Source organism: Xiphophorus hellerii, chromosome 21, assembly GCF_003331165.1.
Source record: "Xiphophorus hellerii strain 12219 chromosome 21, Xiphophorus_hellerii-4.1, whole genome shotgun sequence".
Classification (NCBI taxonomy): domain Eukaryota; kingdom Metazoa; phylum Chordata; class Actinopteri; order Cyprinodontiformes; family Poeciliidae; genus Xiphophorus; species Xiphophorus hellerii.
Window position 1 is genome coordinate 12,968,229 of NC_045692.1, and position 130,090 is coordinate 13,098,318.

Sequence of the window (130,090 nt, forward strand, 5' to 3'; positions counted from 1 at the left end):
AATTGAAGCACTTTTCTTTTGTGGACTTTTACAAGTTTGAAGCCAACGTTTTAATTCCATTAAACCGAATAACGCATAAGTCTGTTGGCATCCTGGTAAAAATGTGCAAAAAGCCTCATGATAAATTGATCTGGAGGATAATCGCATGTTAATCTGTGACAATTTTTTAAAGCATAACCCAACCTTTAATTTGAGAAGATTAACTTTGGAGGTATAATCCCATAAGTAACTGGGAGCACAATTGTTGTTACCCCTGCTGGTGATTATTTTTATCACCTTTTCCCAAGAATAATGCAGCTTTTTCCATTAGAATGGAGCAGACAGACAGAAGGATATTTGATCATTCCTCTTTGCCCAACTTCTGATCTTCCACAGTCTGATCCTCTCTTCTTTTCAGCTAATGCTTAGATTTTTCTTTTTTTTTTTTTTAAGTTTTTATTGTGTCTAGTGGCCTTTATTTGAGAGGAGGTCAGAATGGAAATTGGGCAATGAGACAGGGGGAAGACATGCAGCAAATGTCATCAGGCCAGGACTCGAACCCATGACCGTCGCATAGAGGACCAAAGCCTTCATACATGGATCGTGCTTTACCCCTGAGACACCACAGCCACAGGTTTTTATAATATTTGTGTCTGAAAACTGAGATGACCATGAGGAAAATGGACTATTTCTGTGTTAATTTAGCAATATGCTTTTCGCCATTATTCTGACAGATTTTCAGCTTACCAGCAGTCAGTAAGTTTATACTACTTAAATGTATTTTGTATTTAGTACAAGATGCTGTAAAAGAGAAACAAGCCCACATCATCACACATCCTCCAGCACATTTAATAGCAGGCACACGGTTATTTTCCACTTATTCAGTCTTTGCTTCATGCCAAAGAAGCAAAGAGTGTTTGCTGCCACAGCACACCGTTCCTTTTAACGTGATACAAACAATATCCACATTTAAAATATACTTGAGTACTGTGCGATTTTTTTTCTTTTAAATTTATTTCCAGTGCCAGATTGAAGAGTTTATATATATATATATATATATATATATATATATATATATATATATATATATATATATATATATATATAGCAACTTTTCCCTCCCAAAATAAAATATATATGTAGTTACAAATACTAAAATACACAGCCTTACAGGGGCAACTCTGACGTGCAGACATCCTTCTGTAATTTTGGTGTCATTAATTGTGGCCACCTCATGTTGGGCTGAAACACAAGCCGCTCCGCGTCTTGAAACTCTAGATTCCTTTTAGTGTCAAGGTTGGCCCCGCCGTGTTGCCTCTCTCATGGAATCTGCAGTCATGTGACTCGAACTGCAGCGTCCCAAAACTGCTGAGGTTATTGATCACGGCTCGGCTCGCTGCGGGACATTTACTGTATAGCCCACTTTACCGCACACCAGAGGGCTGTGTGCGGGGATCATATCTTCTGCTGCAGCCCACAGTCGATCAATGATAATCTGGTAAATAATTCACAACGGGATGGCCTGAATAATGTTACATTTATTATTATTATTATTATTATTATTATTATTATTATTATTATTATTATTATCAATTAAATATTTATTTTCATATGATACAATATTTTTCTATTTCTTTTTTTAAAAATATCGGGGGGTTCTATTTTTGTATATTTTATAGCACAGACTGTTAAGGAAATTAAATCATTTTACTTCTGCCGAAAAAAGTAGAAATTACACTAAACTTGTTCACCACACACTTATTTCACCACTAGATTAGTGCTTATTACATAAAGTTGTCTATTTATTTTTACATGATGACAATACATATTAAAACATGTATTTTAGTTTTATTATTATTTATTATTATTAGTAGTAGTAGTAGTAGTATTTTTTTAGTAGTATTAAATTGTCTTAGTATCAAAAAATAACCGCAGCATTAATTTGTGAACGTTCATCATTCAAATATATTTCATTCTTTTCTTTCTTTCTTTTTTTTTTTTTTACTTTTTCCCTTTTTCTCATCTTTTATGCTGTGAGCGATGAGTATTCATTTACTACAGTAATCCTGTTCTGTCGATATTATAAGCTTGCTGTGGTTGGGGGGGGGGAAAAGACGTTCGTCACGAGCTGAAAGGTTTTCATTAAAATCCTAATTTGGCAAAGGACTGTTTGTTTGAGACTATCTGAAGCTGTCCTCTCGGTTAATTGGTGAGGAGAGCATATGAGGGCAGTGAGGCCGATCAGGTGTCCCTCTGTGGCTGCTGGCCTCCGCTTTGTACAGCGGCACTCGGGAAGTCCTGTCCTGGAAGGCCGAGGCCGCGCAAGTCTGGAGGACGCGTGTATGTACACCTATCGCCATCTCGTGGACACGCAGGGAAGCAGACAGCGTCGAGCTCACTGAGCTCAAACGGCAAAATTATTTCACATAATTTTTGCAGTTGCGAGAAAAAAAACTAATACGAGTCAGGCCAAGCAACTCATTTCTACTTTTGAGTAATTACATTCATCTCATCAGGTCTGGCCACAGAGACATTCTTGTTGCAGTTGTGCTTTTTTTTATATTTTCTGCAGCAATTTAATTTACAGCCAGTGAACAAACTTTATAATTAGCTATAATTTGTGAAATAATATTTAGCAAAAACGTTATGTCTAAATTATTACTTCTAACATGAGATTGGATGAGGCCACCAGGTTGAACGAGGGTTGGGGCCTCATGTCCAAATAAGCCCATAAGCCAACACAACATGGTGATATTGGTTTTAAATTGCCAAAGCGTGATTGTGTTGTGCACTTGACACGCCTCATGATTTGCTATTAGGCCAGCAAATAAATAGACTTAATTACAGAATGATTTACAATATGCTGCACTTTTAGTTTTAACTGAATGTTCATTCTAATTTTTTTTTCTTCTTAGCCTCTTTTCGAGGATGCTGCATTTTCAGTTAATTATTCTCCTCTTGTTCCCTCGAGTCTTCGCAGTGTAAATTATGTCTCTTAGCTGCTGCTCCTGGTTTTATTTGTGCTCAAGTTTTCAGATTCTCTGCTGCTTTCTTTCTTTACAGTTTCGGCTTTGCGCTCAGACTTTTATTGAACTTCCTCTTGCTCCTGTTTAGTTTGGGTCCAATCAAAAAAAAAAAACTGATGGTATGGGATTTATTCCATCTTTAAATTATAACTTCACATTAATTATTAATTAAACAGGATTTTTTATAAATTATGGTATCCCTGTCTTATTTAGCTTCTGACTTGTGTTGTTTCAGTGTAGATGAGGTAGAGCTAGGATAGAGAGGCAAGTCAAGTTAACTAGCATATTTTATTTGATTCACATTAAAAGCCTGTATGAAATATGATTCTAACTTGGAAACAAATAGCAGAAGTATTTAAAGAACAAAGAAATTTGAACATGGAATTATTACTTTCAAAATAATCATATCACACTATAATCTTAATAAAAAGAGGAAATAAGAATACACATTTCCAAAGTATTCTTATTTGTTGTTCATTTTGAACAACTTTGCCTACATGTAAAATCCAAATCATATCCTAGGAAAAATTCTAATGCAGAAAAATGTATGACCTACAAAATAATGAGAAAGACTTTGAACTTGTCAGTTGTCCAGCAGACTATTATTGACATCCTTCATTTAGATAGTAAACCACAGAGAGTTACTGCTAAAGAAAATTGTTTCCCAGAGTTCTGCAAATTATTGCAGAACTCTAATATGAGCATATTAGCATATTATTAGGAAGTTGTCCTTTCAACTGTGGGCAACGGGAATGCAGAGGAGGTGAATGTTGCTCTGCTACAATGTTGCAGTAATTCATGCAGCAGGAACCCCAACAAAGTACTGCATTTTATGCACTGTATAGACATGTACAGACCACCAGAAGGGGAAAAAAAGCATTTCTTTTGTTTTTGTAAAATATTCCAACTTTTTAATGAACAAAACCTTGAAATTTAACTGGAAAAATAAGTAAAGGATCTACAATTATTAAATGAGGAAAATAAAGTACAGTGGAATTCTAATTGACTAGGATGCAGCTTTATGATTATAGCAAATACATTATATTATGAGACACTTTTTATTCTGAAAAGTTATTGAACTATGTTTTAAAACTGTTTGGATGATATTATTTTTGAAAGGTCGTTTTAATCTGACAAAAAGTACTCGTATTCTAATTTATTAAAAATGACTACAGGCTATGAATTTTTTAAAATCCCAACAAAACTTAGAAATGTAAATGTAAAGAATTTTAAAGGAGCATTAAAGGAAAATGAAAGGTGGAATCAGGTTTGTTTGGGTTTTTTTTTTTACTTTAAACACTTTATTTATTGTAGTGGTCGAGTGCTATTATTGGACCCTCTGCAGCAGAATAGTTTGGTTATGTTTTATGCCTACACTGGATGTTGGACTCACTAACTAGTGGGAAAAAAAAAAAAAAAAGAAGAAGCTGGTTCACATATTTGACAAAATCTGAATGATTCTGCAAGTTGTACTCAAGCTGGCCCCTTTGCATCTAGAATATTAATTAGTAGATATATTTCCTGTTCAAGATCAACATATCATCAAAATACCTTTTTTTCTTTATGCAAAACATGTAATCCAGCCAAAGACCTAGGACTTCGCAAATATATTCAAACTGTGCCTGCCATGTTTGTAGAAAGGGGAAATCCCACATGGGCCTGTTGGGACTCAGAGTACTGTTGAGCCTGGCCTGGACAGGACCCAGGGGTTGCATAAACTATGCTTTTGCTTCATAAAGGATCAATAATTAATATGTCAGAGTCAGAGCTCCTATCACAGAAAAAGCTTGCTAACTCTGAGGCGGACTGGAGTGTTTGTTTGAGTTCTCCGCTGCCCCGTTTAGAACAAGGCACTTCATTCATTCTTGTGGGCTTGCTCGTTCCTTGAACTTCGCACAAACTCGCTTGAATTTAGTCCAGCTCCAGTAGACATTCTTTGTAAAAAATAAATAAATAAATAAATACATCTCATTTTCATTTCACTGGTCACTCGGCACCACCTCCGGCTATAGCCTCTCCTATCCGAAATCTTCATAAGCTTTCCACAGATTCCTTCAACCGCTTAAACTCCTAAACATCTCTGGCATAAACAACACTGCTGGCACGGGCAGAAAACCAACGAAACCGCCTTTAAATGTGATGCTTTGACTATCTTTCCCCTTTGCTGGTATTTAGCTTGGCTGCCGGCTTGGGCATTGTGGTTTCGACCCAAATACTTCAGTTAGAGTGAGGGAGAGACAGCACGTTATTATTCTCTCTGCATGCTGCACTGCACATGCTAATAAGGGAAGACCGCTGGGATGTTTTTTTAAAGGGGGAGATCATGATGTCATCACGGGGTTTTATCTAAGTTGCGATCTGATGGAGGGATGCAGTTTCTTTTGGCAAAGCTCTGGGGCCCAGAAGTGAAGCTGTGGTTTTGCTATAGAGAGCCTGCTTAAGGAGATTACACAGTCACCACACCTTTGTTGCATTAAGGGTCAGACTGAAAGGCCTTGAACTGTGGATGTTCCAATAAGATGTCATACTGATTACTTTTGGAGATACAAATAAAAAATAAGAATCATTCACATTTCTCTCAGCACAGTTATGGCTTTCTTTTTTCCCCAGGTTGGGATTGTAAAAAATATGTCTCTGGTATTGAGATTTCTCAATCTGTTCATTCCCTGTTACAAAGAAACACAACCCCTAGTGAGTACCTGAAATCTACAAATGATTTGGATCCATTCTAAAAATAATTACTTCATATTTTAACAGTAGATACAAAAAAAAAATACATTATGCAATAACTAATTAATAACATAATTACATAATTGCCAAGTTTTCATGTTCATGAAAACTTGTTTTCATTGAAGTCTGCCCCATGTCGTGTGACAGCATGGGGAGAAGAGGAACTAGGAGGATGATGAAACTTGATCATTTAATCACAAGATGGCCCAAGAAACCAGCATGATGACAACAGTAGGATCTGATCATGTGTGATTTTTAAAATGAGCATATTGGGAAATTGATTACTGGATGTTTCACGGTTGAGAAAATTAGCAAATGAAAAATAAGTATACTGGGACATGTGTACAGAGACGTTGAGGATAAATTAACATGAGGGATCAGGAATACAGAAATAAATTAAAAACAATATGGAACAAAATAGTCCAAATAATCAAACTAAACCCAAAGTCTAGCACACTCATGATTGTGACACCCCGATGGTTTTGGATTTTTTTTTCAGATCTAGTTTTTTATTCTTCTTGTATATCTTTTTTTCTTGTCATTCAACATTTAGACATATTTTGAATAGATTTAAAGAAAGAAGGATGATGGACTTTGGATTCTTTTGGATTTACTGTCTGATCTCAATCCATTTTCTCTCCTTTAACTGCATTTTCCCCTTGATAAACTGTTCCCTGAGATATCACCGTTACTGTTTGTAAATAAACAAATATTGTAATAAGTCTTTTAAACCATACTTTTTGCTGGGTCTCAGATCTGGGTCCAGCCACAGCGCGGGTAACTTCACTGAGCCCTGACCCAATTTTGTATTCACCTAAGGTCAAATTTTAAGGGACTCTTTCTTGTATTTTTGCATGGTAGATTTGACAGTACAGTAATTAATTTTCACTTGTGTAAGCCACTTATTAAGTATTTAATTGGAAAATACTGCACTTGTTGCTGGTGTCAGTACTAACATCAGGCAACAACTAAAACAATTATATATTCAGTTCATGCAAGATTGTAAAATGTGACTCATTTAAATGACTGGGAAAAATTACCGTAAACTAAAACCTTTTATGTGCAAAACGGCTAGTTTTTTGGGTGCTTTCCTAAATGAGCCTAAATGTTACACTGACTGGAGCATTGAGATGGGCAGACTGAAACTCAGTCTGATCCCGGTTTAGGCGCGGGAGTTTCACCATATATTTCAGCTCCTCAGAACCAATTTTTTATTGCTCTGGTAAACGTACTCTTGGGTAATCATGAGAGGCAGTTGCCCTTTTTCATGCACACACTGCAATGCTGTTGGAAACCGTAGAAAAAAGCCCACATGCCACTTTTCACACCGACCTCTCCAGCTTTCTTCTACCCAAAGGCGTGTGTGTGTGGGTGTTATGGTCAGTTCCCTCCATTCGCTGCAGATGGGTTAAATATTACATCAAAGCATCTTTAATGTTTCACCTCTCACGTTTCTTCTCCGTATCGGTTTCAAAACTGGAGCGGGCAGCATTTTACAGTAGATTTAATGGATCAATGTCCATAATCACATTAGCACCGCCTTTACATATAACAAATTTCACCGTGGCGACATCAAAGACCTGCCCTGTCACTGTAATCAGGCATAGCATCTTTGCATCCACTCAAGATCAGCAGACATTCTGATGCTTTGTGAAAACGAAGACTGTCAAGGGGGTGATAAGCTTTAGAGCACGCAGCTCAGAGGGAAGCAGCGTTATTCCACTGCAGCTATAACTCTAAATGAAAACGTTGACTCTAAAACATCAATAGCAAATTTTCATGGATGCCTGAAACCGTGAGGCTTTCTAACTTCTAGACATAGAAAAAAAACCAACAAAAAAAAAAAACCATCCACAATATACGTATGTGTAAAAAAAATAACACTACAGTCATCACTCAGCACTGGTTTCAAGACCACCAGGGACTCACTGATAAATGCAGATTAACAAAAGATTCAAACCGCGGAAGAATTAAAATTGATGGCTTCCACTGAGCCACACAGGAAACTGGTGATGACGTAAAATGGAAAACATGCCAGGTTCCCCAGGCCAGGTTAATCAAGACAAGGTTCCCCCTGCAAAACGACCCACACTGGGGTGTGTGCGTGGGTGTGTATGTGTGTGTGTGGACCTATTGCTCATGTATTATATGCAACCTCATTTTACGGCTGATTGTACCTGCCGTATATAGGCTGCATGCATGAAGTCTTTGACCGCGACCCTCCATCCTGTTCATTATAAATAAACAGGAATACCTGATGAACCATCAGACTGTGGGAGTACGCCCAACACAAACATGGCTTCTGTTTTCTGTATTTGTGCATGAAAGGCTGCCTGTGTAAGGGCTAAGATGGTTAGCAGCAGTATGTTAATGCTCACTGATTGTCTCTGACTGTGATACAAACACATCAACACAAACCTTCTCTTTGATCTGCAATGAGATGTTTCGGATATACAGTATGTTCATTCGCACTGTGATGTCATTCCAACACAAGACTAAACAAAGTATTTTGAGTTATTCCTGCTAACTTACAAAAAAATGTGAGGTCCTGAATCTGAAACAAATAAATACAGAGTTTTTCAATGTGACAATTGTTGAAGAAGGAAAAATCAAATGGGTTAGAATCAAAGACAAACGGTTGCAGCTGATGCTACGTAATGACCTCAAGTGAGCACTTAATGTAAAAAAAAATCCACCAACTGTCAGAGCTGAAGCTGGTCTGCAGAGAAGGGATGGGCTACAGTTTTAACATATCCCTTTGGTTTTAATGTGCCAAATTACAGAAAATTTCAAGGGGGATAAGCCTTGACCAATCATCTCCAAATACCCACCATTGTACCATTGTTTTCAACAAATGATATTTTTTTTGTTTTTCTATCATCAAGACCTGTGGCAGTCGCTCAGGAAGTGGACATTCTTGGACTTCACCATTCCCCACAATTTGTACACATGCAACAAAACCTCTGAGGCAAGCTGGTTTTCATTATGGCTTCAACGTCCGTATAAACCATGATTAATGAAGCCAGGAGATGCTGTATGTCTTTAATTATTATAACTCGACTGCTGTACCAGCCCAGCACCACAGATGTATTGGAAATGTCGGCGATCTGCACCATCTCCCTGGTGGATTCTGGCAGCTTTGTCTCCTTCAGCATGGAGAAAGGTGGGAGGGAAGTGACACAATCCCCCATTACCCACCCCACTTTTTTTTTTTCTCTTTTCTCACAGTGGCACCGGAATTTTCTTTAATCAATGTACATGCATGCTTATGAATGAGTTTAGGCAGTGACAGATTGGAGAGCGGGCTCAGGATAATTACAAGCAGTGGGCTGGTGTGTGATCAGAGCATGGCATTGCATTACCTAGAGGGTTCTGTAAATAAAGCCTTCATGCAATGAATGAGGATATTGTACAGCACATTATGCTGGCTACAATGGCCCTGCCATTGTTACAATTTGGGTTTTGGCTACAGATAGCTGTTGGTGTTGTGTGACAAGAACTGCAACAGTGAAGTAAATCTAGGCTTATATGATAGATGAGGTCATTCAAAAAGAATTGACACAGGGCTCCAATTTATCCCTGGTAACTGGTTAGATGCTCCAAACAAGCTTTATATTCACTGGGGAACTCTTTCTTCTTTATTTAGATATATATTTATATATATATCTCGGCTTTTTACCGAGACCACACAAATTGGACAAAGAATTATCAAAAAACCAAATCTTACTTAAAAAGTATCTATGACTTCCTTATGAAAACATTTACAGCTCTTGATCTTTTTTTTTTTTTTTTTTTTTTTTACATATTTACAACAAACATCAACTGAGAATTTTGGGGGTGGGTATGTCATAGACTGACTCAAAGCACCATTAGTTTATAGAGTGTGTGACCAACACCAATCCTGTGGACAGATTAGAGTAGCGCATCTCCAAAACTCCTTCACAGTCTGTTGGCTATGTCTTGGTAGATTTACAGTTATTGGAATAATTTTCTGAAGTATATGTTTTTATTTAAACACAAACTGTCTACCACGACTGTGAAGACCATAAAATGAAATGTGTTTGTCTTTTAATAAAATTGTTCCCTCAATATTTTGAGCGTTCCTGGAGTCTTCATCTTACCAGATGTGTCCCTCTGCATCCAGCTTGGATGCAGAGGGACTACTTCCAGCTTGGAAGTAGAGGAAGTTGTGCCAGAAACCTTTGAATCTCTGAGGTTTACGGCTTTGTCATTCTCTGCATTTTGGGGTGATGACTCTATACTTGACCTGTCTCCAGTTTTAACTGGTGTTCGTGTTTCTGTTTTGATCACCAGTGTTCACTAACATACCGCTCTGTTTACTTTTTATGGAATACTAGGATATTATTTAGGACCATCTGGGTAAAGACGGCCGGATACATATCCACACCACTCTGTTTAAAACCAGGTTGTTCCTCCACTTTACATTTATGTACAAATCATGATGGTCTTCCACATAAATCCCGTTGAGATTTAGGGTTATGAAGTGACAAAATGTGAAAAGGTTTAGGGGGTGTGAATACTTTTACAAGGCATTTTTTCCTGTCATGTGTGTTTAGTAATACTGCGATATCGGTTTTTAAATTTAAAAAAATATGTAGAGCAGATTCTTTTTTATCTTTCACAGATCATCATCTGGGATTTACTCCCAGTTCCTGTGATTCTCACAGAGACCTCCAGTATTTTCAAAGGTGCTTTTTTCAGTGAGATCGGAGTAAGAGATTACTGGGTGCAACGCTCTCAGTGCCAGAAGTGAATTACAGCGACGGTCCGAATGCCAGAGTTCTTTCTGCTTGTTTTCTTCCAGAAAGAAAGAGGTAATGCTTTACTCAACACATTTCATCCCGATGGCTTGTGACTGCTCCCTGGCAACGCTATCCGTGGTGAGTCACAGCCAAAAGTATGTGCGGTTGGACTAAAGCAAAAGGATGACAGAAAGGAGAAGACTGCTCAGGACCTCAGCTCAGGAACACATTCATCTTCTCCCAGTAAAAGTCCTTTTGGCAGGTTTATACTGCATTAGTCCACTCAAGCCCAGCGAAGAGGGCTGCATCCATCATCTTAAATGCAAAGGAGGATGTGATTTTGATTTCTTGTGAATAAAGAACCTTCCCTGTTAGTATAAATAACCCCTTTAATCCAAAAGGTAAGCTGCTATGAATCAACGTTTTAACTGCTTTATACATTTGTGAATACAGTGGTTATAAAATAATATACACACCCAGGTTGAAATGCCAGGATTTTGTTATATGTCATTATTTCCTCCTTTAATATGAGCTATACCCCATGTAGCTCCAGTGAAAAATCTTTTGATAGAAAAACAGTCAATTAAAAACTTCAATAACATGGTTGTATATGTCTGCACATCCTACTATTGGCTATGTTTGTAACAAAGCACCACATTCAAGCTCATCTTAAATAGGACCAGTGACCATTTAAAGAACATCTGAATCTTGTAGGCTTTTCATGACATTTTCTTTGTTTCATCCCACAGGAAAAGCCTTCAGTCTGGAGAAGGGCATCAAAGAGTTTCAATGGCATACACTCTGGGACACACTGAGAATAGTTAACATCAAGTGGAGTGTGAGTACCGAGAACTAGATTTCCTTTCACATTTTGTAAAATGACTGAAGACGTCTTGGTCAGATGGGAAGAGATACAGCAACATTAAAGCCACTGTAGGAATGTGGATATCTAGAACATGCCACAACAATCTTTTGTACTCTCAATGATCAGAAGTAGAGTGTCAATATGGAGGACAAACGTTCTGAAAACGTTTAAATGTTCTAAATGTTCTCAAAACACATTTAGTGTCCCAAAAACATGTGGGGAATGCCCTGCCAAATGAATACCACTACCATTATGAAGCATGGTGGTGACAGGGCCATGCTTTAAGCTTGTTTTTCTACAGCTGAAATATTTTCACATACCAGTTGATGCTTGAGCAAAACCTTCAAATTTATGCCGGAAAGTGGATGAAGAGGAATTTCATCTGTTAGCGAAACAAGGATCCAAAGCATACATCCAAACCATAAAAAGAATAGCTTCTTGGAAAGAATTTTAGAAAAATAAGTCACAGGGCGGCTTCTGATGAGAACCAAATTAAGAGTTTTTGCAAAGAACTAAGAGTGCACTTTTGCAACCACAATATTTAAGTTTTCCATTTTGATTTTTTTCTTCCAGAACATATTAGTTTGTCTTTCCATTGAGTTGTACAGGTTATAGGTCACTATTGGGTTGGAAAATGCTTTTGAACCATTACCCTGGCTTTCTGCATGTAATAAACCAAAAGAGCTCAAGCAGGGGTCAGTACATCCACTATTGCTTCACCATAAAATAAGAGCCTGGCAGAGATTCATTTCCTCTTAAAAACAAAACTTCCTCAGTTAAATTTGTTGGGAGTTTGAATTTTATGGAGTGTTTCAGACAAAACGCAACCAACAAAGGAAAGGTTCAAGGGGTCCCTTGGCATAAACAGCTCAGAAAGCTCTGAGCTTGGCTGGATTAAAAGAAGGGAGGATGGCTGTGCTCATTTGAGAGCCCACAACCATGAGCTTTAGAGGACACAGCAGGTCCCCACTCCACACTAACTCCCCAGCATATTATTTTATCCTACGTTGGATGACAAAAAATAAATAAATCGCATCTTTCATTTTCTAGCAAGACAATATTTTGCTAGTAGTCAAAACAAAATGAGTGCTGGTTTATTATTTCTTCATTGTTCATCCGTGTCCACACCGTCTCCAAAATTCTCAGAAAGATGGAGAGAAATTTCCATCCTTTCATTTTGCAAAGATAAAAATTGCAGAAGTTTAGTGGATATTTAAAGATTAATTGAAGGTCAATGAGATGAGTGTGGTCAAAATCTAAATATGCCTAACATTTTGTTTCAGAACGAATGACTATCAATCAACTTTATTCTAATATGTGGTACAAAAACCATAGTACAAAACAGGAAATAACAGAGTGCAACATTGCTCACTGCTTTTGATTTATGCTAATAGGCATAATAGGTACAGCTGGTAACTCAAAGTCAGAAAGAAATTGGAATAACTGGATTCAATGTCGTTGCATATTCGAAAAATCCACTGTGATAATGGCGCCATCTTGTGTTGATAATATAGCACTTCAGAAAAGAACATAAACACCCCCAAGTAGTATCTGCGCTGCTGTTGCTATTTGAGAGAACAAGCCTTTGATAACACAGTCCTGTAAATAAGAACTCACGATGTAGAATAGAAAAAAAACACAAAACTTTTAAAATACAAAAAAATTCAAACTCAAACTTTTTTTAAAACATTTTGTAACATTGCAACCACATGTGTCAATTTTTTCTATTGGGATCTTATGAGAAAGGGCAACACAGTAAGAGCGCCTAACTCGGATCGTTTTCAAAATATTTTTAGTTAGAAATCTGAGCTATTTGGTGTGCATATTTAGCTCAAAATAGCTCAATTTCAATCAAGTTGGATATAGAGTATCAGTGAAGATTAATTTTTAAATATTGCCATTTTTGTAGGTCTGAAATGTGATAAAGCAATTTAAGAATGAAAGTTTTTTTTTAATTTAAACTGTTTTAATCCAGTTCTGGGTCTATGTTTAAGGCCATTGTCCCTGTTGAAGGTGATATGTCTCCTAGCTGGTCTAAGTAAAAGCTTAACTTACATAACTCTAAGAAAGCAGAATATATAAACCAACAAAACAACCTACCCAATAAGCACATAAACGAGAATACTGGGATTAAACAAAAACGCATCTCTCCCCTATCAAAACAGTCTGACCATGAGTTTACATTTTTTTAAGAGTTCAAAAGCCATTCAAGACTTCACAACAGGTGTAGGTGTAACATAACTCCTTCACTTGTTTGTGGAAAACCTCCCTATTTGCCGATATTTTCATTGAGCAAATCTAAATTTTTTTAAACGAAAATGACGATTGAAAGCTGAAATACCTAGGTGCAATGCTAGTTGGCACACTATTGGCTGGTGTTTACAAAGCAACCAAAACAGGAGCACAGTTTATGTTCTTTGGTGCTGATTGGCTGTATGCCCAGGACCGAAAACAGAAAAGACCATGGATGCTTGCTCCTGTAGTAGTACTGAGACAGTTTCTACTATGCATATTGATGCATATTAAGGTACATTAAAAAATTCAATTATAAGCCTGTTCTGAGAGGGTCTCAAGTATTCATGGATTTTAGTTATTCATGGACTGCTGGTTCCTAAAGCTGGGTTTATAGTCGAGTTGGTCTTAACTGCTGTCAAAAGTATTTTGTACCTCAGCACCGATTGCAAGTGGCACCTTTCACTCAAACTGTACAATTTGGAGGGTGAGTAGGTTCATCTGCATTGGCATCTATATAAACGCTCTATGAGGGATCATTTTCAGAGAATACTGCAGCAAAGTACACATCAAATATAAAAGCCACATCACTTGTTCAGCTTGCACTCTTAATGTGAACCTCTGAAAGCATCACTGTAACTTTGCAAATACCAGGGTCCTGCTGTATATCGGTATCTTAACACACCTTCAGTACACCCCCAAGTTAGCACTAACTTGAAATAACTTTGAAGGACCAAAGAACATGTTATGGGGAAACTGTCTGTAGATTGAGTTCGAGTGGCAATGATGGGTGGTATTCACAAGTGGTCATTTTCCACCGTGGTGAATTTCAGGAAGAGAGCTTTTAAATCCCTGCATAGAATGTTGGTTACATCTCTAAACAACTGAAAACTGACAACATTTCTGCAGACTTCTTTTGATGGAAATCATGTTGTGTGCTTATGTGTAAACTCCCCAATTCAAACCTAAAATCCTCAAACCTCAACAACTTTCAGCTGTACTCTACACCGCCTTGTGCTTGCTTTTTTTCTTTCACAACTTTTCACATATTTCTTGATTTAAGACATGGAAACTAATCTAACATTCATGCGCCACAAGTCTGAACACAACTAAAACATGAAATGTTGTAACAATAATACATGGTGGTGGCTGCACTATGATGTGGAGTGCCCTTCTTTATGATATGGTGGGAAAAACCTCAGTCAAGGTTTTATGAATGCCCTTGTCCTCTTTGTTAAAGGTGTCTTCTCCTTTTCCTGTCCATCCACCTGATCTAACTCACACTGTTTAGGGTGCAGGAAGCGATAATACGACACCAGCAAAATCAGCCCCAGCAATGAACCGCCATAGATTACGCCACTAACCACCCAGAAAAATGTAATTGTCTTCAACTCTGGCTTTAAAAAAAACATCAATAAAGGAGTTGAGAAATTTATAGCAGTCCAAAAAAAGTAATAGACGGTCATTTCCCGTTTGGTGTTTTGTCCTTTAGCGTTAAAAAAGGTAAAAACCAGAATGGCGCCAATGACGCCACGGTACAGCAGTTCAAGGACACCTGAATTGCAGAAGTCGGTTTGAAGCAGGTGGGCCCATATTGTTCCCAGCAGCCAAAGGGAAGTAAAGCCTACTGTGCTGTAGATGCTGAGGAAGAGGAGGAGGCTGTAGCTGAGAATGAGACTAGTGATGGTGAAGAGTTTGTAGAGCAGGTAGACCACTGTGGGGAGGCCTGAGGGCAATTCTCGGCTCTGGGGAAGGGATTTGCGCAGCCAGATCCGATAGTCCACCAAAGACCATGCCAGATTAAAGAAAGAGAAGACCATAGACATATCTGCAAGAAAAATGCAACTAAAAGTTATAAATCTGAAAACATTTGAAGTTAAGAAAGGACTTTGTTATCTACTCACACTGTAAGACCGACCACTCATCATGGCTTTGACGTATGTAAAGCTGTAAAAGAAGCTGAGGCGCGCTCTCCAGGAAAGTCTCGAAAAGCTTCAACATGCTCAGATCGGCAGCATCGCTAAGCAGTTTATTGTGGTGCGAGGTGCTGGTCCCCTCCTCATCATCTTCCTTCAGGCGTCCATTCGGAGACTTTTGATTGTGTGACACTTCTTGTCCCCAAATCTCTTTGTATCCTTGTTCAAGCAGGTGGTAAGACCTGGCAACAGTATCAGAATAATAAAAAACTGTCATCATATTATCTATTCAGTTTTTTCTGCAGCTGTGATGACGGTAACACGGTTGAAGAACCCACTTTCTGCAGCACTAATGAAATTTAAGTTTGCAGCCTGCAAATCTTGTATGCATGACATTAAGGCGCGTACGTACCTGAGAAGGATTCCCATCCCAAATATGTGCAGGACTAAAAACCGTCGCTTTGGTTTGCTGTCCATGACATTTTTATGCATATCTTCTAAAAACCAGGTGTAGCTGAAGATCTGGTTTACTGTCAGCCCAGTAATTATAAACAGTGCAGTCAATCCACTCCAAACATAGCGCTTTTCGTGAAAATATCTAAAAACCAGTGCAGTATCTGTGCAAATGTCCCCTAGGTACATGAATAGTCCCACAAGAGCTAAAAGCCACCGCCGCTTGGAGTACTGCTCATTTGACTGCCCCATAGTTATCACTTTAAAAAGCTGGCATTCCTGTTCCTGTTTGGTTCCAAGAACAAAGCAATCTCAGTTCCTGTTTCTGTAAGCTTTGTAGTATGCGAGTGTCACAGGTGGCTTTAAAATCTCTCTGCAAAAGACATACAAGTAAAATCGATTAAAAACACTTGCAATTTACAATGATGCAAAAACAATGATTTCCTTTATTTTAGCAAAAAAAAACAAAAAAAAAAACTGCAGATGCCTTGCAATCCTGACCAGTTTATGTTATATGTTCTTCAGCTTATGTTATATCTTCCTGTTTTTTAATCAGTCATAAAAATATTTATTATATAAGACTGACTGGCATATGGCACTTTCAATACGGATGAAAGCACAACTAATCACATAACAAACAAATTATAGCACAATGTTCAGGACTCTGTATAGTTGAATCTAAATGTTTTAGATGTTTTCCTCCTTCTGCATGCCTGATTTCAGTAGATAGCTGATTAACAGGCTTTTTCCGAACTACATTCATGTGAATCAGGCGTGTTAAAGTAGGGAAACATCCCTAAAACACGCAGCACAACTTACCTTGAGGAGTAAGTTGGATAAACAAAATACTACCTTGATCGATTGGCAGCTTTATTGAAAATCGAGGCAAAATCAGAGCTACCTAAGGATAAGATAATGAAATGTTTCCATCTATTAATTTCATATATTGTACTTTCATGATGTTACTTTTTAGAAACAAACTCATATATCTTAACTATTAATCACGAGCTACGCTGCAGTTAACACACACACAGAAAAGCAATGCTACACCCAAAATTGTTACTTCCACAATGACTAGCCGCATATAAGACATAAGAAAAACAGGAGTAAACTTACAGAGATATAATATCTATGGCAGAGAGCTCCACACAATCACAGCTGGAGATTCCACTCCCTGCATTTTTCTTTCTCCTTCCCTTGATACCTGTGGCAAGCCCCACCTCAGCAACCAGTAAACAAATCAACACTCAGAGCAGACATTTGTAATCACGTAATACATGTCATTCCTATGAAGGTGTGGTGGTTGTGTGAGTGTAGTCTTTACACTTCCCCTTCACATGTCTGTGTCCATTTAAACTTGACCAACAAGATTAGCTTAATCATTGCTCGGAGAGCAAAAGTAACTCATGAACAGTGACTGAAAGTGTGACGTAAAGTGACTCGTATTCCAAGTTATTAAAGGAAGTGAACATATTTCAGAGCAAGTCTAGTTTCCCAAAGGTGAACTCTAATAGGCTCTAAAATAAAATGCAATTCTTGAAGAACAACTGCATACAGAAACTTAAAAGCATCATGCTGCTATGCAGCTTAGATAAATTGTGGCTTTGTAACTTCCTAAAACTCAGTTTTCTTTATTTTCTTTCTAAATGCCATGACCCGGGTTGTAGTGCCTTCCAGAATGATTCAAGACTGTTTTGGTCAGATGACACCAGAATAGACTTATTGCCATACATTAAAAGCTCTGTGTAGTGGAAAACTGCAAAATACTACAGAGGACCCCGAGTACACGTCCCCCGTTATTAAAATTTGGTGGTGGCATTATCACACTGTGGGGATGCTTTTCTGTATCAGAGACAGGGAAGCTGGTCTGGGTTGATGGGAAGATGAACAGGGCAATCGTACAAGGAAACTGTCCTCAACAGAGTTGGATAGATCACCGAACCCAAACATACAGCCAGACCTCCAACAGAACAGGTGTTGTTGTCTTAGAATAGCCTAGACAAAGTCCGAAATAAAATTGAAAATCAAATCAATTCATATTTGTCCTGTAAGGACTGAGTCAGCTGTATGTGTGATAAACACATGTACTTCCACATTTGGGGCAATAAGCAGCTAGTCAGTTCACTTGTGCTTGGTCCTGGTTTTGCATTGCATTGCATTACTTCCTGTCCGCTACTCTCTGTAAGGGTTTAGAACACAGCTAGTTGTTACAGATTCAGCCAGTGGATTCCTATGTTTTATTATCCCTAGATTTCCATCAGCATTATGTCAGGATTGTACTAGAAATTCAAAAGTATATCTCTATAACATTGTCATTTTTTTTCTTTAATCTTTAAAATCTATTTCTCCTGAGGCTTATGCTAGTTTCTAAAGTTTTTGTTTGATAAATAGCTTGAAATGTGTGAGATCCTTATCATCCATTTTACTCTGTCATATCAGCATCGAAACGCCAGAGGCTATGAGGGTTTGTAAACATGACATGCTGGACTGGACTCCACTGGCTAAATAACTTCCTGGGAAGGTGTCCTTGGTATGAGAATCTCAGAAGAAGTCTATAAAAAAAATAAATGTTTTTGTTAGCTTTTGCAACAAAACTAAAAGGAAAAAAAAAAAAGAACAAAAAAAATGTGGTCGCTCAATTTTGGACGTTTGCGCTGAATAAATAAAATATATGTGTAACGTACGTGTTATATATGCGATATATAACACGTCATTTAAATAGGTGTTTATCTATGCTTGCTTGTTTTAAGTGTGGGACCTGTTGGACCAGTTTACCTTATGATGGCGTACTAAATATAGAAACCATTCATCTCTACAGCTCTCCTTCTACTCCAAACCTCTAGGAAGCGGCAGAGAGCCCCAGCTGTTTCCTCTCCTGTGCGTAAAGAGTCTCTTTGGTCAGGCGCAGCGGCTCCCTCTCTCCGTGGACCCTCCTACCAGCAGAAGAGTGACACGCCATTCAACAGCAGCCTGGCCCTGTGCATGCAGGACGCGGTGGGAGCTCAGATAGATCACGCCATCTGGTAGAGAAGAAAAGCACAGAAAATCGCATCTGCGTGACGGACAAAGGGGAAACTTTTACGAATCGCGTCGACATGGGGATCCGAAAAAAGACCAGCAAGAACCCGCCGGTGCTGAGCCACGAGTTTGTGATCCAGAACCATGCAGATATTGTTTCCTGTGTTGCTATGGTGTTCCTGCTCGGGCTGATGTTTGAGGTGAGTCCACATGTTGAGCGGGGTTGTTTTTAATTGTAGATGGCGCAGAGTTGGCGGACGAGAGAGCTGATCTCTTCCTCCCATCTGTTCTCGTAGCAACTGACATGGCTGTCTGATCAATTCCTCTCTACTTCCTCCACAAGATCGAAAGTTTTCAGTGCACAGTGGACCCGCTTCGCTCTTATTCTCGCATTTAGTGGGCTTGTCCGTACATCTAAATGGTGTTTTATAGATATTGGGGCTTTCCTGGGAGTAGACCTCACTTTAACATTTGTCTGCTTCCCGTCTTGAAATCAATATTTCAAAACACTTGTCTTCAGGCCCGCTTTTTTCATCGTGTGTTTGTCGGAGTAAAACCTAAATAAAACATAAATAAAATATATGCGAGCTGCTTACTTGAAAATAAGACGTTGCACATTTGAAACGCAGCGTCCAGCTCCGCGGTTTGAAGATTTTGCAACAGCCCCGTTGTGCTTAGTTTGTGCGTAGAAGTGTTACGTGGCATTCGCACAGCGGTCGAGAGGGTTGTCATCCCCCGCTCGTACCAAAACAGAAAGTTGTCCTTTCGAGCAGAAATGTGCCTCAAAAGAGACGGGGATCAAACCACCGTCCACTATGGCCTATGTGTTGTCTTCAGGTCCACTTTATAACACATGTTTATTTAAATCTATCGCGGTTTCATCCTCAGAAGGGAGCGATGCCGCTTCTGTACGTGTTTAAAGCAACTTCCGGTATTTAGTTCTTCAAAATAAAGTTTGTGACCTTCAGCAGTCGTTGAAAGGTGTTTTACTGTCGCTCACCCATTGTGGAAGTTGTTTGAATTGTATCCCCCGTTTACTTTTAGTTAACAGTGATGCTAATATGAATCAATATTAACGGTAAATAATTTTTCGCTCAAGCTGCTCTTTTATTTTGAAGATTACCTTTTAAAATGGTACATTTTCACTTTTATGCCTTACTCTCAAAAATGAAGTATAGAATTTAACAATAAAAACCAATTCATGTAAACAATACAACTCATAAATAAAGCAGCTACAGATGCGTTTCAGCATATTAGCATATCTTAGAAAAGTGCATTAATTTTGGTCATTTTAATCAAGAACTGAAACAAAAATATTATGTAAATTTATAACAAATGGAGCTATATGTTAAATACTTATGCTTTTTACTTTTGGTTATGAAAACCGAAAAATCTGTTTCTCAGAACCTTTTACTATCAAATAATACAAACAAAAACTTTTGGTAATGCTTGGCTTGCACAAACATGGGGAAAACTTGTCACGTTCAGCAGACAGATAGTCAACCTTCTACACAAGGAGAATAAGCCACTAAAAGTCATATGATGATGGAAAGTTTAGTGGAAGGAAAAGAAGAGTAAAGAGACACAAAATTCAAGTTGACGTTTCCAGAGTCTTATCATCATTTGGTGTTGGTCCTCTCGTCTGCCCAGGACAACGTCAGTCATCTGTCCACCAGAAAAGTTTAGGGCAGAAGTTTCAATTCTTGAAATGAATTAATTTTAAAAAATGAACCTTTCAACAGTGTTATAATTTTCTTCACATACATCTTCACAACTGCATATGAACATATATATCAAGTTCCTCAGTGAAGCATGAAAAGAAGTACCATTACGTGAGTCCAACATTTGACTTGCATTTTTCCCAGCATGCAAATTCAAAACGCATCCTGGACATGAACTGAAATTTTTTCAGTGTCGGCTTTGCTGCAATTACACGAGTGATCATAATGCAAAAACGGCTTTTGAAAGGGGGCTACTATAAAATGTAGGTCCAGGTTACTTATTGGTCTGCATTTACAACAACGCTGCTTCTGAACATCATCGCATGAATCATTTCTAATTATATGCCCCAAATATTTTTACTTTACCGTCACATCTAGCACTTCGTAGGTCTGCTAAATAAAGTTCATTCTCAGTTGCTGTTCTCATAACCACACTCTTTAGGGTTTGACAGCTTGTTCTGGTCACTGTAATTTACAGCTTGGCTCTTCTCCACATCAGTTTTTAGACAATACTTTTTTTTCACATGTTTTATATTTTTTTATTGTTAAAAAAGTGTTTTTTTAACAATAAAAAAAAATCATTTGCTCCTCGAGCCTTATGTTGTTAATACATATTATTCATCTCTTTCTAAATCCACAGGTCACCTCAAAGTTTGCAGTATTATTCATTACTGTCCAGTACAATGTGACCATATCAACAAATGGTAAGTGATATGTATACATAAACCGATACTGGTTGGTAACATGTTGCATTTTTTGTTTTAAGTCTATAAAAGCAAAATTGTCTTTGTGTTTTCTTTCTGGAAGATTTGGATTCCAGAGCAGTGCCTGCTCCGGTGGCCTTAAACGAACTCATTTTAAAGCTTTCTCTTTTTTTACATTTTTTAATTCTCTCTTCCATTTAGAGCTAAATTTAGTCTGCCTGATTTATAAGTTCTCTAGTGGCAAGGTTGTGCCGGACGAATTCGGGGCTGAGGAGCAAAATAGGCCTCGCACACAATTCCGTCTCCTGATGCTTTCAAGGTTAACATTTTCTTTGCCAGCTTTGTAGACTGTTGAGAGAAACCAGTTTCAGGAAGACAAGAGTTTTATCTAGGATCTCTCTACTGACCTCCCTCTGTTACTTATTTACCACTCATATCTCATTAGATTAATCTTTACTCGGATATCTCAAAAGGCCATTGTTTTTTTGTTGGGTTTTTTTTTGTTTTTTGGGGGAGGAGGGTTTTGTCACTTCTACCTCGCAAACATGTTAAGTGGTTTCATGAAAGAGAGACTCTGACTTTTCCCCCATCAGCTGAGAGGTATTTGCATCTGCACCAGTGGTAGGTAATTTTCTATATGGTGAAATTTTGCACAGTCAAGACTCTGTAATCTTAATGGCGCCCTTCGGGATTCAGGGTAATTAAAATTGTGACTCTCCACCCAAGGTGAATTAAGTATGGGGCCAATCCTTTGACCACACGTCTCAGTACTTAGGATTGGGACTTAAATGTATGTTGCAAAAAAAAAAACCTTTGAACGTTTTTGTGTGTGGTCATATGACAACCACAAACCTCAATGTGCTTTGCTGGAATTCCATGTAATGTCTCAACACAAAGTAGTGCAAGGTTATGAAAGTGGAACAAAAAAGTTCCTTAAATTTCAAGATGAAAAATAAACAAAACAACAAAAAAAACATCTAGTTTGGCCTAAATTAATGATGAGCCGGTGCGAATCAATACTTACAGCTGCTATTTTTGTAGAGTAAGTGCCTATTAGATGTAGCTCAAGGTCAGTCTGATTTGATAAAGATACTCAGTTTGCAAATTCTCAATTGTTTTTAGATCTAGACTTTGACTAGGCCGTTTTTGCACACAAAAATACTCTATTCAGTGATAGCTCTGGGTTTGTGTTTAGAGTTGTTGTGCTGCCAGATGGTGAACCTCTGTCTCAGTCTGGAATGTTTTGCAGCCTTCTACAGGGTGACTTTCAGGATTGGCCTGTATTTAGCTTCATCCATTTTCCCATCATCTCTGACCAGATTCACACGCACAAAAGTTTTTTTGAGTGTGTATTTGTCTCGCATAAGATCCTAATAAAAAAAGCATTGCGGATTCTGGTTGTGACGTAATAAAATGAAAGAATACTCATGCAGGAGTCTATATATATATAATGTGAATGAGTGACTTTGGCTGACTAAAGCATGAGTTTGAAATTGTGGTCGTGGCGTTGACTCTGAATGACTGGTTTGTCTCTCAGAGGGCCCAGAGGAGACGGCAGTGAACCACTTCCACCATGGCATCAAGGACCTGGCAACCGTTTTCTTCTACATGCTGGTGGCCATCATCATGCATGCAATCATCCAGGAGTACGTGCTGGACGTAAGTGAGAAATTATGGGAGTGTCTTTTTTTTTCTTCTTCTTTTTTTAAACCTCTGAACTGTTTCACTTTAGGCCATTTCTCATCTTGTTTTTTTTATTGTGTCTCTGCAGAAATTCAACCGGAAAAAGCACTTCTCCAAAACCAAGCACAGCAAGTTCAATGAGTCAGGCCAGCTCAGCGCCTTCTACTTGTTCTCCTTCGCTTGGGGCACGAACATCCTTCTATCTGTGAGCCCACCCTTTGACTGGTTTTGTTTTTTGTTTGCTTGTGGTTCAGACTGAACATTGTATGTAAAAGCTTTGTGCTCTTAGGAAAACTTCCTGTCCAATCCCGTCACCCTGTGGGAGGGTTATCCTCATACGCTGATGCCGTAAGTTGCCATATTTAGCGACGAGACTCGAACGAAAAGCAAGAAGAGCGTGTGTTGTTTTAAAGCATCTCGCTCTCTTTCAGATTCCAGATGAAATTCTTCTACATTTGCCAGATGGGCTACTGGCTACACGCTCTCCCAGAGCTGTATTTCCAAAAGGCAAAGAAAGTAAGTGTTGCTGTTTGGACCCTGCAGCTTTTTCCTGTTTGGCTTCCTGGGCCTTGTGGTATTGTTTTGAAGAATTATCCTCTTCATGCTGAAATGAATGAGCCAATCCCACACTGGTGTAAATATTTTGACCTCACTCCGCCTCCTCCTCTCTGTGTTTACTGTTCAGGAGGATATCCCACGGCAGCTCGTGTACATCTTCCTGTACCTGGTCCACATTGCTGGCGCCTACATTCTGAAGTAAGCGCTGCCGCTGAAGGGAAAAGTCAGAGCTTAGGCTGAAATTGGTCATATTTCTCTGCTTCTAAAACCTTCTCGTTGTGTCTTTCAGTTTGAACCGGCTGGGTTTGGTCCTGCTGGTGTTGCATTATTTTGTCGAGCTTCTGTTCCATGTCTCCCGTCTCGTCTACTTCAGCAACGAGAACAGACAAATGGGGTGAGTTCTGGATTTTCTAATCAATGGATTCGGATGGAAAAAATGTTTGTGAGCTTAAAAAAAATATTCAACTTTTTTCTTTGTCATAGATTCACCATCTGGGCTGTCTTGTTTGTGATTGGACGGCTGCTTACTTTGTCCCTGTCGGTCCTCACCGTGGGCTTCGGCCTCTCCACCGCCGAAAACCAAGGCTTTGATTTGGCTGCAGGAAACTTCAACATTTTCTTTGTGCGGTAAGTACGTCCGATGATACAAAAGAAAAAATATGTTTTTAAATACGCTGTTGATAAACAAGCATTGTATTCTTGCGCCCTCATATTTAGTCAGATTTTTTTTCCCTAATTTAGGTCAGGTAGCATTACCGAAATTACTTCTGTTAGCTAAATGACAGACAAAAAAAAAAAAAAAGAGATGATGAATAATAAATGTTCTTTCCACTTTGAGAACTGATTGTTACTCTAATCTACTAGGATGACCGTCCTGTCAGCCATCTGCTTTACGCAGGCCTTCATGATGTGGAAGTTTATCAACTTCCAGCTGCGGCGATGGAGAGAGCATGCCGAGGCTCAGACATTGAAAAAGAAACAGGCTCCTGCTAAGAGCAAGTCGAAAAAAGACAAAGGTGGGAGGGCAAGAAACACCCAACTACAAATAAACTGTGAGAATAAAAGTGCAAAAACGTTTTTAGCTAACTCCCTTATTTTTCTTTTTCTTATTTTTTTTTTTTTTTTTTTACAGCTAACGGAGTAAACGGCGTGAGCTCTCATGGAGCCGATTCACCGAGATCAAGAAAAGAGAAGTCCTCATAAGACATAAAGAGGAGAAGAAAAGTAAACATTCCTGCCAGCCTTCCTCATCCCGCGTATCTCAAAGAGCCGTCTCTCCCAGGGTCTTCTCGGCTATGTCCAGCTGGCTGATTCAACGGCTCCTTGACCCCCCAGACCCCATGTGTGGATTCACCTTCCTGCACAGGACCGACCTCCCAGCTGGAATTCCCAGGGCCACTCAGATTTGCTTTTGCTGCCGATCGTCCAGCTCACTTTCAGCTCCAAATCTTCCTTCTGTGGTATTAATGAAAAACCAACAAATAAACTGAGGGAAAAGACCTTATTTAAGAAGTGCCTATTGATGTGGATTGTTTTCTTTTTTGTTGTTGTTTTTTTTTGGGGGGGGGGGGGGGGGTGATTTTTTGTACTGATTGTAATTGTACCAAATCAGGAATGATCACTTTATTTCTTTTTTTCACTTCAGGTCATTTAGTGCTTTATTGAAATGACGTGTATTCCTTTTCTTTCACCTCCATATCTTGTATTTATATTCCAACCAGCTCATCCTGATGCTGTCCTTCTCTTGGATGAATTCCATTTTAAATTTCTCCTGCATTCCCAAGATTGGAGGTTGTATAAAGTCCTGTTATCTCCAGCCTTCGCCCAGATCACACTTTAGTCTTTTTTTCTTTTTTCCAACCACATCAGACATAAACACACACCTGTAGATAGAAAGGAAACCATTCAATAAGCTTGGAATGAGAGGATATAAAAGCAAGCAAATGAAACGAGTACATTTATGGTTCAGTATTGTGTGGAACTGCCAGCCAAAAAAAAAACAAAAAAAATGGTAAACGAATGTAGCATTTGATTATTGGAGTAGGTAAAAAGCTTTGTAATTACAACATGTTTATCACAAGCTTCTATAAAAGTTGCCACATTTGTAATCATACTGTTTTAGACACATTGTGCTTTTAGGTTTTAATTCTGTAGCATCAACGAAGATACAAATCAGGAAAAAAAAAAAAAGAAAAACGTTCTTGTGATTTGTCAAACCTCTCTTAATGTTAAGGTGGAATGTTCTTAATGTGTTTCTTCCATTATGGATTAACTTACCTGTAGAAATATATATATATGTACATATATATATATTTTTTGAGGTAAACCTTTGCTCCTTCCCTGCCATCCCTACTGAGAATTGACTGTGCCAAAAGAGCCTGGCTGACTAACTGCTGACCATATGCCTTTTACTTACACACCACAAAGCATTATAGGCCAGTCAGCTGTACTTTCAAGACTTTGTTACCTAAGTAACACAAATGTATTCTAAAGAATGAATTCTTAATTTTAGGCATACCGTTTAGTGAAATACAATAAACTTCAGCAGTGTTTGATTCTCTCTACTTGCCCTGGGGGTTTATCCTGTAAAAAAATAAAATGATCTTGTTAAAACGGAAGCATTCTGGATTATTTTTGCTTCGTGTATCAAAGTCCAATCAAGATCTAGTGATGATCTAGAGTAGCTCAGAATATATATCAGTTGTATCCAACATCAGTATCCAGATCACTGATTTTGCTATGGTAGAAATAATTCTGCGCAGCATATAATTTAATAGCAGGTGTAGTAGAGTAACAGAAAACCAGCAGATCCAATAGTCACATGCTGATTCTATATAATTGAATCGTGAGTTGAAAGGGCTTCTATAAAAGTGTTAGTACTGTGGAGTGGAGTTCAAATCAGTGAGGTTTTTCACTCGGTGTAAAGTGGATAGCTCTTACTTCAAGACGGAGGCAGCAAACGTATATGTCACTGGCCTTACTAAAAGGCATATAGCAGCCTGCCTGCAATGAAGAATGGTGGTGGTAGCATCATGCTATGGGGATATTTTTCAGCAGCAGGACAGCAAGGAAAGATGAATGCAGCAACATACAGAGACATCCTGGATGAAAACCTGCTCCAGGGCACTCTTGACCTAAGACTGGAGCAACAGTTCATTTTCCAGCCAGACAACACGACGACCAAGATTGTAGTGGCTTTAGAACCTCTCTGTGAATGTACCGGAGAGGTCAAACCAGAGTCCAGACTTGAATCTTAACTGAACATTTCTGGAAAGTTCTGAAGATGGCTGCACAGACATCTCCCATCCAACCTGTTTGAACTTGAGAAGTGCTGCAAATAAGGATGGATGAAAATCCATAAAGATGGGTGTGCTAAGGTTGTGGCAAAAGGACTAAAGGTGCAAATTGCTGCTAAAGGTGGATCAACAAAGTGAAAAGCAAAGGCTGTGAATATTAATGCAAATGTGATTTCTTGTTGTTTTTTGTTTGTTTTTAATAAATTTGCAAAAATCTCAAAACGTTTTTGAACATAGTTATAATGGGGTGTTTGTGTATAGAATTTAGAGAAAAGAGTTTAATGTAATACAATTTGAAAAAGTGACCTAGTGAGCCGTCTAAGTTGTACCACGTCCGTCACTCACCCAATGACTGCTGGAGATAGACGTCACAGACCCAGCAATAATCCATAAGCATGCCCAATGATGGATAAAACACAATGACTAAAATAATGGGAAATGGCATTATTTTAAAATAATGGGAAATGCCACAGGATCTTGTGTACTGGGGAAAGTAATATTCTTGTTTCAGCCAGACAAAGTGAAAAACCAACTCAGTATACCGTGAAGCATTGTGGTTGAGAAATGCCATGTTTCTCAGTCAGATGGGATACATGAAAATGCTTGAAGAGCATTCATGTTGATTTGTGCGGAGGAGAAAGTGGCTTGGAAATCCATGTTTCAATAATCTCAAATGCGTCAGTGTACGAGAAACCTCTTGGTTCCAGACCAACAAAATTAAAGTTTATGGGGTGGCCAGTCCATTCCACAGCCCTCAGTGCAATTGAAAACTTGTGGTGTAACATTAAAAATGCTCTTTCTGAGGAAAAACCAAAAATAAATAAATAAAAGAAAATCAGGGGTATTGTAAAATGTAAGATAGAGATTATGCAGTGAATTATAAAGTACTAGGAATTTTCCACTGGTTTTTATATAATAAAGAGGAAATAATGTGATGACTATTATTATTGCTATCATCGTCATCTTAGAATGAAGTCTTCAAGGGACATCATTCTAGGCCACAGATCCATATTTGAGTAAATTAACTTATTTATCAGTTTCCTGTCTAATCCTAATTCCCAGTGTTGTATAGTAATGAAGTAAAACCACTTCACTACTTTACTTAAGTATATTTTGGAGTACTTCATACTTTCCTCGTGTATGAACATTTTGGATGACTTTCACTTTTACTTCACTACATTTCCGAACTTAATTGCATACTTTTACTCCGATACATTTTCAATGTGTGGTTTAGTTACTCGTTACAAAAAAGAGAGCGAGAGAGAGAAACGCAAGTGTTTTGACCCCACCTACTGATTGACTGCAACAAAGTCGGTAGCCTTACTTGCCTGGGCTTGTTCATCACCACCAATAGGATACACCTGTTTCGCTTCTCCCATTAAACACAAAGCAAGTCTCGCAATCAGCAGCAGCCACATGGAGGAGGAGACGGAGACCACAACGACTGCTGGTGGCTCCAGGGGGACCACCAGCTGGTGATGAGAGCCCATGGCCTTATTTAAACACAATATACTCTTTCGTGGGTGTTAAAGATTTGTCGTAGCGCATGCAGTGTATGTTATTCCTGCCCGAAGATGTGGAAATTCTATCTTACAAAAACTCCCCGTCCAACTTGAAGAAACACATCGAGGTAACTTCTTATGAAATGGTTATAATCCTCCTGTGTCAGTAACTATAGCTTGGTCACTAGGCACTATTGTGAAATCTTGAGCATAACGTTACCTGTATAAATGAACTTTGTTTGGCATTGTTTCAGTTCCACACGTGGTGTATTTAGCTTAGGCCTAATGTTGACTGTAGCAGGCTACCTAGACTCCTCTGTTCAAGGGGGGGCGGAAGCCATAGCGATAGCAATTTAGACTAAATTGGAAAGGCATGCAAGTTCAAAACCATTAACATGTGCTACTTTTTAAAACTGGAACAATCTATTAGCGGGTTTAATTTTGCCTGCACTTGATTGTGTACATTATTTTAAGTGTTTTTGACAAGTTTACCAAAATATAAAAAATGTCATTCAAACTGCATTTGCCTTGTTTTACTTATACTTTTCAATACATTACTTGAGTACATCCATTTTTACAGCAATTTCCATACTTAAGTACAAGACGTTTCAGATACTTTAAGACTTTAACTCAAGTAACATTTCAGTCAGTGACTTGGACTTTTACCAAAGTCATATTTTGGAGAGGTACCTATACTTTTACTTGACTCTGAGATTTCAGTACTTTATACAACACTGCCTAATTCCCACTCAAATATTTTTCAACCGCACACAATGAGGACATGACCTTAGCACTGATTGATTTAAACTGGAAACAGACCACTAGGCGGTGCTGTTGCACAAAATTTGGCTCAGAAAACCCCTGCTCGTTTGTTTGGTCAATAGATATTTGGTCAAGACAGTAAATCAAAATAGCCATATATATATATATAAGTACACGGTTATTAAGAATCGGTAGGCTTTGTAAAGAACATGTTCAATAGAGAACTTTTTGTCGGTTTATAGAACTGTCAACCAAAATTTCACTACAACTTAGTTCGGCAACTGTTAATTATTAACAGGAGAAATGCAACATTTTAGTGATTTAATTAAAATGAGCTAAAACATCAATGTTGAGCGTTGCAGTTTGATGCAGCTCTTGCAACGCCAATTTTACGACATCGCATAAATGTTAATGATCTTAAAATTTACAACTACTTTGGTGAGCCTGAGCGAAATAGTTGCAATCTTCTTCAAACAATGAGGTTTTTTATTCTAGAAGAACCACAGTCAAGGGTGGGGGTGTTATGCTTAGTATATCCTTGCAACCACAACATCCATTAAAAAAAACACACACATTGTTGATATTGTACAGTGGTGACTACAAGAAACTGTCGGCAGATTAAATGTCGTCAGAGTGATGCTGATTAATCAAACAGCAAGTACCGTAATCCTAACAGGTAAAGAGCCTCGGGACTGCACAGGAGCCCCCACCCCCGGCGGTAACTGAGTCGATTTGTGTTCGGAGCCCCGTGATGTGGTTTCGTGTGTGTGTGGGGGAGGATAGCAGCAGCAGCAGCAGCTACCAGCCAGATAAACACTCAGCATTGGTTTGCAGAGCAGGAGTAACATGGCGGCACAGTTAGCCAGCAGAAATGTTGTTTCGCTACCGCGAAGGTCAGAGCTGGCTGGGATAAACAGGATTTAACAGTGAGGACTCGGCGGAAAGTTTCAAATCGTAAGTAGCCACACGCCTCTATGCTTCTGGCAGAGAACAGACGGCTTGTTTCCGTTGTGAAATCCACGATTCGGAGCGAGAGGTCTCCAATCTCGGTCGTGTGTCTGTCTGACAGAGGCTCTCTCGCTTTGGCGTTAGCCTGTTAGCAAGTGCTAGCTTCTTGGCTAGGCTCCCTGCTTGTGGCAGTTGTGTTTTCTGCAGCAAACTAAACTAAGCCGTGAGCTCGCAAAAAGATATTTGCATTTTTCATATGCTGTTTTTATTTCATGTGGGTCCGGCCAACGGTGTATTGTCACCCAACCCGGAATTTTAACGTGCACAACACTTTCATGTGTCATTGTTATTTTGTGCTGAGTTAGCGAGGGACCGTTCCTTCAACACCGGGACGAAGTTCGCCAGTTTAGCAGGGACATAGTTAGCATGCTAGCGGTTGTAGCTGCGGGCTAGTCTCGCTGTTTGGCAGAATATGAGCGAGTGAAGACAGTTCCCATCACCATGTGTTGAAGCGTACATCTATTCTTGCGTTTGTTGTGGTTGAAACGAGGCTTTATTTGCTACTTGCCACGTCAGATAAAGTTGATGAAATTGTTAACGGTGCTTGGAGGACTATTTTCAAATGGCTAAACTGGTGTGTATTTTCCTTTTGGCGTGCGTCACAATGCCTCGTTAGTGCTCACTACCATTAAAATAAGCTTTCAACGTGTGCGTGGGCAACTTTAACATTTTGTGCCTACGGATATTGTTTAAGAACTTAACCCCTCTCAAAACCGATCTAAAACTTTATCTTTGCTTTGTACGATGTAATTCTTAGTATTCATGTTGTTCGTTAATGTTCTTCATCAAACCTTTGAGGACTTAGCAGAACATACTTGTATTGAGATTACATGACATAGACGTCTATTTATTAACATGGTGACTCTTAAAGGCAGTTGGTTCCTTGGATGTTATTTAAGTATGTTAGAGTAAATTGAGGTTGAATACAAACACAAGCCACACTTTTAAGATTTCTGTCTAAAAGGGGAAATCACTTGCAGCTGTGTGGCTGCTGCATTCATTTAAGATTACATTACACACTGCTGGACTCTCTTTTCTTTTTTTTTTTTTAATCTTTGGTTGCAATGGATTTTATTTAGGGGTATTAAAAGTAATAGTCCTAAAGACAAATACAAGGAGTAGGACGGCAAGGGCTGTTAGCAAAAATGAAGGGAGAAAGGTCTGAACTCTACATTTTTACAGTGGGAATAATTTATGTACTGACAGTGCTCCCAGGCAACCTGGATCATCATCAGGTCAATAATTGAACAGCAAAGGAACGTGCACACATTTCAATCTCCTTAGGAATGATGTGCCAATCACCAATGAAAAAAAGAATAAAATGACACGTCTTATCTGGATTGTAAAAAAAAACCCATCACCTTTGCATCATAAATCAGTGATATAGAGAGAAAACATGACACAGTAGCAGAGCAGTCAGCTGAAGGAAAGGTATTGTATGTATCAATGTATCCGGTGTAAAACTGAATGCACAAAAATGTTGTGAGCTGGGTTTCACTTTTACTTCACTTTACAACTTTGAACACTGTAGATTTGTGTGACAGCATAAAATCTCAAAGTATTTCAGTTTGTGGTTGTAATGTGACAAAATGTTATAAAGTTCAAGGAGTGCGAGTGCTTTTACAAGGCATTGTAAATGAAGTTATCCAGTATATAGCCTGCTGTAAAAGTACTGCTAGTTTTTTCTAAACTTTTTTTTTTTCTTTTTAATGACTGAAATAAAAGATAAAACAAACACAGGACATGATAAAAGTTTGGTCAATATTTTTACATTGAATAAATATAACGCAGTACCATACCCTGATCAGTGCAATACTGATGTTTGGTTAAACTAATACAAATATTTCTTGCTACCATCTGTTTTTGCAGTGTTGCTTCCCCCCTCCGTCCCTTCTCTTCCCAATAAACGAAACTTGCCCATGTTTTGCTTTTGTTTATAGCTTTAAGATGACTCACTCGGATCAATTTGCCTTGCCTTGCATACTGTGTTTCTAATTAACACGCACGCTGCATTGTCGATGCTGATATGTTATACTGAGCAGCTCCACTTGGACCTACGAGTGAATGGAAGGGATGCTTTCTCAAAATGTAAGTCTTTAATGCAGCATGGGGGGATGCTGCTTGGAGGTTTCACTTGTGTGTTGCGTTTGTTGTGCCTGTGTTTCAAGTGCAGCGCTCTCCTTCTAAAGGGCCCCTTCTGCTTGACTGACTCAGAACTATACAGGCAGACAGCTTGTGTCATTTCAATGAGTGTCGGCACTTCTCTGGAGGAACGCCTCCCGTGGAACCAGTTGAGCAGCCTGTGTTTCATCACTCTGCCCACCTGACGGTGTGTCGTAGTTGTCACATCGCCTATACAAGATCTTGCGTGACACGTTGTCCTGCTGCAGTTTGACTTCAGCTAGTTTGCCTCTGTGAGAATCGGATGCGATTGATTTCAGGCACATCTGCCAGAAGTCGTAGCAAAGGACAAGTTTCATGAAGTTTAGGAGAAACACCTTTCGCACAAAGGTTTGTGTTTCTCATTCGGAGCACCTTGGCCTCAGTCAAAGCACATACAGTGTTTTACTGCCTGGCAAGAAGGTAAACCAGAGACTCTGTTTTGACATAGTTATTAAAGTTGACATCTGAAATAATATTAAATCGATTCAGTTGGGGGGGGACTAGTATGTTATGCTTTTCACATGCTGTGATCTGCCACTATCTCAGCATTTTGGTTTGAGAAGAATATCCACTAGTTGTCGGTGCCAAATGAGCGAAGGTTGAAAAATAAAAACTGGTGATCCAGACCCCCCAACTGATTTGATATTACAAACTTGTGCTCTTTTTTTTTTTTTGCAAGACATCCTTTACATTTAGCGGTTACTTTTTTTTTTTTTCACCCAAATGTGTTAACTTCCATTTTTCTATAGGACAGCCATTAAGCTGTGAGTGTTCTCAAGCAAGTTCATATCAAAATAAACGGCGTTTCCTGCTGTATGAGATGCTGTTCGTGAAGACATGTGTGACTATGAAGCAACAGAAGTTTGGCACATGTAGAAGAAGGGATATTTGAGCTTTTTGCTTTCATAATTCTTCTGAAAGACCCAGTGATGGTCCATTTTCAGTTTTCTGGGAGATACCACCAGGTTTTTATTTAAAATGTCTTGGTGTTTCATCGCGGGCCCCTTTCTCTTCCTTTAGAAGGAATATTGGCCCACAGCATCATAGATGTGATACCGTAGCATACCATACTTGGGTTGGTTTTACACCACACTCACTCTGTTTGTTGGCAAAAACTCAATCTTCATCTTGTCGGATCGAAGCACAAGGTTACAGTTAAAGCTGACACACTGTACATGTTTGTTTCTTATGGTAGGACAGACAATGTTTTTCTTTCCCGACATTCCACACAATCAGCTAACATGTAATATCTTTTGTGAATAGTTGGCAAACCGAAGATGCCACTCTTGTTCTCTAAAAAAATATTTTTGGAGATTTTTTTTTTACTATTCCTATCATCCTCTAGCCTTGTTATTTTCAGCTTTCTAAAAAAGACTTAGATATAGGTACATTTATTTGAATAGCATGTTTTTTGTAGCTATTTCCTGATTTGTTTGCAAAGATCAACATGTCTAACTTTAATGACAAGTTCTCTTGTGGTTCCCTTTTTCATAAGTTGCTAAGAGAAACACAGTGTCATATATATATATCTATCCCTCAGGAAACCAGGAAGTGCTAGGTTTCTAGACCGTCTAATAATTTTTTTGGCATGCCAACAAATGGGACACTGGGATTTTTATTAAATGTATATATATATTTTCTCAACTTGATATTTTTTCTCCACTCACTTAATAAATGTACTTTGTACTAAAATTTAAGCTGAATTTTGAAATATTTTTTTACACATTTTTGCCAGGTGTGATAAATGTGCAGGGTATTAAGGTGAGCAAGAAGAATTAAGCTTTTTTGTGGGTATTTATCTCAAATGACTTGAAGTTTACGGTAGCAAAAGTCAATCTCGATAAAGCTTTTTGCTTGCAAAATATTCCCCTAATCTTACTTGATGCCCATTTGGGTGTATGTGAAATACGGGTATTAGAGAAAAGCTTATGACATTTGCGACACCTCCCAACTACTCAGAAAGAATGCGGTCCTGTTCGCATTCAAGTCCACATTCCTCCAGTGTCAAGCACAGCTGAATGTCCGAGCTTATTTCAGATTCAAAGTGCAGGGAGAGTCGCGTAAATAATGATGTTAATGTGAAGGGGGAAAACAAAACAGAATATCCTTTTTCAGTGAAGAATGTTAGTGGGGTGATGACGAAATCCACGCAAGCACTTGTGCAAATATTTGGATGTTTACACAAGGAAAACTGGCTGGAAGTTTTCTCACACTAACTTGGCACATGAGTATTTCCTCAGTCATTCTCTGACTGGGCAAATTGCTGCAGTTATAGCAGCAGGTTTGTAATTTTTTTATCCCCTCAAGTCACATGATTTAAATGTTGCTTTCTTAATTCTTAACATGTTTTTCCACCCTGGGTTTTAAATTGATTCACAGCAGCATCCAAATGCTTCGTACTATGTTTTGTTAATAATTTTAATAAATGAAGCAGCATTTTCTTCTACTTCTTGAGTTTGGCCAACAAACATGTGGCCATGTGTGCAATGACTTGCTCTGTGATAGGTTGCGTTGTTGCACCACCTGAGTGATTCAGCCGACTAATCGTTTGACCCTTGCTCCGTTCAGACTCGGCTGTTTCGTTTGTCTCATACTGTTGCACTACTCTTAATAGTGCAGTACACACACCAATGGGTAGCTAGGAGGGCATGTTGGAGAGCAAAACTCTGGTTGTACTGTCACCTTCTCTGGCATCCATCTGCATGGTGACAACTTGTGATTCTGCAACACCAAGGTGTATACCTTGATACTAGCAACCAGTCCTTAGCTACTTTACTACAACTGTTTAAAATAATATTCGTCAAGTTTTCATTAACGTGGTGCTTTAGTATTATGGTTTATTTCATCATTCATATGAGTTTTACTTTTCGATTGCTTGGTTTTGTAAGCTATGACAGATTCATTAATTTTCTTGGCCAAACCTGAGAAGTATGGAAAAAGACACCCAGAAGTTACAGAAAAGTGATGGCGTTACTTTTATTACGCTGGACTTCAGCGTCGGGGTATAACAGAAAAGTAATGATTGTCAAAGTCTTCAGCTCAAATTTGAGTCCATAAAGTGAAGATTAAGACGGTATTCGATCTAGCCAGGAGAAAAGCACGAACATACCCCAGAGATCTAAAAATCGGCCAAATTACCGATAGATTTAGCAACACTATTTTTAATTCACCACAGTGACAAATAACTGTTTGTACCTAGCAAAGTTCAGAAATTACATCAGCATTCAGTTTAGATGCTTAAAAGTTTGATTCAGTTCTGACCAGCATTGAAACGCTGATGGCTACTGGTGTTTTTCAGCATGATCTTCCTAACAACGTGCCAACATGGCCCTCTTTATGTTGGGTGCTGTAGTTGTGCAAGCCTCACTGTTCTTCACATAATCAATTAGTGTTTAAGTTTCAACATAAATACTGTGTAATTATTAGAAATGATGTACTCTGGTCCAAAGGAATGTGCAGCTGAGCAGGTTAATCGAAGAAAAATGTTCAAAATGTGAAGGGATGGTTATAAAGTCAAGCAGCTGCTTGGAGGAAGGATCTACTATAACTCTCCTTTGTACACCTAAGATGCAGCAGTCTTTATCTGAAGGAGTAACAGTTCAATAACTGCTTAATCATGAGTTGGGAGAGATTGTCAATCAGTGATGTTATTTTAGCCAGAGTTCTTCTATCTCCTCCCACCTGCACTAGGTCTATTAGGCAACCCAGAACAGAGCTGGCCTTCTTGATGAGCTCATCTGCTTCCTTTCAGCTGTAGATAAACTGCTGCTCCAACAGACAACCCCATGAAAGATGGCTGATACCACCACAGAGTCAACGAAGGCCTTTAGGAACGCCCCCTGCACACCAAAAGACTAAATATTTATTTGGTTTGCAATTGCAGCTCAAGTTTAGCTTTTGGTTTGTTTTTATGACGTCATTGATTTTAGAACTCAATATGTCTCTAATTTCTGACTTGGTTTGAAAGTCAGCAATGCGTATGTGAAACTAAGAAATCCTCCAGTCATCTGGGTAAATCTAAGTATTGTTAAATGTTGGACTTGTGGGCATAAATGGAATGTTCAGATTGTTAAAGATAAGTAAATGGCATGCCCACTAAAATGACATAATTAGTGACTCAGAAATGTCATGGTTGACCAGTGAACTAAGTTACACCCACACTCTTGCCAACACATTTTGATTCATGAGTAGAACACTGGAGAACTGCAACCGTCTCTGGTGCTAATGTCTGTACGATCAGTTTTGAACCAGACAGCCCCTCTAAAGTTTTCTCCTGTACTCTTTTTAAAAGAAAAAAAACAAAACCTGACAAATCTGGACATTCATGAACTAAATGCAAAGGATTGCGTTTTTACTTCATACTCTGGCCAGACTACTTTCACATTTAAAGTTGACACATTGGCTGTACTCTGTTAAAAGAACAAATCTTCAAGAAAACATATGCTTTCTATTCCAGCTTGGACAACAGGCCTGCCTGTGTTGTGTTATCTGCCCATCACAGGCTCTATAGGGTCCTCTCTGTGTTCTTGACATGATGCATCTTCTCCCCATGTTATCTGCTGTCTTTGTCTCGCCGGGCATCTCACCCCTCTTCCTCTGCGTTTGTGTCGTCATGGAAACAGGCGTGTGACAGGTCTTGGGTGGGCGTGAGGGATGAGCTGTGGGGTAATGGCCAGGTTTTTCACAGCGCAGCGGAGGAGAGGGGATGGCGAAACGGCACAGTGAAGGGACCTCTTAAAGTAAGGCAGCGGTTGCTGATGGAAAGCCGAGAGCTGCTTCGACGTGGAAGGAAAGAAGTGGGGATTATTAACTCTGTCTCTGCTTCAACAGCTGTTCTCGTTGTGTTATTAGCCAGACTTCAAATTAGGTCCCTTATCTGTCTGTGTCAGAATATGACAGGACTGTCTGAACATCAACCTGGGGAAGATTTTTTATCTACCTTAGCTAGTTTCTCTTGTTTTTTTTTTCCAAGTCAGTTGCATTAGCATCAAAAAGTGAAGCAATTTTTAGTATATTAAAACATTTACAAGTTAATATTCATATTAATAGTCAAGCAAGAGGAAGGAATGTTAATTGGCTCCTTGGTAAATTGTTCTGCTTTGTCTAGAAATGAAAAGGAAATGTAATCACCCCTTTCTGCCAATCAAATGCTGTTTCTCACCAATCACCTCTGAATATCTCTATAAACTAAATGCATTGAATCATTAGCAGTTGCTTATCCTTTAACTAGGGCTTCAATTGAAAGCATTAATTAATAAAAAAAAATAAAAATAAGGTGTTTAATCCGCACTGCCGTGTGTAAATACACATCTGAACAAATCTTAGACATCCCACTGCAAGTGAACGCAGCACTAAATGATCAAGTTAAATGGCACACGCCCCTTCCCCAGTGTTTGGTAGGTGGCTGGGAGCACTGAAGTGATGAGAGCAGCACCGTTTAATGATGATGATGTATGTTAAACAGCACTAGATAACACAAGTGTTAATAAAGTAGAAGTGACAAGGAGCGTTATCCTAGAATAAACTTCAACGTGGCTATTACTAAACATTTCTAACACTTAAAAAAAAAAACAGCAAATATATGTGGTGAGAAAATGAGACATCCCAGCAAGGTGAGAGGACAAACAGCTGAAGAAGTAATCACAGCCTGTCGGTGTCACCATACCAATATGTTTCTAATCCAGACTGTACTTTTTTTTTTCTTCTTACTGTATTTTTGCCTTTTTGTGATTTCTATAGCCTTCAGACTGTGCATTTATGTATTCTTGTGTAGTGTGAGTAAAGTGTGTATCTTCTTGAAACCAACCAGTTGACAAAGAGGACAGAAGAAAAGTACAAAACTAACAAGCTCTACAAATATTAAAAATTCCCAATAATATGAAGATTAAAATGCAACCAGTACCAAGTGATGATCTCTGATTATTTATACTAGCACATCAATCTGCTCTGCCAACTCAATTGCTATAGAAGCTATAAACAGAAATAATGATGGAAAGATCAGGATTTTATGCAGTGATAAGAGGACAGAATGCAGGGACATGTGGACTGTAGAGCTGAAATATAATTAATCATTCACATTAGGTTTAAAGCTTCTCTGCAATTCAGTAAAATCTATAAACTTTTATGTCAAACTGCACAATCACGAAGAACACCTCATCATAAAAAGATATTTAAATGTTCTCATCATTTTTTTTTTAAGAAATGAATTTTTCAGTCATTCCCCAACCACAATGGAGAGGAAGATTTTTGTTGTCTGTGAAATGCCATGAACTGTGTTTTTTATTAGCAAAACATTGAAAGAAATGAGAAAATTAGCTGAATTTCTAGCTAGTTTCAGTCAAAAATTCAAAAACAACAGGTGACTGTGTTGCAAAATTAGTTGGCAACGTCCTTCATCTATAAAAAAATGAGGAATAACCACAGCAGGTACAGTGATGGTGCATAAATGATTAGGGCTTAATTTGCAATCAGGTAGAGCGATGGTGCCCTTACAGCTATTGCTCCTACTCTCTCATGACCTTTAAAACCATGACTGACATACTTTGGTTCACATTGACATCATGTGTGAATGTACAGTTTCATAATAGGACAAGATGATCTGCTGCTGATACGCCTCTCATAGCAGCTGAGGCGCTTTTGCAGCCAAATTAGCTTAGGGCTATGTAGGAATATGATAATGACCTGGGTGTACCTTGATATTCCTTTGGGCAAAAATCGTGGCTAAAGTGTAGTAAATGAAGGATAGAAAGGCGGAGTAAGGAGAAAGTCGTTTTGTTTCTGTGAATTGCTCAAAATTCACATTTTAAGCCAATGGTTACGCTTTGCCAGGACTTTGGAAAGAGCTCTGCATAAAAGCAAGCATGTGAATTTGAGTTCCTGCTCTGTGATGCAAGAGACTGATTAGGTTGTACATAAGATGAATGTTTCAAGTCACTACTGCTAAAGGTTGCTCTGCAAGCTACTGAGTATTCTGTTGCACAAACTGCCTTTGCCCTTTGGTTTTGTTTTTTGCTCAGAAGTTGGCATAATGTGTAGACTTGTGAATATTTGCTGGGCTCTGGATTTAGCAGGATCCCAAACCACATGTCAACAGTTTGTTGCAAATAGTTGAAATGTGCTGCTTTATGCGCAGAATTTCAGTCACACCAAGTCCCCTTTGCAATTGCATCACTTTCTACTTGCACATTTGCTGATTCGGCTTCAAGTAGGTGCTTGCGTTTCTGAGTGTTATCAAAAAATCTTAATTCCATCATTGGCTTCCGAAGAACTTGGACTCCTTTGAACTTTTTTTTATTTACTTTTTGCTTAGATTTTATTTGATATTTAACACAGTGCATCATAAATCTTGCTATGAAACATGGTGATGGTAACATCATTGTGATTTTATTTTCCCAGGATGAAAAGGTGAGCTAGACTGAGTTTAATACAGCACTGTATGAACATCTTCTTGATTTTCTGTCGTTGCACACCGAGTTCAGTTTGGAATCCCCTTTTACACACCAAAACATCAGGAAGACATGAAATTGCATAAATATTTCTTAATAGTAATGCAATATTAGTCATATAGTCAGCCATACCAACATGAGTATTGGTATATTATTCATGAATAAATCATACAAGAGTGTCGCAAACACATGGTGACGTTTGCAACACTTTTGGAGTATGGTATTAAATGTATTTCCATCAAGCCAGGTATATTCTAGGCGTGCAAATTATTCATCCATGTAGATCCATTGTTGTGATCTGATATATTGAGTAGTTTTGATATAACTTATGGTACATGACAAACTATAATTAGTATGTCAGACCTACACAGAGACTCAACCGGGGCACCAGGAATCTTGAGACAAGTGACCGTGCTCCTCCACTTATCTAGGTCAGCCGTGGCAAAGTGCATATTGATCTCCACAGCCAAATGACAGTCTTGTCTACTTCTCATCCCTATGAAGGAGCCCCTCAGTCAGTTTGGCTTGAGCAGAGGAGACAGCAGAGATCACATGACCGTGTAGCAGTGCTTCCGCAGCTGTTTTCCCTTATTTTGCGCTGCTGAGCGGTACAGTAAAGCAAATAAATAAATAAATTATATATATTTATATTTTAAATGTGGTAGATTTTTATTCTATTACAGCTGGGGTTTATTATTCACTGCTGTGGTAAGACAGAAAATGTTTAAATTCTGCATATGCTGTTAATATCAATGTGATCTGCAAATGAGAAGATGCTTTTAATTAACGTTTGTCAGCATGGGGTTGTCAGTGGAGATTCTGTCATCTTAATTTGTTTGGGTGAGCCCTCCCACCCCGTCCCCTTCATCTTTTCAAACGCAATGAATCCATGGCACTGGGTGTTAGCATGTGCTTGGCACCATTCCCACTGCCCAGGGTGGAATCCTTGGCTCTCGAGGAGGGAGCGAAAACTTGGATTGAGGAAGCTGCCTTGCTGGAGTTTGACTGGGTGGTCCGAAAGTATGCAGCAACACGCCACCCTTTAAAATAAAAACAACCTGTACAGAGTCTTCTAAAGCGATGGGGCAAGCTGCGATTTGAACTAGCAGTGCAAGTTGGACCGCTGTAGCATGGAGTGACATGTGTAAAGCAGCAGCTTTTCTCAATTGCTCTTCATAAAGTCAGAGGAATGAGGGGATTCAGATCCAACTTTTTTGTTTCTGTACACGTTGTGAGGGTCGAATGCTGACCAGTGTGAATCCTATGAATCCCCTCGACCCCCACCATCAGAGCAGAGAACCCTGCTCTCTATCTTCTGCTCCTCCTTTCATTCTGATGACTCACAGTTTTCATCTGTCAACTGTATAGCATCTATTTTTGCTGTTTTAAAGGGGAAGTGATTATTCTTATGCAACCTGTTTACTCCTCCATACAGTATGGTTAACCCACATTTTATTAGGCTTACATTTAATGTAAATTATTCACGAAGCAATGTGCTTCTGTTTGTCTTTCCCTTCTTTATTTACCACAAACATCAACCTTAATGAGCCTCATATTGATGCCTCATTAACTCCTGCATGCAATGTTAACATGCCTGATGAGCATAATAGCGCGTGCATTGTAATCATGACTGAATTCACTTGTATTTAATTTTTTTTAATTTAAATTTTATTTTTGATATTTTCTGTGGCTTCTGATTTGCTGATTTCTGGTTTTGACATGGTCCAGGGGTTTTTTCTAAGCAGTTTAACGCAAGAGAAAAAATAAACAACATTTGCTTCTGGCTCAGGACACTGAATGTTTGAGGCATTTAATTAATTAGAAAAAAACAGATTTTTTTTTTTTAGTATGTAACCAGTATTTATCCAATCACTCATTAGAATCAACCAAAGAAAAATTTCCAATCTCTGACCAATAAATGGATACATCTCTAACTTTATATTTCAACTGACCACTACAACAGTACATCTCCTGTCAGTTCGATAATATGGAAAAGAATGGAATGGCCATCTTTTAGCCAGCTGACTGGCTGTGCACAGCAATAGGTGGGGACAGGACAGAATCACATTACTCTTTGTTCAACATAGCCGAAGCTTTCCTCTGTCACTCCAACACTTTGTCTTGACATTATTAGAAGGATTTAAAACTACAGGAATGGTATAAAAGCAAGTTTATAACGTTATACCTTGATGGTGGTGACAATGCCTAATGTTGTTACACCGAAGGATCTGCTCACCACCTTTTTAATTTTTTATGTTCAATATTTAAGGGGACGCTTTGAGTCCAGCATTTCGATATTTGAAATTAAAAGGAAATCTCGTGAAATTTTGTTAAATCTTATACGACAGAATTCCTTGACCCGGCTGTTGCTAAAGAGGGTGCTTCACCCGACATCTTCCTCTTTCTCGTCCAGTTACGTGTTCCGCCGTCAGAGCAGCAGCATTCTTAATCAGGTAATGCCGGGTTTTACAGTCATCCCCCTTAAACGTGCTCCAGGGATCATCACATTGCTCAGACTGCGGCTCGGTAGAGGAGAAAACGATTGTATGCTTTCTGTCGTCACGTTTCTGAAAATTCAAATTGATCTACTACTACTAAGTGAGTAATTTATGCCTGTCGACGTCCTCGGCTGATAAAATGACACAGTTATGTCATCCGATTCCCCTGAACCCACCCAAATACACACACACTAACATGAGATCTGTCTTTTTTTTGTTTCACTTTCACTGCATGCAATGTGGGAACTCGTTCCTTGCAAACTGATTAGTCGGTGGACACGTCCCCCTTTTCCAAGCACAATAGATACCCGCCATGCAAGGCCAGCCATTCTTAAAATACGTCTCCATTAATTTTGCTCACTTTCGATCCTATTGTCACAGCTGTCTCAGCCTCCTCCACATTTACCTTTCGCTGTGACTCATCCTTTTACAGCACGTCTTTTACAACTCATCGTATCAGTCCCATTATTACGCTTAAACATTTGTTTTTACTGTCGCCGGGATCAGATAAGAGAGCTAGCTGTTGCTACTTAAGCCACACTTGTAGAAGCTTCTGCATCAGCTGTCTGCATGTTATTTAATAGGTTCTTTGTTTTTTGTTCTCCTGCTCACCAGCTTCACCTTCGTGAAAATAAGCAAACACTTCCAGATTTTTTTAAGACTCCACCGTTGTGAAATAAAAGATATAAATAATGTAGATATAATAAAAGACAAGATAAGTGTTTTATTGTGCCACATTTCAAGTTGGTAACGCAGAAGAAGTTAACCTAGATTACGTGCCTGAGAGCGATAAAGTGACAGATAAACTTGAAAGGTAAAGCACCTCGTGCCAATGTTAACACAAAAGTGTGCCTTTTTAGCAGCTTTGATCCTTCTATACACAAATACACTCGGAACAACCAGTAACACTCATCAGCATGCTGCACGTTTCATCTGATGCACAGCTCTGGTGAAGCTCTGACTCTCTAATTCTGATTTCTCTCCTTTAATGTTAGGCACCAGCATGCTGAAAATATCTTTTTCAATTTAGGATTGATTTGAGTTTTAAGCTTTGTTCATAATAAAACACTGGAATTCCAAAGTTTTTAAAATGCCAAATTCTAAAACACATTTCGCTTAGGAAATATGAATAGTATGTTGATTGTTTGACAGATTGGATTAGATTCAATTACATTCAAGCATACCTTTTTATTACGTATTAATTCCCAAAGGGAAATTAAGTTATAACTCATATGATCCAATTTTCTTCAGAGTTGTTGTACATGCTGATGGCAGGAAAAATCCCCAATAGCAGTCTGTGTTATAGCAGTTGTAACAAAACCCCTGACTGAAGACATTAGTTGTATAGTAATCTCATGAAGAGACTGCTCAGGGCCGTTCGTAACGTTGTTTTTATGAGCACGCCTTCTTTTGGCAACACTCACCAGATCTTCAACAGCAGTCTCAAAATAGAACCAGTTTTCTCTATCAGCTTTTTTAGTCCCTGACTCAGACTCTTCTACCCCAACAGATGATGGCAGAAGAGATGACGCTCTCTCCAACAGCATCTTGCTGCAAACATTGAAGGGTTTTAGCTTCGTCAAAAAGTAGTCTGTTTTGTCCCTTCTCGTAGATGGCTTTATTGCTGCCTTTTGAGTCCAATCTGTGTTTCAGGAGAACATGCAGGGTATTATTCTCCTTTCTCACCTCTGCTTCTCCTCCCATGACAGAAATATGGTTTCTGTTTCTCTTGAAATCTACATTGATCTCGCTTGTTTTGTTCACATTCAAGATAAGATGATTGTTCCTCCACTATGACACAAACGAACCACCAGCTCTCTGTAATTCAGCTTCTTGTCAATCTCAGTCATCTGAGTATTTCTGCAGATGACAGCACTCTGACTTGTACTGGAAGTCTAAGGTGTACAGAGTGAAAAGGAATGGTAGGAGTACAGTCCCTTGTGGTGCTCCTCTGCTGCTGACCACCTGGAGTAAATCTACGAATCAGATGCTAAGTTTAGCCGCATTAGCAGGTCACACTGTACAGCCCTACGGAGGGTTTCCACAGTGTCCATAAAAATAGTTTCTTTCAATTACAGGCCTCAAAAGACCTTAGTGTGTCCAAACTCTCCTGTATATTTATTACATTTCACCAGTTTGCATCTTAAAATTATACATATGATCCTTCTTTCAATGAGTAGTTTCTGTTTTATGACAAATGCCCCACTATATTTGCTTCATGTGTTGTTCTAATGAATTCTGCTGTTATTGCTCCTCCCTAAAGAGCCCATGAAAGTTAGCTTATTGTAGTTTAAAATCAAAAAGTTTCTGTCCTTTTTCTTTCTTTAATTCCACCGGCCACTTAACTGTGGGAAAGAATATTTGCTGAGGTTTAGCTCCATAAGCAGGGCTTTCGTTTATTTGTTAATTTTGTTACACAATTGGTAACGCTTTAATGATAATCATGATAATGCCTTACTCTCCGTAAAACTAGTTAAATTAAGATGACTTGAGTACGCCTGTCTCCCCCTCTTTAATAACCTTTCAACATACTGTGTGTCTTTTAAAATCAATTTGGAGAAATCCTGCGAGAAATGTAGTTTGCTTTTATATTGCACAGTCTTGTGCTGCAAGATCTTGTTGCACACCTGCTCATCAGCCAATAAAAGTGGTGCTCTTTCATGATTGGACCAACACCAAAGATAAAAGGATAACACATCCTGTCTCACTCATTTTCTTTGGTCTTTCTTTCTGGTTCAAACTGAAACTGGGCAACGAAACAGCTGGGTAGAGGTGCAGCATTCATCTTGTGCTTCTGATCTTTATGGCTAACCTCTCCTTAGAGAGATCCAGTTCGGTTACATTCCTCTGAAGTATGCGTGTGTATAGAGCAAACGTCAGATGTTTTCTGGCTGTTTTTAAAGGCAGGTTGAGCTGAATGCCCTGCAGCAGAAAACCGAGATGTGTATAAAGTTTCAGAAAAGTTTAAGTTTCTGTCGTATTTATCTGCAGATTGCTTGTCCTCTGCTTGAGCTCTCGCTGTGTCTTCCCATTCTGCCGTCTTCCGGACATTTTGGGCTGTAACTTTTGGACAGTGGGTGTGTTGTCACCAGCCTATGACAGCTCGTGGGTGTGAGGACTATAAAAATGTAGTGATCACTGCAAATCCCCGTCCCCTCCCTGCTCTCTGCTGTCTGTTTACACGTCTCTGCTGCGCACACACACACACAGGCCTTCCCTCAGCAGAACGGGGGAATTTAAAAAAAAAAAAAATCTGCTGATTCTGCATGGGCTCGGGTGCAGAGGTGTGGACGTGGTTATCGGCACTTCACAATTTAACCCAGATGAAATTGTCTGGAAGTCTTTATCTGATTTCCTTTTTTGTGCTGTAGTTGGCTGCAGTGTACTGCGAGTCAACAAATGCTGCTTGCTTTTCTTCAGCTTTAGGCTAATGCCAGCTCTATTTTCGGTAAAGCATACGCGTTTGACTGCAGTTTATCTCACCTTCCCTGATGGAGCAAACTTTATTGATTAAAGTCAAGGAAACTGATGTCAATGAAACCTTCTTTTTAGGATTGGAACTTAATGCCAATTACTTTCATTAGAGTAGACATCAGTCTTGATTCTTATGCCATTGACAGCCATTAGTGGGCCATTTAAAAGGCACTGGAAGAGAGCTCTATTGTGGTTAGCCCCTCGGTGACCTGGCCAATATGGTCATTTTCTGTCCTGTTTTATGGGAGCCTGACTTACTGATTCAGCAGCTGTTAGCTTAGTTTAGCCTAGGTTGGGTTGGGTTGGTTTAAGAGCATTTTATACAAAAAGAGTCCATAACTGGAAGAATGAGAAGTTAAGACAGCCGTTTGATCGCACTAATTGATAACTCCTTGAAAGCTATACGAACCTGTATTTTTTGTTATCTTTGAATTTGAAGAGAGAGACTAAAGATAAAGTTAAAGTTTAGCTTTGCATAAAGAAGCAGCTCTGATTTTTTTTTAAAGAGAACTTGACCCTTAAATTTGACTGTTTTTTGACCTCCTAATATCTGGCGTGGAAAATTTTGGGGAAAAGTAAATTGTCTTTTGTTCCACTGGCAAATCTTTTCATCCATCACCTAGACATGTTTTGTATTTATATTGCATTTGTTTGAAATAATTTTTAACACATTTAGAATTTTTAATTCATTTATCCCCATGGACTACAACACTATTAGAGAAAAATGTGCTGCAGGTTCTTTGCTGAAGGTAGTGGTTTGATTTCAGAAGATCCCAAATGGTGGAATCGCCACAATGTTTACTCAAATATGTGTTAAATGTATGCTGTTGCTTGATGCTCTTATAGACCAAAATAGTGGGAGTTCTTAGTTTTCTTTTCTTTCAGTGCACAGTTACAATAAAACAAGGTTCACCCATAATTCTTAAAAAAATCAAAAGATCACTTTTGAAATAACTGTTTGGTATTATCAGATCCACAGTGCCCTTTCATTTATTCTTTCTTTTTTCTTTTTTTTTTTTTTTTTACAGTAATGCTGGATCAATAGAGTGCTTTCAGCCTCCGATGTAGTCTGTCGTATAGTCCAAAGATCAAGTCTGGACTGTGACTGAGCATGTGACAGAGTTAAGTCTTAGAGGAAATTTCTCCATAGGAGTCAGAACAGACTTACTAAGAGAAAAAGAGCAAGAAAAAGGTTGAAATAGTCACATTTACATAAGCATTAGTTTAGATTGTTATTATTGTTGTGTTACTGTGAAAGGTCATTATAAAACTGCATTGAGACATTCTGTAACTTGTCAATTTTAGCTATTTTTGTAAGGCACTTGCAAATATATGTAATTTTCCCCTCTTGTGGCTTTCTGTTCCTTACTTAGTTTGTTTCACAAGGAGAATCTGTTTACTCTCATGTCATGTCAGCACATCACATCATGTCAGTGGTTTCCCCAGCTGGCTCATTTGGTATGTGCAGCATAAAGCAGAAGTATTCCTGCTTAGCATTTAATTTTGTAAACAGGGGTTCTACGTAAGCCCTACATGTTTATAACACAAGCATAAAATAGAATGCAAAATTATTGTTTTGCAAAAGATTTTTTTTATTTTTATGTATCTTTCTTGCAGCAGGTACAGGTTAATGTGTTTATGTTTGTCTTTATTGGCTCAATACTTCTGGCCAAAAGGATTCAAATCTGTTTTGGGCTGTTTAAGGTAGATCAGTGAGTTGTTTGTGTACAGCAACCTTTAAAGACGGACACATTTGTTATTGGATTCTCATTTGACCTTTGACTAAGTCAATTTGTCGACATTTAAAAGTCTCTTAAAAAGAATTTTAACACAGCAGTGGCGTGTGGTGCCATTGTCGTTATTTGCACCAAAGTGAAACAAGTTTCCCTAAAAGATGTACACTGTTTTAAATTTCTTCAAAAAATATCAAGATTTTAAGAACAGACTGAAAATGTCCTCACAGTATAATGATGCCACCAATTTGCTTCATTCATGAGTTCTAAGTATATTTTATGAAGGAGTTTTCTCAAGGTTGGTACACTTATATTTGCATGTTTCTTTCTCGGTAAATCAAGATATATATGTGTGGAGCTTACAGTTCAAGTCTGGCAGCTAAACGGAATGAGTGGCCATTTTGGAGGCATTTGTACAAACTTACATTACAGAATTTCACCTTTTTCTCAGTGCAGGTTTAGTTTGCAGAACTGCTCTTTTCCCAGTCACGAACTTTTGAATTGTTTTGATGGTCTTTATTTTAGAATTCTGGGAATGCTTTAAAAGTCACTGATGACTGTTCCTCTAATAGAACAGTCCAAAAGTCTTCCTTGAAGCTGTTAGTTGTTGAAGGTTTAAAGCAGATAATTGAGTAACTGTGGCTGTAAAAAAAATAATGCAAAAAAAATTTGTCACTAATCCATTGTTGTTTACATGAAATCCATCAAGGTTCATGGAAAATCATTGACAAAACTGCATGGCCGTTACAGCAGAAGATGTAGAGCACATTTCCCCTGCTGGACTCGTGAGTTGTACTGTCAGGCAGCTGCAAGCTGCTGAGTGAGCTGCAGATGTGCCGAGTTGCTATGTACGGCCCTCCAAAAAAGCCTGGTAATGTGTGTGAGCAAAAAATAAATAAAAAAATGTTTTGAAAACATTGTCGCATTAGGTTTTCAAACATTGTTTTTACTCAAAATTCAACCAAAAAACAATGCTGTTAGGGGCGTGCTGTGGTGACGCAGGGGGTTAGCACCCTGCCCCACGTTTGGAGGCCTCAGTCCTCGACGCGGACGTCGTGGGTTCGACTCCCGGTCCCGACGACCTTTGCCGCATGTCTTCCCCCTCTCCTCACCCTCCTTCCTGTCTGCCTACTGTCGAAAAAATACGAGCCACTAGCGCCGCAAAAACTCTTCGGAAAAAAAAATTGAAAAAAACCCCAAAAAAAACAATGCTGTTCACACAAATGTCCTCTCCCGGGGCCTTCAAATAACACTTTAGCTGTTCCCTGGATTTCATTACAATAGCTAATGAAACAGAAGAAGTCTCGCTTACAGAATAAATGTTGCACTTAGTACTCACTTGTTGCCGTACTGTTTAAGGATGTGCTCCTAGGATGCTTTTGCATGACACCAGTTCATTCCCACTGCAGAGAGCTCATTCCAAGTGTTGCTGTTGTTTCTCCCAACAGGGAGAAGAGAGTGATGCGTAAAGGTTTCCAGGCTTCATCATCTTGCAGCAATGGCCTGAGGGACTCTCTGGACTAAGACCACGGTAAGAAGAGAACCGCAGCCAACTCTCTGCTGATGCAACTCTGCTGCGCAATATGATGAATGCAGTTCTGTCAAGTACAAATGTTGACATGATTCAAACACTGAAACGACAAATTCCTGCTGTTTTATGATCTTGCATCGTTGGAAAAATAGATACACCCGGGTGAGCCTGTGGAGATGATCTTGTGGGGGGGTTGTGCAACATTTGCTGCAACATTTGTTTTACAGACCAATGCAATGAAGGTTTTGCAAATTGATCTTCCCTACAGGTCCTGCCATTGCTGAAAGATTTAGTTTGATCTGATGCTTCCACAAGTGTGATGAATGTGCTCCTCTGTACTTAGTTTTCTGATTTGACAGTTTTGTAAATCAGTTTTGCAAAAAAATAAATAAATAAATAGTTTATTTTGCCTTCTCTTGTTTTTGCTCTTTATCTGGAAATTGCTGGATGTTTGAACACTGTTTAGTTTAGTTTCTTGCAGCCAGCTTACTGGCAGTTTAGTGCAACGTTTTCTATACAGCCAGAGTGACTCTGGCATCAATAAAACAACTTTAAATCACAAAACTGGTGTAATGGGACATCCTAGTAATTTCTGAAGCAGTATTAAAAAAACCAGAAAAAAAACCGTTGCTACACATTGATACTGGTTCCAACCCATACCTTTCTATATTCAAAATGATTTCTTCTTCAGATAAATTAGAGGTGAAATATGTTTTACATGACTTTCACGTTTTAGTTTGAGTTAGGGCTGGACAGTATGCCTGAAAAACGTATCACAATACAAGGATTTCATACGAGTCTATATGGATAATTGATTAGTTTTTTGTTTCAAATATCTGAAATGGAGCCAAAATGGTGACATTACTTTTTCTGTTTTATTCACAATTTCCTCTTGAGCTGTTGTGCTCATTTCTTTTTTTTTTCCATGCTATTGTTTTTTTAAAATTTTTAATCAGTTACGAAGGATGGAGACAAAACCTTTAACTGATTCTATGCAGGTGGTTGCTAGGTAACCAGAGAGAGTGAGTTAGTTGATACCCCCCACCTTGCTTAGCTGGCTGTGAGACGTTAAGTGGCTAAAGCCGCAGATCACTGTGCAGTTCTGGGTCAGAGTTCACTGAAATGATTGAATAGTCTATTGAACGTAGTATCTATTGATATTGATCATGTGTTTATTGTGACATATAGATTTAGGTTTTTTCCCACTGCTATTTTCCCTCCACCAATTGTTTCTCTTTATATCTATTTTTTCCTTCCATGTTGAAAAGCAACTGACCCATTTGACTTATGGAGATCAGCTTATTACAATCTGCTCATCAGGCAAAAACCTTGTGTTATTGTAAAACAAGCTTTTTAATGTACACACTCCAATAAGCAGCGGGGTCAGTAGTGGATTAATAATGACTCGGATCAATTAGGTAATTGACCCTTGGAGATCAACTTGGGATAACCCAACACATCAGCCTCTACATTAACCTGATTTCCCTACTGTTATCAGTAAATCTTCCCATAGCGATTAACCACTGATGGACATTGTTGTTTGAAGACACATACTCATAACAGTAGTCATTTTTTGTCATTGCGTAAATGCTAAGTTGGCAAATTGCCATTGTGATTTACATATCCAACCATTGTACTCCCAGTGTTTCTCTGACAACCAGATGCTGAACCGTCTGCTTCTCATCCTGCGACATCCTGGAGTTACTGCCGCCATTAAAGATTGATGAGTGTGATCAGCTTTCAGTAAATGTGGGGCCTGGCTTGTTGTTGGTCTCTGCCACTTTAGTGCCATTACCTTGCAGTGATTCCAGAGGAAAGAATATCTTGAGTGGGACTAGGTCGCATACAATTAGAATAGTTTTTCTTTTTTTTTTGCTTGTTGATTTTCCCCATCAGGAGAAGTTTGAACATTTTCCATTGATTTTGTTTTTTAAAGGACGGTTGTTGGAGTAATTAATGGTGCAAAGTTAATTTTAAATGGGCTTTAAGTGGATGTTAAATTTTAGGTTAATTTTTTGTATGCTCTTTGGTCGGTAGCTACAGGGACTGATACCTACCAGACTCTACCAGACTGAAGGATTTCTTCTTCAGATAAATTAGAGGTGAAATATGTTTTACATGACTTTCACATTTTAGTTTGAGTTGGGTACAGTGTCTGGTAGAGTAATCTTTTGCATTATTCAGGCCAAAATCAAAGACTTCTGTCTTTTCTGCTTAAGCTAACAAACATGCTGATGGAAGAAGAAAACATGAAATTGCATGTTTATTGGGAAAGCGTTACCGATTGTAATCAACCAACATTTGTCTTTTTGTGTCTGTCATCATAGTAAATCCTGCCACTGTTCGTTTCAACATCTGGGTCACTGAGATCTATTAGGTATGGACAAAATGGCAGTGAAAGTGAAAGTCCATGCAACTATTTGTAAGCAGTGTTTGAATACATGACAGTTGAAATATTACAACAGTCCAAATATTGTACTCGAGTTATTGTTGGTCTATGCAGTCTTGTGCACGTTGATATTGCATTGATCATTGTTTTTTCTGTTTGTTTGTTTGTTATTGTACAGTTCAAATTCAAAACTATAAAGTCATTCATATTATGGACACAATTAGTGACCTTGATGACACAAGAATATAAATTTGTGTGTGCATATGAAGACCTCGGAGAGCATAAAGATCTTCAATAAAAGGGGAACCAAGTGTCTTGAGGAACCCCTCATGTTTTTTTTTCTCAGATTAATAACTGCCAAATAACACAAAGGTCCCAGTAGACCAAGTAAAGTCTGATATAATTCAGCACAGTAACAGAAAGTCCCTCCTGCTTTTGCAGACTATTTAATGGTACGTCATAATAGACTGTCTCAAATTAAAATTAAGTTAAGGTTCTTAACTCATAGAGAAATTTCATTTAATGAATTTACTTGTTCTGTTCTGTGGTCCTAAATCTCATGACAGTTTGTTTGTGCTGCTGAGGCAGTTGGTAAATATCTGCACACCAGAACAGAAATGTAAACTTTAGGCTCATTTTAAGAAGTCACCTGATTTATCAGTGTTTTCTGGAGGCTTTGTTGAAAATTGGGGCAATCAGCTCGAGCCCCTGGCATCACCTTGACCACCTAAAGGTGTACACAGTACAGGTTTTTTTAGGTTTTTGACTTTCATTTTTCTGCCGTCTTGCCATTTTGCTCTGCCTTTCTCTTGACCCAAATCTGATAGCCCAACATCTGGTTCAAGGTAACGGCAGCTGTCAGCTAGGCCAGAGTTCGCCACAACCTCCACCTGTATTGAATTCTGTTGAAAATGATATTGTTCAAATCCATATTTGCCTTGAATAATATCTTGCATGAATCCAACAAGTTTGTGTGTATGTTGGCTCTCCCGACGCCTCTTTTCACCCTGGCAAAAATACTGGGGTGTAAAATGAGAAGACAAGTGTCCTCTGGGTCCTTCTTCTGTCATGATTTCCTCGTCAGTTTGTGGGAAATAAATTGCCTGTACTGCAGGCCTCTAGAAGCACTCTTTATCCCTGCACTTTTGCTCCCCATGTCCCTCCTGGGGCCGGTTGTGTTGAGACGCCATGTGAGGACAAATTACACACCAACAAGACATTGTTCAGCCCCACCGAGGTTCTGCGCTTTCTGGAAGGGTCCTCGTTATAGCAGTGAATGAGACTACAAACACTGCCCCAATAGCTTCTTATTCAGTGTGATGAATAGTCTTGCCCAGCGCCCAGAAACACTAGGTGTGTCTCTAAACAAAGCCATGTTAAGCCACAAAATTACAGGAATGGCACACTGGCAGATGCAGCCTCTGCTTGGCAATTTGAGACATTTTTTTTCTTCCATAATGTTATGAGTTCAAATGGGCAAATCAGTAGTTTTATAGTTTTTATGGCATTCTGGTTTTGACTATGCAGTATAAGCATCATGAGTAGTTGTGGGAACTATGCAAAGATGAGAGAATTCTCAAGAAAAGCTTAGAACTGCTAAGTGTGTCCTCTATCAAGGCATGGTGTGGTGTTTTCTTGACTGTACAGGCAGGTGAATGTCTGAGTTGGATTTTTAAGGCGGAGAGCCATCTGATGGGGCAGGTCACAAGCAGGTTCTAGTTGAGTTTGATGGGAGGGAGCACGATTGCTTCCGGCGCTTTGTGCAGCGTCAAACCATTTGTTGTCCCCACACTTCTCCCTCACCAGACTGGTTGGCTCCAGCTCAATCCTGGGGGTGGGGGATCTGCTCATGTGACACTCAAGTTATAAGCAATGACACACACACACACACACCTATGGCTATCGTTCTAAAGAGCCCTCTGAAAGTCAATTGATTTCTCTGGAGATTTTGTTGGGTTGTGAAGTAATATTTGCTACATTTTGCTTTTAGTCTTCTGTCAGAAATGTCGTTCTGTCTGAAACACAGCTTTAGCTTCTGGAAAATTACCAGTGTCATTTTCTTGAGGTGGTGTTGTGGCTCCTTAAAGTGTTTTTAATAATCGTGCAGCCGTGGGAGTCGGTCACAGATATGATAAAGATGGAAAAAAATGTAACAACGTGAGAATTGTTCACACTGTCAGCCCGTCAGCTCGCAAAAATTCGCCGTCTGTTTATGCGAGAGAAATGGGAAGGAGTGTAAAGTATAGACGGTTATGAGGCTCGTGCCAGATCCAAGCTCAGTTTCAAAGTGGGGACTACACAGAAGGGCATTGCTCAAATAAACCTCATGACCCCGGCATCATTTCCACTCAGTCCTTCAGCCTGTGCTTTCCCAGTCAAAGCTGCTGCTTTGCCAAGAACACATAGAAGATAACCAAACGATGTGTCCACAGCATTTTATACCTAAAGGATAAAAATACACTTCAACTTAACGCTTATAAATCATATAATGCAAGATGAGCTCTCAGCTGCATAGCATTATCTCTGAAATTTTTATTTTAATAGCCTGTGAAGATAATTGACGCATCGTCTTGTACTGTAACAGTCTTCCTGGTGTGCATTTAGTCTAAATAAAAGCTGATATCACTTGTTTTCTTTACAGTGTCCTTTGCCATTTCTTGTGACACTAAATGAAAACATGTCATGGCCAGTGGCTCTTTATTTGGCTGTTTGGTTTTGCGGAACACTTATTTAGTTGTGCAAAGATTTTTTTTTTTCTTATACTGCAAATGGCTTGCACTGATGACTGATGGAGCATATGTCCCAACTTGGTGTAATAATGAATTAGAGGAGTTGATGGCTTGATGAGCTTCAAATTTAATAGATGCTTCCTAGAATATGCCAATCATTCAAGAACATAATAAGGTTACTTACCCTACCCATCTATAACCTACTTATCACTGTCAGTGACGCCCGAGACAGAAGTAACAATGAATTGCTTTTTTCCTGTGCTATCCTTTAATCAGTCGTAATCCTTTTATTTTGTATTATATAAAGGAGGGCTTAGGCTAAGAATCTGTCATCTGTAGAGTTGAAACCAGACAATTATGATTACAGAATAAAGACATCTAAACTATTTTTTTTTTCCATCTCTGAACACCTCAAGCACTACTTCCTCCCAAGTACTTCTTCCTCGTGTGATATCATCACAGGAAAGCAGCTGAGAAAACTTTGGAGCGCCAGAAGTCTTGCTTATCCATGCAATCCCAGAAAGATCCTCTTCGCCTGCTATTCAGGTTTAAACGGTACGGGAATGTCTACTCATCATATCAATCAGGAAGGAGACAAGATCCGTCTCAGAGATAACTCAACCCAACAACAAAAGCAAACGATGCCTGCTGAAGCTGATGTGTCATTATCTACATTGAAATGAGTTCTGTACCGACGTGGGCTGAAAGACCACTCAGAGAGGAAGAAACCAGATTAGTTTTTAAATGTACGTACACAGTGAAAAAAACCTTACGTTTTTAGAGATAGTTCTTATAGTCTGATGATGCAGAAATTTAAGGGGTTAACCATAAAGATCATTGTTGCGTTAGAAGTAGAAATGGAAAGCTTGCCAGCTTGAGAACACCCGACTGTGAAGTAGGGTGGTTGAAGCAATATGTTGTCTCTGTGTTTTGTTGCACAAGTGACTGGTGAAGGTCATTTTTTATGCGTTTGTTCATAACGATGAGGGATGACAATGTTTTAAGATATCCTGGCAGCTTAGAGAAAATGGTATCATTTACTGACTGTGGTAAATGATACCACAGTCATTTACCACATTTAAAAATGTCTGTGAATTTTTAAATTGTCCCCCAGAGACATAGAAGCTTTCAGCAATTTTCCCACATGAGACTCTTGTTCATATTGGGTCTTGAGGCTTTGCAGAATAAGGGCCTGTTTAAAGCCAGGTGGCAACTTTAGGCTGAAAGCAGACATGGTTGTAGTTCTTTTGCCCTCTGAGAGGTTGTTTCATACTCTGTCCTGTAAATGTAAGCACATTTTTACAGCATATTTGTTTGCTAGTGATTTCCCAGCGGTTATTAGCTTGCCAGCAGTCCAGACTCTTCCTTTTTTTTTTTCTAGATGGGAACCCCCCGCTAGTCTGCCTGTGTTGAGACCTGAATCCCCTTTCCCAGCTACAGAAGCAGCCGGCAGCCTGCTTGCCAGGCCGTCTGGTTGTCTGTGTTGGTGTCATTGAGACGTGCTCGGTACTTCAAGTCTCACTTATTTGTCTCAATGTAGAGTGACCCATCATTGCTGCTATGTCAAGGAGATGGAGGCAACCAATCATATCTGGCTCAGCGAGGCATGCACAGCCAATCAGAACCGGAATCCCCATGGTAACGTGTGCTTGAAAGCCCTGCCCTGGCCAATAAAAATGGAGAATGGCACTTGGCTATTAGAGTTTAATGGCCTGCTGCCATTAATAAAATGATATAACCTCTAATATTGAGTTTTATGTTTTCAGCCAGCACACTTGCTCTGCACAAAGATGGTGTTGTTCAAAATAGCAAAACAGTAGGACACATGGACTCAGACATTTGTGTCTGTTCACTTGCAGTACTAGTCAACAAGGGAACTCAAGACACTTGTCGAAAGGACATGTTTAAACCGTAGCCAAAGGTTTGACTTCATTCATGTCAAGCCAGTTGCTACAGCTAGCTTACAGTGGGTCACTCCAGGGCAGGAGGCAGTCAGACTAAGGTTTGCATGGCCACTACCTCATTCATTATTTTAACCAGCTTCTGCCAGGCTATGCTACCCTGCTCTCCTCTAAATACTGGTATTCTCCACTCTGTTCCCTCCTTATGTAATGGCAGAGCAGCAAGTGGTGTGTGTCATAGCTGTTTCCATGGTAAGGGTAGCTGAGACTCTATCACAACACAGCATGCGCCAGCTGTGGTACCTACTCTGGAAAAGACCTGCATGTTCTCTTTTAAGGGTTTCATTTAAGATTTGTTCTTTTACAGGCTGAAAAAAGAAGCTTGTAAAAGATTCAGTGCCTTGCAGAAGTATTCATGTCCTCTGACCCTGCTGTTTAAACATTTTGTCTTGTTATTGCTAACTGCATCCTTCAGTGGGGTTTGTTTGGATTTTATGTGACAAAAACATCTAAAGTGTGGTAGACATTTCCATTCTGTCTCCTTTTATTCTGACACAGATAAATAATAATCCAGTGCAACTAAATGCTTTAAAGTTCCTTTAAAGGCTAATTGTCCTGTTGTAAACTTTTTTTTTATTTTCAGTGTAAATACAGATGTTTTGTTAAGATGTTCTGGTTTATTGCAGCACATTTGTGAATAAATGGCATCATGGGGAAAAAAGCAAATAGCTTAGGAATAAAGTTTTGGAGAAGATCAATGAAGGGTTTGGTTATAAATATTATCCTAATCTTTGAGTGTCTCTTAGAGTACTGTTTAAGCCATCATCTGAAAATGGAATAAAAAAAACATGCAAGTAGCCAAGAGGTCCATTGTATCTCTGGAGCAGCTAAAGAGATCCACAGGACAGGAGGAAGTATCTTCTGAGATATTAACTTTTATTTGTGCGCTCCAAAAGCCATTGTTGAAAGCATTAAAAAGTAGGCCTGTCAGGATAACAAGTTTTGCTGGACGATAAATTGTCCCAGAAATTATTGCGATAAGCAAAACAATTGTTGTTTTGAAACCATTTTCAAGTGATATAATGGTAACGACATAACAATGCAAGAACGCGTTCTCGAAGATCAATAAACTTTCAATTCTAACGAGTATCCAACATTCAACACTGAAACTGGAATCATTTAAATATCCAAAATAAACAAGCAAAAACGACAACAAGAAATAAAAACAAATAAATGAATTATGAGGTCTCTGTAAACAAAACTGTCCTTCAAATAAAGGGCTAGTCGAGCCCAAAGCACCAGACTGAAGAATGACTTTTGCTTTCCAGTTTTTGGTAGAAAGAGAAAAACGATACAATAGAAGATATTGAGCTTGCTTTAATTTATCATGTGATTAATTGATTTATTGTTTATTGTGACAGACCAAGTAAGAAGCAACAATCCCCGCTGAACATTTATCAAACATGTGGAAGAGGGTGCTCTGGTTAGACGAGACCAAAGTTGAACTTTTTGGCCTGCATTCAAAATGCTGTGTGGGAGAAATCTAATGATGTACTTTACCCTGGAGACACCCTCCCTTCTGTTCATAACTATGCCTTACTTTGGTTTATTCTATCACAAAAAATCTCAATAAAGTACATTGAGGTTTAACAACATCAATTGCCTTAAGGAACTTTATTTACATTCTTTTTAATATAATGCCATTTTTTTTAAGGCAATGAGTTTTTACTTTCTAATATACTGAAGGTATCCTTCTATATATTTAAACCTGAGTCCATTAGCTGCTGACAGATTTTCAGAGGATGGTGGTAATTAATAAGATATTACTGCACTTTGATTAATAATTGATGGTTTTTCATTTAGTGCCCTCAAATTCTGCTTGTGGTAACTTAAGAGTAAGATGGAGAAGGAGCAGTTTTAGCTTTTGAGAACTGTTTATGTTGGTTTCAAGAGCCTAATCTATCCAACTTTAAAGCTTTTGTTTGCTGAATCTGTTCTGTCATTTGGAAAATTTTATTTTTCTCTGTGCAGGAAATCATATTCATCGTTATTCAAGGGACAAAAGTCGAGTTCAGGTCATTAAATGTTTTTTTCCAGCCACTCTGCTCTGTCGGGTCAATAATAATAAAAATAAAATATTTATTGACTATTATTCAATATGCAACTGTGGCCAGGAATCTGCCACACTATATTCTGTTGAGCATCAGCTGAGCACATCAGAAGGGCAGCAGCACCCACTGGGCGCTGACTTTATCTGTAATCGTCAAGGGGAGAAATCTGTTAGCTTGTCATGAAAAGCATGTAATCTTTAGATTAAACTCAAAAATTGTGACATTCCGGGTTCATTTTGATTGTAGAATCTTCACAGAAACCATTGTTCTCTAGGTATAACTGGTTTGCAAAGTGTGTCTGTTTATGCCAGAAATCATTGAATAATTTAATAAAATTACTTTGTTTAAATAGCACCAATCACAGATCCTCTTAAGGCCCAAATGTGTCTAATTCATCCATTGACTGTCATGTGAAAAAAATTAGGATACTCCATGTAATTTAATAACATTTTTTTTAATAAATATTCACACAGTCATTTTAAAATGTATAATTTCTGGGAAGAAATGTGATTTATTTGGGCTTAAATAACAATATTTGAAAGGTTGCCCCATTCCTAACTTTCTGGAGTGAGATGTTTGAGAAGTTTCCTGAAAATACAGCTGGTATGAAGTTGCACCATTTCAAAGTGGTCGGTGACAAGGGTTTGGCTTCGCCTAGAACTTTCCATTTCTAAATTTTTAGCCAGTCCTTGGTGGATTTACTGGTATGTCATTGTCATGCTGCAGGGTTCAGTTCTGCTTTAGCTTTATTTATGACTTTTTTTCTTTTTACTTTAAACTGACAGTAGAATTTATTGTAGATTCTATGATGCTGAGATGGCTGAAGTACATTGTCAGTGTCCTGCTCATGATCTGACTCAGGCGTGTTACAGCAGAGACGTGTCTGAAATTTGCATGATGCCACTCCTCAGTGCCTGGATTTGAAGACCCTGATACATAGGAATGGTCTCTATATAGGAGACCATTCAAACCAATGGTCTTGTATGTGGTGAAACTTGGATCCAATTATAATTTAGTAAAATAAAAATGTACGACAACTGGTAAAGCATTATCCGAGGAAGAAAGGACAGCTGATTGTGATTAACTTTGGAGCAATCCCTCTTTTTGAGCAAGCCGTATCCAAAGTAAACTCATTGTACTCCTTTTTATCCCAAATTAACAAGTAAATAGCCTTTTACCTCAAACACTGTTCCACTTTCAGCTACCTCTCTGCCACATTAACTCTTTGTGCTTCAACTGTTTGCTTCCCTCAAGAGACTCACAAATGTATTTAGCAAAAAAACCAAACATTTTTATTGTACAATATGGGAAGTGACCCTATAAGACATTTCTAAGTAGGCAAGTGTTATTTCCACATAACCTCAAACAGTAGAAGTTCTTTTTGTTGTGTTTTTGATTGACCTCAAGTCTTTCCAGGTGAATGGCAGCCGTACAGTGACGCAGGCACACGTTACTGTAAACTCTCTGTCCTCAATGTGAGCTGGCTTCACTTGGTTTTGTGTAGCGAATGGGTTTTTCTCAACACACGGTTGAGCGCACAGTCTGTTGCTACAGGCGAAGCGCGGTGCTCTCATTTCAGCCTCTCTGGGGAGAACTGTGCCATCGGAGAGAAATGATTGAATCTCTACCTCTGCTCCATTTTCACTCATTTCTCCTGGACTGGATCAACTTGTGCTTCCAGCACAGATTTTGTGTATGTGTGTGTGTGCGTGTGTTTGTATGTGTGTTGTATGCAGATGGCCATATGGGCCCTCACTCAGTCCCGCATTGTCATCCTTTCATATACCTTTGCTGTTTTACCTTTTGCTCAGTTAGATAGTGAAATTGTTGCTTCATATTTAAAACTGTGATTTCCTGTGTGTTTCATTTGCAGACGCTGATATGCATTGATGATGAGTGGAGTCGGTGAAAACTCATCTGACCCTGCGAGGGCAGAAGCACGAAAACGCAAAGAATGCTCTGCCGAACTCATAGGACCCAGGTAAGCTTCAAGAATGATCAAATCCTACTTGCCAACTTATTTCATCTCACACCGCTACCTAGAGATTTTAGTTTTTCTTTGTGTTAGTAATTTGAATTACCAGGCCACTGCAGATTGATCTACTTTCCCTCTGCTGACAATTTCAAAACTAAAAAGGAAACTCAGGAAGCAGTGCAGGTCAGTTTACCCAGCTACGATTTCAGACTCTTGCAGTTTTGTTCAGGAAATTTCATACTCAATTTTACAGAAAATGATGTAACATAATCTTTTTTTTTATTTTAAAATCTCCACACAGTCTCCGGTAAGAAAACAGCCTTATAGGACTCTGAATATTCGGTTTTGATATTGGTTATAATCTTGTATTTCATAAATGTCAACTAGTACAAATGTGCACGGACAAAAATCAAACGAGGTGTATTATAAAATCTTGAAAAATCAAATTCAGTGTTTCTATAATTAGCTCTGTTGAATTAAGTTAAAGTATAAAGCAGTTTGTTTGCAGGTATAAAGGAAAGTAGGTTGGGATGACAGAGCAATGTTTGGATCTAAAATAAGGGCACAAATTGACCCAGAACCATCAAGAAGCCTGTATATAATGAGTTATCTTTTCCAGGAGATACCAGGAGTTTTTACAGGAGCTCCAATGTCCTGTGTAAACGTATCTACTTTCCTTCACACAATGGCCTACAGCTTTTTTTCTTTTGTTGAGCTTATTTAGGAAGGTCGTCCATGGTGCCACATGTAAGAACTTGTTGATAATTAATGTTAAACTGTTGGAAAGCTCTTTTATTTCCCCCTTAAATGGTGCCAGAGTAACAGAGTGTAAGAAAAAATACATTTATGGGTTGAGCAACAGGGTTGAGGATGTGGGTTGTACCCATGAAAAACTTGGCAATTTCTCCCTGCTAATGCGAAACATCTTTAGGTGGAGGCAGTGTGATGGCGAGGGGCGGTACGTTCCTCGCTGGAAAAACGAGGCTTGTTGTCCTAGGTGGAAATCTCAATGTAGAGGGATACAGAGATGAGGTTCTGCAGTCAGTGGCCTTCACATAAATCCACTCTCATGGACTGAGCTCTATCCTTCAAGATGTCAACCTTTGCTCACACAGCGATTTAGAGTGGAGAGGATGGAATGGCCTGGTTGCAGTCCTGACTCGTAACCACAGTGACCCATCTTGGGCATCAATTTGGGTGTGCTTATAATACCAACACGACCAACACAACCACATTGACAGACTTGAGATTGAAGCTAGGTGAACCATAGGAGCAAACCGTACAGTGTAGGGCTGAAACGATTCATCAAAGCTATTGTTTAATTTGAATACCTTGATTATTAGAATTCCTCGACGCATCGTTCAATTACATTTACTTTTTAGCGCACTGTAATTATTTGATTTCTTTTTTTATTTTGTTCTTAAACTTCATGTGTGTTGTGTGCAGCACTTTAATGAGCTGATTAAGAATGCTAAGTGCTATTAGCAGCTATGGAGGGAGATGGAGAGGCACAGAAAGCTTTCCAATAGCGCAGCCTCAATGCGGCAACACTTCAGCAGGAAACATTAAAGTGTAGGTTGGGCCTAAAACAATCAAATCCAATTTGATCAAGCCTGTAAGCGTCGTGTCCGAGCCTGATTCAACCTGACTAATTAACTTTAGAGGCCTGAAACCAAAGTAAACTTGACATATTACTATAAATTGCTATCAGTTTATATACTTACAGATCTTTAACTTTGTGCTCTGCTGGCTTATTACTGTAACTCTCCCCATTTTTAGCTTGCATTAATATCTTCAAGCTCCATTTTCTCACTTGTACTTACTGATCAAGAAGAGTAATGATGTGAAAAAAACAATAAAAAATAGATTAGAAATATGTAAAAAAAACTTTTTTATACTTCAAACTTGAGACTGAAAGTGAAGTGTTACAAAAAGGCAATGTTTAATGTCTCAATTTAAGTTTGATTTTTAATTTTTAAAGTTAATGTGAAATAGTTTTGCTCTTTACATTTTTTTTTTCATACTTCAAACGTGAGACTAAGAGTTTGATTGAATCATTTTGTATTTTAAGTGTGTCTTAAATGTGTTTTCTTAAATAGGAACTGAATTGTTTACTAGCATTTTCTCTGTCATATGTTTCTTTAAGTAGCTACTAGATGCTCAGAACAATCAGTATATTACTTGATTACTAAAATAATTATTTACAACAGCCATGGTAGTGTGTGACCCAGCTAGTGATCAGCCTTACATTTATTCCTACCTAAAATGGCTGGAAGTACATAGCAACATATCATATTAGGTATGCATGATTATAAAAACATTAGTAAGCATTTTGAAGGTTTGCTGTTAAAACCTCAGATATTTAGCTTGGTGCTTCTAACTGTATAAATGAGTGCAAACAGTTTGGAAAGATTAAAGGAGCTGTCTGAGCTCCAATATGCATGGTGGGGGATTTGAAGAGTTTAAAATCAGAATCATCGCTGTATTAAAAAAAAATGGCTACAAGTGGAGCACAATTGCAACAAATGCAGACATGCCCACATCTGGTCATGTCAGCCCACTCTCCCTTAACACAAACTTCCATATGCTAAAAGATGTCTTAAGAAACCCTAAAGTGTCATCGCTAGACTTGCAGCAACTCTTGCCATTGTTAATATAAAAGTACATTCCTGTACAATCAGAAAGACAGTGCAGTAGAGGCAATGTTTGCTCATCAAGAAAAACAGACTTAAGGCTGAGTTATAGTCACGCTTTTAGAGGTTCCCATTGAGCGCACTCAAGCCGAGCAAGCGGTGTCGCCTATATACTTGATGCATACTTTGGTGCAGTATTCTCCAATCATGAGCTGTGTTAGAGAGTACCTATACATGTCAGTGCAGGTGTTCCTGCTCTGCAAGAGAACATTCCAGATTGTCCAGTTTGAGTGAAAGGACCAGGAATCGCGCCAACATGATTGGGCGGGGATGGCACGTTTATCACATATTGCCTCTGTCCTAGTTCAATACAATGAATGTAAACCTAGCTTAAATATTGCCAGAGCTAAACAAGTGAAAGAACGAGGGCTTTTGGAACAATGGTCTTTGGACAGACGAATCCAACACTGAATTATTTAGACACCAGCATCTTAAGAATAATCCAAATACATTAGCGGAGAAGAGCTTCATATAAACTGTAAAGTATGGAGGTGGCAAGAATTGTCTTGTGGAGATGCTTTGCTATAGCCGATCCGGGCCAGTTCAGAATTAACAGATGGAAGGTCCTGGAATGGAGTACAGTCCATTTATTCTTTTGAGATGCCGTGGCTTGAAACCCTTTAAACATGTTACAGCTTCAAGTGAAGAGTGGGAGAAAGTGGCAGATGTCTTCAAGGAGCAACTCACTAAAAGTTATTCCAACCGAGGAGGGTAACACCGGGATTTAGGAAGGAGGGAATCATTTCTTTGCTTTTGAAAATGCTTGTATCTTTTTGTTTAATGTTGTGATTTTATAAAAGATAAATTAGCCATCTAAGTGATCTTTTCTTAATGAAAAATACAAAAAAGCTGATAAGTTTTCTTAATTTTCCCAACATTGGTCCCCCATTGCTTTTTTATGACCGTTTTCCCCTCTTGTTGTTTTTATGTCTCTGCAGTCCCAAGCGGAGCAACGAGAAGCGCAACCGCGAGCACGAGAACAAGTATATTGAAGAGCTCGCCGAGCTGATCTTCGCCAACTTCAACGACATCGACAACTTTAACGTCAAACCTGACAAATGTGCAATCCTGAAGGAAACTGTGAAGCAGATCAGGCAAATAAAGGAGCAAGGTACGAGTGACAGTCTGGTTGTGCCGTCGGCATTCTGAATAAACTGCAAAAAAAAAAGATGGGTCCCAAATAATAAAAGTGAAAGCTTGTTCAGGGTCATATTGAATATTTTGAATTTACAGCTCATAGTGAAAAAAAAACCCATCTTGCTAGACGATTAAGTGACCATTTTAAGGTTTTTTCAAAATGTTCTTTTTAATCAAGCAAAGATCAGTGGGGATATTCTGTTTTTACTTCAAGGTTGCTGAAAGGCTAAAATGTTCTCCTGTTGTAAATTTAGAGACAGATATTAGCTTGGTCCTTGCTTTTGAGAAAGGGCGCCAGAATATCTTATTTAAAAAAAACTTGGCCTTTTTAAGATGCACAAATAAAACCAGTTAATAATGTCATTCTATTTTATTTGACTCATACGTCTGCTATGTAAAAGTGACTAAAGTGACACAAAAATCCCATTCCATATTGAGCCTTCTGCATTCACTCGGAGCAAAGCAAACGAGGGGCTGGTTCATCCTCTTCCTCTCTGTCCTCTATAGGCTGGTGGTCAGGCAGGGGAATCTTTTTATAGCTGCTTACAGATGCTGAACGTTGTGCTTTGAAGGAATGCCTTAGGTTCTTTTAACTGCACTTCATTTCTCACTTTATGGAAGGGTTGTGTCAGATGTCAGTGCTACATCTTTTTCTGTGAAAGGTGCAGTTCAAATCAAGTCTTTTTTTTCCTTTGTAAAGGTCTGCAAAAAGTTTTTAAAAAAATTGTCCAATAATGTAATCATTGTGTGTGAAAATTTGAGAGAGAAAAAAATCAACCATTTAATTCAGCTGCTTATGTTTAGTAGGGAGATTATTATCCATATGTTCTTGGGACCCTCTTATTAAATAAAAGAACCTGAATCATTTGTTTTGTATACTTACCTTTATAATTTTATAAGGATGTCTTTCTGTTTCCTGTGGATATTAATGCGGTACAGCACATGCCCATTTCTTTGAGTCACACTACAACATGGGAAAGGCAAGAAAACATGTCTTTTATGGAAGGCAGATGTGTTATATATTTATAGGTGAGAAAATGGGTGCATTAAAGAGCTGCTTCAATATACATATATCTATAGTCAGACTTGGGGAGCTTAAACGACATATTGTGAAAAAATAGGATAGTTTTGGCGTGATCCTAAAACGTCCGAGTTGTAAAAACCTTAATTTTAAGATTAAAAGTCTTAAATACACATACATTTTTTATGTCATGGTCATTTTAACTCTTGACATTTGTTCATTGCTTTTTTGTACTGGACAGATTTTGAGAAATCTGTAGTGTGATTCATTTGTTTATTCACTTGTTCAATTGAGCAACCAGGGTGTTATTACACCAGCTTTTTTTTATGATATTCTATTTTAAGATGCACCTGTAAGTAAAGTAAAATATCTACCATACAGGAATAAAAGGTCTGAAATTTAAAGATACTTGCAGAAACTCTAAAATAAGCCCCAAGTGTATCTTACCACCCAACACATCATAAGGAGGACGGAAAATGAAGTAAAAGAAATTTCCAAGCTTATAATTAGGACTCCAAGATTGGGCTGGTCAGGGGTCACTTAGTCTAAACAGCGCCTCATCCGAAGGCGCTGTAGGGAAAACATCTCCTGTTCCACCATCACAGGTCTGAATGTGCCGTTTTCCACCTTACCTTAGCTAGGACTGTGTGTTTTGAGGTGTGGCGACACATGTAGTGTTGCGACAAACACTACATGTGGGTCTAATGGGAAATGAAGGGTGAATATGTGGAAAAGCACATCATGCACACTGTTTAGTACAGTGGGGGATCTGTGATGCTGTGGGCCTCTTTCTCTTCCTGAGACATTGAAATAGAGATTTGTTGTAAAGGCAGCTTAAAGGGGTAAAAAAAAATTCTGTGTTTTTAAAGATATGGCCTCATGATCTTTCAAAGTTTAAAAAAAAAGTATTGACACTTGTATTGACGGAATTTTATAAAGTTTATATATTTTACAACTGTCTTATAAACTATTTCTTATTGCTTTGTATTATTGGCTTTTTAAACACCTTTAACACCTATTTGAGTTGAGCTGAAGAAAAGATGGTATTAAAAGACCTAGTATGAAATTGTAATGCTCCAAGATCGCGCTCTCGTCTTTTTCTCAAAAACTAGGAAAAGGTAGAAGAAGACTGTGTGCTAAATGCTTTTCTGTTGGCAGGGGTGCAAGTAAATGTGACACTAATTATGTTGTAAAAAGTGAACATAGTGAGCCTGTTTTTAACTACTAAATAACTACTCAAATTCAAGGTCTGAAGTTTCAAAGGTATCCAGTGTGATATTATGCTAATGAAATAAATGATCCGTAAATTCAGTTTGTGTGTGTGATTGTGGGGGTGTCTGCGTGTGTGGGGCAGGAGGTGGGCGTGTGTGTGTGTAGGTAGATAGGAAGATATGCATATTGGTATATATTTATGGGAGCTTTTTGCATGTTTATGTGCTTTAACGCTGTAGATTCAGCTACAGGTTTCTGAGGTTTGAGGATACAAGCCGTGAAAGGTCAACCAAAGAGGAAGTTGGGGTTGCATTCAGCCACAATGTTATGAACTCAAAGTAATAGTAGTAATTAGTAGATGAACGGTTCCCTCTTCGGTGTAATGATTAACACTGAAAGGATTCTTCTCACCCCATTTCATGTAAGAAAAAATATTCTTAGGTAAAATTTTAAAGCACCTTCTCAGACTCAAACAGGTCTATCTTCTGAGTGGAAAGCTACCAAAAATATTCTAAATGAAAGAAATGTCATTGTAATTGAATGAGTGGGATTTTAAAGTTGTGGCATTTATGACCTCAAATAATTCTCCTCCATGTTTTAATTTACAGCCGAAATAAGTCAAGATATATTATGTTTTCTTACTTTTTCTCTGCCTTGTTAATCCATAACCGGATAAATACAGCAGTGTGGAAAAGGATATTCTCCTTTGTATATATTGTTTGCTTTTGTTTGTGACGCTTTACCTTTCTAATTCTTAACATTTTTTATGAAAGACGATCAAATTCAATACAAACTTCAAATGACAGTGTCATAAAAGAAAAAAAGGTGTTCAACATAACCTATCCGTAGTTGAAAAACTAATAATAAGCATTATCTGCTAATAGGCAACTTTGCACAATAAAGAAAGCAAAAAAAAATGCACCGCTGTTCTGTAAATTAATGAGCTAGTCAAACGTATATGGTGCCTTGTCTCGCCAGTTTATGATGTAGTTGTTAATACGTTACACAATCCTTTTAATTGATCAATCGCTCCTGCTATCTGTGGCACAGTGCCACACTTCTGCAGAGAGACAGAAAGCCAGGGAAGGCGGCCATGACAGTGAGTGATGGGTCTACACTCAGAGCAGCTGTGTTGGTCTGCAGGACCCCACTGGGCCTGGAGAGGTCCTGCTGATGCACGGATCATTAATGCTGGAAAAGATTAATACTTGTCTGTGGGCTGTTGCACAAACCCACAGCGCAGAGGGAAACCTGCATTCGTGTCAACTTTCACACATCCATACCCATAAAAAGGAAGAGCGTGATTCTGTTTGCTTCTCACCACAATCTTTTGTCACCATATGGTCAGCTCTCTCCTTGGCATGGTGCGCCCGTTAAATGTGTCCCCCCCACCCCCCAAACAGCCCACTCACATTCCGCCTCTCATCGTCTGCTTGGAAAGTAGGGCAGCCTACGCTATGAACATAAGGCCTCTCTGCATGTTTATTAACCTAGTCACATGGACAAAGTCATAACTCCTTATTTTAGTTACTGAAGCTGAGAGGAATTTCTAATTGTTCAAATCTGAATGAAATGTTTGGTGGTTTTTAAGGGATTGGTCTTGGAATTTTGTACGTTTCTTTATCTGTGCCATTTTAAAATGTTAACAAATCCACCAATCAGAAGTGTGATTTTATTTTACTTTTTCCTTTAACCTGGATTTTTGACCTTTTAGTTCACATTTTTAACCTGCTTTAACGTCTACTACTAGTGATTAGCGTGGCTAGCATTGCTGAAACAGTAGTGTTTGTATTCCTTACAGCAAAGGTTCCCGAAATATTCAGCTTGTGACTCGCAAGGTATGACTGAAAAAAGAAATTATACAAGCATTACTAGTGTATCAATTAACCTGGTGCATTGGCGACAATATATTGTGTGTTTCTTTTAATATATTTTTTTTTTTTTTTATCTCTTGTTGCATTAATTAGCATAGGTATGTTTTTACCAGGGATACACTATGTATCAGCACCAACATTGATATTGGCCAATATTAGTCTTTTTGTCCTTACCACAACTTTGGGAGGAAGCGTTAAATTAGAGATTATGCTTCCTTACCTCAACTCAGTTCCACCTAATATTCCCAGATCTGGCAGGCAGAGGTTGGAAACCAACTCTGTTCAGCCTTTCTGTTATTTATTTACTAATGGTATTGCTCTCGTTCACCGTATCACAGCCTTGATAAAGAATATGTCTACAGATATCATAGAAAACTTTCTATTTAAAATTGATTTATGCATCCTTGTGCTTCATCTGACTTCATTTTAGATGGCCAGTGATGTTGAAAGCGTTGATCGGTCGACCACGCTAAAAGTCAACCAGTTTTGGTCACCGGCCCTTTTCCTTATGCATCTCTAAATTCTATTGAATTAGTTTTATCCTAGTTACTGGTAAATTACAGTTTAGCAACATATTTCACACATTGTGAAAATACAGTATAATCTTGGAATCTGTTTTGTTGCAAGAAAATCTATTTTTTTCTTATTTGATGAATTTCCTAAATTTGGGAGATGTATTTTGAAAAGCTAACTTTTGAGCTTTAGATAGCTTAATCTAATCTCATATTATTATTGATAACATGATTAAGTTTGTTTGTGGTATTGGATAAGTAAAATGTTCTGCCCTTCCTGGGAACAATTTGTTCTCCTATTTTGTACATGATTTGTTTACACATTCTCCCTGTTCCATAATAGACTTTTTTTTTTTTTTTTGCACATGACGATGTAATCTATCCAGTGTCTGTCACCAGCGTGGCAGTCGTGCGCTCTGACACGCTCATTTACAGCAACCTTTCACTCTGTTTGCCTTACTGTGCTTGGGCTGGAGCCACGGCCGCATTGTTTTCACTAAGGGACCGAATGTGTTTGCTTTGTTACCAGATGGATACTTGTTAAAATCCCTGTCAGCCAGTGACCTCTTTTAAGTATGTGGGTCGACTGCAAGGGGAAATGCAGAATCGTTTGCTTGTGCTTCTCCTCGGTGACCTCTAAGTTTTGTCTTTGTGTTGTTGTTGTTTTTCTCCCTCTGCATTATGAACTTGTTGCATTGGATCCCTGTATGTGGCTTTTAAGTTTGTCTTATTGATTTATCTGATCACAGAAAAGGCTGCAGCAGCAAACGAGGAGGAGGTGCAGAAGGCTGATGTCTCATCAACAGGCCAAAGTGTGATTGACAAAGATGCCTTGGGACCAATGATGCTGGAGGTGGGTGGATTGCGTTTGTATTTTTCATTCATGATGTCATTTACAGTGCTTTGCCATTTCCTTTTAACATTTTGCCACATTACTGTTGAAACCTCCTAGTGCTTTTATTGAGATTATTTTTTTATATCCATTATATATAAACTTTTGGTGCATGTCTCTCACACATTAAGAGATTAAAATGTGGACTTTATTCTTTGCACAATAACTTAGGTTGTACTTTTCTAGTCTTACAATAGATTATTAACTAGGCCATTTAAACACAGTAATAATCTCTAAAATAAGCCAGTGTTTTTCAAGCCTAGTCCTCAGAATCCACTGTTCTTTATGTTTTAGGTATGTCTCAAATGACTGTATTGCCTCCACAGTAAGCTATCATATGCTCCAGAAGCCTGCTAATCACACATTTGTTTAAGTCAGGCTTGAGGCAGCAGGAAAACCCCTACAACATGCAAGATGGGGGGTTCTGAGGATCAGTAATCTTTGTCATTCCATTGTAATTCATGTTGCATGTTTAGTGTTACTGTCTCACAAGAAGGAGTAATTCCAACCCAGTCTTAAGTCTTTTGCAGCCCCTAAAAGCTTTTCCTACAGGTTTGTCCTGAGTTTAGCTGCATCCGCAGGTTAAAAAGTCTTGATTTCCTGCTACTAGACCGTCTTATTCCACACGTCTGTTGTGCCTCAAACGACAAAAAGGGATGTTCTTCTCGCCATCCTTTCGTTATTGTCAGATTTATGGAGAGATTGACAAATAGTTGTCCTGTGAACAGATTCTCCCACCTGCAACTCCTCCAGAGTTACCACAGTCTTCTTGGCTGCTTCAAAAAATAAAGCTCTCCTTGCCCAACCTGTCAGTTTGTGAACGGCATTGTCTTGTTTTACTCTTTCAATGTAAAGATGATGTGTCCAACCTAATACTGCTTAATACTTCTCCAGAACTTTAACCCTGATGCGTCTGATCATGTCTCCACAGAACATCTGTATTCATACTGAGATCAAATTGCACTCGGGTCCAAGATTTCATCATATACTCCACTTAATAGTGTAATACTAAGTGAAATACTCTACCACAGGTCAACTCACCTCTTGAAATTATGATTGATGTCTAACGAAGAGTACCATTCACAGAGAACAATCACAGCTGTGCCAGTAGTGATTATGTCAGAGTGTAGCTGTGTGAGGCTAAAGCTCCCAGCATCTTGTATCCGCCCCTGATTGGCTGTAAATTACCAAGCTGAGCAATGGCCTGGTTGTACAACGGAGAGCCTCTGAAGTGCTTATGTATAATGGGAAAGAAAGCAACAGCTCATCGAATGAATCAGTCCATTGAGTCCGTCCTCTCACCCATTTCCGCCCTCCCCGGCTTGCTCAGGTCTCCCTCACTCCCCCACCCCTCATCTTCCCTTCTTTCGCCTCTAGATCCGTCCTGTCATGGAATATTTATAGCACTCCTGGTCCAGCGTCACTGAATCGACACACTAACTCGCGGCTAAATATAGCCCAGCGCAGCCTGCGAGCTTTCCCATCTGTCAGCAGTCCCCAAAACACGGCGATAGGCCATTCACACCAGCTCCGCTCCGAGCCGCGATCCCTTCCGCGATCCTGGGCTCATTACAGGCCGTTCAGAGGAGAAAGGCCAGCAGCAGAAACACACATCCCCATCTCCCCCGTCTCCCCCTCCCCCCCCCCCCCCCACCCCCCACCCCTCTGAGACTCTTTGCTCTCCCAACACAGAGAGATGGAGAGGAGTGTGGGGAAACATTGTGTTGCTCTTTTAACCTTCTGTGGACAGATTCATTACGTCACATCACTGTTACGTATGCAGTGCCTTAAAAAGTATTCATATCTTCTTTTCCTGATTTTATGTTACAACCATAAACTTAAATGTATTTTGCTGGGATTGTATGGCGTTTTGAAGTGGATTTTAAAATCTTTAGTCTGTTCTATACGTGGAAAAAGACACTCTGGACAGATGAGAGCAGTATTTTTGCTTTTCTTCAAATTTGATGCTCATCTTTCTGGATAAACCAACCCAATGCAGGGAAGCCTGGTGGGGGAGACATAGTGTTGTAGGAATCTTTGCTTTCTTAGAATGTAATTATTTATTTTTATTTTTATTTTTTCATGGTTTTGCAAATCAGTGGAAGGAAATATATACCAAAAGACTTTCCGCTGCATTTGTAGGGAAAGGTGGTTCTGCAAAGTATTAACTCAAGGGGTCCTGAATACAAATGCACGCCAAATTATTATTTTTTTCATATTACTTTTAAAAATATTCACTTTCATTTTACAATTGCAGAGTTTCCACGCACTTTTAATGTCTTAAGTTCATGCATCTAAAATTAAATTCTTAACTCTTAAATTCATTTAAAAAAATGGAAGTTGGCCTTAAATACTTTAATCACAGGTCTTAAATTTTGTCGTGGCTGAACTATTTAATCTTGTATATCCTATACTGTTTTTTTTTTGTTTTTTTTTTTTAGTATTATTGATAATGGCCTTAAATAGGTCTTAAAATCTTACATTTGAGTTTTTTGAAAACTGCAGAAACCCTGAATTACTCGCTCCTTTCGTGTTGATCTTTCACATAAAATCCCAATAAAACATAAAATATTTGGTTCGGACATGACAAAATCTCCAAAATCTCAACTTGCATGAATACTTTTACATGGTTTTTGCACCATCTTCAGCATACTCTTTATTCTCGATGATGTTTAATACCTTTTTTTTTTATCTTTAGTCATTACCAAAAACTATTAATGTCATGTTGCAGCAATAGGCTGTAGTTATTGTTCACAAGTAAATAGAGCTGGGAGCAGAGATTGTACAATTATTCCCAACGTTGCCGTTTGGAACACATTGACTTGTATTGGCTCAGCCGTCTCTCCAGTGTATATTTAAGGAGGGCACTGTAAATTAAAAGTATTGGCTAACGGCATTGAGCAACAGTGTCTGGAGGAGCATTAGAGTTGGCACTACGCAATGTTTATCTCGTCCAGTCCATGTTCTTTCCTCACACAGGATGGACTTGCACAACCACGTTGCAGTTTGGAACAGGCCCAGTTAATGCACTGATGGATGAGGTAGCTTTGAGTTTGTTTTTAGATTTGGAAGTGTCAGAGCAGGCGAGGGAGAACCTCCATCATGCTGTAATCTTGGATCAAATGGAAGGGTTCGGCGAACCTTAACATTTTGTCTGTGGGGGTGTTGGACTGTGTGGTTTTGTAGCTGTTTCAGGAATGACTGAAAATAAATGTATTGTATGTCGCGCTAAAAGTTTCACAATTGTTTAGTTTAACTGTAGCGATTGATTAAGCAGAGGTGAAGAGCAGATGTCTTTGGTTCTATCGTGACACCGGCTTTACAAGTGGCAACGTTCTGTTCCTGAAGGCTGTAGGTGATTTGATGGCCTAATTGACACCAGCTTGTGTGTAATGGCTGACCTGGGGCTGTGTTCTTTCAATTAAGTGCTGCTCCTCCTTCTTATGCTTTAATCAGCCACATGGGTTTATTCTGCTTTTATCAGCTTCACTGATGTTCAGCTTTTTTGGCTGGTACTAATTGTACCAGTGGCTTTTCTGTAAGCATAGTGTAATAACATGCAAATAACAGAGTAGGCGTGTAACATAAATGAGAGTTCAGTGTGTACTCCACTTTTGGGTCGTGGGTCGTTATGGGTATGGTAGAACGGAAAATGGCAGATAATACAAATGTTTTCTGGTTTCTCTTAATAGAATAAAGAAATCCCACATATTAGGAACGAGCCTCTTTAGTTATTTTTGCAAAACGGTTTAAAAAGCTTTCAACCACATTTTGCTCCTCTAAGGGCTAAATGTCAAACAATAACTAGTCGTGTATTTAGAATAAATTAGATAAAAGTTTCAATTGGTCCTTCATGCAAATTAAAAGGCATTATAAAACAATGCAAAATTCTGAGCTAAAATTAAATTAGCTTAAATTAAAATAGTAAGTCACTCATCTTGTTTGAACATTTTGGTGGCAGGTGGAATGATGCTTGCTACAGTTGCTTAATTATATGAGGTTTTGTCGTGCCATACACCACTCTGCTGCCATTTCACCACAAACTCAAAAGTCTTGGCCGCCAGTGCGAGATTTAAGAGTAGTACCACCAAAAATCCCCCAAAAGAAAAGTAAAGTCCAGATCTCACCGGGAGAGTCTTTCTTTCCCCTCGGTGGTGTCTTCTCGCACTGGCGGCGTCCTCTTGCACCGGGCGGCCTTTCCTGGGTGCAAACTCCGATCCAGTTCCTATTGCACGATCTACGGCACTGGGGCGAACTTTGATCGCTGTTTTATGTCTTTTCTTTGATTTTTACTAGTTTTAAACGATCGATAAAGACAAAATCCCGCTGCACAGATCTAACGGTGAGCGTCTTCCTCTCCGGTTGCGCCGCTGCGCGCCGACGCCCCCGCCCCTTTTTTAATCACCAATTTCACACACACCTGAAAACCGCATGATGTTTCACCCAACTCAGTTATAAACAGTGGAAATTCGGAATGATTTTTAACAATGAGATCACTGCAACTGTTCTACAAGACAGTTTGATACATTTACTTTTTAATATAATTCTTCAGACAAAAATTAACATAGTGGTTATGTTACACCGGTTGCTCAGACATCAGACAATATTTGCATAATATCTGCTGTTTTTGAATGCTTTCATGCTAAATAATAGAGATTAAAACCCAGTAAATCTGAAGAAAAACACAATTACTTGCATCAATAAATTAAAGTTGCAGCTTTCCCTTGTCTGAGTAAGGGAGAGCATATTAATTGGTAATATTCCCCCTTTAGGCCACTTGCAGCAGGGTTATTAACATAGACTGATTAATGAGGGTGATTGCTGCGCAAATAAAATCCTAATTATTCATGAATTGTGTTTTTGTGAGGAGGAACTTTGTAAACAAACTCTAAACCGCCTCTTTGCCCCTCCAGGCCCTCGACGGCTTCTTCTTCGTGGTGAACATGGAGGGCAACATCGTGTTCGTGTCTGAGAACGTGACCCAGTACCTGCGCTACAACCAGGAGGAGCTGATGAACACCAGCGTGTACAGCGTGCTGCATGTCGGAGATCACGCCGAGTTCATCAAGAACCTGCTGCCTAAATCCCTCGGTTAGCCCTCGGCTTATTCTCCCTGCCAACGAATTCTGCCTCTGCTCCATCTACCTTGCATCACCTGGTGCTTTTTATTAGCCATGTCGTTGTGATTTAAATGTTTATGGTGGTTTTTTAGTGCCGGAAAGCTGGCTTGTAAAAAAAAAAAAAAAAAAAATTTAAAAAATTTGCAGTGTGCAAAGATCCTAAAGGTTCTTCTTTTTCTGTTTTGCTGATGCTCAGCCCAGACTTTTTCCTCTCACTCTTCTCCTCATCCTCCCTCGCTTTTCAGCTAATTAACTTCCTTTTGTGGCTTCTCTCTCCTGTCAGCAGCATAATGCTCTTCCTACATTCTCATTTCGTGCCCTTACTTCCCCTTCTCTTCACTTTTTTAATGTTTTTCTCTCATTCTCTGCCGCACACTCCTATCGAGATCCTATTTTCTTGTTCTCAATTTCTCACACTTTCTAGCCCACCCATTAAAGTTATTCTTTGTGTTTATTTAATGTAAACATTACCACTGTTTGTGCAATCCTCAGCTTAGCTCAGGAATCCCCCCTCATCCGTCCCCCATCATCTTGTTCCCTCAAATTAACCCGTACGGCTTCACTTCCCATAAGGTGAGCTTTGTGTTACTGCATCCCGTCAGGAGCGCTGAGTTCTCCTCTGCTGGTGCTCCGGATTGAGGTCTGAGTACCCGGCCATCTGGGTGGGAGAGCTGCGCAGAGCAGAGTACCCTGGAAATGATCACTGGGCTGTGTCCCAGTTACTGGGAGATTATCAATGCACTGAATGAGATCACAAACCAGATGGAGTGTGATGGGAGTTTGCTATAAAGAAATGAGTTGGCCATACATGTCTTTTTTATCTTGCTTGTCGTGTGTGCGTGTGTCTGAGTGAGTTATTTTGTGTCTGTGTAAGTGTTGGACAGGAGAAGAAAGATGGGCAGTGATGTTTTGGGAGGACGTGCATGTGGAGGCCTGGCTGTGATGCACTGCTGTGGATGGATGGCTCAGGGTTCCAACTGCTCATTAAAACTGATCTCTACCCAGCAACAGCTCTCCTCTTTTTCGCACTTCCTTTGCTTTCATTCTCTCTATGTTGCTCTCATTATGTCTTCCACTTGCAGCGCGCTCGCCTCCTCTTGGCTCGCTCTTTGCATACTTCATGTTTCACTGTTCACTTTCAGTCGCAGGTAAAAGTGTCCCCCCCACCCTCTTCCAGACTATAAATGTCTCCTTTGCCTCACCTCTTTCTCTCTCTCTCTCTCTCTCTCTTTCTCCTTCTCTCTCCGGCAGTCAACGGCGTCCCGTGGTCCAGCGAGGGTCCAAGGAGGAACAGCCACACGTTCAACTGCCGAATGCTGGTGAACCCGCACAGCGAAAACCAGGACGAGTCGCACGAGCCCCAGCAGCAGAAATATGAGACCATGCAGTGTTTTGCAGTGTCAGAACCCAAGTCCATCAAGGAGGAAGGAGACGGTATGAAAGTGGGGAGGGAAGTGGGGAAGAGATGGATTAGAGGATCAGTTGACACTAAAGTAGTGACCTTATAAAACAACCTCGGACAAGATGGGTTTTTTTTGTTTTTATTTTTTAATTTAGTGTAACATTTTGACATATCTGCATATTTCTTGTTTGGAAGTTGCCATAAATAGAAAATAGCTATAGCTACTTTTTTTTTCTACATTTGTAACAGGCAATGTGGATCTTGCATACTTAGCAAATTCGTAACAACTTATTAAGCCTGATACAGATGCGCTCAAAGCAAATAATGATGCAGCAGCACAACTGAACAGTGAACACATTCAAACTCCAGTGTTTTATTTGAGTACATTTCATGTTTTATGGGGAAAAATGAAATGAAATGTGTCAAAGTGAAAATTTGATCCAGACATGATACCTTTTTTGAAAGTTATCGGTTTCAAACGGTCGCATGGGCAAGATTAACATGACTCTTTTTTTCTGCTTAGGAAGCACTAGATAAAAAAAAGTGATATTCAGAATTTCATAGAAACTAATCATCTTAGTTTTATATATATATATACAAAAGAAAGAAATGCTTTTTGTTGCATTTGTTTGAAAATTGGTTTTAGAGATTAAAATGAAATGTGCCAATAATTATTTTTAAAAGCAATTGTTTCTTAAAATGAAATTGTTTAAGTACATCCCATCAAATTGAAGGTTTGCATTTATTTCAGGCGAGATGGAGACTATTTAATGGGACTGATTTATGTCATTCATATTGTTCAAACTTAACATGTTAGTGAGGAAACTGTTGCAAAGACATGACCAATATTGACAAAATACAGCTTCTCCGTATAGACAAAGAACTCAAGGTTGGGGTCGCAAACCTACAAACGAGGAGTAATGAGATTCTTTTTCTAAATAAAACTAAATCCATCCATCCATCCATACATTTTCTTCCACTTTATCCGGGGTCAGGTCGCGGGGGTAGCATCTTAAGAAGCGAGGCCCAGACTTCTCTCTCCCCAGCCACTTGTTCCATGAAACTAAATGATATACATAATAAAAATAAAAGGATATTTTTGATGTAAAATTGAATAAACTCACAAATAGATAATCGTAATAAATGGGCTGTTAATGCTGTTTGTGTTGTCATTAAGCCCCTTTCTTTGAAATAATAGTATTGTTTGCATATTTAACTGATGCTTAATGCCTCTTTCCCAATTATTTTGTGTGTTTGTGAATCGCTGAATATTGCAAGCCCCTGGTGGCCATAACCTGCATCACACCGTGATAAGTCCTTCAGTCATTGGATTGTTGTTTCAAACTCAGTGCCTATTTTAGTTTCATGTCATTTTTCTTCTGACTGCTAAAATTCCAACCTTTGAAAACTGAAAGGACACAGATTTGTGTCTATCACTTAGAAATCAGTGTACGGCAACAGAGGACACATCTTTAAAAAAAGCCCCGTCTTCTCTGTCTATGTAGACTTTACTAGATGAGGCCCCTTTGTTTCTATTGCATTAGATGAGCGTTCTTTACATGACCTCCGACCAGAAACGCTTTCATTAGCCTAGAACTATGAACTACCTAACATAAAAGGCTAACGTTGCCAGCTGTTTTCCGGCAAACATGAGAACATCTCTGGCTGAAGGTGTGTGAAAGATAATGGGCATTCGAACATCAGAGCACGATCGGCGGTTACAGATGGAGGAATTTGCCACAGACAGAAACAGAAAGAAGGGAATTGGGGGGGGGGGGAAATTAATAACGATTAAGATCTTTGATGGCCAGACCTCCCATGAGGTTCTATACACACATGTGTGTGTGATAGCCTGTGGCACACATCTCTGCGGGGAACATGAGGGATTGTGGATATTATTGGCTCACAAAAAGTTGGACCGCAGACTTTTTGGGGTCACCCAAGCAGTTGAATTGGCGAAGTCATTTAAATTTTTTATTTTTTTTACGTGCGCTGAAGAAGAGTGTCATTACTGAGCCGTGTTGGGCAGGAGGAGGCGCGATGAGGGTGTGACAGCGCTTTAGCCGAGACCAGACGGAGGTGCGGACGCAAACACTTATCAAGTCACTCACACTCCTTCAAAAGGTCACACTACATCATTTCCCTCGCCAGCAATAGCTGCTCCTCGCTAAAGGAGCGGAGCCCTGATCCCCACGCTCATTAATAACTGTATTAATTATGCTGCCTGGGAATAACATGCATTTCATTATCACTCCCTCCCTCTGTCTCTATCCTTTACGCCCCCCTTGTCCTCCCCTCTCACTCCCTCTTCGTCTCTCCTGTTTTATGCCCGTCCTCTTTGTTCCATCCTCCACCTTCTCTTTTGTTCCTGACGTTTATTCGTTCTCTTCTTTTTTTTCTTTCTGCTCAGACTTCCAGTCGTGCCTGATCTGCGTGGCTCGGAGGGTTCCCACGAAGGAAAGGCCCATGCTTCCCACTCATGAGAGCTTCACCACTCGCCAGGACCTGCAAGGTACGGGGAATCAGACGGACAGCAGCTGCAAACTGACGCGTGGAGATCTTAATATGCATCCGATTTAATACTTGTTTAGGCTGAGTTAAAAAAAAAAAAAGACTGCCTTTGTGTTGAAAGAAATTTCAATTTCTCCACAAATTAGCAAACATTTCTGCCAAGTTTTTAAGCATCATCCATAGACCCCGTTAAGATTGGACAAGCTAGTTGCAGCCACCCATCTTGTCTGCACTGTGGGAGGTGAAAAGAAAAACTGTTGCTTACTTGCACACAGCTCTGTGCGCGTCACCTGCCCTCTGATGTACTAATGCCGTTTGTGTGGTATGCACACCCACAACCACATCACAAAAAACACACCTTCATGGTTAGTCAGCGACATATAGTAATTTCCTGTAGTTTCCCACCCAGGCTTCCGTAGGTGCGCATGAATGGAAGCCTCTACTTACCGAGCTGTCCATTAGCGCCACACAGAGCGCGATAATGACCACCATTTGCGGCATTCAGTTTGACATTTTTCCCCCCTTAGAATTAAGCAAAACACCATGTAAGCTGCCAGGCTGCCTCTGTAGTTTCTTTTTTGACGCCTTAGTGATTATTAAATGTGATGTTTTGCTGTAAATGGCTCCTGTTATTGCTGCTGTGACAGGTTGGTCCATGTAGCTGTCAGTCAAGCAGGAGGGAGTTTGTCAGCCCTTTAAGCGGTCTGTTGCTTCCACTTTAAATGGCACATACTTGAGGGACAAGTGTGCACCGCTGCGAGTGATTGCCTGTGTCGACACATGGATGTACATGTTAAACCAGGTGGCAAAACAGTGACTTATTGAACCTGAAATTCATGTTTTAAATGTTAAAACTTAGCAGCCAGTTTGGGCTGGGAGATTTTATATGGGAAGTTTATAATTCCGTATATCTGCAGCTACCGTAATGTCCTCTTTTGTGATTAGGTAAGATTACGTCGCTGGACACGAGTCTACTGCGAGCGTCCATGAAGCCAGGTTGGGAGGATCTAGTAAGGCGCTGCATCCAGAGGTTCCATCTACAGAACGATGGGGAAATGTCTTTTGCCAAGAGACACCAGCAAGAAGGTTATTATTTTACACATATTCACAGTTGGTCTCAGAAATAAATCATTAAATTGAATATAAATAGTCGGATGGACACTTTTCCAACCAGTATAACTGACCATGAGCCGTTTTCTAAAGAAGAATGGGCAGAAATGTCTCTGGAGATGTAAAGCTGAAAGACAAACGGTAAAATGGTTGAACCTGTAACTTCAACGGTACATAACTTCCATGTTTGTTTGTCGTATCAGGTCATAATAAAAGATTTTGAAGATTGTTTTAGATGTTTCGAAGAGGGGAAAGAAGTTCAAGGTTCTGGAGAAAAAAAAGCTTTAAATATTAAATATTTTAATGAATTGCAACAAAAATCAGCCAACCACGAATTTCAGTTCTTGGATTATCCATCAATCTATTCTAATACTGGAACCAGCAGGAACACATTTGTTTTATTTTATATAAAAAAAAAAAGTTTTTGTGCTTGCTGAAGTGAAGCCTGTTGTGTCTACAGTTCTCCGCCACGGTCAAGCATTCAGTCCAATCTACCGGTTCTCCCTCTCTGATGGAACCATCGTTTCTGCCCACACCAAGAGCAAACTGGTGCGCTCATCTGCCACCAACGAACCCCAGCTCTACATGTCCCTGCACCTCCTACAGAGGTATGTCTCCATATCTACACATTTGTCAGAAAGAAAACTAATCTTAAAATTTGATTAAGTGTTTTAGCCTGTTTATGCTCTACAGCAACTACTGTTTTGTTTGTATGTGAAGAAGATAACATCTTTATTGCCTGTGTGTCTAATCTCAAGCAAAAGTGATTTATAACTTGGTTGGTAGCGTCCTGGATGTTCTGAATTCAATTTAATTCAGATCATTTCCATTTGTTGGTCCCCTTTCTCCTTATGCACTGAATTTCCACCTACGGGTGATTATTCTATCCTTTAGTTTGCGCCACAAATCTAATAGTGGTTAGATTAAGTTTATGGTTCAAGTGAAGGATTACGTGTTCTATGAAAACAGTTAATGGTAGCAGTAGCTCCCTCATTGACTCCATCCAGGAAAAAACACCCAGTTCAACACAAATACTGAGCCAGAAATACTTTCCATGTAAGGAAAAGCACAGAAAGTACTTCTAAGATAACTGAGATGTGCAGAAACTAAAACCGCCTCTGTTTACTGCAGCTTTCCACTAAAGAGTCTCACTAACAAACCATTTGCACAAACATAAATGTGTGACTGAAATGTGACATTAAGAGATAATAATGACCATTTTAACGTTTTTGTGCTTTTATACAATTCTTTAAAGTGTTAGACATTTTAAGCAAGCTTCAAGGTTTTGGCAATTTTAATGTCTTTCATTTGATTTCCTGTAAAGCACTTTGGATCGCCTTTTTATGAATGGCAATATCTCCACCTATTGAGGAAAAAGACAAGAGTATGCACAAAAGTTAATTACAGCAATAAATCTTAATGCGATTTGTTCTAGGAAAGCGACGCAGCTCAACACAAAGTTAATGGCGGCAGTGATTCCAAATAAAGCACCTCCGTTTTATACATCGGTATTTTTTACATACGAAACTCACTTCTTTTATGGTCTCCATTCACAATTCCATTTTACGGTTTTGAGTTGATATTTTGTAAAATATTAAAGTGGAGATATTTCCTGAGGTGTTTTTTTGTGTATTTTGTTTCATTTCTTGTTTTGTGAGTCCAAATCCATTAAAGACACTCTGGCTAAAATCACAGCAAGGAGAATATAAAAGAGCTTTAGTCTATTTAGCTGATTATCCCTTCATGACTATATTTATCCTCACTCCTCCATGAAGTTACTTGATATTAAGATTTATACCTGTGATAAGCTGGTGCAGAAATTACCCAGTGAGTCAGTGAAGTGTTCATACTCGGATCTAATTTCTTTTTTTTTTTTTTTTTTTAGATTGCATCAGAAACACTTGCAGAGATGTAACTTCTCACTGTGTTGTATTTTTATTATTATTGTTTATGTCTGAAAGTTTAATAATTAAGACATTTTTCTATCTGTTCATAGAGAGCACCCGGTGTGTGGAATGGGTCAGGACATAGGTGGACAGGAAACGGGGATGACACCCAAACCGATGAACCCCTCCATGACTCCACCGACCCCGTGCAGTTTGCCCGGTTTGGGGCTTCAGGGCCAAGACACTACGATCAGCAGCAACAGCACGCCTTTCTCTCCTCCGGGCCCGGCCGGCCCCCGGGAGCCTGCAGCCATGGGGGGCCACATGCAGGGCTACCGCTTCGGCTGCCCCCCTCCACACCCTAACTACACCGGGGGCATGCAGCCGCCGCAGCAGGGCCCCAACTGGAGGATGAACAGCCCCTCTCGTGCCAGCCCCAGTCCGGCTGGGGGGCCCCACCCGGCTCAGCAGAACTCTATGCTGTCACCAAGGCACCGGGGCAGCCCAGGGGGCGCGGGGAGTCCCCGTGTAGCCGGGGGCCTGCAGTCGCCCTCTCCTGTCGGTATGTGCGGCAGCGGCCCTGGAAGCGCGGGCAGCACCCATTCTAACAGCTACACTAGCAGCTCTCTGTCCGCTCTGCAGGCCCTCAGTGAGTGCCACGGCGTGGGGCACGGGCCCTCGCATGCACACACACTGGGCTCCCCTGACCGGAAGATAGGCTCCCCAGCTGGGGTCACGCCGGGGTCAGGGGTAAACCCTCACATGATGTCGAAATTTGGAGGAAGCTCGAGCAATGCGGGCGGAGCAGGAGACTTCAGCAGTCACTCAGAGGTGAATCAGGGACACGCCGAGGGCAACCAAATGGAGCCTAAGGAGGAGAGGGAGGGGTCCCTGGACGGTCACGACAGTCACGACGCTCACAGCCGTGTCCACGACAACAAGGGGAACACCAAGCTACTGCAGCTGCTCACCACCAAGCCAGAACCCCTGGAGACGCCCCTGTCGCCGGGCAGCGGAGGGGAGGGTAAGGACCAGGCCGGTGCTGGGGTCCGAGGCGGCCACGCGGTTGGGAACACTCACGCCACCTCGCTCAAAGAAAAACACAAAATCCTCCACCAACTGCTCCAGAACAGTACATCCCCTGTAGACCTGGCCAAGCTCACCGCTGAGGCTACAGGCAAGGAGCTGGGCCAGGACCAATCACAAGGTGCTGGGAACCAGTCGTCGGGGGCAGAAATCACTCCCAAGCAGGAGCCGTTGAGCCCAAAGAAGAAGGACAATGCACTGCTGCGCTATCTACTGGATAAGGATGACACTGTAATGAAGGACAAGGTCTCTAAGCTGGAGCCTGGGGAGGTGAAGGTCAAGGAACACCCCCAGGTCAAGGTGGAGAAGCAGGATGCTGGATACGATCGGGCTGAGCAGGTCAGTGTTTGAAGAAAACTTTACTTCTACTGTGGGTGTGTTTGTGTTCTTGTTTATGTACACACACATCAGCAGCTCTCTGATTAACCAGACTGAGCTTGAGCTGTTTTCCAAAGAGGAAGTGGGTGATATATGTTATGGCTGAAACGATTAATGGTGATAATCAATTATAGAAATAATCGTCATTCAATTTAGTAAGTGATTAATCGTTAACTAGAATATATAGACTCAAAAAAAGGCAATTTGCTGAAAGAATAACATACTTAGAGCAGTAAGTAATCTAAAAAAGTACAAAAAATATATAAATTTTGCATTTAAGATATAAAACCATGTCTGTAATTATGTTCTATCTAGAATAAAAGGACAATTATGCAATTATTTTAAAAAATCAACATATATAACCATGCAACATCATCGAAACTATTTTGATGTAAAGTTGAGCAGAAAGTGCTGAGCTCTTAGCATGTTGAAAGTATTTTTTAATAATCTATAGAATGTGCTGTTTTAGCAGATTAATCGATTAATCGTCTGAATAGTTGATAATTAAGATAATTAGTTGCAGCCTTATATTCTAAAATAATACAAATGCACATCAAACTTTTCAGGTTTTGCCTGCCATGTCAACTTCTCAATTCTGCAGTATGTGTTGATATATTACATAGAAGGCCAGTAAAATGCACAACACTTACAAAATGTGTTCGCAGGGGGTGTGAAAACTTCCTCCCTCTCCTTGCATTTAGAGTTTTGTCTTTTCCAGTGATTTTGCCGCGCATGGGCTTTATTAAGGCTTATAAACACATCTGGTCCCCTCACCGCCTTTGTGTTGGCAGCAGCCCGCTAAGGGAATCTATCTGCCAGCTTCAAACAACTGTGACATTTGGAGGGAGAGCTCCCTGTGGTTCTCTTCAGCCATTTGATCCCAGTTGCATTTGGCCGGAGTCCTCAGGTTTGGCAGAGCTGGAGGCGGGCTCGGCGCTAAAGGAGGGAACGAAGAAAAAAAAAAAAGGAGCGAACAGTGAGAGTAAAACTCAGTCGATTCAACAGGGCAGAGGTTTGAGACTGACCTGCTGATGGCCTCACACGTTCAATAAGACTCCTATTCGTGGTTTAGCAGGAAGCTTCACTGCTAAACCACCTTACAGAGAATAACACCAATATCCTTCCTCTTATTGATCTCTTTCTCTTAAATTCTATTCCGAATTGGCATCTTTATACAGCAGTCGTGTTTTCATGTAGCGAGTGTTTTGGTACTTGTATAAAACAGGGGTGGATGCGATTTGCTGGATAATGAAAGACTGAACAAAGAAGAGGGAGATGAGAAAGGTGTAGATACCCCCAGGAGAGCCCAGCCTCGGCATGCAGAGTGAAAATGATGAGCCATATGCTCCTGCGTGTTCTCGCTGCTGCCATGGAGATGGCGGGCAGAGCGATCGCTGGGCTTGTAGGACGTACACGAAGAGAATGTAGGGTTTAATAATGAAGGTTTGATTTTCTTGGAGGTGCAAAGCAATAAAGTAAACCCGAACAATGGGACGGATTTGGCGGTTTTTAACGGCAGCCATGAAATTAGATCGTTATTAAAGCAGTCATTCCTTCAGTTGCCGACGGCTCATTCCAGGCTAACAGATTTCATTAATGAGAAGAAGGACATTTGTTAGACACGCACTAATCTGTGACTTCATTAGTCACTTCGTGTGAGGGTGTGTGTGTGTGGTTTTCTGATCTCTTCTGGTGAATCGCTGCTTGGCCATGTGTGAAAGTAGCTCGGTAGCTCTCGAACTAGCTACCCAGAGTCATCCTCTCCACTAACCTCACCCACTGCTTCCTCACTGACTCTCAACCTACCTCTGCCTTGCTCCTCCTCCTCCTCTTCTTCCTCCTCACCATCATCGTTTCAGGGCTGAATTATTGATGGCCGGGGCAGAGTTAAATGAGAAATCAAATCCCAGTTATGGCTGTGGTTCACTATGTGGCAGCTTGAATCTTGTGATTCGATCATCTATCAGTTATCAACAGAGCAGTAGGTGGACATATTAGGTGACTGTGTCGAGGGTTTTTTGTTTTTATCACTACAAAATAAGACAAGAAAATGTCTATATCCATCTGTCCATTTCCTGCTCCATGCTGGTGGTGTTTATGAACCCTAAGATACTCTTGAATCATCCACTTGCATTAATGGCGGTCCTCTGTTTAGTTGAGAACTTTCGATTTACCTGCCAGGAAGTGTAAAATCCATCTACATGGCTTTATCCTAAATCTCCACGCGCTGCCGCTCCAAAGCCACAGTGGCGATGGCATCCGGCTGCTTCACATTCCAGCTGCGTGGCAGAAGAACACCTGCCACTGACACCCTGCTGCCACTCTCCTCTCCCGCTTTAAACATAGGACTGTTAGGGGTGGACGATGTGGACTTAAAATTTTGGTGTGATACAAATACTATACTCAAATACTACTCTTGAAAAACATTTCCATTTAAAATAAGCCATTTTTCAGGATGACATATGTATTTTTTTTGTATATCACTGAGGTGCACATAGGAACAACATTTAATTTTTTATTTTTTTTTAATTTACTGATACTTATTGATGCTCTTGTAGAAGAAATGTTGGAGGAAAATAGCCAATATAAAACTTCCACTAACGCTGTCACTTTGTTTTAGTTTATTTAGCGTCATTTATTGAAATTTGAGACGAGGACAAGTCCAAATTTTTATCGTGATGAATTTTTCTTAATGAATGTTATTATAAATGGGCATTTATAATAACATTCATTAAGAAAAATTCAATGCCCATTCCTTGGCCGTTTACGTTGCTGCTTCTCAGATTGTTGTTTACGCGATTTTAACTATTAGCCATTATTGTGAGATCATTTCAGAGCATGTGTCCAAACGTAAGCAGGTGCAGTTATGAGGGAGACGGCACACTGGTTCCGTCCCTGCTGAGCAGCCACGTTCGTGACCCAGTGCTTTCAACATTTTTCATCCTCTGATTACTTGAGAAGAACTGTGTAATTTGATCACCTGTCATAAACAGTTTCTTAAGCAGCAGCCATTACCACGTTGTTGCTCCAATGAAAGAAATGTAATCCTATACTCGCTAATTACCAGACAAGATAAATAAACATGGCTTGAGGAAAGGAGCTGGGATTTGGATTGAGATTTAGCTGCATTTAACTAGTCGCAAGCAGATTTTAAATTTGCTAGTTTAAAGCCATCTTGCGTGAATGAAATATCCAAGAGTAGCATGTAGTGTCCCGTGATTTTACATAAACTGTGTGAGCGCAATTATAAGGCAAGTCTTATTTTTGAAGATTATTTTCATTGATCACCAACTGCAGCGTTAATCCAAGCTGTTAATAAACACCAAGAATGAATGTTTAAGAAAGTAAAAGTGAGATTTTGACTTTCTTATGGAAATATTCTTAAGTGCACAATTATTGGGCAGCTATTACTGTGCAGAATTATTATCCAAACAAAATTAAAATGCACATTTTCCCCATCTCATTCTTTTTATTTTCTCTAAGTGAGAATTATAATCCCTAACTCAAACCATTCCAGTAAACATTTCTGAAATGGGAAAAAATAAATAAATCTGTGACCAGAGTTTTGACCCTTCTTTTCAGCAAAAGGAATAAGCTTCCATTTATGAAGTCCCTCAGTTTGCTGACCTATTGACTGTCAACTTTTTGTCATTTATTAATACCAGTCCTCTACCTCAACCTTGTTAGCGTCTGACTTGAAGTGAAGCTTTGTGCCCATTACTATTCCACCCACTGGTTCATCCATCTGAACTGCCAAGAGTCACTCTCATTTCCTCCGTAATATCTTTGAAAAATCTGTATTCAGATATTTCTTGGCCCAGTCTACATGCTTTAGCTTATGAGTCGTTCAGTGGTGGTCGGGTTTCAGCCTTTACTACCTTGGCCGTGTCTCATAGCTCTGAACATCTTCTGGCAGTTATGAAATATGATGGAACTGGAAGATGATGGTAGCTACACACCTGGTTCTTAAATCCTTGGTGCTTAATTTGTCATTTTTCGCAACACATTTGTTCTGACCCAGTTGACTATTTGTAACAAAGCTTTTGATTTTTCTGGGATTGCACCCCAAGTCTTAGTAATTTCAAGATTACAGCACTCCTTGAGAGATTCTTTGGTAATTTTTGACTTATGAGAGTCAGTAAATCTTGTTTTTTGGCTCATTTTACTGAAATAGAGGAAGCTGCTAGATAATTTAGCTCACCTTGATATAAGTTGTAGATCTTTTAGGCCACACCCTGCCTCTTTACACAAATACGCATCACCTGGAATAGTTAAATCCATTCAGCATTCAAGTTTATTCAGCTTAGATTTAGGAAATATGCCTAAAAATGATATGGTCAAAATAATCACTTCCCTTGTAATTGAGCACACAGTGTATGCAGAATCCACACTTTTTAATGAAAATCATGATATGAGTTTCAAAGGAAAAACAATAATAGGCCATGATTTAAATTAAAATAGAGGTAAAAATAACTTTACAGTGCTCCGTATACTATGTATACATGTTATTTGATTATAAAACTTTTCGAAGATGTTAAATGGCTTGAAGAAGAGATTTATCTTATTTCTAAAATAGCCAAGCTCCATTACCCTATGACGTTCACCAAGTTGATAATTTGTTTAATGACTCATCGGTGACGGTAGTTGGTAAATATTGATATATATTATTGTAGGTGGTGTTGTCATGTATCTGTCAGCAATATTTTGTACTCGTATTTATGTCAAGCTTAAATGCCAGCATTCTCGTAGGGGTAAGGTCATTTTAGTTTGTGTACTTGACGGTCGCACTTCTCCTTTACTCGATCTGTTTCTAAGTTCCCTTTCCTGTCAAATGCCATGAACTAAGTCAAGAAAAAACAAGACATTCACCCTCCTGCCATGGAGTCCCCCACACCGGCATCGACCAGTTCTTGAGAACAATAGAAGGGCCAAGACAGGTTCATATCAGTATTTTGAGAAAACCGAACTTCTTTTTGTTTATCAATAAAGCTTTCATAAATCTGAATTTGAAAAGAATGTGTAGTCAGTGCAGCGTGATTCCCTGTATGCTTAAAAACTCAGTAGTTTTAAAATTGTGTGATTTAGCTTCTTCATTTTATCAGCTTTACATTCAATTATGCTGGACTTAACTCGCCAATAATGTTCTGTATGCTGCAGCCTCTTTTGTTAATTTCTCTTAACGGCAATAGATATTTAATCCCAATAATTTTTTTTATTGGGTTTTTTTAGGACCACTGTAATTAAGCAGCTCCAACACAGTGATAACTCAGTTAGAAAATCCTGCATCTAAAGATGCATAACTCGACAGAAATTTCTTGCAAAGCAGTTGCCACAAATGCTAAGTTAATGCTTGCATACGAGTCGTTGATGATTCAGCTCATAACATTTCAGTGCAGTTTTAGTTGACATTGTGCTTGACAGAACTTATTGAAAAAGTTGTTTGTCTGCTTCATGATCTTCGCCCTTTGCTTTGAACAAACAACATAAAATGTAATTATTGGTGTTTCAGCTTTTCTCTGTGCAGCTTTCCAGACAGGTGTCTGTGGATATGAATACAACACTCAGAGCAGGAACCAAGACACATAGACATACTGTAAACAACATTGTAAAAGGTAAAAATTTCTTAGTGTTTAAAAAAAAAAAACAGACGCACAAGATGATGTTCATGGTCTTCAATACAGTTTAGCAAGAATAAAAAAAAAAAAGCTGAATTTAAAAAAAAAAATCAGCTACATGTGGACAGTTGGTAAACAAAACGTAGATAGTAGAGCGGTCAGGAACATTAATATTAATATTTTGATTTCAGCTACAACTATGTGAATTTGATGGAAATATGTAGGCATGAGTAGGTCTTGATCTGTAGTAAAGGTTTAGACTGATTGTAGTGTTGTGGATGGATATTTTCTTAGTACCAACTGAACATTGTTTAAACCATTTCCATTATTTTCTGACCACCGTGTCCCCATCTTAAGATAGCTGCTTGAACCAGGGTAACATGCAATAGCACAAAATTCAAAACATCCCAATCCTGTCCGTTCTGTGCTATTAAGAATTAAGTCAGTTAAATTGTAATGCCAAAAGAGGATCACACCCTGCTATGAGCAAGGTGTAAGTGGCCGTTAAGTGTATGTGAAACAGAGTAAAGTGTCTACTTTTGCAGAGGTGTTGGTTTCTATCAAATATCAGATGAGTCCGGTTTGGTTTGTAGGAGTAGATGTTGGTCAAGGCTTCATCTCTGGCTCACTGTGGGGAAACGTCAGCCTGCTGTTGCTAAGCATGCAAATGTCTCTGAGTGCCTAAACTATGAAACATGCATAAAATGTAGGACACATCAGCAGCTGACAGCTAATTCCTGCAGCATGAAGATCATTTTCTGTCTATGTCAGTAATTAAATATTATTTTCTTTTAAGTAATCTAATCATCACTATTCAGGAGCTGATTCTACCTTATTTTAAGAAATAAAGTTTTATAATGCATTAAAAAAGGTGGATTTTTTCCTGCTTTTTCTTGAGTGCTTTCAGAGTGAGTCTAAGACTTAATGGGGTGATAAATGTCTAATCTGTGAGTGCTTTGAGACTGTATATTTACCAGGTGGTGAATTTTTTTATTTCCTGCCTCTGGACGTTTGCGTGTTGCCTGTGTTCGTACGCTTATAGGTTGTAGTGCTGAGAAAAGGAGAACACGGATTGAATTACATACACAGACATGCACCGAAGGCCAGCCAGTTAAAAGGATGGATAGCAGCAGAACCCATTAAGAGTAAAAGCAACTGGAAATGGAGAGAACTGAAAGTGGGAGGAGAGAGAATCGAGGAGGAGGAGAGCAAACGGGGTGTACAGAGGCATTACATCATTCCTGACCTCATTAGGGCTTTTCTCTCTCCCACCACTCCATCCTCACTCTGCTACTCTCTCCAGGTCTCCTATATATCCACTCTGCTCGTCCTTTCTCAGTATTATCAGCATTGTGGGGCTAATCATTTTTAGCCCGTTTATATGAGGACCTACCGGGTCTGCCTCTTGTCGTGTGAAAGCTGAGAACCTTCAGCTCTCCAGATAAATATTGTGTCAGACATTTTTGGCTACCCAGTTATCTTTCGCAGCAGTTGCATGCCTGACAAATAAATGTCACTGTATGGAAAAGTGAAGTCCAACACTAGACAATACTGTGGTGCTGTACTGCTGTACAGTATGTCACGATCTGTAAATATTAGCCCAGGCACAATGCACTCTGCTGGACAGTTATGGCCACTGCAACTTATTTACTAAAACTCCCAGTGGCTGCCTTGGAATCATTGCATTTAATTGATTATCTGCTGTTTTTTTTTTTGTTTTTTTTTATTGACTACATTTTGCTTCATTTTATTTGGTGGTGTTATAATTGTTAGATGTACACTCCTGATCAAAGTCTTACAGCTTAAAAACATGTCGCTGGTACTCACATTTCGTGCCACTGGACTAATGCCAGGTTGAAAGTTCAACTTTAAATTTTTTAAAGATGAAATTGGGAGTAAGACGCAAACCAGTTTTTAGTGTTTTCACACTTCTTTGATTGGGGACCAAAATTACAACATTTGTTCCATTTTCACCTGGTGTGATTTGCTTTCACACTGCACTGTGTCAAACACACCAAATGCTTTGAAAAACCTGTTTGCCTCCTCACCTGTGGTGGCACTGCACTAAGGAACACTGAAGGAAACAACAGGAAAACCTCTGAAGAAGACAAAGCGCAACTTCCTTCTTCACAAAATGAAAACAAAAATGGATTGGCATCAGATTTTAACAGTAGTAGGATTTTTCTTTTGTTTCTGATTTAAAAAAAAAAAAAAACACGAACCATTTCTCCCACTAGCGCTAAATGTGGGCGTTTGTTTTTGTTGTATTTTCCCAGAATGCCCTGCGCTATAGAGCGCTTCCTGCTTTTGGGGAGGTCTCCAGTCCACTTGACATTTATATATGCATTTGGACCACTCCAGAGTTCACTTCTACCGAACCGAGGCCTAGGTTTTTTGGTGTACCGGAGTTCAATTAACAGTCTTTGACTTAAATTTGGTTATTTGGGGTCAGACTCCCATCCTTTGGACCAGAGAATAAACTTAGGAATAAAATATTTCCCATCTTTTGGCATCTCATGTGTGGCCCACCCAAGGAACGAGTACGAAAGCAAGTGTTTGTTGTTGGAGGCCAAGATGTAGAGATGCAGCGTAACAAGAGTCCTTACTTGTGTAGTTCATCAATCCTTCCTCAGTCAGAGACAGAAAGCCGTGTGCCATAATGATGCTGTACATCTGGGGTGCCCAAAGTCGGTCCTCGAGGGCCGGCATCCTGCACGTTTTAGTTCTCTCCCTGGTAGTACCAACAACCTTTTCAGCATGTCAGTGTTCCTCTTAGGCCTTCTAACAAGCCATCATTTGATCCAGGTGCGTTAAACCAGGGAGAGAACTAAAACATGCAGGACGCCGGCCCTCGAGTACCGACTTTGGGCACACCTGCTGTACATGCTTGACAGGAAATGACATGAAACCCAGATTCTGGCACAAAGTTTAAGTTCTTAAGACTATTTCCTTAAACCTCTGATCAGTCGATGAACAGTCTGTTTGCTTCAATGTAGTTTTCATTCAAAAAATATATTCTCCATTTGTTTTGTTCTCTTGTTCCCTTTTTTACAGCTCAGCCTTCAACTTAGCAGTTATTCATAACTGAACAAGTGGTCATTTTAATGCTATTGGATTTTAAGGAAATAATCTGTCACTTGTTTTCCAGGTGAAAATATAATTGTTACATTATATATTATGATGAAATAAACTACCCCTTCAAAATGAAAGTAGTTTATGTTAAACTGGAGCAAATGAAAGGTCATCATGAACTAGTTGGTCAGGAGGCCTATAGTCTGAAAACTGGGTAGATCATGTTTCTGCAGCTCATACGACAGCATTAACAGTATCCATGTGACCTTGTTAGCACTCTAATCTTATCCAGCTTGACAGTGATTTGATATATCTTATTGTTGGTAAATGAAGATAGTTTTCATCTCGCATGTTTGCATTTTGCTTTTCTGTCTTTCTCCTGCTAGACATTTGTAACGTCTTTTATGTAAAGCAGACATCCTGTTGGCCTTTTTAATTTTACATTTCAGATGACTGAAAGTAGCAGAAGTATATGAAAATACAAAGAATATCTTAGGAATGATCAGTTCTTTTTTTTTTTTTATCAGTGCCGTGGCTCCACGAGGCCGCCACTATCTGGAAACGCTCGCCTCGTCTCGGAAAACCGAGTATCTGTTGGAGGCTGCTGCTATTTTCTAAAAATGGCAACTATTTCCCTGACCCTTAACTCCCGTCACTGAGCAAGTAAAGCTCTCTCCCCACCTTGGCCTTGTCCTTGTTGAAGATAAAAGCTTGTGGAAAGCTACAACAACTTGTCACATCAGATGATATTCCTTTTGTATTTACATGTATCCCTGAGTGGTGGTTGGCTTTTTGCTTAAACTTCTTTATTTTACTCCATTATCTGGTTGAAAAATTCTACATTATTATACATTTTGGATTCTGAAACTGGAGGGTTTCAGATTGTAAAAGGGTTTCAACAAGTCCTTTAATTTTATCATCTCGGTTTTGGTCTCTAAAATGTCTTGAGTACACCAGTGTTTTTGCATACTGCATCTTAAATATTTGCATCCTCAATTTGTTCACACATTCTTCAGCTTTTTTTCCAGGACATAGTCTTTCCTCTCCTACCAAGACTGGGTTTTGTTGTTTATTAAGGAAGTTAAAATGTTCTTGGTAGTTATCCTCTGCCAGCTCATTCACTATAGAAAAAAAGTCTATTAGCACAGTTTGGCTTGAAAACAGACATTTCAGCAATTGACTAACACCTTCTTGGAATGACCGTTGTGTGAATCTTTATGTATACTATAAGGCCTTGAATTTAGGTGACAGTACAAAAGACGCAAAATACAAACATAGTTGTACTTCAATTGTTAAGCAAGTAAATATAAGTTGTTGGGTAAGCAAGATAACTTGAGTTGTTTTAGTATACCAGGTAGGCCTTAAATGTGCATTATAAAGCCCTAAATCTCACTTTCAGGGAACAAAACTCAAAATCTGGGGTCTTTGAAGATAAAAAATTTGCTCTTGTGTCCAAAACTGCTTTTGTTCATTTGAACTTCAAAGCAGTGTGAATGTTTTCATAATGGCATGATGCTACAGCCACCATACTAGCTAGAGCCAGATTCTTTGGTTTGAATCCTCCTTGATTCTTTGTCATCTGAGCATCAAGCATCAGGTGTCTCTACAAAAGGCGTTCCAGCAGACCTCTCCAGTCGAACATCTTGTCAAACGTTCGTTAGAATGATACGTATCAGTACTTCCATGTCTGGCTTTAATCAGTTTCTAATTGGAATCCCACATGCCTCATCTGTTTGTGTTTTCATAGTCATCGGAGCTTGACGACATCCTGAACGACCTGCAGAGCGCTCAGCCGCAGCTCTTCTGTGAGCAGCGGCCGGTTTCGCTGCCCAGTCCCATGGACAAACAGAACATCTTTAATGACATCCTGCAGATGTCTGAGAACAACGCCGCCATGGCGACGCAGCAACAACCCAGAGGCCTCGGACCCGGCATGGGTCAAACTAGTAAGTAGAGCTCAAACTCAAGAGGGGGGTTGGGGGGGCATAAAAAAATTTTTTTAAGCCTGTTTATTCTTGCTTTTTAGACTTTGGCGTTGTCCGACCAGGGCAGCCAGGCAGGGCATTACCAGTGAGGAGTGTCTCTCTGGACATGAATGTCCCCTCACAGCAGCCATCATTGCAGTACCCCATACGGGCCAACAGCCCATACCCTGTAATGCAACAGCAGCAAGGCATGTTAGGAGGTCATGGCATGATGCCCAACCAGCCTGGTATGGGCAATGCAGGTAAGTCTAACCAAGAGCTCAAGTCAAATCCAATTACGTTATTATGGTCTAATATTAACAATAAATAAATAAATACTGTAGTCTTGAACTGTGACACTTGTGGCTGATTCCAAATTCCGATTAGACACTTTTCCTTCTGCCTCTGTGTCTCTCACCCGAACTCATCAACATTATGACACACTGACTCACTTCCTGTGACAGGAAATAGTCGCCCACACAGCAGCGAAGTTTCTCTCACTGCGTCTCCCGCATATCGATCCTCCCCAAGCAACTTCCAGCATTGCTCACAAAAGATTTCCCCTTTCACATTGATCCCAGACCACCGCAATATGTTTGCAGAGAACATTCTCCAAAATCTTTTCAGACCGTTTTCTCACCGCTTCTCATCTCTGCGTCGTTGTCCTTCCTCCCACTCCCACAGGATTGATGACCCAAGGTGGTCCGCGGCCAGCCATGCAGCAGCAGCAGCAGTCGGAGGGATGGACCGGTCCAGCTTCTGCACCTCCTATCGGAGCTTCTGCTCCGGGACAACAAGGAGGCATGCAGGGTAGGATGGTGCCCGGCACCGCTCCGATGAGACCCAACAGCCAGCCAGGACCCCGGCCGATGCTGCAGTCTCCACTAATGGCCAACGGTGAGAGCCAACTTAAAAACGTCTTGGTATGAAGGCGCAGAAATAAGAAGCTGCATTACAGAGACTTTGAATCTGTAGTTCATGATATCGGCCATTTAAGTAGAGTGAAGAAGACCTCAGCTCACCCCCTCATAGTTTACTAGCTTATCAGAGTTGTAAAGGATGCCATCTTGTGGTTGGTCAAGGTGTAGCAGGTGAATTATTTTATTTTTACCATTTTTACTTTTTTTTGCTCTTGTGAAAGAGAAATTGTAAAAGTATAAAAAAAATAATCTTTTTGCATCTCTCTAATAATTACACTGACCTGAATATTTCTTCCTTTCTCTTTCAGCCCAACCTGATATGGACATTAATATGGTCGGCCACCATTTCTCCCAGCAGCAGGCTCCGCCCAATCAGACAGCCCCTTGGCCGGACAGCATGATGCCAATCGATCAGACCCCTTTTGTGAACCAGAACAGGTACGTTTTTAACCTTTTTGTGTTCCCAAAAGGAGCCTGTGGCATCTCAGCCTGGGGATTTTCTTAAAAGTAAACACTTTTTTTCCCAAACTTTTCTGTAATACAAGTGGACATTAGGCATTTTTGTTTCCTTATCCACAGACCTGCACAGCAAGATGATCTCCTCTGCAATCCAAGTCTTGATCAAGGTAGCGCAGTGGATGAGGGGGCCTTGATGTCCCAGCTGTACTCGGCACTAAAAGATTTTGATGGTTTAGAAGAGATCGATCGAGCTCTCGGCATCCCGGCCCTGGTAGAACAGGTGAGCTTTTCTAACACTGTTTCTCACAAGGGTAATAATACAACTTGAATTGTCATAAATCTTATCAAATAAGTCTAAATATTTTGCTGTGCATTTGTATTATGCCTCTTTTTAAATCAGAATACCTCTAAATAAAATCTGGTGCAACCAGCTACCTTCAAACGTCACCTTATTAGTAAAAAGAGTCTACCTGTTTGCAGTTTAATCTGTGAAGGCCTCAGAAGTTTCATAGAGAACATTAGTGAATAAAGAGCATCCTGTAGACTAAAGAACACAGCAGAGAGGTTGGTGTTAAGGTTGTAAATTCCTAATACAGTACACCACAATGACATTTGCGGTTGTGAGAAAATATTTTAGACAAAGGTTAAGGTGATAGAATCCTTTAGCAAAGTCCTGTAAGTTTGTTGGGGGTTTTTTTTGCATCAATTTCTTACAGATATTCCACTAATGTTGATTGTTTACTGTTTCAGAGCCAGTCACTGGAACCAGACCAGTTCCCCCAAGACTCCACCATCATGTTGGACCAGAAGCCCCCAATGTACACGCAACAATTCGGCCCGCCGCCCTCCCACATGGTGCCGAGGGGCTTTCCCGGCCCTCCCATGCAGGAGCCTGGCTTTCACCCAATGGCCGGCCAGATGGGGCCCCGGCCAACCTACCCCATGATGAGAATGCAGCCGCGGCCTGGACTCAGGCCGGGCGGGGTCGCCCCGAACCAGCCCAACGCACTACGGCTGCAGCTCCAGCACCGGCTTCAGTCCCAACAGGTATGCTAGTCCACCCTGACATGAAACGACATGCAGCCCATTGATCGACTCTGAACTCACAGGTTTGAGTTATGTAATCGTTCTCGAGGCTGACAAATTTGAAGCCCTGATTGCGCACTTTTAGACTTCTTAGTGGTCTTTCTGTATTTCGTACCATTGCTACCAATTTTTTGTCATTTGCAGTAAGTATGCTATGTGTGTGTTCGTCGTAAATATGTTGTGTGTGCCAATTGTTTTTCACCATTAACCTGTCAGGGGACTAGAGATGAAAATGAACCCTTATGGCTAAATCTGGCATATTTACGTGGTGGTTTTGATGTACTGATGTTGATTAGAGAGTAAAACTTAAAAATTAATGAGGAAAAGCTAAATTCAGAGAAACTAAAGAGGTGCTAAAATAAATTTAAGTCAGTAACTTTTTCTATTTGTGCTTAAATGTGTTTTTGTGGGGGTTATTTTTCCAGCAGAAAAGTCAGCCAATGATGACTCAGATGACTGGCGTGTCAAATGTGAACCTACCTCTACGAGCCAGTGCTCCAAGCCAGGTACAACCACCATCATGTAACATTCCTGCACAAACATGTTCCATCTACTAATTTAGCTTCCTGATGCTTCACAATAAACTAAAGACTTAAAGACACCACAGTATATGCCAAAAGTATTCATACGCCTTAATTTTTTTTTCACTCTTTGACACGTTGCATCCACAGACACGCATTTGTAAAACATTTACATTTGACATCTTCTCACCGTTTCTCTGGCACTTCCTTTTCCTGCTGTTTCCAGGGAAACATCAACGCTCACATGTTGGCGCAGCGTCAGCGGGAGATGCTCAGTAACCACTTGAGGCAGCGACAGCAGCAGCAGCAACAACATGTTCAGCAGGCCCAGCAGGTCCAGCAGCAGCGCAGCATAGCCATGAGGGCCCAGGGCCTCGGCCTGCCTCCAAACATGGCCGGAGCCATGAGCAACCCCAGGAACCCCCAGGCCGCCCCCCAGCAGTTCCCTTACCCGCCCAGCTACGGTACCAGTACAGGCCTGGCCTCGTCACCTCCCCCCACAAGCCCCTTCTCCTCCCCTCTCTCCCCCAGCCTCCCCTCTCTGCCCCCCAACCCTCAGCTCCACCTGCATGGCACCTCCTCTTCCTCCACCTCCTCCTCCTCACAGATGATGATGGGAAACACAAACATGATGGGCGGACAGTATGTGGGCGTACTCAACCCCCAAATGCAGCACAGTGCCTTTCAGTTTCCCAACTCAGGTACTGCTCCCCCTCCCCCTGCCAGCCAACAGCACACTTCACCCAAGAACGCTGTATGTGTGTGCGCGCACTTGTTTGTGTGTGTGTGTTGACGTGAATCAATTGGAATGCGTCACTTCCAATTGATGTTGTATGCCAGATTTATAATTTCATGCACTGATGATCACAGTCATCATAAGCTGATACAAATTAAGCTGCATATTTTACTCAGTAAACCTATAAATGATCTCCTAGTTGTGCTTTTTTACTCCACTAGATGGAGCCAGAGCTCAATAAATCAACCAAACCACCTCCCAGTTTGGCCATGAATTCTCTGAATAGTTTGTTGTACGTTTACCTGATTTATCTAATGACACTTACCATATTTACATCTTTTTGAGATTTCACCTTTTTTAAAAAATAATCTCCTCCATCTTCTCTCTTCTTCTTCTGCTAAAATGCATGTAGAAAATTCCTCCTGGCTGTAATTGACCCTGAATGCAGACACTTCTTCACCTTAAAACACAGAGGCCTCTTGTATACCTCATCTGTTTTGTCACAGCACACTCTTCTTCTTCTTCTTGCATTTGTTCTAAATATATTTAATGTACTTAGTTTCTGTGGGACGGGTGTGGTTGACATGTTTGAATTCGTCCTCCGCAGGTATGAGCCAACAGGCAGACGGGAGTTTTGCCGGAGGCAGCACGCCGCAGAGCCCGCTGCTTTCCCCCCGCATGGCGCACACACAGTCCCCCATGATGCAGCAGGGCCAGCAGAACGCCGCTTTCCAGGGTTCCCCTGACATGAACGGATGGCCACAGGGTAATATGGGAGGCAACAGGTGAGGACGACCAGCTCATCCAGCTGAATGTGATTGTAAAAACGTAAAGACTGAGTTCATGTTTGTGGACCTGGGTGCTTTCAGATTTCTGTTTGTATTCGGAAAATGTTGATCAGGAATGTTTGAGAGTTTTATGGTCTTCTGATGAGTAAATGAAGCTTAATTTAATCGTTTATCAGCTTAAGAAGGAGAAAGATTTAGATTTTTGTAAAAAAAAAAAAAAAAAAATCAATCCACATAATAGCCTCAAGAGCAAAGAACAAAGGATGTTAGTCTAAATATCCGCAAAATACTCAGGAATCCAAATAAATTTATAGATGTCATATTATATAAGAAAGGTTAAACTGAGTTTTTTTTAATGAGAATATGCATCAGTTTATTGCTAAATCTCCTCAGATTGCTTCTCGCAATCTTTTTAAAATCTTTTTCAATCTGTTTAAAAAGTGACTTTCTAACCAATTTATATACATTTCTATTCTTTCTAACTATCAAAGCATGAGAAGCAAAAATAAAAACAAGTATTTATTAATTATGTGCATTCTGGGACATGTTGGTACTGCATTTTTTTATTTTTTTATTTGTTTTATTCTGTGGAAATTCATGTGCACACATGGTAACTTGTGACAGTCCAACCTAACGGCCTCCGTTGCGTTTCCTCTGCCCAGCATGTTCTCGCAGCAGCAGGCGTCGCCGCAGTTCACCCAACAGAACAGCGGCAACATGTACAACGGCAACAGCATGGGCCTCAACAACCAGCTGAGCAGCCAGATGAGCGTCACATCCATGGCGTCGGGGTCCTCGCCCGGCTTGCCCTCCATGGGACAAGAACAGGTGAATGTTTAGAACACTCCACAGCCAGTTTGGATGGGTGATTGGAGTCTGTTTTTTGGGAAACAAAAAGTGTTTTCTGTATTTCAGCCACCTTAGTTGTTGAAGTGAAGTTGAGAACTTGAACATAGCCCGCCACACTCGTCGTTCCACTTACTACATTCTCTGCGATATTAATTGCATAAAGTGACTTTGTGCTAAATTTTCAGATACAATTGGAGCTCCAGTTATTTGTCTAAATTTAGATATTGGTTGTCACTTTCTGTGGACAGTAAAAATGTTTAAGTATCTGGTAGTAGCAGCCTAAAATCATGATTCGAGGAGCAATTACACCAAAAAATTAGACCAAAAGCTTTTTCATGAGTTTTAAATCATGTCTGAGGGATTTTTAACTATCCCTGAAAAATATTTCAGGGGTGGTATTCAGTCGTGATTGATTTGAGAGAGTCCACAATACATTTAAACTTTTGCACCCAGTTCTTGCATATTTTTTTTTAAACCATTAAAGTTGTTTCTTGTGTCGTGGATTAAAACCGTTCGGGTGAATTAGAAAGCTGACAGTCTTGCCTCAGATGAAAGCCGACTTCTTCTGCATTCATCTCCGTATTTCTGTTTGAGTTATTCTAAGCACTATGTTTGGCTCTCTTTCATTTAATTGCCCTGCTGGTGAATAATTTACTCCATAGTTTATGTAACTCCTCTAAAGTTCTGCTACTTCCCTCCCAACTTTTAGGGCAGTGATGTAACTGGGCACTTTAAAGTCAGACCATTTAGTTACACTTTTATGTAGGGTGCTGACGTTACTCACTGACTCGCATGTTTCATGTATCAACATCACTCAATTCCTGCTGCGCCCCGCTCGTTTAATGCCCAACAAGTTAATTTGTCTGCGTTTGTCTCGCTGGTATCGTTAGGCTGTGTATCTGCGATGCGCTGTTGTTGACCATAATGCTTTTAAGCCCGTAAAGATCCATGAATATTTAACTACAGTGCTCCTGTTTGATTGCCTGCTGTCCAGAATGTTGTAACATAGCAGTGTGTCTGTCACTGGACTTACGTCGCCTCCGGGTTTATAGAAGAAAAAATATTGGCACTTAGATTATTTCAATTATTTACTGTTGAGCCATTAGTGCATGCATTTGTGTTTTTCTCCTATTGGTTTTACGCATGATGATGCTCTCCAACATGCTTTGTAACTCCTATAGTTAGACAAGTTCAAGGCTGAGAGGTTTACATTTAGTAATAAAAATGTAATGCTTTAAACACTTTTAAATACATCTATGTTTTCCATAAAATGTGTTAAATGATGTGTACTTTGCTTTAATTCATTTTTTTCCAGATTTGTTAGAAGGACTTTATCCCAGCACTTTCTTTATAAAGGGCTTTGCTCCAAGAAACCGGTTCTTTGTCATTTCTAGCCAACTTGTTGAGCTTTTAGCAGCTGTGCTTGGTTACATTTTAAATGTAATACAGGTGCGTTTAAAACGGCAACAAAAAAACTAATAATCAAAAACAATTTCCGTAGTTTAATTAAAGTATTATTAAAATGTCTCTGTTATGGTCTATACCATTGTGTGGGAGAAATGTTGGGTTGTTAGTTTCCCAGCATTCATCTTCCACATGGAGGATAAGCTAGAAATGGTCATTGCTAAACAAGCCAGCTGTTCAGAGTGGGGCTATTGTAAACGATTATATTAATAATCGAGTAATTGATTATTCTGATGATTAATCGAAAAAAAACTTCCCTCCTTCAGTAGTAGCTACTTAAGCTAGTAAAGAAGAAGCTAGCAGATATCTTGCCAAGATGAATTTTAAAAACACAGGTACTCGAATCATTCCATAATTGTTTCAGCCCTAGTTAGTGCTGGATACTGACAGGACCCCCCATTCCATTCCCGTCGTCCAACCGCGACACCTGCCTCGCTCTCCCCGAGCGTCCACTTGAGACTGCAAGAGGTTTAAGGCACTCTTATGCTCATGAAAAGTTCTCCTCACTACTCCTTACATTTTGCCATGTTAGAAGCTCTTTTAAAGCCCAAGGTGGTTTGTGAGAAACTTTCCAAGTAGGTTAAGTAGGTTAAGAAAATTTTTAGAATTTGGGAATTTTTAAGAACTTTGGATCCGTTGTGTACACAGGTGCTGAAGTTTAACCTAGTGAAACTTGCTGATACTCTGTGAACGGTTGTTTTAAGTGCATAAAGTAATATTTGCATTTCCTCCACAGAAATTCTGTTGACCCCTTTGAAGCTTCTTAACACGAACCTCAGCGATCAGCTGGTGCAGGGAGCACGTCGGCCCTTTAAGAATCAAAAACACAAACTCGTAAGTAACCGACTGCCCCTTGGACCAGCCGGGCCGTGTCCTGAGCCCCTTGTCCCTTCTCCCTCTCACTCCCTTTTCACCCCAACTGACCCGTCGGGCCCCGGACTGACACAGGAGTGAGCAGAAGGCCAGCCTACCTGCCCGTCCAGCCGCATTCACCGTCGTGTGACTTACTGTAGGGTCCTCCTGGTGGGATACACTGACTTCAGGGAGCAGAGGGGGCATCAGTGGATGTGTTGAATGTATTCCTCTCAGCGGACAGCGGCCATCTACAATCTCATCTCAGAGAAGAACCGAATCGTTCTCTCTTCACTCATTTGGGACTTTTCCTCATGGGTTTCAAACGGCAGCAGAGACTCCCAGGTCATGTTCACAAGTACGAACGGAGCTCAGTCGGTTTTTTGCCTTTTTGCTGTATTTTATTTTATAATTTTTTTTATTATTATTTGTTTTTTCTTGTTATGAAAATTAATATGTAGATTGAAGACAGAGGGGGGGAAAAAACTGATCTCGATAAACACTGCAGAAGAATAATTTGAGTGGAATTCTATTATTAGAATAATTTAGTCAAGAGGTTTACATAGTGTATTAAATTAAGTTTTATTTTTCTGTATAGATTCATTTTAATTATTGTAGATGATTCTTTATCCTTGTAGTAAGAAGATTCCTAAAAGTGTGAAAGAGGCACTTTTTATCGTTAACAGTGATGGTTAAGAAGATTCTTCTAATCGCCTGAATTATGGATTACAATCTTGGTCCAGCTGTTTCAGAAGATGTCAAAATCAAATATGGTTCAAAATGAATTGTACATACCGATGAGTAAAAAACCTTTTCTTTCCTATTTATTTTATTCCTTACTGGTCACTACTGCCTCTCTTAAAGCAGAGCAGTTATATGTGCTTTTTTTTGTTATTGTTGTTCTGTGAAGTCCTGACATTCTGATGTTCTGGTACGACTCGGACTGGGGGTGCAGGTTGTTCTTAGTGGGTGTGCTGTGTATACAGTGTACAGATTACGGCTTGCTTCTCTGCCTTTTAGCATAGAACACAAAAAAAGTGTTTTAAAAAAATCCTCACAGCCATACATTAACTCAAAATTATAAAGAAAAAAAAAGAAGAAAAAAGTGTGCTTTCTTTGTCGTCTGGAGTGAAACTGCTTCGTACAAGCTGCTAGGTGCAAACTGTTCGGGTGTGATGTAAACAAGCAATAATTACTTGAGAATCCTTTTCTGTTTGTTTGTTTGTTTTTGTAATTTTTGTACAGTTTCCTGAATTTAGAAAGGAAAGAGAAAAAAAACGTTTTTGCTCTGCGTTTGGATGCAGTATTAAACACCGTTTTCTATTGCAGTTTGTACCAAGAAAAAGTCTACATCCACACACACACACACACATACACACACAGCGTTCTTGATAAATTATGCAGCCATCTGAGGGGGTCAGGGGGACCTGCAGAGGGGAGGTAGTTTATTCCCCCCCTCGTGATCGAAATGAGCCCTCTCTTCCTCCAGCCTTTTCTTCTATCGCAGAGGTCAGAGTTAAGACTGCACCTGCTCTGACAGACACTTAGCCATATTTTATGACCTCAGGCAATTAAAGTATAAAAGTGTTCGCTGACGACGTGCTGATCTATTTCCCCAAAAGGGAATTGAGATCCGAAGCAAATCATCCTCACTGACCTCAAAAAAGAAAAAAAACAAACAACTTTTATATAAACTATTTTACCCAGGAAAGACTTTGATCAAGCCAAATGATTCCTCACATTTCAATTGGATTTCTTTCGCCTCTTAGTTAGCCAGCCCACACAGGGAAAAAAAAACCAAAACATAAAACGGGAAATTCCTAAAGATGTCACTGAGCAGGATCTAAATGCAGATGTTCGTCATAAACCAGATTCACTCTGAATGTATCGTCATTGAAGACCTACTCTTCTTTCTTTCCTAACTTGTCGTTGTTGTCACACCATGGTCTTTTCTGCATTTCTTTTTTTTTTTTTGCTCTCCTTCTCATTTCCAGACGTAATTCGAAATCTTGGCCGAATTACCAAGATTTCGACCAAATCTTGGTAATTCGGTTGGTGTAGGTGTATACCTAGTGCACGCCGTAGAGGCTGCACACACACACTCTGCTCGCCCTGTGGGTGTTTGCCATACTTTTTTTTTTCTTTTTTTTTATCCATTAAATGCTGTTCTGATTGTAAAATCCACCCATGCAGAATAAAGCCTTTAAAAGCCATTTTCTCAAACAGGCTTTTAAAAGGATTCAGAGCCCTTTGCAAATTTCCAAAGATTGTCAGCGTTTTGAAAAGAAATTAAAGCCATGTGGTAGCAGTGCTTTTTTTTTTTTTTTTTTTAAGAATTTCTGAAGCCAAGTGCAGAGGAAGTGCACGTATTCGGACTTTGGACCCACTTAACTACACACTATATTTTCTTCTCTTTAACATTTGCTTTTGCAGAACTTTAAATACCCTTTTTGTATCGTCTGCTGGTTTCTTAGAGCTAAGATGCAAACCTTTGAAATGCTAAACACCCTAGCATATTGCCTTAGATTTCGTCCTGTTCTTGTAAATTACACTGCTGTCTGTATAAATTTGTATAATGACTGGTTGTACAGTATTTGAATGGGTGCACCACTATTCACCTCTCCTCCGCTGCTGAAAACTCGGTCACTCCCCTCCCCACACAACCACGATCATTGTTCTTCTATGTTGGGATAGGCTCGTCCTCTCCTCACTGTTGTATGGAAAAGATGATACACAGAGATACTGAAGCAATATGTACTATACTGGATTCTTCTGAAGAAAGATCACTGTTGTATTTTTTTTATTTTTTTTTCGTTTTGTTTTCTGCGTCGTCCGCGAGTCGCACTGTACCTGCATCCATCTGACCTTTGTTACCCCACGGTTGTGTTTGTGTGTGAGCATGTGTGTGCGTGCGTGCGGGGGTGTGCGCGTGTGAGTGTTTTATGCAAAATTAGATATATAAGAGAAGGTAAAACCACAGTTATGCAAGTTGTGAACTAATATGGCTTCGCTGATGCTATTTGCCTTGTAAATAAAGAATTCTGTTAATGCATAGTTTAACTGTTTGGATCTTTTATTTTATGCTGGTAGTAACTTAGAAAAAAACAACATTTTTACTTTGGTTTTAGATTACCTCTCCCTAAGGTTTAAAGGCTTATAGATGAATTTGTACCCAATTTTATTCACTTAAATCACTGCACAAAGGGAGACCTGTAGAAAGTTTTTTTCACAATCTTAATTAGCAACGCCACTTATGTTGGGTTTCGCAACAATCATAAATGAATAAATATGTTTGAACTCAGTCCTCTTGAATTAAAGAGTATATATATATATATATATATATATATATATCTAAGTGCACATTGAATTAGTATATCATTTATTGATTTTTTTTTTTTTTTTTTTTGCATACACTAATGAAAAATTACTCATTATAGACTTGTGTTTTGATAACTGGCTTACAACTAATAAAAATATATTTTTTTAATTACATTTAAAGCCAAAATATACATTTTTAATCCATGAATATTACTTTGATGTACATAATCATGGGGAAGACGGACAACTTGATGTCCTGCAGACAGTTACTGACTCCCTCCACAAGGAGGAAAAAACACAAAAGGTCACTGCAAATGACACTGACTTTGCTGTTTGCAAAAAATTTTAAGAAAGTTGAGTGGAAGAAAAAAAAAGTGCACAAGAACGATTGATGACTACAGCCTTGAGAGAAAGACAGTTTTAAGAGTTCAGTGGAGACTACAGCAAAGCCAGTGGATGTAAGCATCCAGTACCTGGGCTCTAATCCAAATTCCTCTTTTTAGATGAAAGTATTTTTTCTTATCAGTTTTTTTTTAACTTTCATCTAAAGTCAGAGCCCAAGCTTCGGGAGAAAACATGTGGAATCCAAGCTGCTTGAGGTCCAGTGCTTGGTTTGACTATAAAGGGAAGCCATGTCATCTGCAGTTGTTGGATCACTTGGGTTATACTGAACACCTTGCCAGTTCCTCTTGAAATATGGGTCCAGTGCAACGAATAGATACAATACACGGGTATCCTTCCTGAATTGAATTAGTGATATAAATTACACTTTTGATGATATTCTCATTTATATAGTATTTTCTAACTAGGGGCTGGCATTGACCCAGCATATTTAAAGCAGCGTCTCGTTGCAGCGAGCCCATAACCACCTCAAATATAAATGTATTGACTGAGTTATTATGATCCTTGATCAACCCGAAAAAACCGAGTGACCTCCCGCTGCCATCGCTTATTGGAGTCATACAACTACACTTCCTTCCAGCGCGGATATATTCTAGAAACTGACTTCAGATTACTTAAATTGTCGGTTACCAAGGCGAGTGAGAAATCGGAGAAAAGCAAAGTTGGAAACGAAAAGACCACTGGGTGTGGTTGCGTTGTTAAAGGGATATAAACTGCAAGGTGGGTGAATAATTTAAAGAGGTTTTTATTGCGTTGAGTGGTCCGTGAAATACTGGCGTGTTCTTCCGTCTAAGCCCACCAGAGTGCGTGAAATAAAAAGGTGTGGCACTGAAAAATGTTTTCTGAGACCTCATTTGCATTCGTTTTTGTTTAATTTGGGCAGGTGTGTGTTTGTTCATAGAAATGCTTGGAGAAAATCTCTCTTAACTCTACAATTAAAGAATGTGTGCAATCGTGTGTAGGTTAACTTAGTGGGCTGTCCTGCGCAGATTAATTAAGATGCATGAGGTTGAGCGGATTCCTCAGCCAATGGGGAAAAGGAAGACGCCGGGAAGCATCTTCAGCGGACCTGAACACTATAGGTGCCCTCAGATGACCAGAGACGCGTCCAGATTTAGGTTTGCGAAGCTCAGCTCTGATGGCATGACGGATAAAACCTCCTCCTGAAACGGCTGTGATTGGTAAGCTTTTCTTCTGTTATATTTTAAAACTGATTTCTAACTCGTTTGCTTCTCTTAATTCTTTAATCGTGTAAATCTATTTTTGTTGTTTCCCAAAAAATTACGATTTACGCACGGAGCATGACGCACGCCATCTCCAGCCCTTCTCCGGACCCTCTTCCCACTGTTCAGTAAATTATTGTTCGGGAAACGTTAAGGTCCATTAAATGCTTCATTAATGCTGACCTCTGCTACGACCGACTGTTCTCTGATTGGTGTCATGACCCTGGTTTGTCTCTCTATTTACTGGCTGGCTGGGGGACTGGTTCCTTCATGGCCTCCTCACTACTGTTTAGTTGTGTGAAGTGTGTGACCTCTCAGCTGGAAATATTGCAAAATCGGCTGCCCGTCTTTTTCTTATTTTCTTTTTGAACGGCTGTCTTCAAGCCTCCACTCGAATTTCTGCATTTTTCAGACCACATTCCCAGAGTTCTGTTCCTCCTGTTGCCCATTAAACTAGCGAAAATACACGAGCTGAATATGATTGAATGAAGGATACTTGCAAGGCTTTGAATATAATCTGCAAAAAACAAACAAAAAAACAACAATAGAATAGAATAAATTGAATGAATTTCAAACAAAGAAAATAAAAGTCTAGAAATCCAAACATATTTTATTTTCTTATGTTTTCCCCCACACTCACTGAAACCTGAAATTCAAATCAAATTCCAAACTTTTACAGGCACAAATTCTTGGACCTTTCTTAGTCCATTTAACTAAAAATATTTAATTGTGAATTTCAGACAGGCAATCCCCCGCAGAGCAGAGTTTAAAATGAAATCTCCAAAAACTAAACTGGATGGTTTGGTGAAGAGATATACAATTTTAGACAAGGGGTATAGAATAAAGCCTATTTAATATGTTCCGTCTTCTCTGCTTATCCATACCTGAAAACGAAATCAAATGGATTACCTCATTACAAACTGCAAATGAATCCTGCAGTTTGCCCAACATGCAGGAATAGGATAAGAAAAAAAAAAAAAAAAGAATTATGAATTTTACTTTTTGCGAACAAATGCAACGGAAGCATGCCCAGATATGCTCACGCTCCTGTCTTTTTTTCGATTGATTGAACGCATTAAACTTTAACGCTCACCTCTCTTTCTCTTCCCTACATCCTCTGAAGAATCCGTCCCTGTTTGAACCTTTACGCTCCTTGAGCTCATGTCAGTGTCCGTCTCCGGGGTCCTCGCAATGTTGAAGGAGAAAAGCTACCAAGCCGAGATGCTGAAGGGCAGTCCCGTCCGGGGATTCTTCCCCAGTCCCTATCCCTACATGGACTTCTTCCCACGGACACACACCCTCCTCCACCCGCTCAAGTCGCTCGGCCGACTGGTGTCGGACGCCCGGGCGTCTCTCCCCCTCGGGTTTCACGGAGGCGCGGCTCCGTTCCTCGGTCACAGCGCGTCGGGCTTGCCGTGCACCAGCCAGATGTTTCCCGGACACGTGCTGCACCCCAGGCCGGAGGAGCTGGCCGCGGTGGTGACGGAGCACGCCGCCGGCCCGCTGTCATCGGACTTCAGCAACCCGTCCAGCGTCCCGTCTCCATCCGCCAAGTCCTCCAACAACACACCGCCCAAGGAGAGTTTGTTTCGGCAGAGCACTGTCGACCTGTCTCCGGAGAAAAGGGTCACATCCTTTAACTTCAGCGAGGAGGACTTGTTCATTGTGCTTTATGGTTACTCTGGGGGCCAGGAGAGCAGCGGGGGCCACGCTATATCAGGACTGACGTTGCAGGAAAACTTCGGTGAGGCGCTTTTGAATTTTCGGTACAATTTCTACTTAATGCACAATTTTAATGGACAAAGACAGTTCAAATAAACTTGCCCCTTTGAGGGGAAACAAAAATCTTATTTCTATCTTTACATTAAAAATAATAAGCCAATCGTTAATTTGATGAATTTGTCAGTAATTTATTTAATAAACAATTAAATATTTGCTGAACTAAATGACTGTATTTAAGCCCAAAAGTAGCACAATCCAATAAAAAGCTCCATGTAGATATATAGATATGTTATCGTTCTAATGAAACTGTAATAAAAACATTAAATTGAAATAAATCATTATTTGTGTAATGATTCACAAAGAGAACGATTTATTAAATTAGTAATCAAATAATTAAATATGTACGTTACTAAAGAAAACGTTTTTTCTATGTTTTAAAATCTTATTATTTATGTAATTTCATTATTTCAGGCCGTAATTCAACAAATAAGAAATGTGCCAAGTGTATATTTATATATTTGGTCACTTATTTGTTAGCTTAAATAAAACTGGAATAAATACAATAAATACAAATATAAACATATAAAAGCAAATAAATAAACCAATAATACAAATTATTTACTCAATCCCTCATACAAAATAGAGTTATAAAATATATTCTATTTTATAAATATCCATCCGTCCATTAATTGTTTGTTCCTGCTTTTCCTTTTGTTGTTATCCTCTCAGCTTCTGATCCCTCCATCTCCCTACTGGACAAAGAATCCCTTGAGCTCCCAGAAGGTAAGACAGAACCATCTTTTATATTTTCTAGTCCTGCGTTATAAGGCGTTTTGAACACCGTTTCTGTGTTGCAGGACTGATTGTCCTCCAGGCTCCGTGGGGAAACACTTACCACTGTGGAATTTTCACAGATAAGGTCAGCATTCCCAAAGGCTCGCGTTTCGGACCTTTCCAAGGAAAACTTGTGAACACCAGTGAGATAAAAACATATGACGACAACACTCTAATGTGGGAGGTGATGCTGTTGTATTTTCAAAAATAACATATTGCAGTCAACTGCTGCGTCATGTTTGACATTGACGTCAGCCTCTGCTCTCCTCCAGGTGTTTGAGAACGGTCGGCTGAGTCACTTTGTGGACGGCAGAGGCGCTTTTGGAAACTGGATGTCTTTGGTGAAGTGCGCTCGGTTTCCTGAGGAGCAGAACCTGATTGCGGTGCAGGTCCAGGGTCAGATCTTCTATGAAGCCTGCAAGGAGATCACACCAGGCCAGGAGCTTCTGGTGTGGTACGGAGACTGTTACACACAGTTTCTTGGGATCCCGCTCACACTGAAGGACCCCAGAGAGGACACCAACAACAACAACAGTGTTTTTCCAACTGAAGGTCTCAATCTACAGCATCCCCAGATCTTTTCTGTGTTCACTTGGTCTCCATTACAAACCACTGAAATAAATTCTAATTTCTGCAGATTCAGGGGAGGGCTTCAAGTGCGACAGATGTGGGAAGGTGTTCGCATATAAATATTACAGAGACAAACACCTGAAATACACACGCTGCGTCGACCAGGGGGACAGGAAGTTTCCCTGTCACCTATGCAACAGATCCTTCGAGAAGAGGGACAGGCTGAGGATCCACATCCTGCATGTGCACGAAAAACACAGACCTCACAAGGTAGAGTGAATTCAAACACTGTGGCCTCGCATTTAGCTACGTTCTTTGAACCATCGGTGTTATGCTGATGTTGGTGCTGAAAGAACAGCTCCTAAGAGTCAGCGAGGCGGCACATGCCAGATTTTTATTTTTATTTCTTTATGGTTTATTAAAAAGTGGATTACTCTGGCAATGGATAAATAATAAATGTCATTCTCATATTATTTGGTCAACTAAGAATGAATTTAACCAAACTATGCAATCTGAATGATTGGTGGTAACAAATGAAGCAGCAAAGTGAAACTATTCCTGGCACATTATAATAGTCACTAAAATAATTCCATCCATTTTCTCTCTCTTTTTTATTCTGGTAAAGCGTATTAAATGCATTAAATGTCTCATGTGCAGTGCTCCGTGTGTGGGAAGAGTTTCTCCCAGTCCTCCAGTCTTAACAAACACATGCGGGTCCACTCTGGAGAGCGACCATACAAGTGTGTCTACTGCAACAAGGTAAGATGAGGTCAATTCAGTTTATTGCCTTAAGGTAAGAAATAAACAGGTTGATATATTTGACTAAATAAAAATAACTACTGTCATTCAAAGACACAGAAATATTCAAGAGTTTACCCTAAGCATTCTTTCACATTGCAGCCGTGGGTTTTGTGCAAAAAAAATATAGGCCAAAAAGAGAATATTCAAAAGATTGGCATAAATGAGTAAGCAAATCCACGTGCATAACTGTAACAAAAAAGTAAGTAAATTATTTAGTTTAAAGGCCTATAGGTGTGCATGGTGTGATTGTACCCATATTTGTGAATAAATTACATTACCATCCTTAATTATTTCTGTTATACTGCTGTGATTCGTTAACTCCATAACAGTTATTTTAATTACAATTAGATATTGGTCTAATCTAATTAGTTTTGCTCCTTCTTTTTCATTATTTGTGATTTTGTTTGGGATCTGTGCTTTTCAGAATTTGTAAGTCTACATGTTCCCCCCACCCCTTCTTTATTATAACAATTGCATTTTCTCAGTCACTCAAACCAGCTTCACTTTTTTCTTACACATTTTCCACACGTCTTTTTCAGATACAAATATGCAAAGTATATGCCAACTCATTTAAAAGCTTACATCAACTAGATTTTCGTTTTAGGCGGCGTAGAAGAATGAAGGGGAAAGAAAGATTTACGATGTAAACACAACGTTACACTTAAAAAAAAAAAAAAAACTGACACTGCATTTAGTTTTCACCCTGAAGTATGATGTCGTTTTTAATCTACAATAATATATTGAAAAGTATAGAAATAGTATAATACGGCATTTTGTTAGGTTTTAATACAGAAACAAGTTAAAAATAAATGACTTATTTTTTATATGCTTATACCTTGGTCCAGGCTTAAGCCGTGTCCGTTAAACAGAGACTTTATCTGCAATATATATATATATTCTATTTGAAACAATAAAAAATTGAAATACTCACAAAGTATTTTTAAGTTCTCCTCGGGTTTCTCGGACCAGCTCCATGCTTGAAACCTTTTGGTCTCCTTGTTTCACGGTGCTTTCGCCACGCGCCCTTGTTCATTGTGCCTCGCGAAAGGCACGCTCCTCGGAGCCACTTCCAGGCCAATTATCGCCAGATGTTCCACGTAGACTTTTGTCCCGCGAAGTTATATAGGCTTTTTATATTTACGGTCGTGCGAAGAACCAAGTTGTTTCCTTTTGAATGCGCCCCTCATTTTTCGTTTCGTTTCCCGACTCTTTTTTTTTTTTCTGAACTCACAGCATAAAATAAATTTGTTGTAAATCCCTTCACGCGCCTGTTGGTCATAAAAACACAGTATTTTATTTAATTTAAATTTTTTCATAAATACAACTTCTCTCTTTTAGGCCTTTACTGCCTCCAGTATTCTGCGCACGCACATTCGCCAGCACTCCGGAGAGAGGCCCTTCAAATGCAAGCACTGCGGGAAGGCCTTCGCCTCCCACGCCGCCCACGATAGCCACGTCCGCCGGACCCACGCCAGGGACAAGCCGTTCCAGTGCGAGCTGTGCGGGGCTGCTTTTCAGGAGGAGCAGGAGCTGAAATACCACGAGTCAATCCACAAAAGTAAGAATATTTTTATTTGCAAATTGGTTTGCTTATTTTGTTTTCGTTCATATTTAGGCTAACAAATGTAGCTAAAAAAATAGTAAACCTCAGAAGCATGAAGAGCTGAATTAAATTGAGACAGTTTCAGTCTATGTTGTGGCAGTAACGAGATTTTTTTTAGTGTATTTGTAGTAGAAATTTCTATAACCTCCTTGCTTCTTTATTTTTCTTTCAATGTGGAAATTAGGGATGCATTTTTGCTAAACTGTAATTTATTGCCTTCTCTTCCTTTAGAGACACAAATCGACACTCTCACTGTTTCTTCTTCTTCGGAAATTGGACTGGAAGACCACTCCGGGCTCCCAGCGAAGGAAATCCAAAAGGCACAGAAGAACCCAGCAGGGCAGAGATTTCCAAATTATACCGGGTTAACAGTTTTAAACTCTGATTATAGGCCCTGGAACTAGACAACCAAGAAAAAGAGGGAAAATAGATGGTTATTGTACAGCCTTATTTAAATCCAAACACAATTATTTAAATGGTATGGCATCTATTTATGTAATGTATAAATGCTATTATCTATCGCTCTACAATAGCCTGATTTAGTCACTCTAGGTGTTATTATTATTATTATTAAAAAAAATACACTCCTGTTTTTGTTTTCTTACATTTAATGTAAATTATATTTCCCTTTTTAATATATACATGTGTTTTATTTTCAAGACGTCTGCAAAGCAAAGCAACAACACTGGTCCCCTTTTCAAGCTTTACTTTTTTCTTAATTTGTGAAAATAAATGATTGCATGAAAAAGAAATATGATTCTTGGTTCATTTAAAAATATATATACAGCATATTAGTTATTTTAACTGCACAGAAATATTATTGAGACAAGTATCTGAATTACACATGTTATATTAATTATGAAGTATTATTATTCATATTTCTGTTGTTTTACAGCTAAAACAAAACAAAAAATAAAACAAAACCCTCCCATGCATTGAACAATCTCTTGTGGTAAAGCTCTACAGGAAAAAAAAATGGCATCATGATGCAGCTAGAATTCAAATAAAAGGTAGAATTAAAAACAGAAAAGTCTTTGCTACTCCATCTCCGGTGACTTGTCTCTGTCTCGTAGCCTGGATGCTCTCAGTAAAATGAAGGAACCCTGCCTGGAGCAAATGAATGACAATAGAACGGGGCTGTAAAGTGGTCTATTGCCTCTCACACTAAAAAGTTCACTGTGACTGACATCTGCCCTCACACTGCGTCCAACTGTCCCCCACATGTTTGCCTCAGAACAGATAGATAGATAGATAGATAGATAGATAGATAGATAGATAGATAGATAGATAGATAGATAGATAGATAGATAGATAGATAGATAGATAGATAGATAGATAGATAGATAGATAGATAGATAGATAGATAGATAGAATCCTTATTGCATCTTCTTCTGTAAAGAGCTCAGGGGTCAGCACCTCCCAGAGTGTTCAACTACCCTCCTCTCCTTTCAAATAGCCAAAATATAGCTGCTTGAACAAGTGTGGATCAACCCTCATTGGACCTGCCCCTCCCATGAGTAGCTCTACAACCCCCACCAAAACCACCATGATGGGGTATTCACTGTGTAAAAACAGGGTATCCTCCCCTTTGTGGTTTCCCAGGATCAGAGGGGTGGAGGAGAAGGACAGAGAAGACAAAAAGAGAGACAGAAGGAGTGAGGGGAGAATGAGCTGCCACAGCTGAAATACTGAGATTGTTAGTGCTCTGTGCTAAAAGAGTGGTTTTATAGCGCCTCCTGTGATTGGCTGATTTAGGACTACGGCATGGGAGAATTTTTATCTGGGTTGTTAATACAAATTGATTTCACATTTAACCACACGGGCGAGCCAACAGGGCCTCTCTGGGGCCATCTCTCAGTTTCATCTCTGTATTAATGTAATATTAATAATAGCCAAGCTCCATGGTTAACGTGTTTGGAGAAGTTAATTCCCTCTGAGACTGGAGCAAGCATAACTCTTTACCAAACAAGTGTAGCACTTTGATACTTTATACCACTCAAGTACGCCACACAAATGTGGTCACAACTAAATGCACCACTGTGATTAATTAATAATGTTCACTGATATAAAGAGGAGAGAGCTGCTGCTGAAACATCCTTACAGATGAAGTCACCTTGTACACTCAGATGTTGCTTATAGTCTGGGCTGAGTAGTCAACAGCTCAGATGTATTAGCGACTATTGATTGGCTAATAGCTGTCAGTGTGTGTGTGCGTGGGTGTGTGTGTGTGTGTTCTTTAAACAGTGATCAGACTTTCAGCTGAGTGGACCTTTATAGCATGACCGCAACAGCTCTCTGTTAATACATATGCCTCAGTCTGACGCAAAACAGCATACAAACTTTCTGATGCCAAAGAAAAGGTAACGCTTCCAGACATATATTTTTTAGATTCTTTGATTTATGGACATAGTTTTATAAGAAATTCCACTGGAAATAACAACATCTATTTGTGCTGAGTAATTTTCCTTATCCCACTTTGCACTGTACATTGCAAAAGTATTCAATCTCCTAACCTTTTCACATGTTGTCATATTACAACCAGCAATTGCCACAGCAATTTACAAATATTTCCGCACATTCTCTGTTGTATTAAGGTTTGTGGACTTAATTTGATCCAAACCATGGTAGCTCTTGCTTGAGGTTTAGTGTTGTCCTATTGGAAAATAAATCTTTAACCCAGTCTCAATTTCTGCAGACAAACTCAAACTCTGACCAGCTTCTTCTGTCTCTGCCAACAAGAAGTATCCCCTTAACCTTATGCTGCCACCACCATGTTTCATTATGAAAAAGTTTGTTCAAGGGAATGTATTGTGTTAGTTTCCCCCAAAAATTCGCACTTTGCACCTAAACCAAAACGTTAGGAGCACCACCTTATGATGTCTTTCATCTTGCCAGTGTCCCATAAAACCCAGATTCTATGAGAACACGAGTTCACCAGTTCTCTGACCTATACTGAAGATTTATGGGACTCTTGAATCTCGCCTAGACTGGCCGGTCAGTTTAGATCTGGGTTCTATGACTCAGTCCTCAAGGGCCATTGTCTTGCAACTTTTACATGTGTCTCTGCTCCGACACACCTGTGTCAAATAATCAGGTCGTTGTCAGGACTCTGGAGAACTTGACTACATAGTAATGAGGTAATTCAGTCATCTGATTCAAGTGTGTTGAACCAGGGAACCATAAGTGGTGGCAGAAATGGAGTCCCCAATCACTGATTTAGATGGATGGAAATGTTTTGGTAAGTGTGCTGCTTCATGCTCTTTTTGTTTATGGATGAGAGAATAAACAGAACTTTCAGTCTCTTCTGAGAGTGGGGATATTATATTTGATATTGTTTTATAATCTGTCTCAGCTTTAAACATCCACATCTTTCTCCCTGATCTGTTTGCTGGGTTCCTTCATCATGATGTTTGTTCACTTGTGTTCTCTAATAAGCCTGTTTGTCATTGAACAGAACAAGTGGATTTATGCTAAGATTTATCAAAAGGGGACCATACTATTTATCGCTAAGATGACTTCTACAGTCGCTAAAGTGATTCCCCAGGCAGCTGGGGAATCAGAGTAATATCGGGGATGATACGAATGCATGCAACACTTTTCAGGTTTTAATTTGATTTTTAAAAAAGAGGAAACCCACATCTTTATTCTCATAAAATGCATCAAAGTCTGTGGTTGTGTCACAAGATAGTTCAAAGGGTATTAAAACTCTGTCAGCACCATTACAAACAGCTGTCATGGATTGATAATAATAGGACAGTCGGGGTGTTTGTGCTGTTTTTGTGTACTTTTGTACATCAAGGAAGTGTAAATGTATTGTTTGCTGGCAGGAGAAACTCATGTTGACCTGTCAGTCTGCCGGTGAAAATGCTCCTCCAGCTGACCCCCAGCCTCAAACAAGCTCCTTACGTCACCATCAGTTGCTAAAGAAACACCCGGGATGGAGCACAGCTTCCCTATCAAGTTATTTTAAGATTTTGTGCCAAATCCAGTATATCCTTCACTGACAAGAACTAATCATTCATTTATCTGTATTAAATGAATTTTAATTTGAAAACATTTCTGATTCAGAGTTCTGTAACTCGGTCAACCTTCACAAAGAAGACACTTCATCTGTGTGACTTCTACTTTTTAAAAGAAACATGAGTTGAGCCATTTGTGTTTGAATGGATCCAATGAACCCCCACGCCCCACGCTGTTTGAGTGAAGAAATAAGGCTGATCAGCTTGTGTCCTATACGAAGCATGCGTCGGGTCGGCCGGAGGTGATTTCGGTCGGGTGTTGAGGACAGTACGGCAGAAGGCCTGCAGAGTGGCTCAGCGGCAGAATGAAAGGCAGATCAAACACTGTCTACAAAGCCTCTCCATATTGCTCCGGAGTGTGTGTGTATCTTCTAGGTGGGATTGATGGGAGAGGTGGGCAGATGGCCTTATCCTTCTCCGTGGGGGGTGGTGTGAGGTTGCTGGGTGCTCCCAAGGGGCAACATATTTGCAGACACACACGTGGCCACATAACCCCACACCCTCCCCATAACAGACTCCTCCCTCCCCCCCATTCATTAACCCATTTTCAAATCTACAGTGTACCTGTATATTTCTATTTATCTCATGAGCTGTTTCACCTTTGATGGACTGCAGGGTTTCTCCTTTAGGCCGATTCATATGTAACGGCACTCAGAGGAATAATTCTGCTTGTAGACTGACATCTGGCATTGTTATTCGAGGTGTTAGAAAGTGTTATAGGCTTCTGCTCCCCATGCGTTGCGCTTTACAATAGTTCTCTGTGTGTTGTTTGTGTCTTTATGCGCAAGGCTTTTGTATGGACCCCACTGTTATTCCTGAGAGTGATGGAGCTGGCAGTAGGGTACTGAGGAGGAGGGCTACTGCCACTGAACCGCTCTCCGCTCTCCCTTGAATGCTTGCCTCTATAAAATGGAATCTGGTGTTTCCAAATGACGCAACTTTATGAATTTAATCTTTGTGTACCTTCAAGAAAGTATTAATAATTGTGTAGAAATGTTTTAAGCCATCCCTAATAACTGTATGCATTCCTTCCAGCGAGAAAATTATTTGGCATTTTCCGTAGAGTTAGGCTTGAATCCATCCCCACTTGCTGGGTTGGGGGACTGATGGTGTTTATTGCCAGCTGTCATTGGCCGAGAGATTTTATTAAATTTATAAAGCAATAAATAACCACAAACCAGAGTCAAAATCTGAGTCTCTAAATCCTTACAAATGCTCCACCAAATTGTATGTTATTGTTTGTTCCTCAAATCATGAAACAATGCAGTTGTCTGAAGTTAGTTTTTAATTTACACAGGGCACATTTTAAACAGTTGGATTAATTTAAATCAGATTCATTTTAAAATCTAATAAAAATCTTTTATATTTGAGGGACAGTCTCAAATGAGTTCCACAAAGATGTAGATAGTCGTATAATAATTCGACAATAATGGAAGCTATTTTAAAATAAATTAAAGATATTTTATCTAGTTTTAAGGTTTTTCTCCCAGATTTATCCAGACCTGAAAATAGCTAAAACAAATTCCACACTTTCCTAGAATTTATAAGAGTAAAGTGTGTGCAGCTGTAAAACATGAGCTGGCCCACTGTCTTGCTGGAACAACAACAAAAAAAATTATCTATTGCTCCTGAGGGAAGGATTTACAACATATGGACACTCACTGTCATCCAGCCACATGCACATCCATGCACACACAAGGTGACCTCTTTGCTTCTGAAGATGTTTGCTTGTTTGTCCACTTAATCCTAAGTAGGCTGTCCATTTAGGTGAACACTCAGAGGGTTTCACTAATCCCGAGAATGCGCTTGAAATTAAAATACCTGTTTTTGCCTTCCAGAGGAAGAGAAAATTTCTACAATTTATTTTGAGTCTATTCTTGTGTTTAATGTAGTTTGATGCTAAGCAGCTTGGCAGGAAAGAAATACTGGAGCTCATTCCTCTGGATGTGAATCATCTATCAGCACTCTTGTGTTTTCCTCTTCTCCTTTCCTGTTTTTATTTCTTCCTGTTGAGTGTAGTCTTCTCAGGCAGGCTGTCACTGATTTCTTCGTTAAAGCACATGTGGGAGCCGCTTTGTTTAGTGCATAATTTCGTGAAATTCCAAATATTTATATCTCAAGGATGAGGCGTTAGAAGTCTGCAGTCTTTTTCGTATTAGTGAACACACCATGCCTAAGTGCCAGCAGGTCATACTAACAACAAGTCTCAGTGTGAGTGAGATGCTTAAAAATGAAGTCAGAGGAAGCAAAAACGCTGTTTAAGAAGAAACTATATTTTCTATGAAGACATCTTGGCTGTATTTTCCTGCTGGACGTATTGGGTTTTGAAACAGTGCCTCACAAAGTTGATGTGTACCTGCCTTGAAGATTTTTTGTTTATTCTATTCATCTAGGTTAAGGCAAGGATTGACTGGTTTTATTTTATTTTTTTTCCCATGTTAATCATGCAAACCACTGATAAAATGTAAACTCTGTATTTTAGTCTTTTTGTTGTTGTTTTTCTGAGACTGCTCTCTCACACACACACAGTTAGTTTGTCACTTAAGGTCCTAAAATTAAAGTTACTGATTGGTTACCACAGAAAGATTGGAATGAAACATTTTGAAGGGTGTTACAGTTCTTTAATAAATGTAGCCAAAATTGTTCTTGTATAAAAATATGTTACAAATCCTTAATTTCAGTCCGTGTGCGCACAACAAGCTTTTATGACATTATTATATTATGTAACCTATTTAAAATGGTATCAAAAATAAGAAATTAGTGTAAAGAATGAAAACACACTGAAATTTAAGTTAAAATGTTGACCGTGGGCGTGCCGTGGTGGCGTAGGGGTTAGCGCGACCCATGTTTGGAGGCCTTGAGTCCTCGATGTGGCCGTCGTGGGTTCAACTCCCGGACCCGACAATATTTGCCGCATGTCTTCCCCCTTCTCCTTCCCCCTTTCCTGTCAGCCTACTTTCATATAAGGGACACTAGAGCCCACAAAAGACCCCCTGGAGGGGTAAAAAAAAAAGTTGACTGTTTTAGTCATGTTTTTATTGCCTGACCTCTTTAAAGAATGATTATATAGTCAATGTTGCCATTCCACTTCACCTCTATTGTGTATTGAACAACTGACCATGACCCCCAGCAGCTCCCAAAGGCCTGTGGGGTCAAAAGACCTCAGCTTGCAGATGTTTCTGCAGCAATACCTCGAGACACAATGACTGTTTAAACACTTGATGCTTTGTGACTGCCTGAGACATCAGTGAAGCTAAAACATCAGTGAGATCATCCAAACAGAACGACCAGGAAGAATTATGGAGACAAAAACTAAAGGAGGACATGGGCACTGAGTACTCAGCCACAGTTAAGAGTACTTCGGATCATGTGGAGTGCTGCGTGTGCACTTTGCTTGCCCAAGAGTGTGTCTCAGCAATTTAACCGCAGCTGTTTGCTCCTCCCCCAACACTGAGTCATGATGGCTTTTTGACAGCAGCAGGAAGACGAATGCCCCTGTCCTGTTGAAACATTCATGAACCCTTATGACCCTCTACTCCACCTAATGTACCCTAACGGGCCTTTATGGCTTCTTTCTAGCCTAGCATCACCTTAGTGCTGATTCCCGGCATCAAAGTTCTTAACACCCTGTCACTGCTCTTTTACATCCTCACATTCAGTAAGCTCTCCTGAGCTAACAAAGTACTGCTACAGAGAGATTTACCATCCACTAAATCAAGCAGCAATTACAGAGCCATGCAAAAGTATTCACACACCTGCAAACCTTCAAACAAATGAATGTTTGTCTAAACCGAGATCTCAAGCAAAGCAGCTTGCAGTCCCTTTGTCGTTGGTTGTTTCTGATATGGGCAACCACTCAGAGCAGCATCCTGAGGGGGCGGCAGGAGTGCCAAACATGACTTTACATATCTGTACTACTTTTTGTTCTTATAGTAACATGAAAAACAGTAAAATCCTTAAATAGTGTCCTACATTTTCAGTGAACAGGAAATGTTTCAGCTTTCTTACCTATTCCCGATCTTTCAGGTTTGCGTTGTGTGCATTCTACTTCACATGTGGTCATAGACCCTCTTTGTAATCTGATTCCAAGGGAATCTGTTAAGATTGTTTCTTTGAAAAAAAAAGCCCCATTAGGGTTAAAAGTTTGACAGCTGATATCAACATCCCTCAGTGTCTTTTGCAGCTTTCAATGCATCAGGTAACCCAGACAGTGAAGAGAAATCCTGGGTTTGGAGAAAGAAGTATGTAACCTGGAGTAGTTGCTGTTTAACTATGAGAGACCAAGAAAAAGGTCATTTTAAGAGACTGGTCATAATTGAGCAAAATGTCATCTTCTTGTTGTTGTCCAATGTGCTCTGTGTGTGTCCACCCTGTGTGTGAGTCCACAGGAAAATTTGTCACGAACAGTGTGTTTTTACTACTCTGCTGGCCTCCCCACTGTGTTTACCTCTCTGTGGTAAAAGAAAATGCCATATGCTACATGGGTTTGTGTTACTGCTCGGGTTTCAGGGCCGACCATCGGCCCCACACAAACTGTGGCATCAGTCAGAACGGATATCCAAGCTATAGCTAAGCTATAAAGTGGAGCTCCATTGATCTGTTTATGCTTTTCTAACAATCTCCAACACATGAGATTCATCTTGGCCACAGACAATCTCCTGATGGTCATTGATTCATCCGGTAACACCAGAACAATTAATTAGGGAGGAGGGGGTCAAAAAGTCCTTATTGAGGCACCAGCCATTCCTTCATAGCAAGACATTTCCATAATTAATGTTTGGTAAAATAGATCTTTTTTTTTTTTTTTTTACTTGGACTGAAACAAAAGAGTGAGACATAAACAATACCTCTCAGGCCATTATTGGCATAGGTAATAGAAGTCACAGAAAATCGCTCAGAATACGATAAGAGTCAGTTTACATCTTTGACAAAGTGCTTTTAATGAGAGGAAAACTGCAGAGGCAGCAAGAATTTTACTCCAGACTTTGTTTCTGATGGGAACATAGTGTCTGATGAGGTTAAACATTGCATTGCAGCATGAATCTTTCTCACTAATCTTGCCTTAAGTGATTTGTGAAGGATGCATTGAGCCGAATATGCATTATTCTAGAGATCCAGTGTTACAACATAAAATAATTTCACATGTCTAATACTTTTCAAGATATCTACAACAGGCAGCAGCATGCTTTTATTTGGCCAAATAATGAACCAGAAATGCTGATGCACATGAAATAGTGGTATTTTTTAAATGTACATTTAAAAGTGGGTTTTTTTGTTTTTTTTTGTGACAGTTTGTAATTTGAAGGAGGAGGAGAGAAGGCACAAGTTTTCCAGCTTTTGTTATGCATTCTTTTAGAAGTAGGTGCCTGCTGCAAGGGACAGTAATGTCATTTTTATACCACTGGAGTGTTTCTCTGAATTTAAGCTTTTCAACGTCAAATTTGCTATTTTGTGGATTTTCAACAGCATTTCCATCCTTATGTTAACATTCTTTGATGTTGAGTATAAAAATCAGGGTTATGAAGCAAAAAAGTACACCACACTTGAAAATCCGTCCACTACATAAACATTTCATTTATTTATCGAAATGGCTTTGGTAATAAAGATATCTCAACAGCACCATGGCATGATCCAACCTCCTGTGTACCTTACTACACAAAATGTTTAACAAGAAATTGACTACCTCACTGAACTTCCCAAAATTTTCACTTCTATTCCCAGTTATTCTTGAAATTAGACAATTCTGGGCTAATTTTAGGCTTGAATTTGATCTTAACACATAAAATTTTAGGTGAGAAACTAATCTATCACCTAAGAACTGTTAAATAGTTTCCTAACAGCTTGAAACAAATATCACTGTATTATTTGCATTCTCTTCTATTTGGTGGAATTCTAATGTGCCACCTCGATTCTTGAAATGAGCGTGCCTCCTTGGTGCTGGATGCTGTTTTGGAGTGCATGCTAAGAGAGGCTAAAATGGAGCATCTGAAGTTCCAGCATGTCTGATGAGCCCAGACAGATTTTAGGTTTGTATACAGCAGAACTTTGTCTTAATTTAATCAAGTAATGCAAATCAAGAAAATCAGTAATTCGTAATTGCATCCACAGGAGTTCACACAATGAAAACCAACCAGTCCCTAAACATTCACAGAAGCATGACATTAGTGCCCATCCTCACCCTATTTTAGAATCGGGTCTCCTGCCTTTTTGACTTTGCTCCTCTGCCATATTTGCTGCGGAAGCTCCAGCAGTAGCAGATCAATGTTTCTGAAACAGAGCCGGAACACAGTCATGTTAATGGGACACACATCAACTTTGAGGGCTCTTCCCAGCAGAGCAGCCCACCACTGCACTCGCACGTACTCCAAACAGCATCCAGCACCGAGGAGGCAGAAGTCCTTAAGCGCTGTCCTACAGCCAGACCAGCTTTAGCAGCTCATAAAGGCTTGCATTATGAAACCAGGTTCATTAATGACCCCTCCCCCCCAAAAAACCACAATGATGGTTCTTAGGCCTTACAGCAGCAGGAAGGGAACGTTATACGATCTACAACATCTCTGTGACAGGAAGCTTTTCTTCAGTGGACAGGAAAAATGAATCAAATACCCATTTTCCTCTTGAGTCTTTTTGGAGTTTTTCTAGCCGTGTTACTCACCAAAACAAATCAATACTGGCACCTATTACCATCACTATTTGGCATCAAAAATCATATATGTGGAAATGTGATGAGGAAAACATGTTTTCTTGTGGCTCCAGAATCCATTACAGAAATGACAAGTTGGAACGCTGCCTTCAAATCTGTTTAGAGTTCACACATGTTGAGTGCTCTGTCAGATCCCAAATTAGTTCCTCGTTAATAAAGGTTATGGTGGAGCTGAAAGACCTCCCCAGGGGGGAAGGTTTATATGCATACTGTCATAAGGCCTATAGATAGTGGTTGGTTGCGTATTTTTTTAAACTTTACCATTCAGTCTGCTGAATGGTTTATCTGATGGTGGCCATTTAAAAAAATACAACCCAGTGATGTTTTTTTTTTTTTTACAAAAAAGTACACTAAAAGGCAATAGAGCTCTACAGTTCATTGCTTCCTGAGGCCTGAACTACACAGTTTTTCTTCAAGGGAGCTTCTACTCTGGCCTTTATATTGGAAAGTTCCTCCTCCAAGAAAAAACTCAATTACTTAGTGTTCTGCTCTGGTCTGACAATGTGGCTTGAAAAACACATAAGACAGAAACTGTACAATATTTGGTCATACGATCAAGTGAAAATCAAAAATCTTGATTCTGATTTTTATTACTTTTTGCCATAGTAAATATAGAAAATCTGGAATCTAATTTTATACCTATCCAGAATGGGAGAGAAAAGGAAATCAAACAATGTACTTTTCCAGAATTTTCAGGACTGTGCTCATAATTTGCACATGGTTTCCATCCATATTCCCCATTTGTAAAAAATAGTGCATGTTCTAATGTATCCTGCTTGTTTTGACTGAAGTAGTAACTTGGATAGTCAGGACAGTGCAGTTGCATTCAGTCTGAACTCGTACTTTTGCTGACTCAAACAGCTTCTATCCCTTTGACTTCCAAGTGATCAGATTTTCTGCTTCTTTGCTTTGGGGTTCGAAATAATGATGATGGCATAGACGAGGGGCCTGCATCCTGAAGTGGCAAATGGCACAATGCCAAAAACACAGTCAAAGAAATTTGTGTATTATTTTTTCCGTCATTAGAGTAAAGAAACGGTGTCTTTGTGAAACATTTTTGCTGTTGTTCTAAAACCTAAAATATGTGATTCTTTGACTTTATTTGTATAACTCATTTTTTTCATTTGTCAAAGAAGGTTTGGAGCTTTAGGCAAATGTTATTTAAAAAGTGCAACAAGAAAAATGGTTCTTAATTATGAAAGTTGTCGACCTCTGGTTTGGACTGTACTACAGGTGCCTGCATAGGGAACAAAATTGCTCCTGAAGTTACAGGCTGAATGTTTATGTGAATTTCCTAATTCCTATTCAAGAAGATAAATTTTTATTAGAATAAAAATGTTTGCAAAATGTACACATTTGGGTCTCGACTCTGGAAATAATGGTGACGGCATAGATGAGGGTTTTTGCTCTTCTTTCTGTAGTTTTTTGGCAAATAGAAATTATTCGAGAAACTTGGGATTAAAAACGCCTGTGACTGTTTATGAACTTAAGCCTTGTTTTAAAGTAAACTTGGCTTGCACAGCTAAAAAATACACTCTCTTGTCCCTGTTACTGGGGACTATTCAGCAAATCCCCGTCTAGCATCAGTCACACACTCTAATCATCATCTGTGTTGATTTCCATCCAGCTGCCAGGATGGAGGCCAGCAGCACAGCAGTTTCCTCCTCTGTCCTTGTGGCGTTCGAGCCCAGCGCCTTATTGATCTCAACAAGTAAGTTAATAAGCTTTGGACTCATTCATCAGCAGGGTAGAGACTGGAACTGCACACGGCAGGCTTAATCAAGTCCTCGGTGCCCGCCAAGCATGAACACGGTAATTAAAGGAAGAGGGAACGTGAAGACGAGGGAGAGAAGAGAGGAGCCAGGGGTCTACACGGTTCACCTGAGTGTAAGATAGAGAACCCGAGCGCTCCATTTATAAAGTACAGATTTATGAAGACGGTGGTTGAGGGATGACATGGTTACAGTCATCACTCTGTCTTTCTCTTTTTGCCTTGCATTGCTCTCGCATTAATCTGGCCTGAGTTAATCAGCTGCTGAAATACAGCCGGCCACTTGGTCCAAACAGCAGCCTGAAAACAGGCAATTCATCCCGCTCTAAGAAGGCCACTACATAAACACATAAACAAGATAAAGAACCCTCCCAACATCACCCTCGCTTGCAGTAACTCAAACAGTTGAGGAAGGTAACTGCCACCATCATCTTCCTCAATATTTTCCCTGTCAAAACAGAGGTACCTTGTGAAACAGAAATTACAAGCTCTTTTTGTTTTCTTAATGATTAAAACAAATACCTTTACTATTCTATCATCTAATGATACTGCAGAACTTTGTAGTTTTATCAGATAAATCTCATGACTTAATACCACTCATCAGTCTACAAAATAGTTTTTTGACTATTTTGTTTCATTAAGCTGCATTTGTGGCCCAGAAAGACGATCTTTCATCTCTAATGCATGCTTTCTATACCCACGAGTTTGCATAATATACAAGCGCACCTATTCTCTCAGGTGTCCTTTTCTCCCCTGTGGCTCATTAGCCTTGAACCTGACCATTAGACTGGCCCTTCAGCTCGTGCAGCACACATCTAATGAAGGCAGCTCCCAGATTGAGTGTCCATTAATTGTGACTATTATTGTCCTGTAACCCATCTTAGGTCTGAATGCAGAGCTGGGATCTGGAGAAGGTGTGTATGAGTGAGATCATCTGTATGACCTGTGTGGTTGCTGTGGTGAGGCAGCTGACAGGTTCTGTTAGTATCACTCTAAGTCACAGTGGAAATCTCCTCCTGGGTTCATCCACACGTTTCCTCACTGACCAATGCAGAACATCAGTCTTGCTTGAAAAACTAAGTTATAATCTTCCTTGAAATTGAAACAGAGATGCGTAAAGTGTGATCGTAGCTTTATAAATGTTTAGCAACCAGTCAGATGCATGCTTTTCAAAAATCTGCAGTGGCATGAAAAAAATATTTCTCGTTACCATTTTATTTTATTTTGTTTTATTTTTTGAGATCAAACCAATTTTATTATTGAACATCCAAAAAGTAATTAAAAAAAATTATTTCATTTATTAAGGGAGTAAAAGCTATTTAAACCAATCTGGCCATTTGCACAAACATAAATAATTTTTTAACTTGCTGTTAAACCGTGATCAATCACATTTATTGGAAAACTGTGTTCAGTCTTACTAACCACACTCAAACCTGGAGTAAATAAAGAACAGCTGCAAATTTTTTGTCCCTTAATTAAAGAAATCAGCACTACATTTTGTATCGCTTTATCTGATATTGAAATATGACACTGATAACAAAAGACATTGATAAAGGGAAAATACTTTTTGTTTTCTCTCTTTAGTGGGTTTAACATAAATTAACAAGAAAGAAAAACGCACCAAATGTTCGGACCAGAAAAAAAGTGACTCCAAGTACTTTTTACTCTGATTCCTGTTCTTGTTTGGAAGATGTTTGCTAATTCTTGAACTTTTTGATCATGTGCTTGCATTAATTGAACTCTGTGTCTCTTACTTGAAGTTAATGAATTTGGAGGTCATCTCCCACATTTTTAGTCCATCAAATGCAACCATCCAACAGCATGATTCCACCACCACCATTCAAAACATTTCTTGTGACTAAATAGTTCAGTCCTCTCCAGAAAACATTCGACTTGCCCATGTGGGCATTTGGTATTTCTTCTTCTACTATTTCTGACAAACTTCCTTTCATCTGAGCGTGACAGCTGGGGTCAGACGGTTGCAACTTCATCCCAACTAGCATCGGCACGCTTTTTGTTGTCTACTTATTCAGGTAGTGATGCATCATTCATGGCAGGACTGATATCTTCTGTTTCAGACAGTTTTCTATGCATGTTCTTTATGCACACGTTAAGGGTTTTACTTCCTGTTATATTTGTGTTAACTGCGTCTGTGTCTCAGTTTAAGCTTCCCTTCCATCTCCTCTCTCTCTAATCACACAGTGCAGTGGACACTCTGAATGCTGATCCCCCGGTGGGACGCAAACAGACAACCGCAATCACAACCTGCCTCACAGCTCCTAATGAGCACAGGGAAGACATTTCCCAGGGAGAGAAATGCACACAAAAAAGCAACATTGAGATGCCAAGAGTCCTGCAATGGAGCATGCTTTGGGTAGATTTAAATATGTCTGTGGGTGTGTGTGTGTTTTGAACTGGAGCATACTCTGACACTGGCACGTGCAACTCAATTACTGCAGGACTCCTTCATAGATCTGTTGGCTTATCTGATAGCCAGATCACCGGATCGATGAAGAGCAGCCACAGTGGGTGGATTTAAGCCTGCCGATCATCGATGTGGGGATCTGCAGAAGAGACGCAGCAGATGAGGAAACCTGTCCAGGAGGCTGGCAGACCAAGCGTCACCATGCGAGTGAGCGTTGTGAGCTTTTAGGAGAGATACGAGTTTGCAAGGCCTGTTCTGTCAGAGCACTTTACAGTAAAAAATAAATCACTTTGTGCTCATTTTATCCCAGATCCTAATTGCCCAGTGTTCATTGATCTCTGTGTAATCATTGACAGAGCAATCTCTGAATGACTAGCAAGGGATTCAATTAAAGGCTCACGGTGCTGATGATTTCTTTTTTTCATCCAGCTTGTATAACACCATCTCCCCCGATGCCTCCACAGTAACTTGCCCCAATTAATGGTTGGCTAATAAGTAAAACGAATCACCACTTGTTTCTCAGTCACAAAAAGGCCCGTGATTAGACCAGCGCTGGACACAAAGCAGCACACTCCTCTGTTTGCATTGAAGTCTTGTATAAAACTTTGTCCCATTGTGCGCCGCACTTCCTGGCTCACGTCAGGCCTCACTGTCACCGGGGGCTAATTGCACCCCTCTTCCCATCCCCTTTTGTGGTGCAGCACACTTTTGCTCCTTGCTGCTTCTCGGAGAGGTTTGGCGGTGGTTTATAGGGGGCGAGGAGGATGAGAATAATGAAGGAGCTGCCACGTGTGACCAACAATGAGATGTTGGGGATTACAGCGAGGACAAAGGGAGTGTTGCAGTAATTAACACCACTCCTGTGCGTGTGTGTGTTTGAGCTGCGCATCAGGAGCAGAGGGCACCGCTCTGTTAGCAGCTGTGTCTACACGAGAAATGAGCAAGAGTGTGTGTGGTTACAGAAATAATTAATAAAGAAATAAAAACTATGAAATTCATGACTTTTATGTTTCTACAATTCTAGATATTTAAAGGCTAGTTCTATGTACTGAGCAGACCATTATTTAATTTCTGCTTTATTGTGAAGACCTCAAATCAAGCATCTTTACACTTTTTCAATTTCTCAATCAAAATTTTTAAAAAAAGAAAACACATTTACTGCAGGGATTTGTTACATCTATTTTATAAAAATTTCAATAGTGCGAATAAATGTGGCACTATTGTTTGTTGGGGGATGTTTTGAGGATCTAACTTTCATGAAGCTAAAGAATTTTGTCAGGCAAAACATTTTTTTGTTTCACCTTTTCTTGGGCACCAGACCAAAGATGGCATTTCTGGATCTGTTTATTTTTCTGTGCTTCGACTTTTCATTTGCATTAAGAAATCCAGTAAAGGATTTGGTTTAGTGCTGGGAATTTTGTCTGTATCTTTGACTAAACGTGGCAACATTTATAAAGCTAAACCATATTAATAAGTTATCTGACACTGCTTCTTCTGCCATTTAAGGAGACCTCCTTTGAAAATATTGCTGATATTGTATGAATATGAATTCAAATTAAAAAATACACCCATAAGCATACATAAAACCAACAATATTTTCCTGGTGACCCTAGGTTGGTTGACCTATGCAGCAGTAGGTATATTTTGAACTATTTGGGGTGTAAACAGCCTAGATGTGAGTCATGTGATGTTCTCAATGAAAGTTTGCCAAGAAGGTGCAAGGTTTTTGTGTTGTCAAAGATGTTTCAGAAAAATGTCCAAGCTGTCAAACCAGCAAAGATTTCAGCTCGAGCTAATTATTTCCACTGAGAGGCTGCCCTTCCTTTCATCCCTGATCCATCCATGTCTCCCTCTGTCTGTTTCTGTCCAGCCTTGTTTCCAGCTTAGGCTGATTAGCAGGAGTGGTCCTTTTACAGTGTGGTGGCGGGGTAATTAGTGGGATGAGCTCAGCAGAATCATCCTCTTCAGGGGTTAAGAAGGCACACGATCCAGCACCCTTCGGCCTCTGAAGACCTAGGACCCGGTGTTCTGTATGTTAAGAGGAAAAAAGTCTTGACTTCTGAACAAATCTGGTACAGAGGAAAAGTCTGCACGCTCCTCTCAGATGTCCCCACAATACAAAATGCTTGAAAGTCACTCCAGGTGTTCAGAGGTACTGACATTTTTAAGCTAAAATGGCTTTTCTCTGAACAGATGCTAGGGCAGAACCTTTGTGGCCTAAGGGCCTGAAAACACACATACTTCAGTTTGCAGCTTAAGTCCTCTAAAGGGGCAATTATTTCATTCATATGGAGGTAATTGTCTCCCATGAATATGAAATGTTTGTCAGTCCCTCCTTTAACACTGAGTGCTGTGAGGATGCTTCTGAAGAAGGACAAAAGCCCCGAAGCTATGGTCCATTTCCATTTGCTTTAGAGAAACAGCTTACAGTAAACTGAGGCTCTCTACTGACTCTCCTGAAGCCCTGATCTGCACTCTACAATGATGGACACGATGAGCTAACTGCTAAAAGTCGTCTATGTCTTCAGTAATAAGTTGCTATATGTAATTCTCAGCTTGGGAGGGTGTACTCGCATGCTTGAATAATTTAAAAGTTAAAGAAAGCAAAATTAGACTTTAATCTGTCTGTTTTTTACAGCTACATTTTAATACATTAGAACATCATGAAGTAATTTAAAAAAGAAGTTGTAACATTGGAAAAAAAACAAACTTTTCAGAAGCCATTGTCTTTTCTTTTTTTCCCCAGGAGTCAACCATAATATAAGCTAAAAATGTTCATTTTTTAAAGTGAAGGCACAAAACATAACAGGCTTAGAGTAGTTACTTTAGCTTTGTTTCTTTCAGTTGTAGTTTAGCTTCATACACAGTTAAAAAGTACAGAGGCTGTTGTTGTCAAAACAATTTACTAGCTAAGATTCAAGCCCATAACTTAGAAAAAATTGCTTGCTGCTCATGGGCGTCAAATTGTACTCTACACCAAACAATCAGTAAAAACATAGTAAAAAAACAACTTATTTTTGTTTGCTATTTTAAGAAGTATGGTGAGAGATAAATGAAATCTTTTAATATGCTCTGAGTGGACAGATGAGTTTTAGGCGGTTAAGAAAAATGGAGGTGCAAAAATGTGATCTTTCTCCCTCACTTTTAGAAATTGGAAGAACAGCTGTCCATTTGCTCCACTGTTCAGGGGCAACATAAAACTAGCTACCAAAAAAAGCAGCTTACAATGCAGCTTTGCTAACAAATCTATCTAGCAGTAAGAGATAAAACTGCAAGGATGTTTTTGAAATAGCAGTTCCTTTAAGACCCTTTCATATTGACCCCTCTCAGATTAGCTTTGAAATTCAGTATTTGAGAGCAACTAATCTAGATTC

General features: G+C 39.6%; 4 protein-coding genes across 12 annotated transcripts; 3 read left to right on the plus strand and 1 right to left on the minus strand.

Moving 5' to 3' along the window:
* Positions 1-12,649: 12,649 nt before the first annotated feature.
* On the minus strand, positions 12,650-18,600 carry xkr9 (XK, Kell blood group complex subunit-related family, member 9). Of its 4 annotated transcripts, XM_032551366.1 has the most exons (5): positions 17,081-18,600; positions 16,784-16,865; positions 15,924-16,337; positions 15,500-15,753; positions 12,650-15,423 (listed from the first exon to the last, which is right to left on the minus strand). In XM_032551366.1, the coding sequence occupies exons 3-5, from the start codon at positions 16,214-16,216 to the stop codon at positions 14,798-14,800; spliced, it is 1,173 nt and encodes a 390-aa protein (XP_032407257.1). In that variant the 5' UTR covers positions 16,217-16,337; positions 16,784-16,865; positions 17,081-18,600; the 3' UTR covers positions 12,650-14,797. The 4 variants fall into 4 exon arrangements, with proteins under 4 accessions (XP_032407257.1, XP_032407254.1, XP_032407256.1 ...); XM_032551363.1 differs by lacking the exon at positions 16,784-16,865; XM_032551365.1 differs by having other exon boundaries at positions 16,784-18,600.
* A 311-nt stretch (positions 18,601-18,911) lies between these two features.
* tram1 (translocation associated membrane protein 1) lies at positions 18,912-25,655 on the plus strand. Of its 2 annotated transcripts, none has more exons than XM_032551367.1 (11): positions 18,912-19,182; positions 21,344-21,407; positions 22,945-23,066; positions 23,179-23,295; positions 23,380-23,438; positions 23,522-23,606; positions 23,776-23,846; positions 23,938-24,042; positions 24,132-24,275; positions 24,513-24,700; positions 24,781-25,655. In XM_032551367.1, the coding sequence occupies exons 1-11, from the start codon at positions 19,060-19,062 to the stop codon at positions 24,849-24,851; spliced, it is 1,149 nt and encodes a 382-aa protein (XP_032407258.1). In that variant the 5' UTR covers positions 18,912-19,059; the 3' UTR covers positions 24,852-25,655. The 2 variants fall into 2 exon arrangements, with proteins under 2 accessions (XP_032407258.1, XP_032407259.1); XM_032551368.1 differs by having other exon boundaries at positions 24,513-24,664; positions 24,781-25,652.
* Positions 25,656-29,842: 4,187 nt separating this feature from the next.
* Positions 29,843-104,379, plus strand: ncoa2 (nuclear receptor coactivator 2). 5 transcript variants are annotated; one of them, XM_032551231.1, is made up of 22 exons: positions 29,843-30,162; positions 48,978-49,060; positions 60,064-60,171; positions 63,797-63,969; positions 69,364-69,467; positions 74,420-74,597; positions 75,878-76,060; positions 78,439-78,540; positions 79,485-79,625; positions 80,110-80,257; positions 81,646-82,960; positions 93,434-93,632; positions 93,713-93,913; positions 94,335-94,547; positions 94,879-95,008; positions 95,150-95,309; positions 95,780-96,076; positions 96,544-96,621; positions 96,863-97,337; positions 97,980-98,157; positions 98,823-98,988; positions 101,210-104,379. In XM_032551231.1, exons 3-22 carry the CDS (start codon positions 60,080-60,082, stop codon positions 101,219-101,221), a joined length of 4,545 nt encoding a protein of 1,514 aa, XP_032407122.1. In that variant the 5' UTR covers positions 29,843-30,162; positions 48,978-49,060; positions 60,064-60,079; the 3' UTR covers positions 101,222-104,379. The 5 variants fall into 5 exon arrangements, with proteins under 5 accessions (XP_032407122.1, XP_032407121.1, XP_032407120.1 ...); XM_032551230.1 differs by having other exon boundaries at positions 29,844-30,162; positions 48,975-49,060; positions 96,541-96,621; XM_032551229.1 differs by having other exon boundaries at positions 29,844-30,162; positions 96,541-96,621.
* A 3,050-nt stretch (positions 104,380-107,429) lies between these two features.
* prdm14 (PR domain containing 14) lies at positions 107,430-112,319 on the plus strand. The gene is made up of 8 exons (XM_032552197.1): positions 107,430-108,012; positions 108,720-108,773; positions 108,848-109,008; positions 109,097-109,376; positions 109,462-109,664; positions 110,052-110,153; positions 111,534-111,753; positions 112,030-112,319. Exons 1-8 carry the CDS (start codon positions 107,430-107,432, stop codon positions 112,200-112,202), a joined length of 1,776 nt encoding a protein of 591 aa, XP_032408088.1. The 3' UTR covers positions 112,203-112,319.
* The last annotated feature ends 17,771 nt before the right edge of the window (positions 112,320-130,090 follow it).

Coding starts and splice junctions, on each gene's coding strand:
- ncoa2 (XM_032551230.1), top strand. CDS start 60,080: ATGATGAGTGGAGTCGGTGAAAACTCATCTGACCCTGCGAGGGCAGAA. Junction 60,172..63,796: donor GCCGAACTCATAGGACCCAG/GTAAGCTTCAAG, acceptor ATGTCTCTGCAG/TCCCAAGCGGAGCAACGAGA. Junction 93,914..94,334: donor GCCTGGTATGGGCAATGCAG/GTAAGTCTAACC, acceptor CCACTCCCACAG/GATTGATGACCCAAGGTGGT.
- tram1 (XM_032551367.1), top strand. CDS start 19,060: ATGGGGATCCGAAAAAAGACCAGCAAGAACCCGCCGGTGCTGAGCCAC. Junction 23,439..23,521: donor TATCCTCATACGCTGATGCC/GTAAGTTGCCAT, acceptor GCTCTCTTTCAG/ATTCCAGATGAAATTCTTCT. Junction 24,276..24,512: donor TTCAACATTTTCTTTGTGCG/GTAAGTACGTCC, acceptor CTAATCTACTAG/GATGACCGTCCTGTCAGCCA.
- xkr9 (XM_032551363.1), bottom strand. CDS start 16,216: ATGGGGCAGTCAAATGAGCAGTACTCCAAGCGGCGGTGGCTTTTAGCT. Junction 15,754..15,923: donor GGGATGGGAATCCTTCTCAG/GTACGTACGCGC, acceptor TACTGTTGCCAG/GTCTTACCACCTGCTTGAAC. Junction 15,424..15,499: donor TGAGTGGTCGGTCTTACAGT/GTGAGTAGATAA, acceptor TTTTTCTTGCAG/ATATGTCTATGGTCTTCTCT.
- prdm14 (XM_032552197.1), top strand. CDS start 107,430: ATGTCAGTGTCCGTCTCCGGGGTCCTCGCAATGTTGAAGGAGAAAAGC. Junction 108,774..108,847: donor ATCCCTTGAGCTCCCAGAAG/GTAAGACAGAAC, acceptor TCTGTGTTGCAG/GACTGATTGTCCTCCAGGCT. Junction 109,009..109,096: donor ACAACACTCTAATGTGGGAG/GTGATGCTGTTG, acceptor GCTCTCCTCCAG/GTGTTTGAGAACGGTCGGCT.